The sequence below is a fragment of the Lonchura striata genome, chromosome Z, assembly GCF_050655825.1.
Source record: "Lonchura striata isolate lonStrDom1 chromosome Z, ASM5065582v1, whole genome shotgun sequence".
NCBI lineage: Eukaryota > Metazoa > Chordata > Aves > Passeriformes > Estrildidae > Lonchura > Lonchura striata.
Window position 1 is genome coordinate 5,042,202 of NC_140740.1, and position 127,781 is coordinate 5,169,982.

Below are 127,781 nucleotides of genomic sequence, written 5' to 3' on the forward strand. Positions count from 1 at the left end.
CTTACAAGTAACCCTCCTTTTCTGAAAAGTACTGGAAAAGAGGCCAGATTTTGGTTTTTTTTAATCTGACTCCTAAAGCAGAGCTCCGATTGACCACCTAAAAACTGAGGGCTTCAGGAGGTTTCTTGCTTTTCTTTATTTTTAATCTTAATCACAGGATTTCAGCTGTCATCAGTGTACTTTCAAAACCAGATGTTAGATTCTTCTCGTCATCTTCAAAATGCACTTCCACTTACTTAAATGCTACTCCTATGCTTCCCTGGAAACATCCTGACTTTGTGTTTCTGAGCCATCCCTCTCCCAGCATTTTTTATTTCTAGGTGGCTGCTGTTGTTTATCAGAGCTTTATGTGTGTTACAAAGCAGAAACAATTACATGGGGGAGGCCAGGAGCATGTTAACGGCAATAAAAACAGTTGTAATAAACACTCTGCATCTTAATGCACAGCTTCAATCTCTACGTAAGATTAATTAAAGAGCAGATGTTCTGTCATACTTTGCATTAGGTGTGGTTATCTCTGAGATTCTGGCTCTTCCATTTGCCATGCTTTAATTTGCGTTATTATGCATTTTGAGCCTGAGGCATGAGTAGTCAAGTGGTAAACATTAGATATACAGAACCACATTTCCAAAATGCACCTTCACTATTAGGCTGGCTAATATGATTCTATTCTATTTTAAGGCAGATTCGCTCCCACCCCCTCCACACCTCCTTTTTTCATTTCCTTTTGACATGTTACATGGCAAGGAGACAGACCAGTGGGAGAAGACAGACAGACAGACAGACAGACAGACAGATTCTTTGTGAGTGTATTAATTTGTGCACATGAGCAACAGTAACATGAGGGGCTTTGTGTAAAGTGAACCATATGTAGAACATTAATTGCACATATCAGCCACTGCTGCTGAAATTCTTTATCTTACACACAGAAGAAGTTTCTACTGAATATCCTGCATTTTTTTTTTTTCTGGAGGTTTGCATACCAGCTACATGAAGGCACTTTTATTTCTGTTGTTTTGAATCTGATGCTCCAAACTGAATTCTCATTTTCTAAATGCAACTGCTGGAAATTGATGCCTGAAAACTTTTCAAGCAGTGATCAAAGTCTGATGTGAATTAATTTGTCATCATAACAGAGCACTGCTTACAAGTCATTTCAGGCTGGATTTCAGCAAAGGCAATAGATATCTAGGTTGACAATTTCATTTAAAAGGATAGAAAGCCTTACACTTTTCTTTCATTGGTATCTTGATTTAATGAACATACAAACACATCATCACCATATGTTCTAAATATCAGCTTCAGTGCATGTTCTTAGGAAACATCTTGGAAAAATGCCAATGAGGGAAGCTTGGAAGAAGCTTGAAAAGGTTTTGAGACATATTGCTGCAGCTTGGGAAAGCAAATCCACTGGTGACTAATTACTCAAGAATTTAATTTGAATAGCAATGTCAATAAATTGCCAATACATACTTAACAGATATATAATGACAGAATTCATGCTAAGCATAACAAAGCCAGTTGTGTTAGTGACTGGATTTCCAAATGCATATGAAACATTAATCTCCACAGCAGGTCATAAATATGTGATGAAAATGTCAGGTTTCCTTGCTCACTATGAAACCCTTGGATAAGGTATTATCACAAACAAGACTCTGGGACAGAGGATTGTTGGACACCTGTCCTTATGTCCTGAACATCATCCTTCAATGAAATACCCCACTTCCCACCTCCCACCTACCCCCTGATCCCATACAGAAAAGCCAGCACACAACCCTTCACTTTTTCCCCACCCTTAACATTCCCACATCTTTGATTTTGCTTTTTCCTGCCCATGAGTGCCCCTTATAGTATTTCTCATTGATTAGTGGCACTTATTTGTGTGAAGTGACTCATCAACCAAGGCCTCCACTGCTGGCTTTTGCTAACAGAGGGCTTTTAAGCTCTAGCAGTCTTCTTTTTTTAGCCAGATTTTTTTTTTCCACAGCAGGAAACTCAGTGAGTTTGAAATAAGAAAATTGCTGACAATGCTGTCAGACCTTCAACCAAGGCCCCTAGGACAATGTAGTCAAATAGTCAAGTAAGATGTGGTTTCATTTCCAAAGTACTGCTCCTATACTTCAACAGAGACAATAATTATTGAACAAATCTTCAGTTTCACCCACATTCTGTTCTCTCATGTTTGTTTTATTTGTTTTTCTCTCAGTTTGATAAGAGCCAGACTTTCCAGCTAATGATGTGGTGGAGGTGGTGTAGAGGATTAATGATGGGTATCAGTGAAGGGCTTTGTTCTCAGCACTAAAATATATTTAGGTATTCTCTGCAGCCCAAGGGATTGACAGCAGGATACAAAGCCCTGTACCTCTGTGTGGTCAATTCACAGCCACTCCAAGTTAATAAATCATGAGAGCCACAACCCCTGCGTGGCTGCCTGTCAGATGACATGAAATGGCTTGGGGTTTTTTTGCATGTTAGCCACTTGTGGATGGGTTTGGCAAAAACAAACCAAAGGAGCTGATGCAGTCACTGCCTTCAGCACCCGGGCAGCCTGGTATTTCCACCTGTTCCCACCAAAATTTTGGGAAGTTAATTGCAAACTTGGGGCAAGAAAGGTCAAAGGTAATTCCACACTGACCTTCCAGCCTAAGCTCACCAAAAACATGCTTTCTTTTACTTTTCATCAAAAAAACAGTGACAGTTTCATTGATGTGACTCATAGGATTTAGAGAATGTGGATGTCTCTGACAGCAACACCAGAGAATAAAACTTGGAGAACAAGATATATCACCACTGAATTGCCCATGGGGTTCCCCAAATGAGCTTTTGAGGTGGCCTCAAGATAGCTTGCTAAGCTTCTGGAAAATACTTCAAAAGATTCCTTTTTTTTATGAGAAAGATGCAGCAGGCTAGCCCTCTGTAGCCCTCCTGGCCACCCCCTGGAGGTTAACTCACTGGTCCAAGGATGGCAAACAACAGGCATCTCTCTGGGGCCAGAGGAGACTTTGAGTCTGTCCTGGAAAGTGGTCTCTCTGGTGAAGAATAGCCTTCCCCTTGTTTTAGGTTTCATTTGGAAAAAAATAGGTGAAAAACAAGTCAGCCATTGACAGCTGTAAAACCAGGCACAGGCATAGAAAGAACCACCAGCTCCTTCTGGAGCAGCTCTGAAGGTGAACCCGAGCAAGGGACAAAACAAGAAGAGCTTTGATAGATAGTTTGTTTACTTATATTTACCTTCCAGGGTCTGCCTGTCCATCAGCTTATGATGACCAAGGTATTTCTTGCTTAAGTTGTACCTTTTCTTTCTGTTTTAGTAAGAACAACTTCTTATCCTGGAAAGCCAGACCTCAAGCTCTTGAACTCAAGTTTTAAGCAAGCTCAGCCTTTCTAATGTAAAGGCAAACAAGCTTAGACTCTTTTTGCAGTCTGAGTGTGAATTAAACTCTGTCTAGACACCACATGTACTTTGCTTGGGCTTGAGCTAGGATCCTTTAAGATCTCAAAGGCCAGTGAGCCAGATTAGTACTTGCATGGGAGAACTACATGAAAGGCTGGGTAACTCAGCTAAGAGCACAAACAAATCAGCTGAAAGTAAACTTAATTCAGTCTTCCTTTCTGGCTTAACAGTGTGTTCTGCAGGTTCACTCTCAAGGCTATTCTTTGAATTTCTAAGAGAATTACAAGAGCTATCTTAAAAAAAAAAAAAAAAGAGAGCGAGAGAAAGAAGAAAGAGATCATACTAAAATCTAATCCAAAAGCAAATATCAGCCCTGCACTTAGACAGGTTTATCTCAAGGTACTTTTATAGCATGCCATAATCTCACTATTATTTAGGGTTTGCAAAGTGGCAGCACAGGCAAAGAACTGACAACTGTTCATCCTTTCTGAGGCTTTGTTTTATGGGGCACAAATAAGATAGAAAGGGGATGCATAGGTAAATTATGGCAGTGTTTCCCACTATCTAAGAGTCACAGAAAAGATATTGGGAGAGAAGAATTGCTCATATTCTCTCACATCAAAGCTGAGTTGATTCAGTGTCAGCGGGAAAAGACACCATCCTCTTACAGATGTGCCAAGGGAAAGGAGCATTCAAGGAGCTCCCTCGACCCATTTGTGGGGGGCTGAAATGGCTTGTCTGCCATGGTTACACATGATCATAGACCTGCTTTGTGCTAGGAGGGGTCAAAAAGCCCAACTCCCTTTCTAAAAACGCAGTATCATTGTCTGACTGTTGGGTGTTTACCCGCTCCGGTGTGTGCCACACGAAGTAGTTCACTCCAAAAGAGAATGTCACCTCTTCAGTGTCCACTGCTTGTTGACTTTTTATCACAGACCTTTCTTCTCCTCACAATCAGCTTTCAAAGTAATAGCTGCATCAACTGGCAGAAAAACACAGATACGCTTCTTTTTTTTTTTTCTTTAAGTCAGAACTATCTTATTCATCCTCCACTCCTCGTGCAAGACATTTCTGAGAGATGGACTGAAAAAAAAAGACAATGCAGATGAGACAGTCTCTGCAAAAAAAAAAAAAAAAAATAGGTTCTAATGAAAATAAGTAAAAGAGACAGAGGTTGGAAAAACAGTCATGCCACTGCTATTGTATGTGGGTTGGGAGGAGATGCTTTCAGACAGGAAGGGTGTAAGCTCATGGCAGAGCATCACGCATACAGATAGCTTTGAACAATCCAGCTCAGAAATGCAGGGAAGTGTGGCCACATAAATGTGTGCTCACTCAAAACATGCTGATAGTTCCTCATATCCAGAAAATCAGCCAGGTGGTATCCATCTTAAAATTATTACAGTCATCTGGAAGGCAAGGTAGTGTACTTTCTGCCACCCACCACTGTGTTTGAACAGGAAGACACAGCTTGGGAATATCATGGATCTGAAAATTATGCCAGATCCCTCAAACCCAACTACAACTCTTTTACCACAATGGAATCCCTCTTTACAAGTTATTTAAGCAGACAGAAAGCAATAAATTATGTTCAGAGGCATTTGTGGAGGCCCTGTGTACAGAAAGGAGGAAGGAAGTGATTGGTGAGGACAGAGACAAACATAACTGTCCTCTTGAAATGCTAGCTCCCTTATTACATTTTCAAGACCTCTTGATTGAGACGATAACTTACTGTTTTCTGCAGCCGTTATTGAAAGCTTGTGCAGTCTCATCTCCCATATTTTTCTAGTATCTATTATGTGTGTGTAAGAACCACTCTTAATGTGGAGTTAAAGAAAGGGAAGCTGTATTATATTTCTGTTGGAGAGGTTTTATCTTTAGTGATTGCATTAACCTGAAAGAAACACCAAAAACCCCTCTAGCACACTTGTTCTGCTCCACCACTCGTCTCCTCAGCTCTCACAGCTCATTGCAGCTCTCTCCCTGGAAGATCAAGAGTCCGCTTAAAATGAGGACAGCGTTCAAGCCACAGGAAAATCCCCAGACGAGGTTACAGCTTGTGGTCCTGGACTGAGGAAGGTGTTGTTCCTGGCTTCAACAGGAGCTGGGTGATGCTGGACGTCACTAGCATAGACAGAGGTGCAGTTAGTCCATGCTGGAGGGGGCAGGCATTTATTATTAGTGAGGGCTCTCACAGAGCAGCTTGGCCCTCAGAAAGCCCCAGTGCTCTGGAGACAGCAGAGATGTCCATTTGTCAGTAGGTTAGATGCCTTGCAAAGATAACTCAGCCTGACTTACACCACGTTCCTGGGCTAATTTTCTTCTCCAGGGTCCTCAGAAGTGAACATACACCAGACCCATTCTGGTTATCAGTGACATCCATCCTCAAAGGCTCTCTGTTCTGAGAGCAAGCAGAATCTGGACAGGATCAGACTACAGGAAGCCTCAGTGAAGGACCAAAGGCACAGCTCAGAAGCAGGGTGATCAAAAGCAGCATTCACAGGATTGTGGTGCTCCAAGGTTGCCACGTGCTGGATGCAGCAGGCAGAGCAGAATTGGCATGCACATGCAGAAGAATTCAGTCCATGGGAGAGAAGGGTGTGTGGCACACACCAGCTGTAAACATGCAGACCAAGGTCTGCTGGAAAGGCTTAGTGCTGTCATTAAGGGCCACGAAGATGAGGAGGGGTCTGGAGCATTTCTCCTGTGAGGAGAGACTGCAAGAGCTGGGAATGGTTGGTCTGGGCACAGGGGGGACTGAGGGGGAATCTCATTAACACATACAAAAATCATGCAGGTGCCAAGAGAATGGTTCCAGACTCTTTCAGTGGTGCCCAGAGACAAGGAGCAGTGGCCATAAATTAAACACAACAAGAACTCAACACCAGGAAGAACTTCTTCCCATTGGGGGTGGCAAAGCACTGGAACAGCTGCCCCATGAGGGTGTGGAGACTTCTGGAAGCACCTCAAAGCCACCTGGGTGTGGTCCCACGTCACCTGCTCCAGGTGTCCTTGCTTTGGCAAGGGTTGGACTGGGTGATCTTCAGAGGCCCCTTCCAACCCCACCCACTCTGTGACTAAGCACTAGACAAGGAAAGAAGTTTTCAAGGATGGCAGATAAAAATGATATTGAAGTTTCTTTCTCCTTGGGCCTGACTGAAAACACTAAGGAGGGAAGATTGTGGAAAGCATGGAAGAAAAATGAGTACAAAATGCTGGTGGGCAGAACCTTAGAAGGAGTTGACCTCATGAGAAGGTCATGGGTGGATTCAGTGAGGAAGGAGGCTTCACCCACAGGCAGGTTCTGGGTGTTTAAAGGACAGGCTCAGAGCCAAAAGGAGAATGGTGGGAAACAGCACAAACAGGCTTGGTACCCCAGAAGAGGTGTAGCAATCCATAGCATTGTGCAAATCCATTCCTATTAATCTCTCAATGATTCCAGCCATAAAGGAGTTCAGCCAGGTGCGTGTTGTGCAAGGTTTCTCCCAGCCACACACTCAAAAGGGTTTCAGCCCTGTTAGTATTGTACTGCTTACCAGAGCCTTTGCCCCAGTGAACTCACAGTTTCCTGAATTTCCTGATCAGAAATCTCTCATTCAGTGAGTTTTCTCCCCATTTTTTAGATGTCCAAGGGCAGCTGGGAGCATTAATGGAGCAGCCGCCTAAAAAGGTTGAAATATTTTACTAACTATTGTTTTGCAAAAGTAAATCAAGGCAGAAAGAAATGGTGTGATATTCCTCAGTAACAGAGAAGCAAATAGGTGGATTCAAAAAGAAAATTCAAATCTCCCCATAAATAGTCACATGTTCTATTTATTTTTGCAGTGAGACCAGACACAGGAAAAAAAAAAGATTTTTCTGAGACCAGACACAGGAATAAAAGAAAGAGTGCAGGAGCAATGATATTTTGAAACCTATATTTAATCAAGAATATGCAACATTTGTTAAAAAAAATTAATTCCATATGTATTAAAACAACAAGTTGGGGGAGATTTCTCCCAGGCTTGGCATTTTCTATCAGCACAAGGGGTTTAAAAGAGCCCACACAGTGCTCCTCACAATGGTGCTCATCACAGAGGTGACCTTTGGGTGAGCACTGGACCAGTCAGTACCCACTGCCAGCTGAAGGCAGAGCTGTGGCTTCCTCAGGGAGAAGATCTCCTTCCTGGATTAGCTGATGGACCCACCTTATCTCCTTTCATCAGCACAGTGCCATATCTGGGACAGTCCTGGGGAAAAGTGGAAGTTCAGAGGGCTGCTATTCCTTACCTGAGTCCAATTCTTCCAGTCTCAGTGGTATTTTATTTGCTACCTATGATTCTTACCTTGGCAACCTCACATTCCCTTGGTCTGGGGACAGAGCAGCATTAGAGCGCTCTGGAAGATAACACAGCTAATCAAATCAGCTGCTAGATGATCCTGAAATAATACCCTTTATCAAGAGAAGACAGACAAGTGAATACATGTATAAACAGGATACAGCACTTGGGCTGCAGATCAGGAGTAACGTTCCTCAACATAATGGAAGCCTGTCTTCCAGAACGCCTTTAGAGTAAATTTGGCTGCAGTGTTCCATGATATGGAAAGCCTTGTGCCTTTGCACAGCAAGGGGTGGGCAGGGCTGAGTGGATTTGGGATGTCAGGGAATGTGGGGTCTATCTCTGAGACTGCCCTTCCACTCCTGATCACTTGAAGGTGGAGCACTGCTGCTGATTCAGCCACTCAGTCCCACCACACAGGCAAGTGGAGGTATATTCCTGCCTCTCCTGCTTCAGTGGTCAAACCTCAACAACATCACAAATCCAGACTGGGCTGTCAAATAATGAGTGGTATGAGCAGATAATGGAATTTTCTAGGCTTATCTAATTCTTGTGGTCATATGCAATTCCTGACATAGCTCAGATGAGTTTTATTTCCCCAAGACATTTTTCTCGATGTAGAAGAGAAAAAAAAAACCCAAACAACTCAGTGCTGCAGCCTAGTCAGATGCACTGCACCTTGATCCATAAGCAAAGGAGTGTATATAGACCTCATCCTTCTGCAACTGTAAAAATTGATTTACAAGCCCTTGTAGCTGAATGATCATGAGGTATTTGCATGTATGGAGGTCTCAGGGTGCTTGCCTGTTGATTACCATTAGCTGCAAGAACATCCTTTCACTCTGAAACATAAAGCCTTTCAATTTTACAGATTATTATTTAATTATTGACCGGCGTCAGGTTATCCTGGCCTAGTGGGAATACTCTTTGGCCACACATGCTGTGATATAATACAGAAACATGAATCAGACAAAGAAAGGACCTCTTTTTAATTTAAAACATACTTCCTGATTCCCATTGATCCTATTATGCACCTTCACAGCAGATTAACATGTCATTCAACTAGCAAACCAAAGAAATAAAGCAAGGTGTCACACACAGCAAACACCTCCATGACAGAAGGCACCACCACCTTATATACACAAGGGAGCTTAAGCAATTAAGGATAAAAAATATTTTCTTAACACGAAGACATGCAACATGCAGTAAAAGAAATTCCTTCCTCTATTTAAGCTGTAAAGAAATATTCCCCCATAGCAGCAAGCCATGATAGATGGGAGAGTCAGTCAGTTTTTAACTACTGTAGCAATACTGCAGTTATCTTGATTTACACCAGCTGAGGATCTGAACACAGTGATCTTCAATGATCTGCCAAAAGCTCAAACTTCTTTTGTTCTTCCTTCAAAACATTTTTTTGTGGAAAAGAACGGCAGTTTCCAGGCATTTTGCCATGGTAATGGCAAGGGTCCACCAGGGAAAAATTCAGGATGTTGTCCTAGGAGCACAATCACACTTCTTTCCTTTTTTTTCCTCCCTCTCTTTCTTTTTCCTCTTTCCCTCTGACTGATGTTTTTTTCATGCAGGAACGGCCGCAGTAAGCCCAGGATCAGTTTTGGGAACACTCACAAACATGTCAATCTTTGCATATGATTACTCACAGAGGAGGAATGCATTATATAACTCCTGTCTTTGTCTGAAATCCATCAGTCTTCTGATTATTTAGTGAAGACTCTCAGATGTCCTTTCCCTTCTCCATTTGTAGTTTCTCTCACCCTTGGACTTCTCTAGTGCAGCCTGCAGTTTCCAGAGGAAGAGGAACAGACAGATATTCTTTTGGTAGCTGTCAGTGTCTATTCCTGTAAGAGATGGAGAGGTTGTTCTTGATCATAGAGAGCAGATAGTCTTTGGCTGCAGACTGAGTACCTTTTCCTTCAGTAATATTCAGCAGGAAATAAACACAGGCAAAACCAGAAAAAAAAAAAAAAATCAGTTTCCGAGTAAGAACTCTTATATGAGCACCAATTCCCAAAATGCAGTTTACTCAGGAACACAAATTCTGTCCCCAAAAGGCCAACCAGCCATGCCACAGGTCTATTCACAAGTATGAATTTCAACATGTACATACATTCAAAGGCTTTTTTTTCGTGCTATTCTTAACATTACTATAAATTAGCATATGATAATGCTATTTCTCCTATTAGAGCCTTGGTATGTTTTGCCCTGTAGCTGTGATTAGTGAAAGAAAAGGAGGATAAGCTTAAAACCTGTTTTTTTTTCCCCCAACTAGGTTAACACAAACACAGCCCAAGTTGTGCTTAAAAAAAAAAAGCCATTTCATAGCAGGCATAATATTCCATGCCTGTTATTAAAATACTTGAGCTCATGCTGAACAGATTAATAGGGCTGAACCAGCAAAAAAGAAATCTCATAATGTATTTCTTCACAGGGATTCCACATCCATGTTGCATTCTTCATCAAGGCAGGTATAGAAATTACTTTGCTACAATGCCTTTGTTAAAGCCCAGACCCAGCTCTGAATGGTGTGTGTTTAACACTCACTTGTCCCACGTGTTCTGGACACACATATATGTATAAAGGGGCAACAACTATTGCAACAATATGTGGTCACTTATTTGTACAAATATCATCTTGTCCCCAAACTGGCACCCTGTTTGTTACTGTAAATGCAGTGCAGATTGCTGGTGACTGACAGTTATTATCTTCCTGGGGCTGCTGGGTGGCAAAACCATCAATTCAGCTGATGTGAGGCAGAGGGGAATATTTAACCTGCAGAGGCTGAGAACCCAACATTCCTAAAAAGACATCTTGCATACCTCATATATTACCACCACAACTGGAGCACACGTCTGTGGCTTTGGCAGGCCCTTCCTTTGTTTGTTCTGTATCCAGGTCTTGTTGCTGCTGTCACGCTAGCAACTTGCATGATCACCCAAGACAGCACAAATAGATATAACTTAATATCTCCTCGGGAGATTATTACAGAACTGGTATGCTTGAAATTAGGCACAATGATGCATTTTGCATCAGGAGCGCACAATCAGGAGCAAAAGGCCTGTCAGCAAAGCAAATTTCAGATGAAGCATGCTAATACTGAGCTGGAAAAGGCCTTCTCACCAGCAATCATTTTGTGTGGGTAGTGAGATATTCCAGCCAGCCAGCCATACATCATGAATATCAATTACCACACGGACACATGCAAACAGACGCGCACATGCACACACACAAACACTGAGCTGGCTTGCTAATTGTCTGATAAAATCTGGATGCTTCATAACAAAGTGATTCCAGTGGCTGCCAAAAAGAAAAGTCTTTGTACAGCAAGATATTTTAGCAGGGAAAAAAAAAAAAAAAACGAACCAGGGGATGAGGAGAAAAGAGAATTCAGTTCATGAATGCATGGTTTCAGAACTCCTTGCTTTGGATGAAATCTGCTGACACAAAATCTCCCGCCTTAAGGCTGATGTTGGAAAGGTTGCACATCAAGTTTGAATGAAGAATGGAAGGCAGGAAGATCTCTACATTGCTTGTTTTTAATATGCTGAGAATCTTTTCTTCCTGATACCTTGCAACAGGCATAAAGGCGACTGTCAGGGTCTTGCTATGCAGCATCTCTCCCTCCCTCCTTTCCTGTGCCTCTCTCTATGTATATCCATATATCTATATATTTGTGTATCTGTATCTATATTTATATATCTTGGAGACTCACCAGATTTCCATGATGGCTGCAGCTGTGTTCTGAAGGTTCATTCAAAGCCTGGAGTATATGTTGGTAACTTGGTGGGGAATCTCTCCCCTGGCTCAAGGAGACTTCACCCAATTTGTGTTCTATCATCACATGCATCGTTCTTACACCAGACAGAGTGGGAGGCAACTTTGTTCCATTTGGAAGGAACTCTAGGGAAGGAGAGAGGATGGAGCTATCAAGATGTGTGCTCCTCCACACGTATTTCTCTCCCCAGTGCTTCAGACCAAGTATCTCTTGCCTTCTCCAAGCAGGAGAACAATGCATCTTGTTCTCAAGGACATTTTCCTGCTTGTTTTCATTCAGACAAACAACTCCATTTCAATTCTCTCCTTTAAGGTTGGTCTGATATTTTTGGTGTTGTTTTTGATAAGCAGTTAAAAAAACAAAAACAAAACAAAAAAACTAAATAAATCAGCTTAAATAAAACAATGTCTCTAACACTTGTCAGATTGACAAACCACGCTTCATGAGTCGACTTTACATCACCATGTCATGTATGTGGCTGATAAAAACAGACAAAAGGTTGGGAAACTTCCAAATTCAAGAGGTGGGGCTTTTAAACTTTAACAAAAAAAAAAAAAAAGAAAAAAAAATAGCCAAAACCACACACAAAACCATGATACAACACCTCTGCAACCAAAAATAATTTTAAGAAACAGAAACTTGTAATATATTACCTATGTATATTTCATTAAGAAAAAAGGAAAATACTTCATATTCTCGAAGGTGATTCAATTTCTCTCCATCTTTATGAAAAAAATTGAACAATCCAGTATGAACTGAACCATGCCACATGCACCTCCTCCTCTCACTTGGTACATGTATCAGAAGCAGAGCACTTTGGCTTAGCACTAGGTATTCCACAACCTCATCCCATTTGCTAGTTTAATCCTCATCAATACTGCTATCCTCCACGCTCCACCTCATCCTCTGAAAAGAAATGCAAATGAATGAGATTTATAGCCTGGGATGTTTTAAAGTTTTCAAACAAGGTGGGGCTTCCACTGCCCACCAGGCTCAAAGAGGAGCTTTTGCCTGCAAATTCCTTTGACTGAGCAACCCTGTGTGCATGTCAGTAACACTGCCCAAGAGTGCCAGCCTCCTCCACCCCCTTCTTTGCTTTCTTAGAAGCACATTTCAAAGCCTCCTTGGACTGCTTGGCCTCTTGCTGTGCAAACAAGCAATGCAGGGCACATCTGTAATCACAGCAGATTCTTCTGTATGCATTAACTTCAGCTCAGATGTAAAAACAGTGAATATGTCCAACCAGGGATCACCTCAAGTTCATTCATTCCTGCCAAACACCCTGATATTCTTCCCTTTCAGCTGGGTTTCTGGAGACTAACAGCACCTGGTTTTTCAGGCAGTAACTCTCCACCTGATGGCAAAAAACCCCACCATCACCATTCCCCAGCATGAAACATCAGGATGATCCTTTAAAACAAGCTCTCTCGTGAACTTGAAATGAGGGTTTCAATGTGTTTTTGCTGCTCCTGGGTATTTTTGGTCGTCTTTCCTTTCTTTCTAGAAGACTCTAGGCAGACAGTGATATTTCACTGTCTGGCTTGACTAGGGTGACTTAGACGTTCAGACAGAAAGAGGACAGAAGCAAAGCTCAGGGTTGTGGTAGCTGGTTCACTGTCAGCACACTCCACACAGACCTTTCCCGTGTGAAAACCAGCAGAGCTGGTGGGGCTGAGATGCCTGGAATGTCTTGGCAATGTGACCCAAGCCCAGACAAACTCTTTCAGGACAGCAGCACAAATTTGCCCAACGTAGCCATGATGATGAACTGTCGTTGCACAAAGTAAAACTCGTGGTGTCCGTCCCGTTGTAATGGTCAGCTGTCCACATCACTAAAATAACCTGTGCTAATTGGCACCTACCTCAGCAGAGAGCCCAATGATTAGAAAGATGTGGAGAATGAACTCCAAGCTTGAGGTGATACCTCTAGGTCAGAGATGAGCAAAAATTGGCAAGACAAGTGAAACAGCCACTTCCTCTACCTGTGTTGTGGATGAATAAAGGACTTTATATTCCAGAACTGTCAATCTGGCTTTTTTTTTTTTTTTTTCTTTTCTCCCCAGCAGCACAAGTTTCCCTAACAAATAGAAATTAAATTTGTTCAAAATTCAACCTGTAGGGAAAGGAGCTTGCCTCTATTTTAATGGCCTCTTTAAAAAGGAGCAGGAGGAATAATGGACAGTCTCCGTGCTACTGTGTTAACAAGCTTCCATTGTTGATAATGGACACCCTAACACACTGTGGAGAACAAAGTGCATCAGGTCTGCACACACTGGGCAAGGAGAGTGCTGGAAAACTGAAACCTTCCTCTTACTTTGCATCCTCTCCTAACTATTTCTACCTGTGCCAGGAAAGTTTTCCCAATGTCAGGAGGTGAAAATGACAATTTATGTCGGGAGAGATACAGGGAAGCATCAGGCACAAGTAAAAAAGTATTGGGACGAACAAAAGGATTGCTGAATTATTAGAGAAGAGCAAATGCAAGTTTCACGGATCGTGAACAAAAATGAGTCTACAGGAGTGGAAATGACATTAATATCTGTTTACCTCAAACAAAATTAAATCTTGAAGGAATTATGAGGAGGAGCTTCCTAAGAAATGGTATGCAGGAGATAGAAATGGGGAAGGAGACAATAAACAGCAATGTATTTCGGGTGCAAGCAGGTCTCTTACTGTGCCATTCACACTGTTGATATGCATCCATAACTTTTGACAGAGAGAAATACAGAGCAGCAATATCACCTCTGAATCCTGCCTTTACTCATGCTGCAAAACCACCAAGCACAGCTGTGACTTTACAGGAGTCGTAATCGTAACCCAGCAGAGGAAGAATATGGGGAAGTTCTAATCAGTGGAGGACTAAAAAAAAACCCCACAGAATGTTTAAAGTTTAAATGTTTACGTGCAACCTTGTTGGCTGGCATTGGTGGAGACGGTAGCATCAGTGAAAAGAGGTTTGGGGATTTTCAGTACACAGCTGAAACCAAATGTGTGCCACATCTTCACCAAAAGGAAGAGACAGATTTCTGTCAGATTTAGCATCCACTGAAAAAAGCCAACATTTTCCAGTGTCACTGGGTAGTCTCTTATCCTCGACCACTTGAAGCCTTTGACTGGAAGGCTGATGGCCACACCACAAGATGGTTTTGATGATTAAAATGCAGAGTGGGCTGTCAAAGGTATGTGCTGAATGTATTGAAAGTGTTCAGGTATGTAAATGGATGGAGGATCTGTAACAGAAATACAAGAATGGGACTAAAAAAGCATTCCAGCCACAGGTAAAATAGCCATAACCTCACTTACAACATCTACACAACACTCAAATTTCTCCCCTCACCCAGGCTCCCAGGAGTAGTGTTTGCCTTGCAGAGATCTCTTCCACAGTCATTAGCAAAGCCTTGCATCAGAAAACTGATCAGCAATACTACTGTATCCATACACACATTATCTGAAGTGAATTGACAGTGTTAGATTCTTCAAGAAATAAAAAAGATCAATATGAAAACAGGCAATCTAATCAAAACCAGTTTGTGTAAGGAGAATTTCGATACTGTTTGCAAAATAAGAGGTCACAAATTCTCTTTATAGCTGCAGCATGTTAAAAGCTAATTAAGAGAACTTTGGTCCCCTAGAAGTATTTCAAAAAGTAAATTTCTTTCCATTTGTATCAACATTTCCCCTTAAAATTTTCTTTCAGAAATCCATGAAAATTTTAAATTTCCAGTGGCTGAAGGAAAAACAAAAGAAAGCATTTCCCAGCTCCTGAAAAATAAAATAGAGGAGTGTTGACACTTTAGAGCAGAAAATTAGCCTGATTGAAATGCTAGTCTCTGACAAAAGTTAAAAAAAAAAAATCAATTAAAAAAAAATTTATCAACAAAATTTTACATTCTACTTAATCTATACATATTTGATTGAGCTATCCCTTTTATTGGGGTGACTTTTGGATAACAAGTGTAGCCAAGCAAACAAGAATGACTGGTACTAATTCAGGAGTAAATCAGAGTAAGCTTCAGAGAAACGTACTTAATTATCACCAAACAGCAAGAGTCATGCTTTGAGGTGTGAAATTATACCCACTGCAGCACAGTAGGAAGAGAAGATTTGGCCCTGGGGTGGATGCAAAGGAGATGGACCTCAATCTTTTTTATCTTTGGAAGAAAAATGCTGCTCAGTTTGCAAGCCAGTGAGGGCTATGGCATGAGGGGAGGGGGAGCAGGGAAGAGAAGGGAGAAAGAAAAGGCTGAATAGCTGAGCACCAGGAAAAAAATTCACTTCCTTACCAGTCTCTCTCTGCTGTCTAAGAAACCACCAACAGAGATGCCAAACATGTGCAGTCCCCCCTCCCTGCAGGAATTTTTAGGCCCTCAGGTTTCCTCTCCTCCACAATGTTTTGCTGCTGCATCCCTCACTCACCTACTCCTCTCAGAAAACTTCTGCCCTGATCTAACCATCTTGGAGACCAAAGGAGCTGCCTTTGGATGATTTAGTATGCTTTCTTCCTAAATTATTATTCTGTTCATCATGCCACAAGGATGCCCCAGTTAGAAGAATGTGTCTGAAAAGATCAATGACCAGCTAGGACATTATGGTTAGAGCCTCACAATGCAGCCATTCAAAGCTTCTCAGTGACAGCAGAGAGCAAGCTTGGATTTTCTGATCTAAACACTCAAACTTCCCTATGCTCAAGTAAAAGGAGAGCCTTCACTGCCTGTGAGCTTTGAAGAGATGGGAACATGGGGAGGAACAGAGCTCTCTAAAAATTTCCTTCTCTCACAACTTAAAAAGTTCTTCTGTGCTGGTGAGGCAGGGGCCAGGCCCTGCAGGAGAGAGGGAAGGAGGTCTGCACTGGAGGCAATGATTTGACTGATATCTCCAGAAAACACTGAGGATCTGGCCCAGAAATATATTCAAAAACCTTGTTTCTTCATTTTGGAGGAAAATTCCTGGGCATTGCAGCACAGACTCTGATTTAATTGGTCCTTTGGTCACCTGAAATAAAGGCCAGTGGTATTCCCTGCCTCCCCCTGTCCAGCATGTCCATTCAGATCAGCAGTTAATCCAGTGGATTAACATTATACAGCCTCTTCCTATTTTAAATTTCACAGAAGACATTCCACTTCCTCCTGAGCTTCCACTCCTTGAGGGATTTTACTGCTAAGAAAGCAATCACGTTATCATTTTGCAATGATCACCACTTTTCCACAGGTAACAGGAATTCTACTGCATTTTTGAGTAAAATGGTATTTTTGTTGCACATAAGAGTAAACGTGAGCAGTGGCTATTTAATAAGTTAGCACTCAGATAGTACTTTAAGAGCTCCAACTCCGTCTACCACACAACCAAACATATTTCCCCAAAGCCACTGAATGATTAGCAATTTTTTTACATCAGGAGAAACTGCAAGCTGTGAGAATAAAATATATTTTACTGCTTACTTTGAGATTTTTATGGAAAACAAACAATCAATCCATCAAGCTGGCTGAGTTTGTCAAGTTACTGGAGACCAGTTAACTGAATGAGAGTCACTGGAAACAGTTGAGTAAATATTTAAGAAGATCAAATGGAAGAACATTTGGTACAGCACAGCTTGCTGAAAGATTGCAAAGATACCAGCATGTTTCAGGAGAGGCAGGTCACGCCTCAGAAAATTGCTGGAATTCTTTGAAAGTGCTGTATTGCCACCAGGACAGACAAGGGAAATAGAGTGGACTTCGTGTTTCAAAGTATTTGACAAAGTTCCTTGCTTGAGGTTAATGACCTAAGGAGCCAAGGCACAGTACAGAAGAAAAGTTGCTGGAGTGAAAATTGACTTCAGGGCAAAAACCACAAGGAAACTGTAAATATAATTCGTGAGGTGGGAAGAAAGTTGCTGGTGTGTTAGCAGGTGAAAAAATGTAGGGACCTTCCTGGGTAATTTTTGCAATAACAGACTTCAGTATTGGTTTTGGTTTTTTCTCCTTCATTTCTTCTTTCTCTTAGTTTAAGTAATTATTTATAAGGTACTGGATTCATAGCTTGAAGTCTGAACTATTATTTTAATCCAAGGTGCAGGGGGTACCCACATTCCTGCAAACTGGGGTTACCTCCATGCCCTGTTCTGCAGGGAAGGAAGGTTGAGCAGCCTGGCTGATTCCACTTGCCCACTCTGCCCTTGCACTGCCTGCCCTGCACATTGCCTGAGGTGAGGGCATCAAGTCCAGGTTTTCCAAATAAATGTGTTTTTTAAAAAATTATGGTCAAAAGTAGAGTTTTTTTCCCAAACTATTTGTAACACAAACAAACACACAAAAAGGAGTAAACAATAACATTTTCACCACTTGCAAACAAGCAATTCACAGATGCTGCTCTCCAGAAGAAATGTTGAAGGTACAAAATCACATGGAGCAAAAAGAAAAAAAAATAGACCAGAAAAAATTTCAGCAAATCTCATAAAGGGATACATCAAATATTAGAGTACCCATTTCTGAATAGCTTAGCAGTGATCAATAAGACATTTTTAATAGCTTTAAATAGGAAAGAATTGGAAAGTCAGTTGTCACAGAAGGCTAGTGAGCCCAACTGTATGCTTCTAAATGCAATTCCCAACACCACTTGCTGATAGAATGATGGTACCATTTATAATAGCTTGTTATTTGGGTCTGTAACACCATGTATTAATGATTTATTAACCATCTGTAATGATATATATAAATGGACCATGAATACAGCAGGTGCTTATTACACATGGAATTAATAAATTTGCATTCCTAGACACTGTTCCCTTTTCTGTCACTTGTCCACATCCCTTGTTTTGACCTGAGTCCTGACTTGGTGGCAAAACCAGATACAGGGAGAATTCAGAACGAGGTGTTTGGTGCAGAAAGATGTCTGTTCCTCCTGGCTGACCATGTAGATGATAAACAGAAGGATTTAAAGCACCTGCAGTATGTGCACCACTAAACTGTAAATGCACCTTAGCCCAGGTACACAGCATATAAACAGAATAATGTCCTGAAGCAAAGAATAAAAAGCAGCAATATTTGCTGAAAAGGCAACGCTACGCTTTATAGTGTGGGAGAGAGATTTGGGAGCACTTGAAGAAAAATCCCCCGGGTTCCCAGCCCCATCTACAGCCCTGTACAGCTGCAGTGAACAAAGCAAATGTGATTCTGTGTTATAGCACAGGAGCATGAGATAAATCAAGGGAGGTGGTAGTAATGTAAATGTTATATTTATAATGGAAATGCTGATACAACCCCTGACTTACAGAGGTGCTTGGCAGGAGCTGCCATAATATGGAGAGATATCATTTTAGCAGTGTTTGCAGAACTGATCATTGTATCTCTCAAGGAACACCCTGTGCTTGCTCTTGGAGACGCAAACTGCTGGCTATGAATCAGCCAGAATGACTAAATACACACTGCACAAGCCTAACCTGGAGAGAAAGGGAGAAAAAAAATATTCAAATACCGTGTTTGTTCTTTGCATTTCAAAAGCTGAAGGAAGCAATCAAATCCATAGTACTTTCTTCTTCTTCAGTAAGTTGTATTGAAAAACTCAATTGGTTCAGGAGTTATTGATCTGAATTGACAGTGATATTCTCAAATTCATATAAAAGAGCCATCTCATTGCAAACCCATTTAAAGGATCTGTGGTTCAGAATTCACAAAAAATGTTCTCAAGGAACATAAAAAAAGAGAAAAAAAGAAATAGAAAAAAATAATTTTGAGAAGAGATGGTACAAATCATTATGATTTGGTATCACGTGTGATTTGTCAGAAGCAGACAGAAATTCTTGTTTCAGTTTTTTGTAGAAAATATTGCAAGCTTTTTAGCTTGACAAAACTTACACATTGGCAGAAACTATTGAGAAGGGGTGGCTGGCAGGAACAGAGTCTTCTGATGTTGCTGTGGATGAAGTTATGAAGAAGGTGCCATTAAATTTTATCTATGTGAAAGTGTTAGTAGTGACTAAAATCAATAAAAAAGCAAGTTTTTATTTTTTTTAATACAATACTTTCCGAATCCTTGTGAAAGAGGTAAGTGTTTCTATATCAAATCACTGGGCTAAATGAGGAAATTAAGTAACGAACATTAGAAATCAGAGCTCTGAAAAGAATGTAGAAGTCTAGGAGTAAAAACTTAACACCCAGACATACTTTCAAGTGTATTAGAGCACCTAATTCACAGGAGTCAAAGTGTAGGAGGATTTAAAAAACACTCCAAAGTCCCTATCATGTATGTGAAAATAAACCCAGCCCCAAGAACACGTAGTACACTGAAGGAAGAGCATTTAGCTCTTGAAAGAAGGGAGATATAGCTCAGCAGTTCTGACTATGAGACCCTCTCATCAACAAATAAATAGCAGATGAAGAAGATGTAAAAGTTGCTGTGGAGAGAAAAGTACAAAATGGTTTTGTACATGCAGTATCTGATAAACTGAAGATTGCTTCCATTCCCATCTTCCAATCCTATGCTTTTTTCTTTTCCGCCTTCATCAAATTCAGGAGTAAAATACAATTCAGCAAATCCATCCCTCTCTTTTAGCTTCAACACTGGATGCTCTATCTGTTTCAAAAGAAGGTGGAGCTTCTATCCCACTTCAGGAGGTAAGGTTGCTAATTTAGGTAGTAATGAGTTCCTCTAACTTTTTGAAATAAATTTATTAGCACAACAGGAGCTTCAGATAGCTTCATGCCATGAGTACAGTTTGGTGCAGTCTCATTCTCTTTCCAATGGGCTTTAAGACTTACATGGAATGCCCAAACTCTTGAAAGACTTGACAGAAATGCCAATTAAGGAAAGACAAAGGAAGTGCAAAGAAAGGCTTTTCCGTGGGTGAAATACAAAATCAAAAGACAACCCCCTAGCACTGACATTCTTGCCTGGTTTTGCCTTTGACTGGCAACTGCAGACTTTCAATGTGGCAGCATAGGAAAAGACTTTGGAGCTTCGGCACCCACCTTCACCTTCTTGACACCCAGGTGTGATTGGGTTTCCTCTCAAAAACTCTGCAGCAAACTCAGATCACGAGGTGGGGAAAAAAAACACACATGAGAAGTTGTACCACTAACACCGGGGTATTTCCAAGTCAGATGGAAGGTTTGTCATGTCCTTGAATGAAGCATTTGAGCTTCCATAGTTTAATAGCCACTGGGCTTGCTCCTGTGCTTGAAGCTGTACACCTGCCTATGCACGTTACTAGAGCAAGGCCTGGACATTGTTGTGGAGACAAAACCTTGCAAAGAAGATACAGAAAAATACAGGTATCACAGCTCATTTTCCATTAAAATTGATTCATGTCTCTCCTTTTGCACTGAGGGTGTTTATGACACTAGTGACTCACAGGAAAACAAGGGCTGTGGAGGTGACCATGCTCATAAACCACTAAAACTTCTGCTAACAAACAGGAATGGTGATAAATGTGCTGTGCAGGAGGTATTGGATTTATACTGGGGCAAATTCAGAAGAAAGAGCATCAGAGATATACATCTCAGAGCCATTTGGGCTGTAACACAGCCTCACAGTAACTGGAAATGGCGACTTCTCTCCAGCATTTTCTAAGCTGGTCTTGATCTTCACAAAGAATGCTAGCTGTTGGTACAGAGGATTGCAGCTCAGCTTTTTGCATAAAAATTCATGAGACAGTATCTATTTCAACTGTCTTATACAGCACTGAAGAGGAAGGAAAAAAAAAAGTTTAGCACTACAACTGAGACAGGATTCATTTTGAGTAATGATTGCAAACCAGTGGTGGAAATTACAGATGCTGCTTGGTTCACTATTATTTTGCAGCTTCTCTAGTAATCTTCAGTGATCATTTATAACAGCATGTCTGATGACTTTCAAAACATAACTGGAAAGGATACTTCTGTGGAGAATATGGCTACTCAGAGGAGAAATCAATCTCTGCTGCTCAGGGAGTCAGCTTCATGGGGAATATCCTAATGTACAATGGTAGAAGGGCCCTGGCAAAACACAGTGCAGGCAAGCCTTGCTTATGTAGAGTAATAAGCTGAGGTGACCCAAAAAACCCAGAAATGGCATTAGTATAAAAATTAACAAATAAATAAAAAGTTACAGTAAAACAAGTAAACATTAAGAATGTTCTTTTAAAAAGATTAATTACTCCATGGAAGTAATTAATAATAAGAAGAACTTTTGTTAGAATGATGAAGTCTATCCAGAACCTGGCAAAGCAGACATGTAAAGGCAACACAAAAGTAATATTAAGTAATAAGCAATGGCAACAACCACTTGAAATCTCTGGCTGCTTTGTGGCCCATGCAAGAGGATAGTGTGGTCCCCCCCTCCACTCATACTGGATATATATCAGTGTCATGTGAGCCACCATATCACACCATCTGCAGGCTCAGCCAAGAGGCCCCAGACTGAGCAGGAATGCAGAACTATCTCCTTACAGTTTAAGGAACACTTGAAGCAAATACTTCCCCCCAAAAAACCTGAAACAGGCTATGGTAGAGAAAGCAAGAGGGTGTTTTAATAAAATTTATGTGGTTGCTAAGGTAGTTGAGCAATCATATTAGCTCTGGGATTCTTTGGTTTTCTATTACAGCTTGCAGGATGTTCAAATTTACATTTAAACCACTACAAAGCCCTCACAGCAAACAAGACAGTCAAAGACCCCCTGATCCCATACCTGCCAGTCTCATCCTGCTACAGCTCACCTCCAGCTTCCACCCAAGCTCAGTATCTCTTACACACCTCACTGAGGTTTGACCAAATGTTCTGCAGCCCAGGGTTGCTCTGAATCACAGGTTTTGGCCAAACCTACATCTATCTGGGTTTGGAGTTTTTTGGTGTTGGTTTTGTGGGTTTGTTTGTTCGTTTGTTGGTTGTTTTTTTGTTTGTTTGTTTTTTGGTTTTGTTTTTTTCTTTGTTTGTTTTGGGGGTTGTTTTGTTTGGGTTTTTTTTTTTTTTGGTTGGTTGGTTTTTTTGTTGTTGTTGTTTGGGTTTTTTTTGCTGGTTAATGCACCACTCCAGTGGTCTTGGCCATTCATGTTCAAGACAAACACATGGTGTGCACACACATGTATATCCATTTCAAAGAACGTATTAAGTGCAGTTCCAGCTAAATTGCAAGGTGCAATTTAATACCAGCAATTAACTGTGCACATATTTTTGAATACAAACTGCAGCAGCACAAGTGCTAGCAGTTAGATGTCTTTTCATATGGTGAAGTTTAAAAATAACTTTAGGGTACTTTTGTCATGGCAAATGCTTGCACAAGGTATTATTAGAGCAGTTATTCACACAAGCTGAAGACAAAATCTGCACCATGATAGACAGTAGAGGCATCTGGGAAGTAAAAATGCAGAAGAGATAGAAAATACCACCAGGAAATATGCAGACAATTGCTCGGATTCCCACCATGTCTATAGTCAGGACTATGACCTAATTGGCTCTCTATTTCTTTTGCTTAAAAATTAAGAGGTAAAATCATAAACAAAAACTGACCATGATGTCAGAACAGCACAGCATTAATTCATTCTTTCCATTTTATCCTAGATAAATAACTTTGAACTGGTCACTTTTCAACTTCGGGAGTCCTTCCAAGTGAGACCATTAAAACACAATTTCTTACCAAGAAAAGGAACACAATTTCTTACCATTTCCCTGTGGAGGGAAATGCACAGGAGCACATGCAGGAATCCCCACCAATTAATCACAAGTCATTAATCACAATCCATTGTCATTTTACCCCGGATAAATGTGATGAACTGGACTCGCAAACCTGCCATGTATCAATGACTATCATATGGACACAAATGAGTTCTCTGGAGTGGCACCAGTCCTACAGGACTGAATTCAGGGTGGAAAATGCTTGGGAACCTTAGATCCCAGCTCTCCTGTGGCTCCTCCATGTGGTTCCAGTGTCGGAGAGCCAGAGCTGACCCTGAGGAGCCCCGACAGCCTTGAGCAGGGAGTGTGCAACTGAGCAGGGAGGGGAAGGCAAAACCACCCCAACACTTCCACCTCCACTCCCACAGCTTCTCCAAGGCCTTGTGGCCACCCAGCTGAGCAGACCTGCACGTCCTATGGGCCCTGCTCCTGCAGAACTGGTACAGTACACATTCTGTACCCAACGGATGCAGGAAAAGGTCAAATAAAGACTATTTATAGTTGGAAGTTATGGGGATTTTTGAAGGATTTTTAAACTAGTTAGATATGGGATTTTTTTGAATTGTTTTAGATGATGTGGTTTGTTTTCATATTTTTATATAGATAAGAAGGGTGAGTTTGGTTTACAATGTTATAGAATGGTTTAGAAGATCACAATGCCCTTACTTACAAGACTTAAGGAGTTATTGATTAATAACACACTGCTAACAAGGATATTTATGTTTTTTATCTAATCCTTCAATATTTTGTCATATGGACTTATGCTACAGTGTAAGATAACAAGCCAATCCTGTTATGATACATAAACCTACAGTGCTGCATTCTAATCTCCTTTACCTTTGTAATTATTTTATTTTTTCTATATCTTAAACTCTGAAATTCTAAAGTTTCTTTTACTTAGTTTAAAGTGCCTCTGCCTTAAACTATAAATCCACATTCTAACTTCTAGCACCTAAGTTTGGAAGACTTTTCCAAGGTCTCAGATCAAATCCTGTGTTTGACTTTAAGCTTTGGCTTAGAGGCCCAAAGTTCTGAGGGTTCTTTGCATTTTGGATTCCAACAGCAGGTACTGATCAGTAGCCAGTACTGATGGATAATGGTTAAGAATGCAGATGGATAAAGCACCCTTTTCCTGGGATTACATGCTTGTTCCTAATCACTTCTGCTCATTTATTTCTTCCCCTCCTCTTCTGTTTCTGAGAATTTTGCTGTCACTTCTAGGAGCTGAAGCTTGTTTTTTCACCATGATGCAGGATTTCAGAACACCCCAGCACACAAAAAGGAGTCCTTAATCTGTGACTAAATCAGTGCATCAGTGGCACCCTTCACATCCAAAGCAGAGTTGGGCTTTTCTTCCTGGGTGGGTCACAAGAGAAGAAAATGTGAGAGCAGCCACATCTGTGTTGCAATAAGCAGCCTGCTCCAGCTTAAAGAAACACGTCCTTCCACCAGAAGGATAACAGCCCAGGTATCAAATAGTTATCCAATATAACTTCCATGGAAGTCAATAAGACCTGGACATAATGAAAAACTATAGGGCTCAACTAAAAAAGACAAACCAAACCAAATCAAATGAAAAAAAACAAAGCAAAACAAAACCCAAAACAACAAAAAAAACACTCAAAAACAGACACAAATCCACAAAAAAACCAAACAAACAAAATGTCCCACTAAAACCAAAACAAAAAAGCCCCAAACAAACAAAAAAATCAAACTCCACCCTCAGTTTAAATGTTTTTCCAAAGGTATCCTTTTTATTATGAATCTCATGACACTTGATGTTTTGACGTTTTCTTGAAGCCCTAGCTCAAGAAGGAATGAAATAGTTTTCCTTTTTAATTAAAAAAATCTTTCTAGAGTTTAGTCATGACAAATAAATAAATAAATAGATAGATAAAACCAGAATGTACTTTGACAGATTTGAGAAATAAGAAACCAAATTAAAAGAATGCCTTTCCATTATTAAGAAAAATACTAAAGTAACTTAATTTTAAAGTAACTTAATTTTTAAGGTGACAGTGTGATCTTTGAAACCTGATTTACAATATTCTTCCAATCTATGTAAGTCCACAGAGCCAACACATTGTTCCTTCTCAAATGTCTTCTTGAAACTCACCCTGGAGAGCACAAACCCTTGTCCACAATGTACCTGCTCTGCCAAGTCTCTTGTAAGGGTTCGCTGATACCTTGAATAATTCTGCTGATTTACCTTGAATTCTGCAGTCTCACCTTGAATTCTGGTGATTGATTCACCCTGAATTCTGCTGTCTCATGACTCTTCCTCTCCTGCCTTGGGTATTAAGGAAAAAGTCACAGTCAGGTTACTGGAACTTAAGAAGTTAACAACAGATGAAACACCAGTGATGCTCACGCTGCTCCCATGTGGAAGCTGCAATGAAACATTAATTTCAGCTGGCTTCATTGACAAGTGCAACTGTGCCATGAATCCTTGCAGTGGTCACACACTTAAGCAAGGAGATTTAGGGTCCTGCAGTTGTTGCATGTGCAACAAAATTGGAAATTGTTTCCACTCCTGGCTGATACGTCCTGATGCATTTCCATTTCCTGATGCATTACCACCACAACTGATGTGTTCCTGGTCCTCTCTGCATCCTCACTGGAGCCTGGAGCACCACCTGCTTGAAGGAGATGCAGAAATACTGAAATACACAAGGCCACAGCCTTGAAACTATTGGGTTTTCTGGCAGGGGTAGAACAGAAGAAGAGTAAATTCATAACGACACAGGCCCTGTGTGCTTTGAAAAGTCCATTCCAGCCTTCTGTGTTTTCCTGTTAAAGCTGTAATTATTCATGCAGTTTGTAGTATACTGTAGATACCCACAGCACCTTGTGTTAATATATTAGGAACTAGACACAAAAAAACCCCCCATCTCCATATTCATAGATGAACACTGCAAGTGAATTGCTGACAGAATGTTTCCTGGGGTGGAAAGAATGGAGAAGTTTCTGTTTTATGGGTTGCCAGAGGGAATAGTTTCTAATGCACAACTTGTGCATTTGGTGGAAAATGAGCACAGTCCCAAAAACAACACCCTTAGCTCAAGGTTTTCCATTATTGAGTTGTTTTTATTTTATTTACAATGCAAACAAAAGTGCTGATTATCATGATTCAACACTCTCTAAGAGAGATCGAAGCAGTAAATAGAGTAGGCAGTGAGACAGAGGGACTTGCCACCATACCCAGGGCACAGCATTTCTGCAGGTTTCCGATATTTTGGGAAGGATGCTCCTTGGCCTTGCATGTGCACTTAGACATTTCTTGCAACTAAGAGTCCCAGTATCTGACTCTCTCTTCTGCTCTTTTGTGGCCTTCTTAAAACCTGTAGATGTTTTTAGGATTTCTTTTAAACATCGATTTTGCAACATCTGGAGACCATGTAAAACTTAAATTAATATAGTTCCAAGCCCAAATGCTCATGCAGAAATTATTAGAACTCTGCAGAAGTGGTAGGCACCAGCCTTATCTTGCCAGGTTTAGACTCACCTTTGGGGCAGGGCCATGCCTGAATCAAGAGTCCCACCAGATGTTGTGGGGCTTGTTTGAGACAAGATAAGGCAGAAAGCAAACATCCACCACCACTTCTCACCACTAACAACCTCACTGAATTTTTCATGGGATTCCCTGACTACAATCTGGACAACAATTGCCTTGCCTGAACTCACTGTTAAGTGACATTAACCATAAAACCTTCCACATGACCCTAATCTGCTTGGTAGGAGGAAAGGCACTTCAGGAATTGCCAGATCAGGCTTGGAGGAAGTTTCACTGACTTCACTGGGTGACCAGAAGTTGTGCTGCCTCCAGCCTTTTGGGGCTACAAGTATTATTTGAAGGTGCTGCAACAGGTCTGAGAATTGAGTTCATTAGAGTTGTGTTGGATTTATATGGCCAGTTTTTGGCAGCCACACTCTCACTCTCCTGTGGCTGGACAGGGGAGAGGAAACATAATGAAGAGTTCATGAATTGAGATAAGGACTGGGACAGATCACTCACCAAATACTGTTATGGGAAAACCAGACTGAATTAGAGATATTACTTGAATTTGTTGCTAACAAAATCAGAGCAGCGTAGTGAGAAGTAAAATAAACCCTTAAAAACAGCTTTCTCCCATGCCTTCCTCCTATCCAACTCAGCCTCCTCCCCCAGGAGGCACAGGAATACAGGGAATGGAGGTTGGGTCAGTTCATCACACGTTTTTTTCTCCAGATGCTCAGGTAGAGGAGTCATTCCTCTGCTGCACCACAGGGTCCTCCCACGAGAGACAATTCTCCATGAGCTGCTCCAAGGTGAGTCCACCCCCAGAGCAGCAGTTCTCCATGAACTGCTGCCGTGTGGGTCACACTTCCATGGGGACAGCCCTTCAGGCACAGCCTGCTCCAGCGTGGGGTCCCCAGGGGCTGCAGGTGGATCCCTGCTCCCCCATGCCCTCCATGGCCTGCACAAGTTTGGGTTTTTTTCTTCTTTATTCACTGGAGACTGATGCAGGATAACACGTAACTGAGTCATAGGAATCCTCCTCTACAGTCAAGCATGATAGTATGAGAGAACAGACTGGACCAGAAAGGGAAAACTTTTACTAAAGTTCAGGAATGTTTCAAGGACATGGGTAATCTGGCTTCAAGTTCCCAGATATGTGTGGCCTTGGTTGTTTAGTATCTCATGACTTGACCTCTAAAGCGAGAGCACCTGGCAGAATGGAAAGGAAAATTTAAGAGAAAACAAGAAGAGTGTGGGGGACTCTGTCAGTCCTGTGGCAATGAGGACATTGGTCAGCAGGACTTGGAAATGCAGGAATTCCAGACTTGAAAAATCATCAAAAGCAAAAGTAGTCCTTTGTAGTCTGCTCGCAATTGTTTTGCCTGGCAGCTTGAAGCTCACACAGCTGCTGTTTTCAGTTTTGAGGCAGAAAGTGCCACTGTCTGTGCAGGTTTCAGCTGGAATTTGAAGCCATCCAGAAACCACGACGAAGAACTCTGCCCACCACTCTACCAGAGCTGGGAACACCAAATGTGGTCCCATGGGTGGGACATCTGTTGGCAAAAATAACCCTGATGAGAAATTCTGCCATTTCCATATACTCAGGATGATCTTGGACCACTCTTGACTCCCATCAGTCTGGCACATTCAGAAACCTGTGTGAGGACATTCTGTATGATGAAAGCCTAATTTACCATGGTATGCAAGTATTTGACACAAATACCCTTTATTACGAGGATTTTGTGTTAAGAAGAGTATTTTTTTTTTCTCCACTAAACTTGCATGGTTATATAAATAAAAAATGGCATCATGTACAAACTGGAATGCAAAATAAAGAATTTTTGAGATCTAGTACATGTGGGGAAATTTTTTTTAAGATTAATTTATTTCATATATCCATGCTAATGTGGTATTAGCATTTGTATTAAGGACACCTGAGTGCCCCAGCTGAGGACAGATCCCTGTGGTGCCAGAAACTGAACCTACCCAGGGGTTAGAAATCATATTAGTTCCTTCCTTAGATGTTCTCAGACAAATAAATAGAAGAAACACATATTCTCATTTTACAGTCAGGCAACTGAGGCATGAAGAAATTAATCACCATTCACAGAGCCTGAAGTAAACACCAGTGTTTCTCAGTCCTACACCTAAGTGGTAAGGCTATTCTTTCTTCCATATACTTTCTCTGAGACTCTTTACATTTTGTTAGTTAAATACAAGTGACAGTGACTTCAGTCACGATCAAAAAGAGTTCCCATATTTTCCTTGCCATAAAAGGATGCTGTTGTTCATCAGCTGTAGGGCACATCTATATAATTTTCTCAGGCAATTGTCTTCTCACTGTGTGGTGCCTCACTTCTGTCTTTATAACACAGATAAACTATGAACTGGAACTGTTGCTCTTTTCCTTCAACTGGTCATAATAATCTCTCCCCACATTAAAAAAAAAATTTAAAAATATCATGGCCATTTATTTTTAGAAATTAGTAAACAAGCTTCTATTTTCAAAAGAGGATGTCTACACTAGTGAAGAGTGAGTTCCCCCCACGAAGCATCTGGGTGTGTTCCTGGGCAAGACTTTGGCAGATGTGGGAGAGGAGATGAAAACACTGCAGGAAGTGGGAACCTGTTACTGACTGCTCCAACCAGCAGAGCAGTTTTTTTGACAGATACATCCAAGTGCATATTTGTGTATGTTTGTGTGGAAACTGGGGACCCTGTCCAAGCCAACAGTAAGGAAAATACAGCTGGATCCAGTGCACAGTGTCTCAATTCTAAGGATACTCTACAGATTCCAAAAAAAGCAAAGCATAAGTAAAGTTCTTTCCAGTGCCCATCTCAGATTGCTGGAGACATGAGAGGGATGCAAACATAGAGAAGCTGCAGATATGGACTAAAATTATCTGAAAGAAGAAATCCCCAGTAACTTCCATGGCCCTTTGGTGAGGTCTCCAGGGAGCAGATGATCAGCAGAGATAACATTGTGAAACCGTACAGCATTTCCTCTGTCTGTGTTACATATTTAGCAATGTACCATCAGGACTGCAGAGGACAGCAGTATTTCTTGATTATACAATATCATGTATTTATTCAAACTTTTCTGTGGAAGACAGGAACATAATACATTATAAAACTATTTATTTTTCTACCACTACCAATTTTTTTCTCCAGTCACTCCCAACTCCTTGTTTTCAACATCCATGATACATGAACTTCAGCTTTCATCTAGAGATACCCACTAGATCTGAAAAACAGGAAAAGTTTGGTTACAGCAGCAGAAAAAGTACATTCAGACCTGCATCTGAAATTTATTTTGTCATAAAATTAAATTCCATTTTTCTTTAAAGAAGAGTTTCCCTTCTCTTCAGCTTATCAAGAAAACTCTTAACATTGTTTTTCTTCATTACAGATCAACATGGGCTTTGGCTAACTGAGGTATAAAAGTTGTCTTACATAATGTGCTGCTGTTCAAATCACTGGACACAATCCCAAGACTTAGGTGGAAATTTGTGTCTTTCAGACAAATCTTCCTCCTCCTAATGTGGCCTTTCCCCCTTATTTATTGAACTGGTGACCAGAAAATGTAGGAGGTGGGGGGGAAGCAACAACAAAGGGATTCTTGACTGGCCCAGCAGAGGAACAGACCTTCTGGCACTTTTCCAGCAGCCCTGACATTGAGGTTATTACAGAAATCCAATCACATGCTTTACAATTAGAGCTCGGGTTATCAAAATTACTGGCTTGTTTTTCACCATGTCTAAGGTGAAAGGTGACAGAAAACAGCAAACTAACAGAGGACTGGTAAATACAATTGTCAAGAATACGGGCAAAGCACAACAATTAAGAAATGACCATTGGGATTAGGGTCCTCAGCCCCACATAAGACCTCTGACAATGAATTTGAAGCATGACTGACAGAGGATCATGACTGCACTGTTTGGAGCTTGGATCTTGTAAAGCCCCTCACCAGAGCCCTGACACAAAAGTAATTAAATAAATCATAGAGAAAAATGGCACGTCCTTCACATTTGGGACCACAGACACTGCTCGTCGTTCCATGACACACATGCAATGATGGGGGGAAAAAAATATTAAGAAACTCGAGTCTAGGCAACATTTTAAAGTTCTAATTACAGCGAAAATTCTTCAGGCAAACACTAGAAAGAGTTAAAATGGCCCCGTTATTCCCCAGTCTTGTCTGTCTGCCTTTTAATTCCATCACCTGCTGCCATCCAGAGAATCTCAGGTTAAACGATTTGATCATGCCTCCTGTCCAGGGCAATGACACAGGTAAGTAGGAAGGTGCTGAGAATTTGAGTGGTGTCAGCACGGGGCGAGACCTCTGTGCTGCCCAGGGCCATTCCCTCACACTAGTGCCTTCCAGGGATTCAGGATCTGGATGAGCTGGATGCCAGTGACACAAAATCAACCCACCAGGCAGCACAAAACAATGGGCAAATGCCTGCAAGGGCTGTGAACAATCTGAAGAGTGAAAGGAAGGTGCAGCCTCCCAAGACTATACTTAGTTTTGTTTATCACCAACGATTAACCCTGCTCTAATTTACACCCTGCTAAGCATACCCGGGTCACAATCCGTTTGTGTGAGGAACAACACAGGATTCAAGATCCAACTCTTGTTTTTCATTCCTTTAAGCAACAGCTGACATAAAGTCTTGTTCCAGATTGTCTCTTAACAGCCTGTGGAGGGATCATGTATTCTGGGCACCAAACCAGCATCAACACTCCCGGGTGGGGATGGATGGTGAGAGGAGAAAGACAAGTGGAGGTACAAGCATCTTGCCAAAACAAAACAGCAGAACTTCCTGGCTTCTCCCCAGCCTCTACAATTTATTGTCCTTCTCAGATAAAGGTGGAAACTCCAGCAAGGAGGATTCTTGCAGATCCCACACTGGGTCGTTCTGAATGCTGGGGAAGACAGTGCTTGCCCTGGTTGTGCAGGAGTGGGTGATTATATCACACAGCACAGTCAGCGGGCACATCCAGGGAATATGCTACTTAGGAAGTAAAGCAGTTGCAGTGAGCAGTAAGTTGAGCTATTTGCACAACCTACCGGGGAAGAAATAATACCTTTTTTTTTTTGTGCAGAAGTACAAAAAGTACATGGTAACACAACAGAAACATGTTCTTAAGTAAACAAGTGTTTAAAAAAAAGCTGTTGTAAGAATGTAATGGTTGGGCATTCAGGTTAGTGCGTTTGCCAGGGTTTCTACAGCAACACAGTGAATTAAGTTTCAGTCATGATGAAATAGACTTCTGTTTTGACTATGTAGGAATTCAATTCACATGTCTTCCACTTTCCAGCTCGCTCACTCTTCTTGACTCTTTTCAGGGGAGAAAAAGAGAATGAAGGAGGCACCACCCACCATCCATTCAGCCTGACAATGTGGCTGCTAAAGTGCACACGTATGGACTGACCACTTCACTGTGCTTGCAGCACAGATGTTACCTTCTAGAGGTGAATCTGCTGCTGTTCAATGAGCTTGGGAGATGCTGAGTGCTTCAGAGTCCTGTTGGTTTCAAAGGGAAATCCAGTATTTTCTACACCCTTCTTCCACTCCAGGATCAAGACCTCTGAGAAGCAGTTCAAAACAGTATTGCAACCTACAGTTCACATTTAAAACTCAGGGCCTTTTGTACATTTTTTTTTTTAGGATGCTTTGGACATCCTCCTTTGCCTGCCCTCATGTGTTATGTAGAAGAAACATAACTGGTTTATTAATGCTAGCTTCAGTCACATACACATTCATAGACACACTCTCAGACAAATCCCTCTCTCTATTACAATAAATATCTCATAAAAAATTACATACCCTGAATATATTCAGCAGCAAAATAGCAGCTGTTGCATAGTTTGAGGGTTTTTTATTTTTAACTTATTAATATGCTGATCATATTCTTGTAATCAGAAACAAGGGACATTAATCTCATAAAATATGTAAACTGTATTTTATCAGGAGAAAAAAAAAAAGGGAAATGTCAAAGCCGTAGCTTCTCTCCTTTCTTTTCTTTGCTTCATAAGGTGAGAAGACATCTGCAGGTGGAGCTGAAAGTGACTGCAGGTTACCACCACAGGCTCAGAGCAGCAGATGAGAGATCAAGTGAGAACAGTCAGCTTTTAGTCCATAGTTTAATTTTTGTCCTGATCAGTGGCTGCTCGGTGAGTCACAGTACATGTGAGCAGAGTTGGTGGGTGCCTCTGAACCCATCTCAGAAGAATCATGTTTACAAAAGGGATCTTTTGTAAACAGAGACAAACAGGTCAGCACCTACAAGGAGAGTGAGACCCTTTTCAGTGACTAAAATAAGTATTTTATATCACCACTAGACAAGGAGAAGAGGGGCTGGCCTTCTCATTTGCTTCCAACTTGCTTCCATGAACAATTTCTTCAGAAGAAATGCCAAAGTTTGTTAAGGAAAGAACCAAAGGCAGGGGCCATGAATTGGCAGGGAAGAAATTCAGGTTCTTTGGTATCAAATCTGAGGTGTTTCAAACAGACCTGATAGGGAATAAGAAGCTATTTGGTGGTTTCTGAAAATCTCAGCTTCCACACAGCAAACTGAATAAGATCAAAAACTTGGGGTAGCTATGTGTTTAGTCAGTGACCAATTTAGGAGAAAAAAACCTGAAAATTCAAAACCAAACAAGGCAGAGCTGCATTTTGAAATTAGACTCAACAAATGTTTATATTTTATTGAGCTGAGGACATTGAGCTCTTTAGATGTTTTTACACTTTAATCAATATCATTCTCTAGGTTCATTAAAAACAGAAGTGAGTGTTTCAAACCCACGAGTAGGGAGAGGGCAATGCAAAAGATACATGAGTTGGATCAGTTAAATTGTTTTTTAGTGATGAAACACAATTAAAAATAATTGGGTCTTCCTGGGCTTGCCATACACTCTCTTCAGAGGGAGCAGCACTCTGGTCATCTTCACTATAGCCAACCAAGAGATACCTTCACATTGATGATTGCATCAAATCTGATTTATACTGACCCTGCAGGATTTGTCATCTAATCCTCCATGAACAAATCCAATCACATGAAGTTACATCTGGTGAGGCCAGTCCAGTTATATGCACAAAAATGCAGAATAACCTTTGAAGAAGCTTGGAGGCAATAAGGTAATTACAGCCTTATAGACAACACCGAGTTGGTGAAGCCAACAACTAAAACTTTTGCCTTGATTTTTCCAAATTGAAGGGTGTCTACAGCTGCAGTTTTTTGTTTGCTTCCACCCCTAACCTACCATAAATTAGTTGCAAACTGTGCTTTAGATATCAAATGCATACCTGAGTCTGAATATAAATTTTATGTCTGGAGGAATCTTCTGGTTTAATATCCCTGCACATGAGGAAAACTTTGAGAAAGATGCCCCAGGAGCCATGAATTCTGTATGAAATAAGGAAGCATTTTTGATTTTTTTTTTTTTGACAGTGTGTCTATAGTGCTGTATTAAGTCCAAACCGACCTACCCTTAACATCCTTAAGCAGATAAATTGAGGAAGGTCAGGATTTGTTAGAAGCCAGATGAACATGTGGGGTAGAATGCCTGTGCAAAACCTGTGTGCTGCCTCTTTCCTCAGGAACGTGGGAGCTGTCAAAAGTCAGGACGAGGGATTGTTTTGCCTTCGGTGTGTTCTGCCATCCTTATGTTCTGTGGCGTGGATGCAAACTGTGACTTGTGGTACAGCTGAGAGAGGAGCTTAACAGAAGGTAGAACCAGTGCCCCTGAGGACAGCCAAAGATGCAGAGGCAGCCCTGGGCTGTTCTACAGGCAACAAGACACAGCAGCTTCTGTAGCCGAATAACAATTTGGGTAACAGACTCACACCTGCACCTGCTGTAGTCAAAATGTAGCAGTTTCATCACTGAGTGCCCCACACTGACCTCAAATCTTTCTCTGAACCAGAACTGTAGCCATAGAAATTAAATAACTAAAGGATTAAGCCAAAGTGAAAAAATTTGAATTGGATGGCTTTTCTTTTTTTTTGTGAATTTCCATAGAAGATGTTTTACATCTGATAACCTTGCTAGACAGATAATTTATGATCCATGGTCACTGAAATGAAAATCAGAAGACACTTATGAGTTCTGTTTGAATATTTGCTGTTTCTGTCCTTTTTTACAGGATGCTGGTGAAATTTGTAGAATATAATGCCAACCCTGACCCCAGAAAAAAATGTTATTTGGGAAAAAAATCTTCAGGAAAACCCTGGTAGATTAGCAAGTGAAGGTATCCACAGGACAGTAAGAGGCATTTAGCCTCAGACCTTGGGCTGCCACTTGCTACTTTTACACTGATGAGCTCTGGAGTTCCAGCATGAGATAGGACAACAGCTGAATAATCCCAGTTCAGGTACTGGCACATCTGGAATGCCTGAGGTTTCAAGCTCTACAAAGATGCTAAAGCCTTGCTCAAAAAGATTGAGAACTAGAAAAATGCAGTGCTTACTGATAAGGCAGATAAGGTCAGTCAGACCCACCAAACAGTCTGACAAATGTTACTGATGACCCATGGAAAACAAAGCACTGGAACCAGCATAAGATGATTGCAGGAATGATGACCTCAGAGTGAGAAGAGTGATCTTCCTGCACAGACATTTCATAAACTGATGTCCAAACAGGAACTTTGAAAATGTTTTCAGACATCAGCTAGGAAAAAAAAGTTGGCAAGGAAGTTAGATTCAAAGGAGGTGGGAAGCAACCTAGAAATACATTATTTGTAAATCAGATTAGACAACTGGACACTGAGCTCTTACTTTCTCAGTGCCAGCATGAAAAAGAAGGAAGGAAACAAAAATTATAGAAATACCATTCATGTATTCCTGGCTGAAGTAATTTCCAGGCCACTTGTCTTCTTTGCTGTTGGAACTGGCTTGGTCCCCAGCAGAAAAGTGGTTTACAAGGCATTTGCAGGCCCTGCAAAATCTGATGATCATAAGAATTAAATGAAGGTGCAGAATTTCACAAAAATGAAGCAGTATCAAAGTTTCTTAAAGGTACTCAAGCGGTCAATGGAGAAGACACAAGCTTTGGTGTCCAGGAGAGAGCTCCAAGTCACAGTGCCTGACAAATTACAAAAATTTTGCACAGCTACGGGAAGAAATCACATTCCTATTTCCTCAAAGAATGCAACAAATGGGATATTGAAAAACTAAACTGTATTACAGTGTTCTTTGTACATCCTATAAGAGCCGCTCACCTTTAAGTTCACCGAAGACCTTGATGAAGATATAAAATATTTAAAATAATCTCCTGCATTCTGTGCTTGAAATAAAAGATGTAAATTGGCCCAGAAGGCTTCAGCAAGGAAAGATGGAACTCTTGAATCAGACTCATAAGACTGACTAACTTTAATAATATGGCACAGCACTCTCCCTTGGGTTTGTTGCATACACAAGTCTCCGTGTCTTTTTTGAAGTGCCATGCTTTTATACCACGTCAAGAGAGCAAAGGACTTTTCACAAGTTTTTGTTTTGTTTTGTTTTTTAATTTGGGCAAACACGGAAGCTTTCTCTCAGATCCTTCAGAAGCTGCAGAAGTTAACATGCCATCTGGATGTCCCTGAAGTGTAACAACAGAAACTGAGCGGCTGCTGTTATCAGCCTTCTGCACCACAAAGGCAAAACTCAGACTTTGGACTCCAAAAAAACAAAACAAAACAAAAAATTCTTCTCACTCTTAGGACATTCCAGGCTTAATCAAGGGCAGTCACACAGAGGTATTTTGGGATGCAAACCTAACCTGCTGGGTCAGAAGCTGGGAGTAGACAGCTAGTGCCAAAGACAATGGGAAGGAAAGGGATGGCTGTGTCAGCAGTGCCAAAGCTGCGTCCAGGCTCACGAAATGGCTCCGTGCCTGTGCTGATCACACCACTGTGGGTTCACGTGTCTGCTACAGACTCACAACTGCATCAAGCTGTAGCAGCTGACGGTCTATACAATCAGAAGGGCTGAGAAGGAGGAGGTGAGTGTGAGCCTGCTCCTCAGGGATTTTGAGAAAGGGAAAATCATCTCAATGTTGGGAAATTAAAGCTAAAGACATCACTACCAGAGGCAATAATGTGGCCTGCCTTAGCAGGCATTTTTAACCCTCAGAACATCTCATCCTCAGATAGACATCTCAAGTAGGTCAGTGGATTGTGTCCTAGAAAGATTTATTCCTTTCCATTGCCTATAAAACACAACCCAGATGATTAGCTCAGATTTAGATATCTAGAACTAAGTGAGCTAAGATGCTTTCATCGTAAGAAGATACGATTATTTGCTTTGTTATTTAAACAAGGAATAAAAACATCATACTTCTGAGAAGAATCACTTTCTGCCTGGCAAACAATTGTGGTGTTAGAATGCAGCAAGATGGTTTCCTTAGGCACCCAGAGATTGCAGATATCACAACACAGCTGTAATTCATTGCTGGGGACCACATCTGAACGAAGCCTTCAGGCATAAGTAGTGCTAATAAGCAGCATTAGAAGTTACTACCCAAACTGCACCAAAAGCTGACATTTTGATCACATTGACTCTACGTGATTAAAGTATCTAGAGACAGAAAAATTGTCCCTTAAGAAGGGGTATAACTTCAGACTTCTGACTGCTGTAATTTGCAGCATCTCCATTGACTCCAACCAGACTCTGCTAAATTACCCTGCAATGGATCTGCCCATTCCTACCAAACTGGGGTGCTCAGCTAATTATCAGAACACCCACCTTGCTTCGCATCACAGGTGCAGCTGCAGTGGTCTGAGAGTCCATTCTTCCACAGAAATCCTCGTGCAGCCTCAACAGAAACAGACACGTTTGCCTGGTCAAATACTCCAGCTGCTCCACTGGCAAATGCTCCCTTGTTTCTGTAATTACTTTATGCTTTTAAAAATATTTTGTTTGATTGGGTGTTTTGTTTGCAGTATTGTCTAATGAACAGCAGAGGATGCACAAAGAATACGTGGACAGGAGTACGAGGTGTCAGGTACCCTACAGGGCCCAGCTTTCTGCAAAGCCAGAGTTTCCAACACCTTGCACACCAGAGGCACAGAGAAATTCTGGCTGCTGCTCCAGGTTCATGCACTCCCCAATGGCATGAACAGAAACTAAACAGCCACACCTTTCCATGACTGAGTCCTTTGTATCATTTCATCAGTGTTAACTGTGCTCCTCATCATCCATTCAAGTACCTGAATGCAGGCAAGTTTTCTCTTAACACAAAATCTGCCTCATGCAAAAATTAACACACTCTGTTATTTCTTAATTTTGTGGGTGTTTGAAGTAGGCAGGAAACTTGTCTTATTAGTCAGTCATTGGTTGTCATCTCTCTGATTACAGATTGAAACATTAAATTCACGGATTTTCACTAGGAAAAAAAAAAAAGCATAAACAGATGAAATATCTGCATGGCTTTATTCAGCTTCATGCTAGTGAGTTAGCAAAGAAGCTGTCCAAAGTGATAACTTGGTGAACCTGAAAACAAGAGATCTCTAAAACTTATGGGTTAAATAACCAGGGAGGAAAAACCACTTGTCTAATTGGAACCTTGGCCACTCCCAGGTATGTCTATGTTTAAAAGGGCAATTAATTGGTTTCCTGTGTTTGACAGCAGTGAGGAGGCCAGCAAGGAGATCCAAAAGGAAAATAGTATCATGAATTACCCTGGGGAAAGCTGCAGCTTGTTGCTTATTCAAAATTTCATCATGAATAGCCTACAACTTCAGGTTTAGAATTTTTTTTCATATATTTTGGATGTTATTTCTACTTTAGCATATGGATGTGAAATCTGGAAATCCATCAGAAGTATAGGCAAATGTCTAAATACCTTCAAAAGCAAATTGTTATAAAAATACCTGATATTACAAGGAATTAATTTATGAAAAATACTGAGATGCCTCAGACAATCAGTCTTAAAAATTATCAAGTAAGAAAATAGAACTATGTGAAGTATGAGCTAATAATTAAATCAGAGCATCTGCCATTGCAAGTGTTATGAAATGCTGTGAAAAGGCTCATACAAAGGGGTTTAACTGGCAAAATTGTCAGAACTTCACAGCACAGAGGCTTTGGAAATTGCATCCCATCACTGAAGTAACTGAATGAACTTTAAGACACAACTTATGTTTCTTGTGCCAGGAAGGATCCAGATTCAAATTGTTGAATAAAAAAAAACCCACTGAATCTCCTGAACAGACCAAGTTTGTAAAGACTTACAACTGATACACAGAGGGAAAAGTCTTAGAATTTTTTTCTCACCAGGCTTACTGGCAAACTTGAGGGTGAGATATGTTCCCAGAAACATTGATCAGCTCACAAGTCAGTTGTGAATAGGAAAGCAGCAGCAAAACCTGTTATTTGCAATGAATTTTTAAAAATTTATTTCTAATGCCTACTTTTTTTACAAACTATTTTCTGCCCATTAATTGAATAACATACATTGTTTTTAATGTTTTGGGTGTTTTCTTTTAAAAAGAAAAGACAGCAAAACCAATTTTTTTATATAGAGCAGAGGTAAAAAAAAAAATGCTTATTGTTCTGATCTGGAATGGCAATTAAACTAAAAATCAATTACATTTCTTCTAAATGGATCACAGATGTTAATATTTTTTGTTTTGGAACAGATACTTCTATATCATTGGTTGTTCTGAAAACGCTAAATAATCTAACCTTTCCCTCCCTTCCTAATAAGGAGTGTGAATACTTCTCTTTTTTAATTAACTGTTGCAAATATTAAGGTTTATACAGGCAGACTTGGCAGCCTTTTCATATTTACTTGGACTGTGAGGTATATTTTTATGCATACCTCTGCATGTAAACCGATTTTTTTTTTTTTAGTAAATCTGTTTTATTAGGTATGGATCAGATGCTGGTCATGTCAGAAGACCTATCCTCTCACCACTTAAAGTTGTGTAAACTGGAAATAGTCACTGAAATAGGGAGTCACAGAGATGTAAAAACTGCAAGAGGAGAGTAAGGGCCAGGGTGTTTGAAATATCTGAGGCACATGAGTCCAATCACTCCTGCCAGTTCAACAACTCCAGATCAGCCCTGACAATTAGGCTGGAATTGTATTTTCCTCCTGCAGCTTTGCGTTGGTTTTTCATTGGCAATATGTTTCACCCACATAATTTCTTCCTTTGCAAGTGGATTTTGTCACTGCCAGTTGTCAAGGGGTCTGCACTGCAAAATTCAGACCCAGATCCCAATTCATCTCATGTTCCAATCTGCCCTGAACGAGACTTCTGGCTTGGACCAACTTGTAATTGAGAGCAAACCACAGCATGTGGATTTGGACTCAGGTCCAGCCTCAGCTCCCATGGAGCCTGAAATTGTTCTGATTCCAGGGTTTGGTTCCAGACTTCTTGTAATTTGGGCTATTTAATGGCTACTAACCCTTTTTTATTTGTGTGCATGTGCGTGTCATTAAAAATAAAATAATTTTTTTTTTTAAAGTGCCAAACCCAAAACAAAACTGAGGAAATCTAACAAATCTTTGCATACTTTTTTTCCCAAAAATCAGAAGATGTAGGAAAATGACAGATTAAAAAAAAAAAAAAATTAAAAAAAAAAAAAAAAGTGTGTGGGAAACAGCTGCAAAGTAATGTTTAAACACACAGGACCAAACAAAGGCAGCCAGCGCTGCTGTGAAGAGGGAGCTTCCATCCTCAGGACGGCGAGGCGCTTCCTGAAGCCCTCTGGGACAAAGGAGCATCCCGAGGATGCTCGCATCCTCTCCCCGGCTCGGACGCCGGGGAGATGCGGGCACACGCTCAGGGGCTGGAAGGAGAAGGCAATCCCCGCTGCCTGCAGCCGCGGTCACGCCTGCCCGGCGGAGGAGGAGGACGGGAGCCGGTCACAAAGGATTTCCTGCCCACAAGCGGGGCTTTGTGCTCTTTGTGAGGTGCGCTGCTCCCGCTGGGAGCGGCTCCTCCTCCGGCACCCCGAGATCCAGGGAGCTGGTGGCGAGCTGAACCGCAGAAGAGCCTGCGAGGACAATTAAAGCGCCGGGAAACGCTCCTGGTGGCTTAAATAAATCGAGTCTTTCTCTGTGGAGAGATGCGTAAAGAGGGGATGAATTAATTAAGAGATTGCAACCAACTATGAGGGATAAAAATTTGGTAATCGAGGGAGGTTGTGGTCTAAAGACAAAGAGACGTTGAGGCTTAACATTTACTGAAGTTGAAGGTAAAACAATTAAACAAATAAGAGCAGAAAGAAAAAAAAAATCAAAAACTGAGATTTAAAGATTTGCACTGAATTTCCCCCCATAAATTCTGGAGTTTTTCCTTAGAAGATAGGCTGCAGGTTAAACAGGAATTAATTTTAGCAAGTTCAACCACATACACTGCAAAAAGAGTTGGAATAAAAGATCAAAACAGGCCCTCCTAGCTTTGTAAATAAGGAGTCAAATAATAAGCAGCTAAGCTCACATTCCAGGCTCCTGAGGACACATTGCAGGCAGGAACGTGACATGACTTTCCAAAGGCTGCATGACAAATCTGTGCTCAGACCTGAAGAGAGACCCCAGGATTCCCGACAGGAATGCTCTTTGTCCTTGCTGTGTTTCCATCCTGCCCTTTCTTTCTTTAAAGAGCTTATACCCTTCCTGTCCCTCTCTCTTCCTCCTTTCCTCTGTGTTTGACACCACGTCCATTCCTGTCTGGTATCTTCTCTGTCCCTCCTCCCCCATTTTCCCATTTTTCTGCGGAGCCTCTGGAGCTCTGCACTGACAGCTCTTGCAGAAGGACTGGGCTGGTGCGCACCCAAGCTCTTGGCCACATTTTCTGGGAGACACCCACGGTTAATAAATATCAGGAAAAGGAGGTATGAGGCAAAAAGGAGGTTATTACTGGTCTGAATGTCACAGATGGTGGCCAAGTGGCTCTGTTGTGTCAAAGAGGGTGAGGGCTGCAGTCCCTCCCCACCAGCAGCCAACATCAGCCTTGGCAACAGCAGCATGGAGCTGTCACTGCAGAAGAGGGACACAAAGAACTGTCCTGGCCATGTACAAGCCTGTAAAACCTCCTCAATGATCTGCCTGGCTCCCACAGAGCACTCTCCATCAGCACAGGAGGAGTCATCCCACCACGGACACCACCCCAATCATTTTACTGCAATCCTACCACAGGGAGTAAGCATATGGAAATGGGGGTGAGCCCACAGCTTCAGAAACAGCTTCAGCATTGGCCCTCTTAATTTTCTCAGTTTCTTCTCATCACAACATACACATCTAAACTCTCAACCTTGTCTATTCCTTCAAACAGTCACTTTTCCTCTATTGCCAAACCCTCAGATCAGTTCTGTTCAAAAGAATAACATATTAATAGCAACCTCTATATTCCCTCTAGGATACGCTCAAGTTTTACTGTGTTTTTAATCTTTGCAAAGCCCAAAAAGCCAACCACATCAGGTGATGTGGATACCAGGTTTTTTTTTTTTTTTTCATTTCTTTATGGACATGACTAGTTAGGAGTTCTGCAAAGATTAAAAACACCATTCAATAAAACTATAGATTTGAAGAAGGTGCATCATGATATGATTAACAGGGAACTCGAAATAGAAGATAAAAAGAATATTCCTGACATCCATAGAGTGGTAAAAATCTACAGAATAACTGAAGTAGCATTGACCTGCTCTTTAATAACAGCAAGAGATAAAACAACCTCATGAAAACTTGGAAGGCATCAGAAGCAGAAAGATTAGGCTGAGATTTTTGGATTTCCAGATTGCAAAGGAAAAGAGTCAGTTTAGTTGGTCTGGAATAAGTAAAACTGTGAGAATGGAAAGCAGAACAATGTGTTTTGACCATAGGCTGCAGGCTGATGGTCAGGGGGAAGAGAGGCATTGAGTTTCTCATGTGGACTGGGGGAGCAAAAAAAGTGTCTACAGCACATGACATTTAAAACTGCAAGCAGAGTGCCATGACTGGTGTGTCATCTACATTCTCTAACTTCTGTTTTCTCAGTTTGCATTAAGGATACATTCAAAACTCACTTCTTCAGAGTTTTGTTTTCATCTTGCTCTTCAAGTGTATTTTTCCCTTCCAGCACACAGTAAAAAGTGTTATGTAACAGAATATTCTACCCTGGGAAAATATTTTTTGTTCTTGTTTGCAACTTTTCACTCTTTTCTGAAAAGTTATCCTCTTTTTGGGGTAAACACAGTGAAATAGAAAATGACAGGCAGAAGAGATGTTTATTATTGCACCTTTTGAGTAAGTCACAAGACAGTGCCATGGTCTTGGCCCACCACCACAGAGAGTATCTTGACCATTTGCTGTGACTCTTTGTAGGGTGACACATTATGAGACAATACAGCTCATCAGTGGGTGATGATTCTGCTCCATGGCAACTTCCTGTGTGTCAAATCATTATTCTTCTACGCTGTAACACAAAGAAAAAACTTTCATAAAAGCCTGTAAATGCCTGGTTTCAGGCATTTCTGTTACCTGGTGACTAGAATCCTTACCCAGAATTTTCCTTTTGGTTTTTTTCCCCATTTCAGATCACTCGAAATGTTTGTTTTCCTCACTACAGTCAAAGCATAATCTTCTTCTCCCCACAATTTCACTCTAATTTTTTGTCCTAAGCACAAGTATTGTGAAAAACAGTGAGTAGTTGCTTCCATCAGACTCAACTTCAAAACAAGAACCAAAAACCCAAATCTTGCCTTACTGCAGATACACAGTTTATTCTAATTGAAACAAGAACAAATAGAGTTTTTTAATTATGATAATCCTATAAAGTTTGTACAGATAACTGCTGACCTAAAACTGCAAAAGAAAGAAGAATCAAGCCCAATCAACTGTGAGTTGTTGAGTAAGTCCACCATGAGGGTAACACAGACTGAGCACCAAGTTGCAATTTTGAGTCCAGTATGTATTTTCCTAAAATTGATTGGGGTCTTTGACACCACATTTGAGAGGGTTGGTGGGTGTGTTTCTGATTTTCCCATATGAGCAAGAGACCCTGTCATTTTTGGACACACTGAGCATTGGTTACCACCGCACGTTGTTTTCATCTTCCCTCTGCACATTCTGCACCCTTAATGAGAAAAACCTTCAATCAACACAGCCTCGCAGCAGCATGTGGCTTCATCACCTCTGCAACACATTTAGCAAGGGGAATATTGCATTAACAGCAGGGTAAATTTGTTACAGGTGATGAGTGCTTCATTTTGGGTCAGACCCATCCTAAACTGAAGGAGCAGGCAGCCTCTCTATTCTTCACACAGTGCTTTTCCCTGTACTGCCCTGTGTTATCAACAAGACTCGAAGTCATGAAAGCTAAGAGCTTCATCTCCATGGCCACACAGCACCACATTCAACTGCCCCAGACAGATTTTTGCTTTCCCAGCCCTCTGAGACTCCTGCAGATGAATTACACAATGTCTTCTTGAGCAGCATCTGTGCAGCAGGAATCTTCAGCCCACAGAAAAGCTTGAGAGACAGACTGCTTCCTTACACGTGGTTACTTTTGTCAGCACATAAATCAGCCCCTGAGAGGCCTCAGCAAAGCAGTCCTGGTCCAGGGGAGGGTGCCTTGTTTGGAGAGGAAGGGCAACTGTTCCTAGCCTGGCTGAGGAAAACAGGGAGCTGGGAAAAGTCCACCAGCCCAGAACTTTACAGTTTTGAAAATCTCAAGGTGCTTTTTCTGATAGTGCACAGACAATTCCACAGGAAATTGCAGAACATTTTCAGGGTGTTCCAAATACAAAAGATGGGCATCATGAGATGCAGAACATTGCAGACACAGCAGAAGGATCCCGCAGGAGATTAGGGAGAAACTGGCAGTATCAGACAGTTCCTCATGGGCAGACACATGGGATTTCAAAGGAACTTTTGCTACTGCTTCTACTGCAGCAAAATGATATTTTTGCTGGTCTCCAGGGGATTACAAAGCATTTCTCATTCTCAGAAACATTCAAGGGTTTGTTATCATATCTCCATCTTACTGGATTAAAACAATAAGAGAAAATCTCTAGCAGATGCCCATGGAAGGAAGACCAATTACAGCAGGAGAAAAGATGCCTGGTGAAGCACTGGAGGTCAAGCTGCATGCACAGCACCCATATGAAATTTCAGCTGTCCCCTTTCTGAAGAACAGCTGCTTCACTGAAAGCCTGCACAGCCCAGCAGGAGTCCCTGCTTTCCATCAGGCATCATGGAGAAAACTCTTGGCATAGAGCAGGGAGACTTCCTCTCCCAGACAGAGCAGAAACAGAATGTTGTCCTCACATCTTCCAACCATTTAGAGCTGCTTTAAAAAAAAGAAATCAGACCCTCCTTGACTGTTATTTCTCTGTACTAATCAAATAATCTCAGACTCTATCAAAGAAGCCAAAGATATTTGAAAGCTCTCTGGCATGTACAAAACTGATTTCAGTGTTTTCCCTTCAGCCTTTAGTCTCAATAACTGCTTTAGCAGCACCTTCAAGTGGATCAGCCTCAACTGTTGTCAGCTTGCAGCATCCCAGTTTGCATGCCCTACTTAACTGCTTGAAATTCAAAGATATTGAGCACCTGGGACTCCACTGGAATTTGATGAGATCTGTGGTTGCTTCCTCACCTCTGAAAAGTGAGGCCCATAGGATTTCTTTTGAAGGTATCAACTGCTATCCTCTGTCCTGGCTTCCCATATTACTTCCAAACAAGCAGCTCCCTGTGCTGGTAGGTTTGGTTTTTGAATGTTAAGCGTCCTGGTCGAAGACATCAATTTTAGTCCAACTTCATCTGCTTAAAGGGGATGGGGATTATATTACCTTGCAATTCCCTCTTAACTTTGTTCTATTTGATATCAAATATGAATTATTGACAGAATCACCCCAATCTGTCACATTTGATGAGACACACATACCATGGAATACATTAAATGGAGAATATCATTTTAGAAGCACATGCAAGAGAAGCTGAGGGAGAATTAATTTCTAATTCAGTGCATGAAACAAACAACAACAATGAAGAATATTATGAAGCTTTGTGACCTAACAGTAGCACAGGAAATGAAAGGTTTCAGTGAAGTCTAAAAGGGCAAAATACAGTCTCTTGTATTAAAACAGCTGAAAACCAGACATGTACATAAACACACACATAAAGTTCAGCTAGAAAATTTGATTTAAGGACTACATTCCAAGGTTTTTAGTGTGTTGAATGGTACCTTCCCACCAATGAGTGTTCGCTTTGAACCAACAGGACTCCTTGTGGAACAAGGTACTATGCAGCTCAGGAGTAAAGTGAAAGGAATCAGAATCCATCCTGAAGTTAAAAAAACCAGGAAATTCCATATCTCACAGTAATCAACATGAAAAAAAGAGTCAGGACTCCCCAGTGCTTCCCACACTAAGATATTCCAGCCATCCCCACACATGAGCCTCCGGTATCTCACACAATTGGTAACAAAAATCTCCACTGGGCCATATTGGTATTTGCATATGGGTGTCAATTAGAGAACTCAACAGAGATCAGGGACTCCTGTGGCAGGAATGTAATCCTGCATTCTCCAAGGGGGTTATGATCCACAGCAAAGCCAGCCAAACTCTGTGCACAGGAGAGAACCCTGAAGTTTCATCTGAACAGGCTGCCAACACCACCGCTGCTCCTTCTTCCCTGCTAACACAGCCACTGGAAGTTTTTACAAGTACAGTCTGTTTTCTCTGCTAGCTCAGTTGCCTTGTTTGGAACCTTTCTGTCCCTTCTGAAGATAGCTTCTGTCTCTTTCTCTCCAATCCCAGACATACCTTACTTGAATGAGGAGGAAAAATAACAAAAAAAAGCGCGCAGTAACTATCTCTGCCCTTCATTCAAATTTCACAATTCTCAAAGTTTCAAGTACGCTTTATAAAAGGTGGTAACCTTTTAAAGTTAGATTTGCCCTCTCTTCCCATGCAGTCAAAAAGACCTAAAAAATCTTTACCTCAGGACTAACTAAATTGCACCCATTAATGAGATCTGTAAGGTACACACACCATCGACTTGTCATTTTGCCCTGTTTTCTGATCAGGATAATGACTACATCTCCTTTCTATGGCTTTTCTCAACACTCTCCAAATGTGTAATATCACAAATAGAAGGGGTTTGAATTTCTGTTACTTAACTGGATAAGACTAATAAGCATGTGAGCTAAATGTGCAGTGGAAATTACATATCCAATAATAAATGAGGTCAAATAACAAAGGAAACTGACTATCAGAAGCTTAAAAGATCTTTATTTATGCCAGAATTTTGATCATTATTGTGCTTGTGCATAGGTAAGTACAATTTCAGGCATACATCATGTTGAAACAAGTATTGATTGCCATTTATCTTCTGGTTGCAATGTTCTTCATTCAAAATTTTCTTCAGACCAAATTGCTTATCAAAAAAAAAAAAAAAAATCTGTGAAAACACGAAATTGCTCACCTATTCTTTCTGGAGAAACACTGACAGGAGTAACACACAGCAAATCCATGAAAAGGATTAAAAAATATGGATTCATTTACTCCAGGTCCTCAAAACACCTGCAAAAATTTCTGGCTGACGTAAGGTTAAAGTTTAGAACTGGTGGGTATTGAGCAATTCAGGCTACAACTTTTCATCTTCTTGGCCCAACCTCCAGCAAAGGAAAACAAACAGCAGCAAGGTGGCCTTGAGATGTTCTTAAAAAGGCAGAAGATCTGCTCCACATAGAAGAGACCTATTTCAAGGTGAACCTTGGGAATAAGATGAGAAAGGGTCATTTATTCATAGCTCTTTCCAGAGGGTGCCATAAAAGAGGTCTTTAGAGTCAGCTTCAATCAGCCCTGAACAGTAGTTTCCTCCACAAAAAGCCTGGCTCCCACATTTTCACACCACATTGTGTAACTTGAACTTATATTTAATTCATTTTTCCCTTCAGACTTCAGAGTATTTAGCCATCTGTGACATCATTACACCAGCTACCAGATTCCCTTCTCTGCTAGGAAGGCTGACAATTCAATAAAGTCTAATTGACGACCTTTTTAAAAGGGCCCAGATTAAGAGCAATTAGCACACAAATGAGTAACACTCAACATTCCGGTGATGTAGTAATTTGATGAAATTCAGCATACCTTAGGGGAGATATACTGAGCAGCAGTATGAGGAATGATCAGATTTATTGCAAAACACACAACAGACATTTTTTTAATTTATATGCTCACCATTCTGTATTAATTGAAGATTAGCCTTGGAAAAAAAAAAAAAAGAAAAAAAGGGGGGAAAAAAAAGGAAGGTATTGTGGAAAATCAGGAAGTCCTTTAATTAAGGATGATCTAGAAAGTAAAGAAAACATTCACAAGAGTTAAGTGTCAAGACAGACAAGAGTGACTGAGTAGAAGAAATAGGTTATGGAGAATACAATATTTATAGAGAAACTCTACACTTAAAGTATTTACCAAGAGTCCCAGGCATGGGCATCTCTGTGTCTGTGCATACACTGAGACACATATTTGCCTTTCATCATGTCTTCCTGATAGGTCTGGGTAGCCAGGCAGAAAGTGTGGCTTGTAAGGAGAGCTGCCTCCCCCCAAAGAAAGAGAAAGGGAGCACCAAAGAGTTCATGCTGATCTTCAGTCAGAAGTCATAGAGAAGCAAGGAAACATTCTAGCAAGCCTTAGACACATGTACTGAGAATATTTAACAAGAAGAGTGGTGAAATCCATTCATCCTGGTGGAGGTTTGCTCCAACATTGGTGGGAAACTGTGGGAACTGTGCAGCACAGAGGTGCTGCTGCATTCTAGCCCCACATTAACGTCCCTGTGCTCTGCATCACCGGGAGTGGAGCCTTTCCACCATGGAAACAACACTGTCAGCACGGTGCAGATCCTTGTCCAAGTGCCTCACTGGACCTCTCAGACCCTGACTGAGGCAGCACATTGAAAACACATCCTGCCTTTGCCCCTCCACCGCTGCAGGCCAGCAAGAGAGGAAAGAGGAGTGCTGTGAGTTCCACCATCTCCCCCACGCAGCACAGGGTGGCACAAGCAGGACCCAGAGCACACCAAAGCAGGGAGACAGAGAACAGAAGTATCACATAGCAGGGAGCTGCCAGCCTGCTGGCCCCAAAATAGACGTGCTACCTGAAGTGTTAATACAGGCCTCGCTGTCAGATATCTCAGCATTTCTCCTCGGTGCCAGGAGACTGCACCCCTGTGACATCCAGCAGGGTGTGGAAGAGGGAGGTCAAACCCCATCCTCCAGAAGGAGGCAGATTCAGAGCCTTGCCTAAGGTGGGAGTGCCAGCCCATTAAACTGTTGACTCCACATTATGTTGCAGCTTTACAACTCTCATTATTTGGTCTTGTGCTGAAAATTCAGACGCATTATTAATGTAATTTGTTTCAAACAACACCAGCTGGTTGTGATGAAGCTCTCATTAAAATTTATCCCCAGGATATGTATAAACATATACATGTATATATTTATATATGTATCACAGGTGGGCCATACTTCTTCACAAAGTCTGCCTTTATGGATAATTCAGTGGATGTAATCAACTAAAGTAATGCTGGTAAGCAAAAAATAATTTGAGTTTCTGCTCACTGGTGTTGTCTTTTTTCCATGCATGACCTTGCAACATCTGCATGACTGTCCCCTCTTGTTTTTTGTGTTGCAGTAATTTGTCACAGCCAGAAATCTGCAGAAGACACCATCTCTCCACTCAGGGCTTGGGGAATGAGCTCAGAGAGTCACTGGAAATGGGCAGAGCCACAGAGTCCCAATTGCAGGGTGGCTGTACCCACCCAGCCCCTCCAAAGTTCTTCCCTCTGGCACAACACAGAGCTCAGCCTGAAGGCTTGAGCTGAGGGAACATGGGTGAGAAATTAAAGAAAAGACTCAGTCTCAGCAAGATCATTTCAGAGGCTTTAAAAATGGACTTAAACCCTCCTGGCCAATGCCATAGATAAGAACAGATCTTGTCTCTTAACCAGCATCACCTCTACAATTAAAGATTAACAATATCTATGGTGGGTGTCCTCTATGCTGCCTGGCCAGCTGATTACCTAGAGGTTACTCCTTCCTAGATGGGTTATTCTGTGAATATAGCATTAATTCTTTTTAAAAAAATGCTCAGAAATTGTTCTTGTCTTAGACTGGGGTTTGGTGAGGCTTTTTCCTGTCTGTCAGGACACAACTTATATGATTAATAATTTTAGCATGGAACAGGCTGTGGATATGTTTCAGACTGGGGAAAATGTCTTCTGGTGAGATGTTTCTAGCTGGCTGAGATGGAAAACAAGGACAGTGGTGTTTCATGGAGGGGAGGCATTCAAAGAGACATTAATTTTTGGCAGCATTTCAGACAAGAGTTTTTTGTTGTTGTTTAGGTTTTTTCCCCCTTCTATAAAGCTCACTCAGCATTATCTCCGTTACTAAGCAGTCATGCTTACTGAGATCTGCCAATTTAGTCCTGCCTATATTTAGATCCAGGAAGCTTTATTTTACTTTATGTTTAATAAGACCTTTTGCAAGTGGTAAGAAGAACCCACTTTGTCCCATACTACCACAAATCTTTCATTTGTGGTAGCTAATGAAAGCTCAAAAACCATTATATTACACAAAACAGAGGTAAAAGTGGCTCTAAATATGGTTCTATCTTCTCACTGGCAAGTGAATGACAGTATTGCCAGTGACCTCCCAAAACCTTCTGCTCCAAAATTCCCTCTTAAAAGTTATGTACTGTACACCTCACCATAAATGTGAGTAGTGGTGCATCTTCCTATCAGTTCAACCATGCTACATGTAAGGGTCACTAACTACGAGTTTATTTTTCTTCACAGTATCAGTAAAGTCTCAAAATAGTCTTTTAGCAAGACTTTAGTGGTGTATAAAAGATTGCTGGCACTTCAGTAGATCCTGAGGGGCTCAGTTTTGACAAACTCGCAGTTGCAAATGGTAATGTGAGACTTTAAAAACAGGCAAAACTAAAGCATGGAGGTTAAAAATGTGAGCCAGAACAAAACAGAGAAAAGGAAGGTTGGTAACACTATTAACCTTGGCACAGATGTCTACACCCATGAACACAGCATCACATGAATGCAGCCTTAGCATCCTGCATGAGCCTGGCTCCAGCTGTCCTGGCTCCCTCTGGATGGTTGGGAACACTCCCCACATCCTGGACAAGCCCCTCCCAAGGAGCTGACTGCTGATCCCACTCAAACACCTACAGGCCAGCTCACCTGGCAAATAAATATCACTTCCCCAAATACAGATATTTCTGCTCCTAGACCTCCACTTTTAGGAGGAAGTCCAAGTCCCAGATTTGGGAGCGAGTACACTCATCCCCACAAACATCTACACAAAATATAACATCCCTGGTTCCTGCACTTGGAAAGGTTCCACAGAGATACAAAGGAAAGGATCCAAGTTTCACAGCCAGGCAAGCACTTCTTTACTGGTGAGCACAGCTTTGTAGCCCTTTTAAAAAGGATTTGACAAATTTATTTTGTGCAGGTATCATCACAAAGCCAAACACATCAAGGAGAAGAGACATTCTGCTCTTTGAGTGTAGAATCCACCATAATGCAAATCCTGCAGTTAAATATGTTAGAACAGTCATATAGAAGTGGCTTTTTCTTCTCATAGTCTTCACACAAAGCAACACTTGATGACTAAGATTTCTGGCCTTACAGCCCTAAATGAAGATCATACTTCTGACTGTGTATTTCAAGGTTATGTTTTGGGATGCACGCTCACACAGAAACAAGATGCAGAGGGTTTGCTGCATTCTGTCTAGGATGGTCCCATAAATAACACACCAGTTCAAAATCACGCCAATAAAACATCATAAAAGTATCATGCAGTTTGTCCCATGTCTATTATTAAAAGGGAGAAGGCATGTTTATAAAGCTTCATTCTCTGACTGTGTATCTTCATCAAAAACAAAAAGAGGAAAAGAAAAACTGCATCTTAGAGCAGCTTACAGCAGATAATATTTAAAAGGTTTGGGTTTTGGGGTTTTTTTTTAAGTCTTTTGGTCTTGATTTTGCACCAGCAACCAGCCCAGCAGAACAAACATGCATAATTTCATGTTTGGATAGAAGGCAGCTCTGTCTAGCTTCATAATCTCTCATATAATTTTGGAATGACTAGCAACTCTTCCCTCTGTTTCAAGGCAAAGACAGGTGAAAAGGAGAACAGAAGACTGTGTGAGCATACATAAATCCAAAAAAAAAGAATTTTGCAGTGGAAAAGTGGGAGTCTGGGAGGAAATTTATATCCATGCATTTAATTCTTGCTTAACTTGTTCATGTGAGCTTCTCTCTTGACTGAGGAGTATGAATTACTGTAGAAATGTAAAAGTAGGAGTACCCTCCAGAGGACATCTGTTTCACATCACAGACAGATGTCTGTCTGACCCATTTTCAGGACTTGAAACAAGGATTCCAGAATATCCTCACGCTGTTCCAGTGCAGTATCATCCCCATAGCCAGAACATCTATCTACCTGCTTTAGTTTATTCCATTCTTTTTTTTTCTTTTCCTTTTTTACACCATTTTAAACAGGGAAAGCAGGCAAGTGCCCTTTTCTTTACAAGGTTTTAAATAATATTTTCCATACTGTAGATGCATTATACTTTTTCTTAAGTAAAAAGCCCATACTCAGTTAATTCAGCTTTTTCTCATAGAAATTGTTTTCTAGGCTTTGTTCTTTTTCCATCTAAAGGAGAATGATTTTTCAAAATGTGCCATTACTGTTGGACACAGATGTAATATTCCTGGGTCAGGCTCCACCACTCAGGGCAGAACTAGATAATTATTTCCCAGTTATTCACAATATTTGCTATTAATTCATACAATCGTGGAATTTACTCTCCACATTTCTGGATTTCATTTTGCCTGTGCTCTGTGCTAAGCCTCTTTTATGAAAACTGCTCTCAAACTAGTTGTTTCCCATTTAATACTTGTGCATTTGATTTTTCCTTCCTCAAAAGTAATACATTGCACTTGTCTTCCTTTATTGAATTTCATCCTATTGATTTCAGAGACTTTCTTCAATTTATCAAGCCCATTTTGCATTCAAATCCTGTTCTGCAAAGTGTTTGTAACCCCTCCTTGTTCGGTATCATATGCAATTTTTTGAAGTTTTCTACATATTCCACCATCAAACCTGAAAATATTGAATAATGCTGGACCTAAAACAGTCCTCTGTACTATCTTATTTGATATGTTTTCCCAGTCTGACAACAAACCATCGATAACTGCTTTATTGATAAGCCAAATTTTTCAGTTTTGCACCCATGAAATAATAACTTCATCTAAACCATATTTCTCCTGTTTACTTATGAAAATGTCATGTGGATGTGTGTCAAAAGCCTTGCTAAAGTCAAGATCTATCACATCTGCTTCTTCCTCCTTGTCCACTGGGCCAGTTACTCTGTCAAAGAAGGAAATGAGATTGCTTTGATGTGATTTGTTCTTGACAAACCCATGCAGGCTGTTTCTTATCACCTTATTTTCCTCTAGGTATTTACAAATTGATTGTTCAATAATTTGCTCCTGCATTTTTCTCAGTATCAAAGCCAGGCTGACTGGCCTGTGATTCCCTTGGTCTTCCTATTTCTCCTTTTCAAAGGCAGGTTCTGTGTTTGCCTTTCTCCCATCCGCTGGGACCTCACTCATCCTCCACGAGCTCTCAGAGATAATTGCTAATAGCTCAGAGATCACCTCAGCCAGTACCTGCAGTACTCCAGGGTGAATTTCACAAGGTCCTGCTGACTTGCATATATCTAACTTATCTGAGTATTCTTTAACCTCTGCACCTTTTCCCTGTGTATTTAAAGACTTGCTGCCCAGAGTGTGTTTCATGTTTTTAATGCTCAGAGGCAGCAATCCTAACAAGGTCGGTTTAATTTATTTTGGCTGGTGGAGCAGTCACTTTTCACTCCATAATGTCAATAAAGAAGAGTGGCTATATTCACTAAATGGGTAGGAAAGATGCCCCTAAACCCGAACACATGGTGTTTCAAAATGTGACTGCTGCTCTGCCTCTGGAGACTAAACACTCTGTGGACAGGGAAGCCCAGTGAGATTTTAACACCTTCTCATGGCCTCAAAGACCCCTGCTCTGATCAGGTCCAGTTGCAGCAGCTCTGCAAAGCAGCAGCTGCTTTTTTACGCCATCCAAGTGACATCCAGAAATCAGCCATTCCCCCACCAATTTTTCCCACACCTGTAAGTATTTACAAAACATGACACCCATTTAGACAATCAAGCTTCATATAAAATGTAGCAAGAGCATCCAGCAGGAGATAAAAGAAAAATACATTTATCAGGAATTATGCTTACTTCCTCAGATACAACTTATTGGAGGTAGATTTAGCTACAGGTTGCTCCTTAGCTATTGTCCTTCTGCTTCAGCAGCTCTGTCCTGTTTACAAAACAGTCCATATCTCTATCTCTCAAATTCACACTTGACATGACTGCTGTACTTGCAATTAGGGCAGGAGGAGCCCATTGTTCATGTTTTCCCCTCTGTCTTCTCTACAATAGTATTTCCCACTGGGGATCTAAAAGACAAAATATTGATTTTTTTTTTTTTTCCCTAAATGGCTTGTTCTTTTTTATTATGTTATCCGGGTGGTTTTAATTTCTTACTGCCTACTTTGATGTAGCAACCTAAAGACAGCCAAAGATGAAGTTCTGACCCTAAGGCCTTGAAACAAAAGATACAGAATCTTCCCTCTGTCCCTCAGAAACAGAAATACAATGGCTTAGTTGAAAGAAATCCACAGCAAGGAGGGTGTGAAGAAGCCTTTACATTTCCTCACCTGTCGATTAACACAGAGGATGCACCCTGGACACTGGAATGGTCTTTCTGACAGGCAGGAATCCATCTTTCAGACTGCTAAATTATTCTCACTTCAGTCCTGTGGTGAACTTCACAGCAGCCAATGCTGTGTGTGCCCAAGGGAGCCTTGGGGAAGCCACCAGGAAGCCACATGGGCACAAGCTCACCACAAGGCTGGCAGCAGCAAACAAAGGAACTCTGAGCAAATACATTTCACAAGCGTGCAAGCATGTCATCTGTAACTCAAGTGGGGATTCCTTTAAAAATGCAGTTCTCCCACTGCTTTTATCCTTGAGGAAAGCATCGCAAAGTTAAAGGCTTGTGAGTGGAAAATATTATAAACTACTTTATTTCAAGAGATAAATTTTGGGGCAGATGAACTCTCAGAGGAGAAAAGTAGTGGAAATATGCAGTAGTGCCATGGTGAGCTCTGTCTGAACTTCAGGCAGCAGTGGAGTGGGTCAGCCCGGACTTCAGACAGGCTCCAGCCCACCACAAACACAGCCAGGGTTAGCAGGGGCAGAATAATCCAGGTTGGAGATTCCATGGCCTCTCTGGGCAACCTATTCCTGGTTCAGTCCACCAACCAAAGGACCAAATGTGCATTTTTTTGCCTCAAAGCAGCATCCCTTTTCCAGCTGTGTGCCCTGTCAGCTTGAGCCTCCCTGGAGAGCCCAGCTGCTGGTACTCCTTGCCTAAGCATCTTTCTCTGCATCCATCTTGTCCCACCCATGGCACAGGGGTTTGCATTTCCCTTAGTCCAGCTTTCTGAGGTTGCCATCAGTCCATTTATTCAGCTGTCACCTACTACAGGTCAGCTACAACTTCTACACTGGGACCAGCCAGCAACCATCCTGCAGAGAGACAGGAATGCAACATGAGAGACCAATATCCCACAAAAAGAAAACAAGGTGGAAAAAAGGGGAGGATCAGAGGGTAAAATGGTAAGGGATGATATAGAGACACACCAAGAGCTTGTACATGATACAACAACATAAAACTGCTAAAACTTCAGTCCTGACAGTCCCTGTCCTGATACCACCAGAGCTGCTGAAAGTTACAAGAGCTTTTGAGAGAAGTCTTGGCAGGGAGAAAACAATTTTAATGTCATTAAACTCTTCTCTCACTCCCACAATGATCCATCCCATCTAGGACTGGCTTTTACTAAAACATCCCTGGAGGAGCTCTCTCCAAAATGTAATGGTGCTGTAGAGAAAGGTTCATTTTCTTAGCTGTAAGACACTTCTCCAAAAAGTAATAAACCCCAAAAATCTTAACTATAGCCAAATATCACAGACATAAACCAACAGTAAGCTCCAAAGGTGCTTTTGCATGAGGGAAAATGGGATGAGGAAGAGCAAAGGAGTACACTCATATCCAGACTTGTGTTTAAGGCTCCTTTCCATTTACAAGGAGTGAGACTTGGAAGCCAAGCTGCAGTCCAGGACAAGTATAACTCCAGCAGGACTGAGAATGATTGAAAATAAAGAAATTATTTTCAACTCCAGCACATATTAGTGATAAATACAATGATTCATGTACTTTAGAAGTAGAGAGAGCAAGCTTATTACGAGGCACACAAAAAAGAAAGAAAAAAAAGTACAATTGGACCAAAATATATTCTGCCATAAAAAGATAACCTGCTTTTTATCATTAGTTGCAAAAAGAGACTTCCACTAACACCTCTGATATAAAAGAACAAGCAATTCACAGCCCTTAAAATCATTCTATCTCCTTTCTGCGACCAGAGAATGCTCAAAGTTTTCTGAAGCACTGGGACTGTAGGTCCTAATGAGGTATCTCTGGCCTTTACTTACGGCACTTGCACCTCACCCTCTTCTCTGTAACTCCAAATGCACTCTGTGAAGATAAAGTTTACACAAAACCTAAAAACATTCAACAGGTACTATGTAGCTCTTCTCATTTACCTACTCTGGTGTGAGACCCATGCAGGTCTTCCCCCTGCTTATGAAGGAGGCTTTCTCATCTTATTCACCAGAACTTTGATAAATTCACATTCATGTGCTGTGCTGAGGCCTCTGGGCTGGTGGAATTTGTAGTTTGCTTAACAGCTGCATTTTATTCAGGGAGAAAAACCAAAAGCTAGTGAAATTATTTCTGCATGTTTTATTTTCTCCAAGGTGTATGTCAAGACAAATTTTTCAACATGTTACTTAGTCATAGTCTGGAAACCTGACCATGGACAGTAGACAGTATGGACCAGAGGGAAGGTCTTGGTTGCTATCCACCTCTGAGGAAATTACTGTCTCAGAGAAAACTAAAGATTAGGAACATGCATTTCACACAGAAACTTACACAAGTAATAGGAGTACTAATAATAACTCATATGAGTAATACAAAAAGTCTGAGCTTATTCCAGACTTTGAAATTCCAGACTTTGAATTCAAATAATAAAATATGTCCCAAACAATGGAGGGTCTGGCTGGAGAACCAAACTCATTTCTACCTCCAGCTCCTCTGGTCCTGACAAGGAGCATGTCTTTCTTTTGTCAGGGGGAAAACAAGCTTGGCAGACCAGCTGGTGACATGACCTTTATGAAAATGAGAAGTTAAAAAGAATGGCTACTTCCTATGTTTATGCAGCAAGGTTGCCCCTTACCAAGGATGTCAGTCAGACACTGGGCTTTTCTCCCTCTCTTCCTTCAGGTTTTTTAGCACTCTTCAAGCTCGTTTCATTTTTCTATCAACATAGCAGGTGGTCCATGTTGGGTATCCAGTCAAATAAATTTATGAACCATCTGAAAAAGCACACCAGGGCTCAAGCAGAGTCTGTGTTGTTTGGGTTATTTTTAAGGGTATAGACAGTGGTCAGATCCCCAGCTGGTGTAACCCAGCCCTTCTTTACTGGCTTTAACACTACCAGGCTGCTTCTGGTCAGATCCTTACTGCTGCAACTTGGCTGCTGGGCAAAGACTGGTAGAAGATCTGACCTGCCCATTACTTTGTGCATGTTGAATGATAACCACCTTTTTTCCCCTCCAGCAGAAGGAAAAGACAGTGCTGCTTTCCCATGGTGTCACCACAAACAAGGAGACTTCTAAAAATGTTCTCTGAACCACAGAGGGACAGGATTTGAAAAGAGAAGAGCCGAAAGCGCTGAGACACATCCGTGAAACACAGGCTTTCACCTGTGCACTCAGCTGTTCTGAGGATATGCAAAGGCCATGCTGTGTTTGCATACACTTTAAACTGGCATGTTTACAAGCTGGCTAGCAAACACTCCTTCTGAGAACTACAGCTAGCAAAGGGAAATAAAATTAGAAAATAATTAGACCTATTTTTGATGTTTTTCCATTCTTCTCAGTCCCCCTTCTGTTTCTTCATAGATCATTCATGCTGAGGTGGTAAGTACACACAGAAGCATGGAGATAGAGATACAGACACAGATATAGATAAGATATAGATACAGATGATATAGATAGATATAGGTGCAGATAGATGATGTAGATAAAAATAGATACACATAGATGTAGATAATAGATATATACAGATCTAGGTATAGATGTTATAGACATGTACCTTTGTATTTAATTGCATTTTCCACATATGTACCAACGACAAGACCTGTGTCCTGCTCTGACACCAGCTCAGACAGTTACATCCTGCCTTGCTAATGACCTCCCCAGAGTTTCTCCTGCATGCAGGTTTTCTTTCTTACCTCTTAGTCCTAAACAATTTCCCTTCCTTTGATGCAAAGCTATGGCTACAACACATCCTTTGAGCACTGCCAACATAAGGTTCAGCTTGTGCCTCCCAGTCCCACTGAACCTTTAAGGAAATTCCTGAGTAAAGTGACTGATTTGTAAAGATAGACCTCCAAGTCTCCATTTGGTTTAGGTGTAAAGCCCTCTATGTTTGCACCTAGAAGAATTAATCCTTGGAGGAAATGAGGGAATATTTCTTACGTGATTTCTTCACCATGTGAGCAGACAACACCCAGTCACAACAGTTCTACACTGTAGAGATCAGATTAGCACTTGAGAATTGTCTTCAGATGCTGCGCTACAACATTCAGACACCTTTAAAATATGATTTATTTCAACTTAGAACATTGTTTTCTCTTGAAGGTGGTTTCATCTGCTACCACTGACTTCTTGGCACAAGTCCATCCTAGCCAAGTCTGGTATGAGAAAGCCTGTTCAACAGGTTTCATGGTTGATAAATAAAGAGGCAAGGGCTTGGCTACTCATAGCGATTTCCATGGCTCTGGGCTTCCTGAGATGCTAGAGCTGTTTGGTCAGTCACATTTCTGCCCTGGCTTAAGGCATAGTGAGTGTAACCTCCTTTCATGCAATGTCTTGGTATGATGTCAAGTTTGAATGATTTCACATGAGCTTCAGAAGGTAAATCTCCTTCTATTTACTTAAACACACACACACAGTGCCTGGCAGAGAGCTCTTCTTTGGCAAAGAGAAATGTTTCTGAATTCTACCTTGCAAAGCAATAGAAGGAAAGACTATTCTCCTCACCTCTGATTGCTATCACCAGCTACTGTAATTTACTACCACAGGGCAATGAGAAATGCCAGCTTGGAGCACTTGCTTGAATCATGTGGGAAGTCAGGCAACATTGGCCTTGCAATCTGTGATGCTATTCCAAATTGTATTTTAACCCCCACTTCTCTTTGATGACTTATCTTAGAAGAAAATAAAAAAGCAAGCTACAAGTGATGAATGACAAACAACAGATCACCCATCCAAGAGCTCTTTAAAGAAGAATCAGATAAAAAGGTGGAAGTGAGCTGGATAATGTTAGGGTCCTGTTTTCTACCCTGTTGTTTGATGTAGGATGGAGACAAATCTTCAAGCCAAAATGTTAAAGAGAAAGAAAGGTAGTATTTTTAATGAACATGGACATCTCTTGTGAAGGCTCTCTGCACACCATTTGTGAGTTTTCTGCAATATTAATGACTTGATGGCTATAATCAGTGGTCCTGGCTACACTGACAACAAAGAGTAGACTGAGTTTTGTTTAAAACTTCACATTTTAAGGAAAATTTTGTCAAATTCTCTCTTCAAGAATGGGAAAGGGGGAACAAATATCAGCTTTATTTTTTCCTTCCTGTTTATTCATCCAGTTCCCAAAATAGCTTTAGAAAACTGGTAGACACATACCTCATTATTTACTGGGTATATGGACAGCTCACATGGATTAGGAGGAAAATGTTCTCTCTTGTGTCACAACTTGATCAAACTGCCTAGCTTCATTTTGGAGATTTTGCCCTTCATTTATTTACTTGCAGTTGGACTCCATCAAAATCATAGAGAAAATAACCAGTGCCCTAATCTAGCATGGTCACACTGTTCCTGCAAATTATGGTAAGCCTTGCTCACCAAAATAAAAATCCCATGGTACTGGGATTTTAAAGCTCCCTCCAAGAATCAGTTACCTTCCTAAACAGCAAGATCCTGCTAAACAACAAAGAAATCTTCTTGAAGGAATGTCCAGTTTGGTAAGAATCATAATTAATTCGGGCTGAGGAAAGAAAACACACACTCTTCCTACACACAACTTGACAGATAATTATTCCAGTGAGTCAGTTATGAAGTAGACTTCCTCTGATAAGAAACAATTTGCCATCATCTCTTTTTTTTGTTGCTGTTCCTTCCTTAGTGTCATGACAGAAACTGCTGGGGGAGGAGGGGGAGGAGGTCCTTGGTTGCCAGCTGTTTAAGCGAAGAGTCTGGTACTTTTAGATTTACAGGTAGAAGGTTTTTTACATTTACAGAAGTTTTTTTAAAAGTGAGTTCTGATCCTGAAATTATCGGACTTCCTTCAAAGAGGGGCCACAGGAAATGAGTTTGTCCTCCAACACACTCACTCCCAGTTCTGCTTGCTCAGGGGACAGCAGGTGACTTCAGTCATTCTGGTTGAGGGTCTGTAGATTTTTCTGCATTTTCACCATTAATGCCACCTGATTTTTTAGTGTGCTTACCGGAAGAGGTACAATGCATGAAACCTTAAACACCTTGGGATTAATATAAACACACACAGTCATACTCCACTGTGGATATACAGGGAAATGTTACTGTTCCTCCATGAAACACTGATTTTGTGGTTAATCTGATAAAATGTCTTTACAGACCAGGCAAAGATTCAGACCAAAGATACTCAGGTGAAAAGTTTTGAACAGCATGCAGTAATTGCTCCTTAAATTGCAATGATTTTATAAAATCTTCCCCTTACCACAGTCAAAGCAATGCTCCAAGCAGGAGAGATAGGAACATATGTGGCTCAAGGTAAGAAGAAAAATTAGCAGTAGCAATTACTGTTTTAACCAAACACTTCCCATTTCTCAAATACTGGTCTCTCCGTGGGATGCAAGGCCTGTATGTCAGGGAGTGTTTTGACTGTGTAGAATTTGATGATGCTGACAAAAGGGTTGATGGTTCATGGACAGAAACCAGGGGGAGGTCCAGCAACATATCATGGTGATAGATTTCTTGTTGACCACCTAACCAGGAGGAAGAGGCAGAAATCTCAGTCTTCTGTTCTGTGAGGAACATCAATTGACCATGTGACTGCTGGAAATACAATAGATCACACAGAAAACAGCCTAGGAGATTCCTGAAGCATGTGGCAGAGAAGCTGCTGACAACTGAATGAGGCTATGAGGGAAAACGGCCACTGGACCTGTTGTTCAGGAAGAGAGAAGAGCTGGTAGGTGATGGGACAGCTGGAGGCTATCTTGGGCTTGGTGATCATGGAAATATGATTTTTGATTTCCAGAGAAGTAAGGATGGGTGCAACAGAACTGCCACCTAGGACTTCCAGAGGGCAGACTGGCATGGTTAAGGGATTGGCAGAGAAAGTCCCCATGGAAGGCTTCCTGAAGGACAAAGGAATCCAGGAACACTGGATATTCTTCAAGGTGCAGGAGAGATTGACCTCATGTGGCATAAGATGAGGCAGTGGGGAAGACTGGCCTGGTTGAGGAGAGACCTGTGTCTGGAATTCAGGGAAAAAAGGAGGGCTAACAATCTCTGGATGAAGGATCAGCCAGACTGAAGAGGACAACATGGATTTTGTGGGGCTCTGCAGGAAGAAAGTTTGAAGGTCCAAAGCCCAAATGGAACTTGATCTGGCTGCTGACAATGTAATTATTTTTAGAAATTCATCAGCAGCAAAAGGAATGCTAAGGAGAATCTCCATCCTTTCCTCCAAGAAATTACAGGCCTGTCCCCTGCCCCCAGTGCCAGGAGACCATGGAGCACAGGTCACCTGGAGTGCCATCAGGACAGGAAGAGGACAGCCAGGGCATCAGGCCCAGCCAGCCTGGCTTTAGGAGAGGCAGGTCCTGCCTGCCCAGCCTGTGCCAAGGTGACCTGCTCAGGGCCGAGGGAAAGGCTGTGGACGTGTCCTCCCGCACTGCACAGAGCCTTTGGCTCCTTGTGCCACGGCATCTCCTGGAGAAAGCGGCTGCTCACGGCAGGGCCCCGAGCCTGGGGCAGGACTGGCCGAGGGCAGGGCCGGGAGCGGCGGCAGCGCAGGGACACCCAGCGGGGCTGGCACCAGCGGGGCTCCCATGGGATCGGGGCTGGGGCCAGGCCTGTCCAGCACCCCCAGCACGGGTGTGCATGAGGCCATCGAGGGCCCTGGGGCAGTCCCGGGCAGCACCGGGCTGGGATGTGGATCCGCTGGAGGGCAGGAGGGCTCTGCAGAGGGTCTGGACAGGCTGGATCCATGGGATGAGGGACACCCAGGGGCAGTGCTGGCTCCTGCCCTCGGATCACAACAACCCCCCAGCTCCAGAATGGGGGAAAAGGGGCTGGAAAAGGGCCCGGGGGTGCTGTGACAGCAGCTGGACACGAGCCCAGGGTGTCCCGGCCCTGGGGTGGCAGCAGGAGCAGGGCAGGACTGTCCCTGTGCTGGCCCTGCTGAGGCCACACCTCAGATCCTGGGGGCAGCTCTGGGCCCCTCACAGCTTGAAAGACCAACAAGTCCAGAGAAGGGAACGGAGCTGGGAAAGGGAATGGAGCCCCAGGAGAGGCTGAGGGAGCTGGGAAGGGGCTCAGCCTGGAGGAAAGGAGGCTCAGGGGGGACCTTGAGCTCTGCACAGCCGGGGGGGTCAGGCTCTGCTTCCAATTAATAAGGGACAAGATGAGAAGAAACAGCCTCAAGTTGTACTAGTTAGAATACCAGGAAAAATGTACTCCCCAAAAGGGTTGTCAAGCACTGGGACATGCTGTCCAGGGAAGTATTTGAAATCACTGTCCCTTGAGGCATTTAAAAGACACATAGAAGTGGCACTAAGAGACAAGGTTTAGTGGTGGGCTTGGCAGTGCTGGGTTAATGGTTGGACTCAATGATCTTACTGAATTCCAGTTCAAATTGCTTTATCATTGTATTCTATGATTCTATGCACTGAATCGGTGAAGATGAGCATCATGTTAAGAATGCAAAGCACTTAATAAAATAAAGGCTAGCATCTCTGAAATACAAAAAAAACCTTAACATTTGATTACCTGGGAAGACACTCCAGGGAAAAAATCATGACCACTGAAAATAGTTTTGAAATTATACACAGTACAATGTAAGCATTCAAAACTAGATGCAAGCAGTGTAAAATGGATTTTTCCAAAAGAGAATCCAGTGGTGAATTTAGGAATAATTTGCAATGGGGTCTGACTGCCTTTGCTTTGAGTGTGCTACAGCTGTTTAAACCCAAGAAAAACAGGTCAAAGCTCTCATCAGATGAAGCAGGTTTGGCTCTTTGTCTGCTTTCCATTGCTGCAAATTAAGATGCAAGATATTACAAATAATTGCAGATGAGAGGGAGAAAGTCCTCCAGTTCTGTTCCCTTCACATTGCAGCCAAACAAGAGGCTTATGGGAAAGAACAAAAATTGTTTAAACATCTGTAGTAAACACTGAACAGAAAATTGAATTCTGATGAGACTTTTTGTGCAGTTACTCCATGTGGTCACTTGAGACTGATTTGAGCACTGCAGACAGCAAGACATACAGCTTTTACAGCAAGGGTACTCTCTTGCCAGGTAAGTCCTTCAAATTGCTGCATTGCTCCCCCTGACTCAACAGCAAGAGGCAAAGATTATGATCAGTGAAGAGAGGTACACAAATAATCACAGTCATTATTCATAGAATTGGACATTTAGACCTTGAACAGAAACCCCACCAAACTCACCAGGAGATCCCCCACTCTTTCCAGTAGGCCCTGGATCTGACACCAATACAGTGAATTTTAGGGTGGGATTTCCTCTGTCCAGATATGCACTTAACAGATCCCTTTTTAAAATTCATCACAGAGGAGAAGATGAAAACCAGATTTCAAACAGTAATGTTGATGACAGAGGGATAGAATGTGTGTCCTGAAATAATTTAAATATTGTCATCCTTCACTGTTATTTATTTTAAGAACATTTTTCCAGACTCTAATATTAAAACTTGCAAAATGGAAGAGAGCAAGGAGGGAGGAAGTTTATCCAGTCACTGCCTCTATAACCCATCATCACAGAGGTTGGTGGCCTCTGCTGGAAAGCCTCAGTGGAACCAAGCCTCGCCTCAGGGTCTTTCTGGCTCCTCCTGGCAGGAGAGGAGAGAAATCACTTCATCTAATCTTCATGGTCAGAGGGAGCTGCTTTGCTTCAGATGAGTTTTACAACCTTCATCCTCAAGAAGGAGCAAAACAAAGGGACTCTAAACCACCCTCTTGATGAATAATAGTTTTGTCCTTGTTTCATGCAGGTCCAACCTGCTGCATCCCCCCTCTGCTCACTCCACACCTGTTCACCCATTTTCTCCTTGGCCTGTTTCAATAGTGCAATGCACATATGGAACAGGGATATATCCTTCAGCTTCTGGCTTGGTCCCACTGGAGGGACGTGGCATTCCAGGTAACACTGTCTCAGTCTAACTCATTGAGTGAGGAATTTAAGCTCAGACACATGACAGAATATGACTAATGTGAGGCATAGAGTGAGCAGACTCTGTCAACAAAACACAAACAGCCCCAAATACACTCTGATATGTGTGTGTGTGTTTGGGTTTCAGAGAATACCTGCTGTGACAGCATGCTGCTATTTTTTCCACTTCCTAGCCCAGAAGAGATGATGACAAGGCAAAATGGAAAAAAAAAATTAAAACTAAACTTTCTACAAGATGACAATATTTCAGTGCTTTAGCAAACACTTCAAAGATGTTTTCTCGTGTTGGTGTTCCAGGTACCCTTCTAGCCTGACCTAAGCCCCTGTGAAAGCCAGCAGAATGCCATTCATTCATTTCCATTAATTCAATTTAGGCCTCATGTGTGTGAGTAATAAAGATTATCTCTAATCCTATCCTCTATGTTTTTACTTTCATGCTCAAGGTGCAGGTGATAATGGCAGCAATGTCACATTTTTCCACCCAACTCTAAAAGCAGGATCCAATGGGCATGAATTAGTGTGGGGTGAAGTGAAAGAAGCACTGGCTCTGTCCCTGCAGGAAGGTGTGGCTCAGTGCTCGTTAGGCTGCCAGCAAGCTGAGCACTGCCACCACCTCCAAAAAGTGTCACACAGGGGGGTACAACCAGGACTGCCACTCTCAATGTGTGGCAGCATTGGCACCAAGAATGCCAATTAAACAGAGGTTTTCATTTAGAGACATGCAGGGAGGGATCACCCGATGAAACTGAACCAGAGGCGAGTGTCAGGACCCAAAAAAACACCCAGGAACACTGTAGGACAGCTAGGGGACAAATCAGAAGGCAAGAAAAAACATTGCTTCAAGTGCACATGCGACTTAATACCCATGTATAGCCAGGTCAGTGTTAGGGGGTGACACACACCTGTGTTATTGGTACATTTGGGACAATGCTTCCCACTGCATCTAAACCAGCTTGTCCAGGGGAAGTCTATCCATTTAATCCTGCCTAGGATCCAGCCAAAGCTGTTATTTCCCACCTGTGCTCGTATATATTCATGAACAGTAGTCTTATTAATAAGAATACACCTAATGTGTATTGCACTGTAACATAAGACAACTTACAACAGGCCTATTAAAGGAAATCGCAAAGATCACAGAATTGACACATTCTGTTTAAAGGCAGCCACACTTACACTTGATTGCATAACTAGAGACAAGTTTGTTATGTTCCTCATCTTTCATGAATACTCATATTTACTAGCTTAAAATGCAAGATAAAAGCCAGACAAGCTTTGGCAAAGGAATGGGGGACAATATCAAATGATAAACTAGGCATATTTATAGGTGTAAACAGATCTAGAAAAGGAAGTGTTAGGTATAATAAGCACTCAGTGATGTGGGGCAAACACTGAGACTTGAAAGGAAGAAATATCCAACAACTTGTAACATCAAAACCAGCAATTGCAGGTCTTTGCAGGCAAATAAAATATGAACAACAAATAAGCATGAATTAGAAGGGAACAACCACATTAAATACTTTGATCATTGCTACAGAATGAGTGTTTTACAACAAAACAATGTGTAATTGATTGTGTAATTATTCATAAATGACGATTATTTTGAGACTAAGTATGGTTTCTCTAGCTCATACCAAGGATGCCATGCTGCATTGCAGCTGAAATTGTAATTTTGGAAAAGTTAGGCAAGGTATGAGGAAGCATGCAGAAGGAGTACTGAATTGTTAGGAGTGAATTAAAGCCACAGATTTAGGTGACATAATATATCCAGAATATAAAAACAATGAAATAAAACCATAATAATAATAATAATAATTCTTTATCTTTTTTAAACCACCAAAAAAAACACCAGGGGAGGGGGGGGGAACCAAAAACAAAAACAAAAACCAGTAAAACCAACCAAGCGAACAAATGAAAAACATTGAAAGCCAGAGAAGCATCCTTGCATGTTTCCACATCAAGACTGTGTTTAGGAGAAATGGCTTATGAACTCAAAAGTGAATTATATAAGGCAGTTATGTGGTTTTTGTTTAAAAAAAAAAGAGACAAAGAGACATAATAAAAAAGGAACACAGACTGGAGCATGTTAACATCAGCAGTAGAGACAGCCTGGGAAACTATTTTAAGAGATCAAGAGGAAAAATATTTAGAAAAGTATGAGCTGACTAAGAACAGGCAATGTGAATATCTAGAAATGGAGATCAAGTCTCCCCTGTTGGAATTCACTAGGAATGATGCCTCTCAGGTCCAACAGCATTGCACATTTGGAACAGCAGGAAGGTCTGCTGTCATCTCCACAGAAACTTCTATACCCCCCTGGCCCCTTTATGGCTTTTTTGTGTCCTGCACAGAACCTACAATTTCACAGTTCCTGCAGGAAAGAAATAATGCAGTGAAGAGCTTGATTCTGAGGCTAGAAAATCCCTTCTGAATTAAACCCAGAAAGCAAGAGGAATCTGCTTCAGAATGCCTTAATGCTCTTTGATGCACAGCCAAAGATCATTCTCCTCTTCATATTTCCAGCACATTTAGCCGTAGCCTGTTCAATTCTGCATTTTTCACATAAGTGCAGGAGGAGCTATGATTATTCCTGTTCAGTCTGGGGTAGCATGACTGCAGGAGAATCATATCTAGTGCAGGGAGAAAGAAAGTATATGTGCCATTTGCTGGCCAGCAAACATCCAAGGAGCTGAAAGCTAAGAAGGCCATCCCATCCTTCTCAGATGAGGGTGAACCATTAAAATCAATGCAGCTCCGTTTATTTCAGCTCTGTCATGCCCAGTTAGGGAGCAAAGACATGGCAAGAGAGTGGCACAAATAGATTGGAGTAGTGAGCATGCATTAGCTAACACCAGCTAGGGATCTCATCTGGTGATGAGACCAGGGAAATGCTGCCTGGGACATTTACAAGCTGAGGGTGCAAGAGAATTTGGAGATCACTGCAAGACGTTATTTTTGATCACTTCCTTCTGCTGAAATAGACATAAGTCAATATGATAGCACTGGAGCAGATTCCAATGTCCACAGCCAGAAGCTATTAAAAAATTATGAATAAAGCAACTCAGAAAAGTTTGGCATTTTGCTGAGCAGGAGCCTGGCAAGGAGAAATATTTCTCTGCTCCATTTTGGGAACAGTGAGAAGGAAATGTCACCAAATAGATACTGCTGCTCAGTAAATCCCATCTTCTTCTCACTGGGTCAGCAGTGGTCTTATCAGGATAGGGAAGGCAGCACAGGAGGAATGGCATGATTGGAATCAGCCACTCTGGCTACTAAGGTGGTGCAACACTCAGTGGTGCAGCAAACTGTGCCAGCTGCCTGTTGGAGCCCATGCACAGAGAAACCAGGTCCAGGATCCCATGTGGACTCTTGCTTTCTCCAGAACTTGTCATTGTAGGAGAAAACATAAGATTGCACCCAGGAACTTCCAAATATTGTTTCAAACACCCTGTAACACTCAGTAGATGCAGTGCTGCTGCAGAAAACTTTAAGCTGGCCACTACTTCGTAACCCTCTACTCCATGTTCCTCTTATCTCCACTTTCCTCAGATGGTCAGCCCTGACCTTTTCATCACCCAAGCCACTAACAGCCTTTCTTACATCCCTCAGAACAAATGCATCAAAATCCCAGCAGCTGGAACACGTTTATATTTGACAGGAACTCTGCAGCCCACCCCAGTCAAGCCGGAATTGTGCACACTTCTTGGGGTTGAAAAGGATTAGGAAACAGGGCCTGATGCTGGTGTAAGCCCTCTGTGTACAGAAAAAGCTGAGGGAAGAGAGATTATGATCTTATGGAGAACGAGGACAGGTGGGATCTGTATACCAGTGCTGCCATCTCAGATGCCTGTGGAGAAGAAACAATAAATACTAGATAAAGTGCTTTAAGGGTTAAGAACTTCAAGGGGATAGCCTGCACAGTCTCAAAGAAGAGATAATAAAGAGTGTGTAGCACTAGATCCAGCCTCTATGTAAAGATAATGTAGTCGATGGAGGCTTAATCCTAGCAAGAGCTGTATAAAGTCTGGGAAAAAAGGGGGTATAGTGTGAACCCTGAATAGTCTAATTGATCCCAAAAGTGGAGTTCCTTTTTATATGTAAATATCCCATCTCCCTTCAACCTCTTGATCATCCAGGGTCTAATCAAGGAGTTCCTAAGAAGACATCTGCTGTCAGGAAGAAATCCCATCCCCTTGTACAAAGCTCTTCTCTCTTACCTAAGGTTTCAAGCTCTGAGTTTTCTCGTGTCACTTTAGACTCAGAAACTCATGGGCATCCTCTGATACAGGTGACTGGGGCACTGCACAAAGAAGAGGGTCTCTGCCCATCACTCCATGGCCATGCTAGGCACAGTGGCTCCAGAGCCAGAGTGGAAGAGTACAGGAGAGCTCATGGGATTGCTTCAGGAAGTTTGTGAGTTTTGAGCACTTTCTTTTGCCTAAAGAGAGAGAAATCTGTGGCAGAAGCTGTTTTAAATGAAGATACTACACCTTTGCTTCAGCAGAAGCCACCTGTGTTGTGTGACCAAGAAGAATTACCTGAGATCCAAGCAGATAGGATTCTTGGGTGCTGGACACCAGCATAATTCATTTTCCTGTCCCCACAGCCTTGGTGATTTGGTGAATGCAAGAAGAAACACAAAAGGCTGCTGTGGAGCAGCCCATGAGAACTTCCTCTTGGACAATCCTTCTCCAAGGAGTGATGAACCACCAGGGGCACCCTGGCTCCAAACTCTGCCACCATCACCAGAGGAGCAGCAAGATCACAGTTAATGGTGATGATGCTAACTCTCCACCCAGCCCTCACCCTCCAAGTTAAGAAATATGGTCAGATGGGTCACAAGATATGCAGGCAGCCTCAAAGGATCTGGAATTTTCTGCTTCAGCTGCCTGTTGGCACAGAGAGAGAAGGGAATGCCATTCCCTGCCTAACACCAATGTCACAGACACTGATGGGAATGGGTTAGGAATTCTCTGGTCCCTTCAAGTAAGCTCCCCTTCTGGGAGACTTCTGCCTTGGGCTTGCTGACAGCCACAAAACTCTGCTCCTCCTGAGAAGGGAGGTATGAAGACAGATCTTCACCATCAGGATGCAAAGAAGGGCAGTTGGAAAGTGATGGGTGGTTCCCAGTTGGAAAGGATGAGAAGGATTCCTCATCATAGGGGAAGCCTTTCAGCGGTTTCCTCTCTTCCTTTTTTCCTTCTGCTCACTTGTCAGCTGGTTTTCTTCATTATGCTGGAGGCAAAGGTGAGTTTGGGGAAATCAGAAGTTCCAGAGAACTATCTGGAAGCCAGAGTAGGAGCCAGTCCCCTTCTTCACTCACTGTCTGCATAGCAGAAGGCAACTAAAATCAGCAGAGTTAAATACACCACAGTCTGATCTGAGGCTCACTGAAGATCACTGACATTAATTAGACTTCTGCCTTGCTTCCTTCCAACAGCTAAAATGGCAAAGCAGAGGGAGACTGTCTAGAAATAGATTATTTTACCCATCTATGGAAACAGATCAGCAAAACAGCAAAAGCAGCAGATATGATTGACCAAATGGTCTCTGCTTTTTCTGCAGAGGTCTCACAATATATCCCTCTCACTTTGCATTCTAGATGTATGTGTTTTTCTACAAATTACACTATTACTGTATATTTCCTTGTCTGAAAAATTTCCTCCAGTCAGATGAAAATAAAATCTATGCTCTAGCTGATGCTTAGAATGATGTGGCCCCAACACACAAACACACACATCTGTTGTCAGAACTCTTCTGCCTTTCTTTTTCTTTCTTTTAATACAAGTCTGGAATCCACTGAGTGTTCTTCAAGCCTAAGCTCCAAACATTTCAAACAGCACAAAAGGTATGACAAGATGAAAGAAAATGTCCACAAATAGACAGCTAGACAACTAGTTAGCAGCTGTCTGCTTTTCTTCAGAGTTTTTTTTTTTTGTTTGGTTTTTTTGGTGGGTTTTTTTTGTGTGGGTTTTTTTTTTTTTTTTTTTTTGTGTGTGTGTTTTGTTGAGTTTGGTTTTTTGTGGCTTTCCCCTGCAGGGGGAAAAAAACCCCCAACTTTATTTTTCAATCTTGAAGAAACTGACTGCAGATTCTTTTGTTCTGGCAAGATTCCAGCCCTGTTTAGCACTGGAAGTGGGGGAGGAGGTGAACTTATGATGCCATGTGTAACCTTGAACCTGAGAAATGTCTAACACAGTATGTGTACAGTTGCAGCAGTTTAAATGGCATTGATCATTTTCAACTTTTATATTGTGCTGATCATAACTTAATGAGATTTTGGTGTTCTATCAAGTCAGGGTATTTATGCAGAAAAAGGAACCCAAAAGAGCAGGTTTTGATTAAAAATGTGTATGGGCTTTTGGGACCTGGTTTAAATATTTCAGATCTTGAGCAAGCATGGAGTCTGCAGTTGAAGTTATTTATCTTCTCCCTAGACAAATCTGGCTGGGGGGAGGGGTGGCAGTGCTCAAACGCTTGATTTTAATTACTGTTGTTGTTTGCAAGTATTTTTCTTCTGTCATTTCTGTTCTCCTTCTCCCCCTAAACAGATGATCAGCAGACAACATGGACGCCCGTCTAACTTGCAGATTTAATTTGGAAACCTGAGCATCCAACGCAAATATGAAACACAAGCTGCAGTTGGATTCTCCTCCAAATCCTTGCCGCTCGCTTGCAGAATTCATTCGCTCCCTTTGTGAGGCTTAGTGTAAGGCTGGAAAACTTTCCCTTCTCACCTCCTTCTGGATCTCTTTGTGTGTCCATAAATGAATGTGTGTGTGTGTGTGTGTGTGTGTGTGTGTATGCACAGGAGTCAGCATGCCAGACAGCATTCCACAGCAGAAGGTAATTTCTCCTTCCCCCCTTTATTTGCACATTTAGCATGAGTTGCATTCCTCCAGTACCTGATGAAAGAATGAAGTGGTATTGTCAAAGGCTGGGCTACTGGAGATGTGTGGAAGAAACCTCCCTTGTCTGGATAGATCACACATAACCAGACAGAGCAGTTTCCATCCTACTGAAATAAATTTGTATGGCAACACTTAACTCTGTAGCTCTTTCCATTAGCAGCTTCCAAGACATTTTGCTTTTTTTTCCCTTTCCCACCCAGTCTCTTCCCTTGACTTTCAGATCATAAGTTCCTTAAGACAGAACATTTATTACTCTGCTTGTACAGCACCTGCTACTTTGGTTTTGGTGATCTCAATTAGCATTTTGACCAGGTTTCATACAAATAACAGATAAATACATCAAGCTAACCCCAGGTTTGGGTGGCTGAGAGAGGTGTTCCAAGTTCAGACTTCCCCAGAGAAAACTTGGGCTGGCCAGAGAGGCCACATGGTTCTACACTCCACCTGAACACTGGGACATAGTCTCCTGAATACAGACAAACCTGAATCCTAAGCTGGGGTTGCAGGTGGTCCTGTGGGTTTGCAAACCCCACCTTGACCTACCCCAGATGAGCAACTGTTGCTACATCTAGCAGAAAGGCCACTTGCAATTTAAACAATAGCTTTTCTCATTTGGCTACAGATTTTGTGTGTGACTATTTCACCCCCCTCAGGCCAAAAGCTGTTGGGATTTTACTCCAGTGGCCATGTATAAATGAAATCAGTCGTAACAGATGGTGACATCTTTCTCTGGAGGAAGAGTAAGGATCAGGTTCAGGTGGTGGTTGTAACCCACAAGACTGAACCATGGAGAAAACTCAAAAGGGAGGCTCCTTAGTGGTAAGGAGGGGTAAGTTGCAGTCAAGCTGAAGGGAACTGTGTGGCTATGCCTTGCCACTTCAACCCTTGCTGGAAACACCAAAACCTCAAGCTCCTTGAATGAGTGAGGATTCCCTAAAAGAGAAAAAGGCAGCAAAGTACACACAACTTTCATTAGTCAGTGCTTGTCAAGGTAACCCTGCAAATATTCACCTGCATGAAGTGTGCCAGAGGCTCCTCCTCCCGGCTGAAGCCCTCAGGATGTGAACAGACACACCAACAGCAGCTGAAGGCCCTTTTCCTGCTGCTTGCTGCAATTCTTGAGCTAGGGCTCATAGAGACAAGGAGGCCATTGTATTTGCAAGGGAACACACGAGCTCAAGGAGAAGTCTTACAGAAGTGGGGCTCACAAGAACAGATGGGGCTGTAGGTGGGTTCAAAACAAAAAAAACCAGGCTTAGTCCCTGACCTTTTCACCAGTGTAAGGAAGCACAGCCTCATAGGGCATTACTCCAGCATCTTCCTAGCACTGTTTAAGAATAAGTGATTGCATCAGTCGTGGAGGGCTGGGGAATTGGGCCATGAGTTAGCACAAGGTTAAAAAGACTGTGCAAATAAAAACTCACTTTCAGCATAAAGGACATCATAGTTCAAGGCCAGAAGCTTCTCTCTGTTGTTCTGGAACTAATTTCAAACATGAATCAGAAGTCTAACATGGTGAGGTTACTGTCAATAACCCCTTCCTGAGAGTGCCTTGTTTAATGAGATGTTTAACTGGGTGATATGAGAATGAATTCATAAGCAAGTGAGGGAAAAGGTCCATTGCTTTCTTTTCCTCAGTAATGAAGGAACAAAGGGAAAAAAGGAGACTGAACTAATGGAGAAGAATAGAAGAGATGGACAACAAGCGAAAAAGAAAGAAATTATGCGAGCATGCACACAATAACAAACACTTTACCCAAAATCAGTGGCTCACTATCAGGAAGATGACCATGTGCTGCTAATAATGAAGACCCTTAGCAGATTCTTGCAGGCAAGGGGAAAGGATTTAGAACCCCAGCCCCAGGGGAGCTCAGTGTGCATCTCCAAGACTTGGAAAGTCACTTTCTCCACGGCAGTCCAGACAGCCAGCACACCTCAGCAGAGATTTACAATGGTATGACCATTGTAAATCACCCCTGTATAGCAGGATCATCTGTACTGTTTCTAAGCCTGCAGAGCAGAGCAAAATCTTAGCAATTTCAGGCCACCAAAACATTTCTTCACAGTAGTGTCTTTTCAATCCTGTCATCATCAACACATGGTAAACGAGACAGTCCAAAATCTCAGGCCTGGATCTTGTACAGATGTTTCCTATCTATTTCCTGTCAAGGCTCCCACTGATATCAATGAACGAGGAGCTCAAATACCTCTGTGGAGCTGAGCCTTGGAGTGCAAGACAAATACGTGGGAATGATAAAGGCACAGAGAGAGAGCTGTTCCACAGCCTCCAGGCGACTCTAAATTAGATGAAGGCATTGCTCCAGCTCCGAGCCAGCCCTTTGGAGATGCTTCAGCAGCCCACATCTGCGTTACAGAGCTTCACTGAGGACATTCACTGTGAGCTCCCAAGGAGAGACCCAGTGTTCAAGCAAAACACAAGTTGCCTCAGAGTGTCAGGACACAGGGTCTGAAATTTCCACTTTTTTTTTTTTTTTCCTGCAGGGAGTCTGTTCACAGAGCTGGTACAAAGAAGCCTTCTAGGCATGGAAGGCTCACTGCTTTGTGTAGGCATGAAGGGAAGGAGGAAACAGGACACTTCAGGTATTTATTTTAAAAGTCTATCATGCAATTGGATGGCTGCTGGTGCCAAAACTAATCATACTAGTGGAAGAGGTACAGAAGCAGAACAAGCAAAGCATGGAGAGCAAGTAAAAGGGAAGGAGCCTGGAATGACAAGCAGGAAAGGTAACTCTACAGATCAGAGGGTTTTCAATGTGTTGCACATGCTGCAGCCTTTAAAACAGCATATTATGGCTCCTGAAACATTTTAAACAATATAATATGGTCCAAAGGTTTAAAAATATGGCATGGCATCTCCAGTGTATAACTCTGCTGGAGACAGATAGTGCAGGCTGCCCTCACAAATTGAGAGGAAGAGAATTAAATTTAAAGAGGAAACAAAATGCTCATTTTAATCACCCATTGTCCTTTGAGGATCTTTTTCTGTCCCCTTCATAGTGTAATGCAGAGTAACAGGCAATTGCCATATCCCCAGCTGACAGTTAGGCTGCCCAGGATCCCAGTGTTATAAACTCCCTATTTTCTCTGGCCTCTATCACAGATGCATCTTCATATACAGTGACAATTGTATCAGTGCCATTACCTTTGGAAAGACAAGCCTGAAAAGTGAAATCATTGGTAGCCAAAGGCAACACAATCAGCTGTTCTCATTACTTGCAGAATACATGGGGTTTTGTGTGTGCAGAAATTACAGAGGGCAGAGGGCTGACTAATGAAAGTGCAGAAGAGACGTGCACGTGAGGCATTTGCCTCAGGATGAGGAAGCATGGCATTATCTGAATCACACTGCACCCGGAAATCATCCCTCCCTGCTATTTGGTGTCCTTCAAGAAACGAATCCCACCCACAAGGCATTTAATGGACTCTTGCAAGGGGCTTCATTAACTGAGGTTTCAAGGCATCCAAAATACTTTGTGCAGGCCCAGGTAAGTGAAGGGATTAAATTACACTTTACTTTGCTAAACTATCTTTTACCCAAGTATGCTCCCAAGTAAACTGTCTTTTACCCAAGCCATCTTTTTACCCAGGTATAAATTGCAATGGGTGCAAACTTCAAACTGTACTGCTTTGAGAGGAAGGGGAAAAAAAGAGGTAATCACAACAAATTATACTTTTTCAAGTTATCATCATCTTGCTCTGTCTCTGTCAAATTGCTCCTCAAACACAGCAGTCTGTGAAGCCACCTGATTCCTCTGCTTGCCTTTCTTTTTTTTTCTTCCTCACTTTGTACTATTTATACTTCTGGGATAAAATCTGTACTTTTGCATATCTCAGCCATTTCAAGGGCTGAGATGATGAACTGCACTGTTTAGTCCTTTCCATCACAGTGTCACTAGTGGTCATGTCCCTGATTATCTCTAAGGACAATGCATTCAATAATAGATTCAATCCAAATCTGTCTATAATTATGATCAAGGATGATATACTAAGTTATATATGTGAAGGAATGGTTCATTTTTCAAGACTACACGTTGTTTTCCAAATTCTTTGTACCTGCAACATAACCTTGGTCTGCAACTTCACCAAACAGTGAATGTGACTTTTCACTAAGCTGATTTTGCCTCTCTATTAAAAAAAAGGACAAAAAACAAAAGAAAAAACCATCCTTATACACATACATTTCACACACTTTAACTTTTTTCTATTTTTACCATTTCAGGGATGTTGGTTTTCTCCTGGGCTTTAGACAAAACAAATTCAGTTCCCTGTAAAGCTCACTCAGTATCTGGTGTGGGCTTTTGGGTGATGAAAAGAAAAGAGAAATCTGTTCTGAAAAGAAAACTCTGCTCTTTGAGCTCAGTCTGTGCTCAGGACTACTTCAGTGCATTTAGGAAGGCAGGTAGAGGTCTGTTATTTCTTGCTTGGACCTTTAAAATTTCTCCTCTGCTCCTTGCCTCTGCTGGGAACAATTTCACTGCAATTACTGAAACGAAGTCCCTGAATTCCACTCTGTAGCTATTCACATGACCCTCAGTGTTTTGGACTTGATTTTTCTCCAGTTTTCTCCACAACAGGAGGAGTTGTGAGGAAATTTTCCTCAGTCAGTGGCTTCAGGTTTCTATTAAAAACTTTTGCTACTTGTAACACTTCTCAAAACCTTTAAAAAACAAACCTAGCATTGGAATTATTCAATCAAATGGTATTAAAAGCACAGATTATGCTTTAGAAACTACTTACAAAGAAGGTTTTTACAGATCAGTGAGGACGCTAGCAAGGAGGGGCCCCTGATATGAATGGAAACGTTTGTTTCAATCCTCATTTATCTTAAGGCCCGGGTGCTTTCTGGACAGTGAAACATTCTTCTCCTCCCTGCACTTGGAAAAGTGAGGATCAAGTTGCGAGAGAGTGCCCTTGAATGCTCAAGTAAGGAATTTGCTAAGTGGCCTCCTCAGCCAACACAGCTCCCATGTTAACGGTGGCTTCTTAATTCCCTCTGCCCTTGGCTGCAGGATTACCCATCCTCTCTTATCACAAGGCATCACTGCCAGCTGAGCCCCCACAGCTGCGTCCACCCACAAAACCATGACCACTTCTCATGTTTAAAACCTTTGCCATTTCTCCACCATGCTGAAATTTTAACCAAGCCTTGATAAGGATGTAAAAAAACCCCATCAGTTTTGTAAAGGTCTCAGTGTTCTTTGTTGTTTTTTTTTTTTTTTCCAGGGCTGCTCAGGGATATCTGGAACTGCATGTTTGCATGGGACTACTCCAGACAGCCTGGATTCCACAGGATAATTAAGCAGGATAATGGGTTACTAATTGTCACTGAGGCCACCAGTCACATTGATCTGGAATCAACCTATATTTAAGGAAAGCACAAGAAAACATTGGAATGTTTTGGTCTTCTTACAAAGAAGCATTAAAATGGTTAAATCAGTTTTAGCCTCATTAACAAATTCAGTGCAAATGTGGGCTCCCATGAATCCCTTCCAAAATCAGCAGTGAAGTTCTTTAATAGAAGAAGAGCTTAGTCCTTGCTGAGGCAGTGGCCTCCACAATTGTATCAGAAACCAGATTTGCAGCCTTGTTCTAAAACCCAACTTCTGTTGATGCTTGTAGAATTTTGGCCAGAGCAAAGATCACAGTGTTTGTCCTGCAACTTGCAGAGCTAGCTTGAAACTTTTCTTCTCCCTGCCATCCAAAGCTTCTTGGGATTAGTCAGGACTGATATTGATGTATGAACAACTTAAAAGGACTGTACATAGCTCCCAGGCTGAAGACTAAACATTACTGCATAAAACAGATTTTGGCAGTGATTCTATAGAATGAACCTAATCAGAGCAGACAGATTACAATACATGGTAAAGGCATGGAGTTGAAAAGAAAAAAGAAGTTGCTCTGCAGTATTGCATAATACATTCTGGAGAAACTAGAAAACCTTTCAGAGCAGCTGGGACACAGGGAAATGAACCATTTGTTCCCAAGTGAAATAAACAAAAGAAGGAAATGCTCCAAAATGTCTCCAAACTAGGAAAGGAATGGTGGTGAGAAAAGTGACCAGAGCCTGAACAAAGCCTTTCACATTGTCCAGTTCCTGACAGTAGCTCTGTTTCAAGTGCACAAGCACATATCTTCTCAGGACAGGACCCTGATCAGTCCTGGTGAGCCACAGACCTCTGCAAGGGAATGCAGCCTTTGGCAGACATTGCTGGATGCCTGCAGTGTAGCACCAGCCAACACAGCTGCTTTGTTTTTGAGTCCTGGTATGTCATCTGATGAAGGAGAAAATTGAAGCAACCCCTTCTTGCTCCAAATCACCTGCACTGATCTGGATGTGACCAAGAAAAGATTTCAAACACCTGAGATGAGTTTGGCTGAGGAAGATAATTTTCAGTACAAAAACCCACACAACAAAGTTCAGACAAAGTGGAAAGACCTGCAAATAAGAAGAAGGGGAGAACTCTCTATGATGTGGACTGTGAAACATTCAACACAGTCAGTCATCTCTTCCTTGCTTATGTTTTTCTGTCACTAAAATGTGACTGTTGGATTTTTTCTTCTTTCTTTTGTAGGTGACAACCAACACCATCAAGAAAGAAAGCACAAAACTGACTCCTGTTACCTGCTTGTCAAGAGTGTGAGTTCTTCACATCATCCCTCTCCTTTTAAGACGTGAAGTTAGTGACCATTCTGACATTTTGATTCATGTAAGGAAACTGCTAACTTGAACTCAAGAACCTGAAAGAAAGCCAAGCAGCCGTCTTGTCCAGGCTTGTTGCCTTTATAGAGCATCTCTCAAGATTTTATATTTCTGACTTAATGCCAGTAGTCCTTTCCCTTTTAAAACCAAACCCAAACAAGGTTCTTGTTTCAGCAATAGCACTGTGAGTCAGTCTGAAACTTTAATCATGTTGCCTTTCTGGAGAAATCTTACTGAAAACTTAGGAGATAAATTGTTCATTCCTTTATACAGCCTTGTATTCAGAGCCAGTGAATTAAGGAAGATGGGCAACTGTGGCAATTCACCCACACACCCTGATTCTCATTTATTCAGTCCCCTTCTCAGTGCAGACTGGAAAATCTCCATCCTCAAGGTGAGCAGCTAAACCACTGGGCAAGCCCTGAGGGACACATCTGGAGCACTTGTGAGTGACTTCATGCAATAACACCACCTAATCTCTCTTGAAAATGAACTTAACTCAACCAGACCTTTCTCTTGTACAGTTCTGGTCAGCAGACTGCTCCAGAATCTCCATCAAGCACCTTCACCTATTTTCCAGAGGAAAAAGAAAATCTCTACAGTGAGCATGTAACAATTTCTTCCTTTCTTATTTCAGTTCTTTATTTAAAAATTGCCTCCCTCAACTATCCCACTCACCCTGCTATACTTGAATTCAACAGTCATGTTTGTCTTTTGTGTCAGCCCCCTAGGATGAGCAGATTTATGTTCTTGAGTTTCTGGATTTCAAATAAACTGCATGTCCAGAGCTGTACACATGTGTATAATGGTGTGTTCCCACTTCTTACTGGTTCTGCAAGACTAAACTGCTGGGAATGTGTCTTCTCATGAACCCTAAAGCACACATGAGGACTCCCTTTAGCCCCTGGTTATTCTGCAATAGTTTACTGAACTGGGAGTTGCACTTCACCTGTTCCTGTGCCAAGGCGAAGGAAGAAGGTAAACACGTTTCAGTGGCTGGAAAAATTAGACCCTTCTTGACCTTGCATTTTCACTCTGAATGCAAGGACTGTTCTTCTTGCCTAAATTCCTATATTTTTCCTCCTTTCACAAGGAAATAGTGCAGTTCAGGCAGTTGAGAGAGGCATTTGGAGAAGGAACAATCAGAAGAGGGTTTCATGTTGCAGTGGCTTCCTGAGTGAGAGAAGACAGGCATGGGAAATAATAACTCTGCTCCTATGTCAGAGCTGAGGAGATTTCTATTTCCAATTTAAATGTAATTTTAAAAGCTCTTTGTAGCAGCAAGGGTTCACTTTAAGAACCTGGAGGCTTAGTACACAAATTGTATAGTCCACAAAAAGGTTCCCATCAATTTCAGGGTGATGTGCCTTATGAATGTGTGCTCTTATGCTGCAATCAGGAATGAGGGAGCACTTCAAAAATGCTGGTGCTGTGCAATATTTAAGGAGTTTTTCTCCCTGCATCATTCAGTTCTTGCACTCTTCAGGCAATTCCAATAGCTGCTCCTCTATGGATTGTGGTGCTTGGTTTTCTTCAGGGATACCAAAAGAGAGACTGGTTGGGATGCCTTGGGAACATGGTAAGAAGGTAAAATCTGTATTGCTGGGGTTTGACAGTCTCAGGTTGATTCAAAATAAATACAGAAAAGCTTCATGGTTGAACATTAAAATAAGAGAGTATCCACAAATACAACACCCTGTGATTTGATACACTGTAGTTCCTGTAGCCTTCAAAAGGTAAATAGGTTCTCACCATACTTACACACATAATGTTTAGAAATCTTCACTGGTGTTTTTCACAGTGATTAATTATGTTGAATTATCAGGTGGACTAAAAAGGAAAGGATTTTTATTCTGGAAGGACAACTCACTGGCCAAAAACAAGGAGAAAATTAAACACTGTGCAGGCTTTTCAACTTTGAATATCAACAAAGTTCTTCTAAATAAATCCAGCAGTAGAAAAGAAAGACAGACAGAGAGTCCTGAGAAAATGCTCACTCTAACCTGTGCTTGAAAGGTCTCCAGTCTGGAAAGCAGAGAACTCTCCAGACCAAGAAGAGTCAAATTTACAACTCAAGTCATGTCCTAGTTTTTCACATATGCAGCAGTATTCACTTGATTTCCATAAAATATCAAGTAGCTGAAGCAACATTCATAGCACATCCTTCCAAACTGCTTAAAGCAGGATTTATGGAATCTAGTAGATATGAACTCTAAAAGTTGATACCATGTTCCTCCACTCTATCAATGCTCTGGGCTGCAACCAGCAAATATTAAGAAAACATGGAAAAATAGGAAATGCCATCTTTGCTTTCACTCTTGGCATAAGAGCAGTGGAATCCAGGTATGTGGAAGCAGAGTGCAAGGCTGTGTTTCAATGTCTCTCCAGCTGTATGAAAACCCTGGTTTGCTCAAAGGGCCACTCAAGGGGATAACTTACTTTTTTTCTTCAAACATTTTTCTGTGTTTTTATTACTAAAGGGGAAGTGCTGCAGGACTTATTTAGGGAGTGATAGTGGATGACAGATTAAATATGAGCTCACAGTGAGAGACTGTAGCACAAAGAGGCAAATGCCATACTGGGATGCGGAGCAGAATTACTAGCAAGACTACAGAGGTAATAATTCCTCCATACATAGCCCTGGTGAGGCCCCTCTTGGAAAACTGTGATCAGTTTTGGGCAACTCAATATAAAAAGGAAGTCAATAAAATAGAGTGACTACAATGAACAGTGATAAAGATAAGGGGGTTGGAAGGTATGATGTATGAGCAAGGGAAGCCAACTTACTAAACACAGCTGAAAGTCAGAGGAAAGGAATGGGCAAGGGGAGTAGGGACATGACAATGCTGAAGTATTCATAGGTGGCTGGAAAACCTGACTGTGTCTGTAGATGTATATCAGAGATAGTGAGCAAAAAATGTCATTTTTCATTGAGAAATTTAAAATAGGTTTAAATAATTCCCTTGCTCCTCCTCATCTTATAGATATACTTAGGTTATGGGAGGGAACAAAGTAATTTATTGAGGGGACAAAAGAAAAAAAAATATAAGAAAGAGAGAGAAAATAAGATTTACTCTAATAGAAAAAGAAAAAAAGAAAACATACTGGAGTGCACACCTCCAAGCACACACCCATTCTCACACACTCACATATTTTGTCCCCAAGGTTAAAAAAATCCTTCATGGAGCGCTACCAGCCAGCTCTAATCACAGGCTGACATTCAAACTTCATTCTATTCTTAAAGATTAGATTTTCCTGGGATACTTTATCCCAGTCCCAGGAGCCCACTGCTCATGTAACCACTCTCAGCAGCCTGGTGTCCATCACCACAAATGGGCAGCACTGTGCTTGGGAAGGCTTCCTTCTGGATGAGCTGGATGATCTCCATCTGGGCTTGTGGTCAGGGAAGAGCAGCTGGCATTGCTCTAAAATAAGGAGAGCTCTTAGATTTCAACCTGCTGAAGCCCAGACCTGCCTGGGTATCTCAGAGCACTCAGACTAATGTAATTAATAACGAGGTGGCTGAGCCTTCCTTGTGGGTGGAGGTAGCAACTCAAGCTGGAGTACAGGAAAAGTGACAAAGTCAGCGCTGCGTAACTCAGTGCTGGTTTGGAGCTGGGGAGTACAGAAAAATACTCTTTTACACTGTTCATTCCCACTCACATTTTTGCATTAGCTTGGCTGCACACCTGCAATTAATACATGGAGCTGTCTTCTGGACACAGTCTGTTTTATGATGTTGTTTGCACAGTCCTTCCACCAGTTTGCCTGTTTCTTGGCAGTTCCCCCTTCCTTCAACGTCCTAAAAAAAATTTCTGGGAAAAAAAATACACTTAGAACCACATTACTTGTTTAACCAATTTCTTCCTTTCTTTCTCCCTCCATTACTTTTTCCAGGACAACTAACAGGAGCCTCCCAGTTTGACTCAACAATATCTTTCTCCTTCCAACTATTCTTCTTTAGACTTGAAGTGTGTTCTGCTTATAAATCTTCCACAATAACTGGTGTTTGCTTTTTAAACACCATTCAGCTTTGGAATTTATTAGATTGCATTTATTTTCACTGTATATTCTTATAAGTTATCCTGACCATCTTTCCAGTTCTTCTTCACTCTTATTGCTCATTAAAGCATACTCTTCTGTAGCTGTTAAACAGATCGTCATCTCTAAAACAAATAATCTTTTCACTTCCTTTCCTGCCTTCTTACCTCACCCTTAGAGTAGAAGTTGGGTTCAAACCTTGATTTTTACCTTTTTTTTTTTGATTAATCAGAGCAGGAAAGGTGGCCAGAAAGAGGCACTGCCGTCTCTTTTGAATTAACTACTTGATGCTGGCCAAGTCAATAGGATGCATCCCCTGCACAGTGATCTGTGATTAAGCAGGAGCCCCACACAGAGGAGCTGTGAAAGCACTGGGAACCCTGGAGCAAAACCCCTCCCTGTCCCAGTGCTCCAAGCCCCGTGCCAAAATCCTGGCTCATCTGTCAGCTCAACACCAGCCCTGCCTTCCTCAGGGGCTGCTCAGCACTTTGAGAACTGTAAGCACCTGAACCACTGCTGGGAGAAATTGAGCAATGGCTTCACAGCAGGACAAGTCCCAGAGAGTTCCCTGTGAAATTACATATGTTTAAACTTGAAAAAATATATAATTTAGAGGTGAATGCTTTTTCTTTTCCCACTGCAATAGTTAGTGTTGCTTTTATTTGCCCTAAAGGGACAAGGGTGCAGGAAAATATTGCCACCCATAAGCACTGTGGAAGGAAATTACAGCAGGTTCTGTTGCAGGATGGAAGCTCTGTTTAGGATCCCTGTTGCCTCCATGGGGATCCTTACCTGTCTCAACAGTGCTGCCTGATGGAAAGGGGAACTGCCAATCCTGACTCAAAAGGACACAGCCAAAACAGAGCTTTTGTCTGCATCCACATCAGCTGAGAAATACTGAAACACTTCCCTTTGTGCCTGCAGAGAAAAATAACATCGGTGCTCTTACCAACACTGAGATGTTCTGTAAAAAGCTGCATCCCAGAGACATCTGAGAGTCCATCCTGGACTTTGAACCCAATTTTGATTTCTTCTATAGTCTACCAAAACTTATTTTCATTTAGATACCTATTTCTGAATGTTTAGACATCTGGTTTGAGTCCATGTTTGTTTGCTGCTGAATGAAGCCTCATTTGCAATAAAATTTGGTTGTTCACCCACTGCAATTCCACAAAAGCTGAATTTGGTTAAAAAAGAAGCTAGAAATAGTGCAAGTCTAATGGGAATCCAACTGAGAATCTCCACCTCAGCTAATGCTGGATGGAAACCATATGAAAAGCCACAATAAATAATTTAGATATTGTCAAGTAATCATTGCCCTATTTGATAAAGGAGCATTTCCCTTTTTTTAACCCCAAAAGGTAATCGACTACTAATATTACTAAGAGAGATTCTGATATCAAAAAACTTCCATATTGATTTGCTTTCAACAGAATGAACAAGAAAAAAAAAAAATCCTGCAATACTGTTAACAGTGAGGCTGACAATGCAGAAGTCAAGACAGTAACTCACATTCCCCCATTAGCGCGGTTGCAAAGCTAAAACCCCTGAACAGAGATTTTATCAAATTTCTCAGTTTGATTTGTGTATTTAGTTCAGGCACACAATGAATGTGGAGGCTCAGAAGGTGGAGGCTCAGAACTGGCATTACATGACTGCTTGGAAGTCCAGCACTGCTGCTAAGAGATATTGTGATCAGGAGCCTGTCTAATACAGAATAATTCCAACATCCTTTTAGATATTATATACTTCGTTGACACCCAGAATTACAACTTAGTGGAAAACGAGTCAGAAACCCCAAGTCAGATATTCTGAGAATCCCATTTATACATTAAAAAAATACTCTTTGGGAGGAAGGAAAAAACCCCTCTCCCCAGTAACCAGAGTAATCACATAGACAGAAACATGTGCAGTGGGCACGGAACATTTTGAAGGCACGAGCCCATTAGCATTCTGGTCAGGACTGAGTTTATTAGGCATCTCTCCAGCCTGGGTAGCACTATGGAGGCTGTGTGCCTCGGGGGATGTCAGCTTAATGAGGTGCCCTGGCAGTGGAGGGGATATGCACCTGCTGCTTGGGGCCACGTGATGGGCAGATGCAGGAGCAGCAGAGTCAGAGCTGCCCATTTCCCATCTCCCAGCAGAGGCAACACCCACGGGGTGGACAAGGGGTGCACAGCCTGCTTTAACTCACCTGTGGGCGTGGATATTGAAAGATAGTTTTTATTCCTTTCTCCTTTGGTGTCCAGTTGCAAGGAAGTGGCCAGACACAAGTGTGAGCTTTCAGATCATGGAATCACAGAATGGCTTGGCTTGGAAGAGACCTTAAAGGTTGCCCTGTTCCAACCTCTCTGCCACTCATCTGACCAGGCAACTCAAAGCCCTGTCCAACCTGACCTTGAGCACTTCTAGAGAAGGGACATTCACAACCTCTGTGGGGAGCCTCTGCCAGGGTCTCACCACTGTCACAGTGAAGAATTTCTTCCTGACACCCACCCTGAAACTGCCCTTTACAGTGTAAAATTGCTGTCTCTTATCTGTCACTGTCTGTTTATATAAAAAGTCCCTTTCCCTCCTTTTTCTAAGCCCCCCTTCAGGCATTGGAAGGCCACAGTGGTCTCCCCAGAGCCTTCCTTCACCTGAGCAACCCCAGCTCTCTCAGCCTGTTTCTACGGCAGAGGAGCTCCAGCTCTCTGAGCATCTCTGTGGCCTGAGGACCTGCTCCATCTCCTTCTTGTGCTGAGTGCTGTAGACCTGGACAGGCAAGGGTTTCAAGGGATCCCTAAAAACCTTCACCAGGGATATAACCATCAGCTGGGTGAAGCCTGGCACCACTTCTAATTTTATCTCAAGAAGTGTCCAGCCAACTGGCTGAGGGCAGCTAAAGAAGGAAAGGAAGTGTCAGCTGTAGCCACAAAAAAGCAAAAGCATTTGTTCCAGGAATACCTCCATAAAGACCACAACAACAAATGATGGATGTTCCAGGAGAGAAAGTTCACAGTGTCCTGGAACTATTTCTATAGTTTGATACAAAATGAAATCTGGTGAGGCCCTGGCACAGGTTGCCCAGAGAAGCTGAGGATGCCCTATCCCTGGAAGTGTTTGAGGCCAGGCTGGATGGGACTTTGAGCAGAAACTCTGTGGAAAAGGAACAAAGACAATTCAAGTACTCTCCACTCGAACACCATGGCCTAAACTCAAGACCATTCATATTCTCTCTATAGATCCTGATAAAACACTGAATTATTTGTAGTTCATGTGAGTGCTTCAGTTTATTTGGAGAGGCCTTCATTGTTCTTAGCTTTTCTATGTGTTATTACTCAAGATCCAGGTAGAATTTTTTTATTTTTGTTTGGGGGGGGGGGGGAGGAGGTATGCATTAGCACAGATTTGAAGGAAACATGTAGGTGGGAAGCACAATGCTTCCAACTGAAACGCTCTAGCAAGCAGAGACTACAGTAGTTTAGAGATTAAAAATAGGATGATTTGGATGTGTGGATTTGAATATGATTTATGGATCACTTCCAGAGACATTATTGTCGCTTATCATTCAGATGGCTGTGAAAGTGAAGACTATGTGGGAAATCAAGCAAGAGATACATTGCCTGCAGAATGGGGAAAAACATTAAATCTTGGAGTTGCTGATGCAGCAATTAATATTGCAACCTTCACTGCCTTCAATGCACAGAAGAAAAGGGTAAGATAGCCTAGATGTCTGCTTCCCATAAATAACTTATCTCAAGACTTAAAGGCAGAGACAGGCTTAAACATTAGACATTAAAGGCCCTTTTCCATTTGCCTTGCAGGAAATGTTTAAAATAGGAGCCAGTGGTGAATCAGGGACTTGTACTCAGGACTCTTGGGCTGCTCTATCTTACACCTCCAGGTCTAAAAAAGTCCAAAAATATCAGGGCAATCACATCTTCAGCAGGGATGGATGGATGGATGGATGGATGGATGGATGGATGGATGGATGGATGGATGGATGGATGGACGGACGGACGGACGGACGGACGGATGGATGGATGGATGGATGGATGGATGGATGGATGGATGGATGGATGGAAGATGAGGAGGTATGCTCTAGGATACTTGGTGTCTAAAGGTCTCAACTAGAGCAATAATTATAGAAGATCACAACTTTGCACAGCTGAAATTCAGAGACAACAATTTAGACACCTAAAATGTCATTACTTTAGTGATTTTCTTTTCATTTGGGTTTTTTTTTTGTGTCTTGTTAGCTTGGTTCAGAGCAGATCACAAGTGCCAAACAGAACGAAGCACTAGCACAGAACTCAAATACCAAGCTTTCCTTAGTTTGATTAAAACAGTGGGATAATTCCACTGTTTCAGCAAAACTCACCCTGATTTACAGTGGCATAAATGAGATTAGGATTATCTCACATTTTTTATGCTTTATGTCCAACAATGTGAGGACAAAAAAAAAAAAATCTTGTAAATCTGACAAGCTGCCTGAAATGAGAACTTTAATTTGACATACCCTTTTTAACAGAAAATAATGAAAGATGTAGTAAAGCATATTTATTCCTCAAAGCAGCATATGGAGACAAGTAGTTTTAAACACACCTGAAAACAATTGTCAGAACACAATCTCAGGAGAACTTGAGCAGCACCCCAGTATCTTTATCTTCTTAATGGGTTCTATTTTACTGAGAAAATTATGGCTCCTTACCCAACACTCATGGTTACCCTTAAAAGCATTTCTTTTTCACACGTGAAACCACAAAAGTTCAAATGAGACTTCTTTGACCTCACACATTTGTTATTTGTGAGATGGTTAATAAAAGTAATTATCAGTAGTCTCTGACAAGTGGAGTGAAAATCTGAACTCTTTGATGTGCAGAGGAAAATTGTGCATGTTCATCAAGAATTTTTTTTCCTTTGGAGAGTTGTCCCAATGGCTGCAAAATTAATAGTCATTTCCAAAGTTAAAAGTCATTTCCAAAATTGAAAAAGTGGAGGCCCCTGAGTGAGAGAAGTAGACTTTGCTCAAAGATTTCAACTACAGTTGCCTCATAACCAGCTGTGAAGGTCAGAAATTACTTAAGGAATGCATGTTTGCAAACTTTTAATTGAAGAGGCTGAAGGCCAGTGCTAAGAAGGCAATCTAAGAATGAAATACAATAATAAGCCTAATTTAGTTTCACTGTAGATTTCCATTGGTGTCACATATCTGGGAGACTGGAGTCTACATGATGGGAGTGACAAAGTGAATTATAACCCGAATTATGGTCATATAATCAACAGTATGGATATCAGCACTGACCCAAATGATGTTTTCTGAGCTGCCTCTTCCAGCAAGATCATGTTCAGCAACAATTTTTCAGTGTGATGAGGCTCAGGGTAGTAACCCCCTCACCCAGAGAAGTGCCATCAATCTGATGCCAGCCAAAACAAAAAAATCTACCTCCCTCAACAGAATGCCTAAGAGTTTTATTTGAATTAGGGCTGAAATACAGATAGCAATGATCTGTACACCCATCACAGAGGACATGAGACCATCTGGAAATCTTCCCTCCTTCCCACCTCAAAAAAAAAAAAAAAAAAAAAAAAGAAAAGAAAAAAAATTTAAAAAAAGGAAAGAAGGGAAAAATAAGAGGAAATAAAAGAAAAAAAAAATACAGTACAGAAAGTCCTAGTTAGTTCAATTAATTATCCACTGCCATTTACTTAAGGGACTCGTTACAAATATATCCTCATCACAATGACAGGAAATCTATCTGAAAAGTCTGCAAAAAGGCTATTAATGAAGAGAGTTTCTAATGCCTACAAGCTGAAATACCTTTTCGCTCCTTTTGCCAGTAGTTCCTGTGGGTCACTTCTGGGGTCAGCAGTGGTGTGCAGCGTAAAGACTCTGCCAGTGCTGGAGAAGGGGAGGAAAAAAAAAGGAAGAAGGAAAAAAAAGTACTTCAGTATTGTCAATCTTTTATCCTTGAATGATACACTAGAGGCTGACATTTAATACCCTAAGGATATAGATGTTTGAAAGCTGGTTATTGTAACAAAGGAAACCATCCAAACTCTGCAAGACCAAATGGATCAGATAAAGCTGACACTGAGATAAATCTGTTTTACATCCATTCTTGCAAAAGTTTTGCTAATCTATGTAGTTATAGCTTTCCTGGAGCAAATGGAGAGAGGGAGAAAAAGGAACCTTACATTATAGGAAGTCAACATGCTGCCCCAGTTTGAAATCTCCGAAGTGTAATGTTGTGCTCAGAGAATATTTTTCTCACAGATCATGGGTGAACTCCATAAAAATGAGAAAGATAAAGGAAAAAATTGAGGAAAAGCCGCAGAAAGAGGGAGAGGGTATGAGAACAAACATGCATCATGCTCTTTGTGGTTGAACTTCCATGTTAACATAGATCCTGTTTGTTTGTTTAACACATGAATTCGGATCTTTCATAGACACAGACTCATCTTCCAACCAGTCAGAAACTTTAACACCTACTCTTCATTATCCAGTATTTATACCGCCAGATTGGACTTTCATATGGAAGCCTGGAGCAATGCTGGTACAGATGGCAAGATGACTCTCAAGAGATTGATGACTCTGAAGAAATACACAGTATTAAGTCAGAAGGTGCAAATGTTAACATTCCAGTGTAGAAAAGAAATATTCCTTGCATACGCTTCCCAGGTTTGTTTTCTCATGCATTACAAAGAGAAAGAAAAAGCCCTCGACACACCTCGTAGCTGGCAAACGAATGATAAATTTACTTTAGTTTCTTTTGTATGTCAACTGTTCATGCCTCAGGTACTTAACCTTTACTTTAAAAACATGGTTCAGATCCTAGCCTTGAAGGTGGGTGGGAAGAGGGGGATGGTATTCCTGTAAATGTTTCATTTAACAAAGGCAGTACTATAAGAAGGTTCAGTGGTGAGACTCTGAATGGTATTTATTGTTTCAGATTTCAGGGCTCCCATACATCTGCTGCCTGTCAAAGGCAGATACCACATTCATAAAACAAGTGCCCTGTCTGAAGAAAGAAAAAAAAAAGGACTCTCTTCTCTCTGGCTCAGACTCCAGGATTATGAGAGATGGGAGGTTGCAAGAAGTGAAAGCTCTAATTTGCTGCAAAGATGATCAACAAGAAAATCTTTTATTATTATAAAAAATTGACTTTTTTGAGAAAAAAATTTGTGGGCCCAGATGCAGCAAAACATTTTAAGAACAATCCGTACTCCAAGAAGTTATTAAACATGTTCTTATGTGTCTCCATGTGCCTAAGAACTTACTTTGCTGAAGCTGAGACCTAAAGAAGAACCATTTCTATTTACACTAACTAAGGAGCTCATTTTACCATTGCATGATTCCTGACTTTATTAGGTCTGGAATGTATATTTCACCCATGGTGAGAAACATGCTCATTCATTTCTTATGATATCATAGTCTTCTCCATGGTAATCTGGTGCTATGTGAGGAAAAACAATAGAAGAGAAAACTTTTCATGCCGAGATGAAGACGGATAAGGAATTATGTTCAGCCGGGTGGGAGAATGTATAAGAGGAACAAAACCACAGAGCCCCTGATTCTGAGGATCTGATTTATTTAGTATCTGGCATTGGCCATAAAGTGTGGGCAATGAAAAGAGGAGCTGACCTCAATGCCTCCTTAGCAGCAATCAGAAATTCATTTCAGAGTGTGAGCATTTAATTAGCTTCACTGAGTTTACAAGACCTTCAGTCATTTGAAGATACTCGAGGCAACTATGCCACACATAAGATTACCCTGAATCTGGAATGCCAGCCACTTAGGAAGAATGTCTGGAGAGTTTTAATTGAAGGGGACTCCTTTGTTTTTATATCCATTTGATGTGCCATTACCATTTCCTTCACCACTAATTTACACCGAGGGACTCAACTACTCCAAACAATTGTTTTAATCAGTAAATCACAGAAAACCTTCAAGAAAGTTTAAGGTTGTTCTGCGTCTATGAAAAGTCAAATGACACCATTAAATTTTTAGAGCTAATCTAATCGTTACACAGTGCAGCCACTGCACCACTTCAGGCATCTGGGGAGAGTCATCACCTTCGCCTTTTTTACAGAAGACCTGAAATATATCTGCTGCATGCATTTATTTCAGGCATACAATAAATATATATGGAGTGGGATTAACTAACAGGAGGCAATTACTAATTTTATTATGGCTTCATGAGGTCTGTATATCAAGCTCCTCTCCCTGGCAAGGATGAGGAATTGCTAAATACAGCTAATTTCTGGGCTGATCTTATTTATATACTGGATGCTAATCCCCTTCACATATCTCATGTGCTTCTTTCTTCTCAGAGATACTGTCCCTCAGTGACCTCCTCCCAGCATTTCATTAAATGTCTTCAGCCCCAGTAAATTACAGCACTTTAAAAACATTGAGTTTAGCATATAAAAAGAGAGAGAGAGAGAGAGAGAGAGAGAGAGTTTCTGTACGCTGCCATGGGATAAGGTGCAGTGAAAATCCCATACAAGCTGAACTGTACTTCCTAATCAAATGGGTGTAACAGATGGCTGCTAGAGCAAGCCATCACAATGGAAATATCTGCAGTTCTCATGGTAACGGAATCTGCCAGGTCTGAGGGATTTGCTGTTTTCCAGGACATCTGAGCTGCAATCTCTTTCGAGCTGTCTAGCAGTCTCAGTCTCGCTCTCTCTCACTCTCTCAGCATGATGGAGATAGAGTTGAAAGGTGGAGCCTGATTTTGCATTCCAGCTGTGATTAAAGACACGCACACACAAACGCACGCGCGCGCGCACACGGAATCAATAGCGCTGCATATTCATTACGCTATCTAGAACCTCATTAACCACTCAGACAGAACAGCAAGGAAATTTTAATATTCCTCCTTCTTTAGGCTGGAAAAGAAAGAAGTGTAATGGGGGAGAGGGGAGGAGAAAGGAAGATAGCATATATGTGGGGAATTAAGATTCATGAGACATACCTCTTAATAAAGATACAGAGCAATGTTGAAACTAGCAGTTGTTTCTATTTCATGGCAGTATGTCAATATGACTTAACAGAGCAGAGTGAAACATCTGGCCTCAAAAAAAAAAAAAAAATAATTATGTTCAATTTCCAAAACATAATATTGAATCTATGGAAGAAGGAGGAGGAGAAGAAAAAAAATAGAGCAACTGTGTACCATAATGCTGAGCAAAAGCATGTGACAGACCTCCTGGTACTGTGTAATTAGAAAGGTGATCCTCCTCATAAGGTGTAAGATAGCATAAAGACAATGAGCTTTAATTATAAATCTAAAGAATTGGGTTTAAACCTACAGGGCTCTCTTAAGACGTTCTTATATTTCTGCATGCAATTCAGAATCATCAGCAGGAAGAAAATAATCATTCATGAGACTTTTATTAAAGTATTTTCCTTCAAATCCCAATCAATTTAAAGAAATAAGAAGCATACTGCCTTCTTTGCTAGACTACCTGCTAGAAAGCACACAGAGGGTTGATTCACAGCTGCCTATTCTCTTGGGTATTTGAGCCTGAAGATCAGACAACATGTAAGAATTCAGCTGTGGCTCAAAATGGAAACAAAGAGGACCATTCTTAAAGCAACGTGAAATGAAAAACTACAGGCTGTAGACTGTAGACCTTAGCATGCTGATCCACCACATTGTCCTTGAGGGCACTAAAGTTAAATACATGTGACAGCCAAAGAGACAGGAAAAATGCTTTCCAGAATAAAATGACCCAATCTTCTTTTTTTTTCCCATGATGTAGAATAAGCCAGGAAAAGTAAGCTCCTCAAGTACCCACTCAAGAATTGGGTATTCCGAGGTGGTGCTGACTACCTATTTGTGCATCACTGAAGAACATTTTTATGTGATCTTTCTTTGCAGCCTCAAATGCTTTCACTACAACTGCACTCCTCTGTGGTAATGACTTCTGTATAAGGAATTTAATTATTGCGTTGTCTTGGTTAGTTTTGAACAGGCATCTAGAATTCTGTTGCAACAGCACTGCATTACACCTCCATGGCCCTCCAAACCTGCCAGCTAGGTAGAGATGACTGCTGGTGCCAAGCAAAAATGGCTGTAACAACAGCAGGAAAACAGTGATAACTGCTTGCAGTCAGCACCAGAACCCTTGGCAACAGGGGAGGTACAGGAGTCACCTCTGCTCACAGCAAGCAGTGGCTGGAGCCACCAGCAGCTCCTCACAGTTGCAACCAGGCTTCTCAAAAAGGTTTCTCATGCTGCTCAGTGTGAGACAGCAGTGCTCAAATCCACGTCTGCTTTCTGCCACCTTCGTGCAAACTGAAGAGCAGAATTACTCCTTCACACAACTGGAAGAGGCAGCACCCTGGACTGAACCTGGGCTGATTCTCGGAAGAATGTCACATTCAACTGATTGAGTAGAAGATTTCAGTTACTTTCTTAAAGTACAGCAGCTGTTCACAACAGGAATAAATGGTGCAGAGTTTTACCTTTTACCAGAGAGCAGGTCTGGGTGGGATGAGGGGGTAATAAAAGAACATGGAGATGTAGTTCTGTTCTATTTGAGGCACTGTGTTTCCCCATAAAGTCAACAGAGATTGTCAATGCCATGGGCACGCACCATTTTTAATGTTGCATTTAGCACTGTGTAGACATGCATTCAGCAAATTCAACCCTCAGTGTAGATGGTTAAAAATTACATTTACTCAGCTTGGGATATATCCAGGGTTAACACTGTGATTCTTGCAGCAACCATTCCAGCCTAAGCAATGACTCAAGAATCCAAGAAAATCTTTTACACATTCTTACTTGATACAGCAGCCCTTCAAGTAATTGACTGTTGAACATTGCACTGCACTGCTGTTACTGTACTGCTAATATTTATTAAGAGATCAGAGTGCTCCTCACTGAACACTTTGTGGAAAGTTCTGACTCAGACTTGACCCACAGGGTGAGCAATGTGATCAGTGGTGCTCCAAGCCACAGAGCCTCACATGTGGAATTCACCCGTGCCAGGGGCCTGTTTGCTCTTCCTCAAACAACAGACTTTAGCACACACACCAAAAAAGCTGCCTGCAAAGAACTCTCTTCTGTAGACACCATTCCCTTCCATTCAGGTGATAAGGCACATTTGCCCTGCCTGCTGACTGTCCCAGATGGTGCACTCATAAGCCTGACCCTGCTCACTTTGCTTACTTATTCCCGAGCACTGTTCCTCCATCAGGACACCAGGTCTACTCATTTCTTTAATATGATATTTTTGGGAGATCAGGACAATAAGAAAGCCTCCTTGACTGTCTAAAAGTCTTTCTTTACCCCACTCAGAGCTCAAGCATCTGACCTTCAACATTAGCAAGCTGACAAGAGTCCCCACATACCTCATAGGACTTAACAGGATCTCAGGTATCCCACATCACTCACACCTTCCCAAAATGCTGTCCAGCTCGAGCCCCAGCACAGGTTTCCAGTTGGGAAAACTCCACCATGTACCTCTGATGCAGGGGACCTGGACAGACCTCATAGCTTCCAGTAAAGCTTAAGCAGTCCCCAGCCACACTCTGCAGTGATCCTTGTTAATCCCCAAGGTAGATCAGAGGACTGCACTTCAATTTTAGGGTGTGTTTATGTCACACTCTTGACAGCAGAAGCTCTGAGAAACCCTGAGTTTTGTTCAGTCCCAGATGGCTCTTGGTCCCCAGCTGACTCCAGCCCAGACAGAAAAATCATCAGCACTTAAAATTAGTGGGGTGGTGCAAGCTGGAATCATAAAAATCTGAAATAGACCCTCTTGCTATTTCAGTTCTAATTGCGCTCTTTGCTGCCTGGTTAGCAGACACTTTTCAATCAATTGCTGTGTTTGTGCTGACAACACCAGAACACAAGAGTTGCTCTTGTCATTTCTGTGACCTCCATATTCAATTGTTCTTGCTGTTTCCAGCATTCCACAGCCACAGAGCAGGGCAGGAATCTTCCCATACCCACCAGCCCAAGATTTCCAGCTGCTACAGACAGCACATTGACACTGCACATCAGCTGAGGATCTGACCTGCACTATTTACATGGTCAGGGAGCCCTGTGATCTGACATTTTAACAACAACAACAAAAAAAAACCACACCTAAACATCCCCCATTTTGCTCCAAGTTGATCCTTCCTGGCAGTTTCACACAGAGATCTCAGAAGTGAAATTCCTCAGCCCTGTGAGCAGTTCCCATCCCCTGCAGGGTCCTCGCAGACTTCACATACCAGAGGGAATCTGCTCCAGTCAATCAGCTCCTGCAGTCCCCTGCGTGCTGCCAGCACCTGCCAGCAGTGGGGACAACACAGGAGAGAGCCCTAACCCCAGCCCTTCACACAGAATGTTGCCTTATTCTTCAAAAATACTGCTCAGTGCAGGATGCTCCATTACAGGATGCTCCTATAAATACACCACACTTTCAGATGGAGGAAGCAAGCTTGCTCTAGTAAATATTTCAGCAATGAAGTGGCATGGAGTCCTTAATGCTTGCCATTTTTCAACATAAGGAGCACTCCATCAGAAGGTGCTCTACACTCAAGGGAGAAAATGTGCATTCTAACAACAACAGGACAGACAGTGGCCAGCACCTTATCAGTATTAATTTTCCTTGAAAACATGTGTGGTTCTTCCTCCACTCCACCACCTAATGTCTGGAAGCACTTGATTTAAAAAGAAAGTTCATAAAGTCAAGTTACAGACACCATGAGAGGGAAGCTGGGCAAAGCAGAATTGGCAAATAAACAAATTATTTTTTTAAAAAATACAGCTATCTCCTACATAATTTTTTTGCCTTTTTTTTTTTTTTTATTTCTTTTGAAGAGCTTTCCTCGGTATGTTCAGCCCTGTGGTGGTGCAGGAGTGTTTGTGGGGATTGAGGAAAGCAGCAGAGCATGGTGGTCTGGGAAGCAAGCAGAGAGTGAGGGCGTGCAAGCCCCAGAGATGCCTCTGCTGAAGCTAACCGAGCTGTTTTATGGGGATAACACTGATTGCTGAGCACAGTAATGCTGTCAAGACTAACTAGGGCTGCCTACAACAGGGACAAAGAGAAGGATCGTATGTTACAGCATGCCTGAAGTCCAGACAGAAGAGCTCCATGGCAACATGCAGGGATCTCTTATTCTTCCATTTATTCTCACGTGCAGCTTCTGGCATTGATGTGCTCTCTATACCATGAGGTAGGGAGGATCTCAGCTCCTCTTTCTCACTAAGCTGCCAAGCTGCAGCTCCTTCCTCAGCCTTATCCATCCTCATGAGTTGAGAGGGTAACATGGCTTAGAAAAACTGCTCTGGGATGCCTTATGAAAAGGAACTCCAGAGGATGCTTTCTGCAGGACCTTGAAAGATTTATTTTCTGCAGCAAATGACCAGTAACCCCCAGACTGCAATGTGTGAATGCTTGCTGATAGATTTAATTTTATGCACGTGATAAATTTGCAAAATCAGACCTTTCACAGTCACGTGCACACACTCACACTCAAAAGAAAATGTCCTGGTCCCATCCACACATCTTCTCTTGCACCAGTTTGAAAACTGTTTGCAATGACTGGAACAAAAATCATACCATATTTTCTTTAGATAATGGAAGAGAAGAACAAAAATCAGGTCTGTGGCAAGTGCAATACTTCATTCTTTCCCTTGCATACTCAGCAGACTTTGTAATCAAGCTTCCTCACTTGAAGACACCCTTCCTGCAAGTATGGAAATGGGCAGTGCCTGTTTCTCAGATTTGTGGAATGTCCTCTTATCAAAACTGTTTTAAAAGAGACAGGACAGACTGTCACCTTCCCACAGGATGGGAGATGTGCTCTGTTGCTTTCCTGCAGAGGTGACCTTGGACCTGTCTTTCACTTCCAAAGCTTTATCTGTCTTGATCATTGAGATGCTAAGTTTGTAGGAGGAACAGAGCAGCAATTTTTACTGTATGTAAAGAATACAGCACAATGACACCATCTCAGGTGAGGTAATGTGTCCGTATAAATACTTTTTTTTTTTCATGTAGAGCCTAAAACATCTGCAGAGGCATCAAAAGAGGAATGAGCATGCTGCATAGGAATTCAGTGCAGCTGACAATGAGCTGGTGTAAGATTACTTGAAGTTCTCCTGCAGGTTCTTCCTCCCACCTCCCACCTGTAATGTCACTTGGTCAAACCCTAAACAAAGGTGGCGAAATACAAAACAAATATCTGTGGTTCAAAGGGAGCATGCAAGGCACAGGCCCTGGAGACAGAGGAGAGGCAGAAAAGAGTAATTTCTAGCAGCAAGTGTGAAGGACTCAGAGGATTACCAGCACTCCACTTTTGCTTCTCAAATCTAAGGAACAACCAACACCAGGAGAGCACACTGAAAGATATATGCTTTTTTTTTTCCTTTGAATATCCTGTGCAATAAATAAACCTTCCTATTTCAACATTTGGCAAGGTGATAGGCTGTAAAATAGAGCAGGAGAGATAATTGATATTTACAGGAGAAGAAGATGCAGTTAAAAACAGGCAAACACTACGCCATTAGGAAGAAGTTCCTATTGACTAAAGTTATTACCCAGATCTCTAAGTTGACACCTGAAATCAAATCACCCTTAATGGATAATGAGAACATTATTAGTGTGAGGGGGAAAGACATTGCAGACCTTGGGCTCTGGATTACGGAAGAAACAAGATTTGCCTCTGACTTCACTTTTTGTCAGCTTAAAACAACAAAGAGATCATGGTTTACTCTTGGTAAGCTGAACTTTCCATAACAGCAAGGTTTTTTTCCATGTACCTAAATATTCTTCTGCTCTGAACTGGAAGAGGATGCTGGATTGTTTAGAAAGAAGCTTCCTCCAGGTCTTGGTTCCTGTTGTGCTTAGCTATTTTGCAGACGTCTTAATATACATACACTCTGCACAGGGACAAGAAAAGGAAAACATTTTTCACCTGAAAAAGAGGGTCTGGAGGAACAAAACTGTCTGGAATAAAAGCTGAGAATCCACACTGCAGAGCATTTTGCTGCACTTCTAGACCAACTGATCAGGCATGCTGAAGTATTTACATTTCCCATCTGAATAGCAGTCCACATTGTTGTAGCTCACAGGAGGGTTTTCGGCTTCTGCCAGTCTAAATAGAATGATTCAAAACTGAATCATTTCCTGCAATTTTATTTCATAGCTGAATGCACACCATAGCAAGATAAGCCCACAAACACATGGAGCTACCTCCAGAAAACCGTCCAACCCTCTGGGCTGCTTCTAGTGGAAGTCCTAAATGACTAAAGTAGCTTCTGCTATTATTGTGGCACAGAAATGCTCCTGCAGGAGATGGTCAATGGCCAGTAGCAGCTGAGAGAGCGCAGCAATCACGTGGCAGCTGAATTTTCCACCGATTGCCCGAGAAGAAAGGGATGCTTCCCAAGCTCTATCTCTCAGCTCTTTTAACTGAGAATCAATATCACAGAGACAGAGGGAGAGAGACAAACAACCAGCAAAAGGAAAAGCAACTGCAGCCTGCCACATTCACGGGGAAGGGAGATAAAAGCCTGCCGCGCTCTGAAATCCAATATGCCCAGTCACCTGGAATGAGTGTCTCCTGAAAAGGGCAAACCTGCTCAACATCCTCGGCCAGATCTTCCCCCCCTGCTTCCAGAACTGAAGCACCAGGATCTGGAAAGCTTTAGCCTTATTAGGTTCATTAAAAGCTAATTAGCACTTAGAGCTCACATGGAGATGAGGTGTCAGCAGAAGCAGGACCCTGTAAAATATGTGTGCAGCCCATGTTGCTGCAGAGCAGTCTCCATCCTCCAGCTGACACATGCTGTCCTTCTAGGAGCAGACAAGTGCTGTCTAAACCCTTGCAGGAGCCAGAAAACAGTTTTTGGGGTGCTGAAAACTCTTCTGAGAAAGCAACCACTAAAAAACACCAGCAGCAATGAGCTCTGCCAGAAGACTGAAGTTTCAGACCAATGTAATGTGCCTTTAAAAAGTACCATGTCTGCACTACTGTATTGCTTACTTTCTGAAGCTAAGCCAGAGGGATGTACATAGTAAGATCTTTGTCTCATTTCAGGGAGGATACAGGATAAAGATTCTGTGCCAGTAATCTTCCCTGGATTAATGGTTTCTCTTTTATCTGCTGTATTTCTGCTCAGATGTCTTTGCTCTGAATGAGTCAGTGGAATGCAAATGATGGGTACAGTCGGTCTGAAAATATTTAAATCTAGCTTTCCACTGCACTGCAGGTTTGTGGAAAAAAAAATACTCACATATAAATATACATGCAGAATAAAGGGCAGATGAAAATTACAGATATATCAATAATGAAAAAAAGCCCCCATGGTGGGTCAAATTGACAAAAGATTAATTTTTCTGTTTCTCCTTGTTTTCTATTTTTTTTCCAAAAATACCAGTATTTAGTTGCTTGCTATGAATGGGTGAGTAAAATCTGCAACACTCCTTTCCTAAGCCTCAGACACTAGACAAAAACATTTCTGTGGGAATAGGAACCTGATTTTATTCAGGCTGCTAAATGCCCAATCTTTATTATCCCAAAAAGTATCTTCCTAAAGATAGCACTCTTAATAATGACAAAGGATAAACCAGACAGCACAGACATGATTTCTATGGATTTTCTCCCTTTCCTTCTTCTATGACAGATTTCAGATTTTTTTCATTCTGCTGGGATATGGTTCCTATCCTCTTCTGCTTAGGGCATGAGTTTTTCCTCTAGCAAGTGATTGCATCCCATAAGCAGCCAGGTTAGGGGGGTTTTAGAGCTGCAGCTCTGTTTGGGAAGCCAGGAGAGAAGTTATGGGGCTTTGTCACAAGTCCCAGCAGGAATTGCCCTCAAATGACAGAGTTTTTACAGCCTAAAGGCAGATCAGAGGGTCTCCAAAAGCTCTTGTGTACTGCAGGAAGGAGGAATTGGAAGGGAACAACTGGATAATTTCCTGGGCTTTTCCAAATTCTGTGGGAGTTGGCTCCAACACAAAATACTCATTCCATAATGGACAAGACCTGGGGTGAGCAGCAGCTTCTGGTCAAGGGTGCTGCAAAGAGCAAACTCTGCAGCAAGAAAGAAAACACTGACATTAACCTGGTGACTACTACTGTACTTAACAAATCAAACAACATCACAAGTTGTGCAATCAGAATCATTTGCAAGAGCGTATTAAGCCCTCTAGCCCATCATAAAAGCAAAGAAATTATCCTTCTCAAAAGCTGCCTATAAATCCAGCTGCAACAAAACAAACAAAACAAAGACTCATATTGTCTACCCAATCCATGTGGGACTTGAGAATTAGTTAGCAGGAGGGATTGGCCTTTAACAAAAACAAGATATTTTTATTTTGATGGCTTTTTAATAAACCACCTTTTCTACTACATTTTCCTTAAAAATAGTTTTAAAGCATTTTATATTGAATTTATAAGAAGTTGGAATTTTAAAATCTAATTTAATAAAATATCTTGATTTAGCCCAGGATTTGTTTTGAAGATGGGAAATTAACTAGGCTGTCTACTGGTTTTCATTGAAAGAACACAGAGAATTTCATTTCGAACGGACAGCAGTTTCCAAAACACATCTATTTAAATGGTAATCTACTGACAAAAATTAACCTTTCAGATTAAATATCAAGATCCATAAAGTAAGCCATTAATTTCTGGGATTTCAATAGTCCTTCTGTTTTGAGTCAGAGAAGACTTTCAGAGCTGGGTAGTCTGTTTTCAGGTCTGTTAGTGCACAGCTGAACCCAACAAGAGCTGCAGCACCACAGGGCCAAAATCTGGGTGTGAGGAGCAGGTCTGGCACAGTTCAGTTCTCACATGAACGCTCAGAAAACTCTTCCAAAGAAATGTGAAACTTCCCTCTGCTCTGTTGTGTTGTGACTGATGGTTACCTAGTGATGCCCAGAACTTCTTCCAGGCCTTCGTGAATGACTGATGACTCAGGTACTTCTGGTAATTTCCAAAATTTCCACAAACATTCATGTGAGCCTCAGGACTGGGACAGCAAAAGAGAGAGTGAGAGATCAAAACCTCACTTTGCAACAGGAACCTGCCTTGCAGTGGACCACCATTAGCTGCTGTGCAGAATGAATTATTGAAATAAAGGGGTCTCTGTGGCCACTTTTACACTGCGGACAAGCTAATGATGACCTTCCTCCACAGGCTAGTGGGGTCATTGTGCAAGACTGATGCCACCAGCTTTGCTGAGAAAGCTGACAATAAGCAGGGGGGCTCAAGATCTTCCTCTAATTAGATGAGGCTGATGAGTCAGACCCTGCTACCATCCAAATGGCTTCAACAGCAATCCCCACAAATTCACTGCTCTCACAATGGTCAGCTGGGCAAGACTCTGCCATATGGACAGGGAGCTCACAGCCTGGTGTCAGGTTCACACCCCAGGTGGATTTTATCTACCTTTTACAGTTTCCTGAAAACAAAGCAATATTCTCTTCAGCCCACAAAGACTCCTGACACCCATGTGCACCTGCTTCATCCACAGGTAAGAAAATTAGATGTTTCTTGGTAAACCTGACACCAGATTCCTGTCCCAGACTGCTGCTTGCCCACGCTGGTGGCCAGGCTTCCACTGTCAGCAGCTGAATGTGATTTCCATCTTGAGATTTACTGAGTGTTTACAGCACTGCAGAAACCCACAGCAGAAATGCAATGATTATTCTTATCTCATTGGAAAGACTGCATGCATTTCCCTGCTTGAGATCATCTTCTCTGGGGACCCATTTAAAATGAAACCACTGCCTTTCTGAAAACACATCTTGGGCATGAGATCTGCATGTTTTTCTGCCTCGGCCATAATAAAATGCAAAAAATTGAATCAAAGTGTGCTCGTAAAAACGATATCCCTCTCCTGCATGCTTCCCTCTCTTCTCTACATGAATACAAGCCCTGGAAGGTGAAAGATTTCAAACTCATTATTTGGCATGAAACAGTATTTAGAAGCATGGTGCATAACACAGCTACTCTACAACTATGCCCAAACAAACATAAAATTAGTCTTTCATGGCTAGGAGAGCACATTTTTTAGCCCAGTCTTTAACTTAATCACTTCTTTACAGGAGAAAGCAGCCTATATGCCATTAAGTAGTTCCTAGATTCTCAGGTCAAACAAAGTGAGAAAATGAATAGGTCCATTCATGCTTCAGACAGGATAATTCTGGCAAAGCTGGTGCTGACAATGTTAAAGAGCAGTGATGGAGTAGTCTGGCCTTGTCATTCTAATTGTGACCATGAGTGACAAAAAATGCATTCTCTTTGCCAGTGGACCAATCTTTCAGGTTTGTAGAATCCAAACCACGCTCATTGTTGTCATTTGGCATTCTAGGGGCAGAAAATTCATCCACTCAGGTGCCTGCTTTGTCTGAACCTGCCATGGCTCTGGCACAGCGAAACACAGGAAGGGCTGGTCATTTTGAGGCTCTACAGGGAGAAGAAGGGTGGTACCAGAGTGTGACACCAGCCCTGTGGTCTGACCCACTCATTGCCTCTGGCACAGAGCTCCCCTGAGCTCCAAATCCTGTGGCTCCAGCTGTGTGAGGGAGCACAGACTGCCTGGGTGAATGGGGTCACTTTGGAAAGGGGCATTTGGTGTATGTCCATCTCCTCCTTGTTCCACAGAGGGAACCTCTGGATCTGGGAGGAATGTCCAGGTAACAATGCAGGAGCAAAGAAGACTAAATCAGCTGTAATAACGAGCCAGGAGAGCTGCCATAGACTAAACCCCATTCCCAGTTGCAGCAATATCTCTCTCCCTGAGCCCTTGCTTCAAATCATGCTAAGTATCAAAGAAGCATTTTTCTCACCCAAACAGAATACCATTTTCCTTAGAAAGGCTCTAAATCCAATGAATTAAACATCATCTTTTGCAACAACAAAAGGAAATTAGTATCCCCTCTTACTTTCTTCTTCAGCAGGGCAAGGTAGGGACTTCACCCCAGACAGACAATTCAAATAGCTCCCATAGGCATTTCCTACACCACTCCTTCAGAGGGACCATATTAAAAATAAACTAATGCTGTAGGCAGCTTCGGAAAATGACTTCAATGGTATTTATTGCTTTGATAGGGTCAGTGCACAGTATGTGCATGTTGCCTTTTAAACATATGTTTCAGGCAAAGAATCAAAGCTAATTTCAGTGTGTGAAAAGCAAGCAGATTTCATTACTGATTGTGACTTTAACATCAAAATGATAAGGATGCTGGATGTAGGTTCTCAAAACTGAATGTCCAAATGGGAATTTATGATGTAGAACTTCTGCTTTATCATCCATGGGCTTCAATATAGAATGAAGAAAGAAATTCTCCGCTACCAGGAATCTCACAGTTAACCCATGAGCCAGCTGACTATTTTCCCACTCTCTAATTCTCCCTGCAGCTATTTCCTATCTGTAACATGTTAAAGCAAGAATGGCCATTGGCACTAACCACTTCTGGCATCCAAGTGGTGGATATGAAAGAGATCTGATTTTTTTTTTTTTTTTTACACCACTACAGTGCAGCCTTACTTTGACTCTTTGCAGAAGTGTCAGCAGAATTCACAACAAACCCAATACAATCTTATGGAAAGCACAATAAAAGGCCTGCTAATAAATTTAATTTTTTAAAATGAGTATTCTTCACACATTATTGCATCAGATCTGGTTCAGGCAACCCATGTATAATAACCCTTCCCAAATGCTCCCAGGAAAAAGGTGAACCCACAGAATTATTAAAAGGCTTCAGGTATAAGCACCAACAAATGAATGAATGAGGACTTTTCACAATGTTTGCACAAGGTCATATTCAGGATTCACTAATGGTAAAAGCCAGAAGGCTCAAACCCAGTTCCCTAAAGGTAGATATCTAACTCAGGATTAGATACCTAAAGTAGCCACATTTTCCATAAGATATTTTGAACACCTATTTAGCTATGAAAGCAAACATAGCTAACTCACCACTGAAGAAAAAAAAGGCACTTGGATATCCATAAAAGACCTTAAATGTTTATGTTAACATGTATAAAAATGCATATACACATTCAATTAGTGAGTATCTATACATTGCATGTGTGTACACATACTTATGTACACTCCAGAGAGCCTCATTTGCACAGTGGGAAAGCACCCACAATTTCACTTTGAGTCAAAGAAAAAGTGCAGCATTATGAAAAATAATCAAGCCATTTTTTTTAATGCCCGTGTCTACAATTACAGACGTGCACGTACTGCTCTGTAAGGCTTTGTCCAGGTCTGTTTAACAGCACCACACTCCCCTAGGTTCAAATGACACCTTTGAAACAACCGAAGCAGTAAATCACACCTCTTTATTATCATCTCAACATGAATGATAACAACCTGCTCTGCTTGGTGAAATACCCATGGGAATTTCACCCAATTACGTGGGGATAACGTATCTTTCATGACTTTAGCTGTCTACCATTTCCATTGTGTACTTGGTAGTCAGTCACAAAGGACACAATCCACTGAAGGAAAATGTATAGACAAGGGGTTAGCCATTTCAAGAGTGGAGAAAGGGAGGTAGAAATCGAAGGAAGAAAGAGAAGGATGACACAGAGCAACTGCTCAGCTTAGTAGCACAGCTGCTTAAACAACTGAATAGCAATCAATGGGTTAGCATTCAATCCAAGTTTAGATCACATTGAAATCTATTAGAATACTGCATATAATGAATGACTCTTACTTATTTGGTATTCTATCTTGGAATTAATCAGCTCAGTTGTTATGCAGGGGGAAAAAAATTTAAAAAAAAGTCAGTGAGTAGACAGGCCCAAACCCAAGGAAAACAACCACCTTGATTTCCCTGGTGGTTAACAGCCTGACAGTGCTCAACAATACAGGCTGAAGTTGAACACTGTGAGAAGCAGCGCAAGGTAAAGGTTTTCTGGCTGTTGGGGCAGCAGCCTGGTTTGTGTGTGCACAACTTGCCCCATCCCCTCCCTTCCAGGCTTTCACAATGCTCGTGGGGTTGTACCATCTGCTGGAGCACAATTCAGAGGTAGCTTTAAAGTGATGATAGCTCTGGGAAATGATAATCACTGGGTCATAGAAAGCTGTACTGCGGTGTATAAATAAGATAACAGAAAGTGCTGAGCAGGGCATGTTTGCATTATGAAATGTATTTTCCTTTTTCCTGTATAAAACCTGTCTTGAAAGCGTGGGGAATGCAGCAGGATTGAAAACCAGGAGGAAAGCAACACAGCCCCAGAAGCTGCACAAAGGAGGAGGGGGATGGAGGAATGGTAAGCTGAAGTATTATTGACTGAGGAATGATAAAAGAGGAAGGAATTCAACAGTTACATCTATTTCGCTTGGTGCAATGGCATGAGATCAAAGGCTTACGTTCACATTAGCCCAGAATAATGCATACTCCATAAATGATGCAAAGCTAGGCCACATTCCCAAGATGTGACAATGCCTCAAGATGCCCCTTTGCTAAGTTCAGGTCAAGGCAACAGGCTCCTGCATATGAAATCCTTTTTCAAAGCACACAGACATGCTGAAACCACTGGGCATGGAGATTGACAACATTCAGGACAGGCAGGATGTCCTCCACTTTCTTCTGCTTTCCACAGATGGCTTTGCAAATTCAGTCAAATGTCTTTCATTTGCAGGATTTTGTTCCCAATTGCTGTTGATATTTCAGAAGATCCAAACTGTCCACCCAAGCACAGAGGAGCTCAGGCTGAGAAATTGTGCTTTATTTTATTTCTAAAGCAGGTATCAGAGCAAAGAAAGCATCAGAAGACAGTCAGCTCAAATTCTAGAGATGTGTCTCCGTCCCACCTCTGCACTGACAAGCTTTGTGACCTTGATCAGCTCACCTGGGACAGCCCCTTTAATGGCTGCAGAGCAAGAACAATGTCAAATGGCTTCTGAAAGCCCCAGTTTATTTTTTTCTGAGACACATTTGTCAAAGCCACTTAAAGATTCAGATCAGTGCTGGTTGTATCTTGATTCCTCAGGGATCCAGCCATTGTGGATGCCTTAAACAGAAACACCACCAGGACACACAACCATATCATAAATTCCTTTAAGAAATCCTAATCTCTGGGAGTCTGTATACCATCAGCTAAATGGAGATGAATAATTATTTTTCCCTCACCTTTCACGCTTTGGTTGGTGCAGGGAAGCGTTGCCATACCAACAGCAATCCAGCCTGGCCGTAGGACAGGGCTGGAAGTGTGGAGGTGCAGACATCCCAGGCCGAGAAGAAAATCCTCCTTCCCATCCCTCCCTCCTTTCTTCCTTCCCTGCCTCCCTCCCTCCTCTCCCTGGAAGAGAAGCAGTTTCTCTTTGTGAGAGAGCACAAAGGGGAAGAAAGAAAAGGAATTGTCCATCAAGCTCAGCAGAGCCTCGGGGGCTTTCAGCAGAGGATGCCACAGCCTATGAGGAGAGCGAGGCGCACTGAAGACTGATTTTAAAAGGACAGTTCAACCCCAGCTAGCCTGAACTGCCTCCAGCAGTTCTCAGCCTGTGAAGAACATGTGGCACTGAAAGACTCCCTGACATCTCCCCGTGTTTTGCTTTCCAGAGATCAGCACTGCTTCCCACTCACGAGTCCCCTGCTGTTCCTGGGTGCCCAGCGATGCTGTCCCGGCAGCCAGACCCTTTCTGGGGGCTCACAGCAGGCAACACTCATCTGCTGGGTCTTCTCCTCACCTGCCAAAAACATCAGTGGGCCTGTAAACCTTTCTTCAGGGAAAATCTAACAGATACATTCATTCCCTGCCAGAGGCTGTAAATCCTGCAGACCCAAACAGGGGTTCTAGCCAGTACTGGAGGGAAATAAACCATGCATCCAGTGCCAAACCTGTGTCCCATTCCAGACACCCTTCTTGAGACACTGGAACCAAAGAGGCACTGTCAATACAGAGAACAAGGTGATTATGAGAGAAGTGTGGAAAGCAAATGAGAGAGAGCCACAGAAATTACTCAGGGCAGACACAATAAATACGTTTATATTTATATACACATATATGGGTGTGTGTGTGTGTATGTGTGTGTGTGTGTTTGCAATAATTAATGGTGCAGAAAAAAATAAGACACCTTTTTTTTTCAAGTATAAGAGGTGAATGAGTGCAAACAAAAATGGAGCAATTCAAAACCACTACAGAGCTAGCAGACAACACAGCCATAACATCCTCCAGACCACACAGCCCCACTGAGACTACACTCAAAACCAGACACAAGGACCTTGAATATCTAGAGGTACAATTATATATTTAAAGAAAACAAGCCCTTGGGAACTGCAAAACTCCTTGGATTGCAGGACAGGAAAACATCCATTCTTCAGAGAGAGTGACAGATCACCTATGAAAGGAGGAATGTTCAAGTGCAGGCTGAAGCAGCTGAGTCAAGAGGTGTTTGCAGGCATTTACCATGAGAAAGACCAGGTCTTTATGGGATTGAGCCTGTACTGGCCCTTGGAGACAGAGGTGCCAAACCAAGTAGCAGCCCAGAACACCAAAGTGAGGAGTAAAATGGAGCTGGGTGCTATCAGGACAATTGCTGCAGTTTAGGGGTCTCTTTATCCATGACAGACCTTTTGGCCCTGCCTCACCAATCCATCTGCACCGGCTCTTTGGGTGGGACTGTTCACCAGGCACTCCTTTCTTCATCCAGGCCATGGCAAAGGGCCCCCTCAGACCTCTCTCCTCACACGCTGGGCTGCCCTGGCTCTGCTCTGACAGCCTCAGACCTCACCCACACCTTGAGCTGTCCCAGCTCTCACTACAGCTGGGTGTTTCTCTCTTAATGTTTTGGGACCAGAACCATATTTCAATGTGAAGAGGATGTCCTGGTAACGGCATCACAACTGACACAGCTCTTTACCCTCAGCTCTCAGCCCTTTTTCTTCAGCTCCCTATGACTTGTGTCTGCCTTTCACTCACCTGACAGACCTCTGATTTTTCTCTGGTTATTGATCTAAAAGACTAAGCTGGCATATTTCTTCACCTTCCCTCTATTGGGCCTCACATCTTTTGGTGTCCTGATCTCCAGAGCTCAATGATGACAAGGAGTGAAGGATTTTCACACAGTTAATGCAGTGTGAGTTAAGTAATCAGTGAAATCAGGTTATACACCTAAGTTTAATATCTTCATAAGCGCCCTGAAAGATGGGTTCTAGGCACCCTGCACGAAAACCTTGGAAAGGTCTGGAAGAGTGGGATAACAAGAAATTTACGAAGCTCAACAAGGACAAGTGTAAAGTCTTGCACCTGGGAATACATAATCCAGGAATGAAAAGGTGATAGGAATATAAAACTGCTCTGTGGGAAAGGACCTGGAGGTCCTGGCAGACAAGGAGCTCCATGAAAGTGAACAATGAGCTGCTGAAGCAGAGAAAACCAACAGGATGTGGGTTGCATCAGCCAGCAGAGATAACAGAGTCATTATCCCACTCTAATCAGCCCTTGTCAGGCCACATCTGGAACACTGTGTTCAGTTTTGGTCACTGCTACATATAAAAAATCCCAGTAGACCAGATGGAGAAGGTCCAAAGAAGGGCCACAGAGATGATCAAAGGGCTGGGAAGCTGCCAGCTGAGAAGTTGAGCCAACTGGATTTATTCAGATTTGAGAAAAGGAGGCAATGGGGAGACCTTATCACCGTGTTCTAGCACTTAAGGGGTGGCTACAAAGATGGAGACTCCTTTTTTACAAGGAGCCACATGGAAAATGGGCAATGGATACAATTTACTCCTGGGGAGATTCCAGTTAGGCATAAGAGGAGAATTGCTCACAGTGAGAACAATTAGCCATTGGAATTGCCTCTCCAGGGAAACGGTGGGTTTCCCAACACTGCTCACTTTCATGACTCAGCTGGAGAGGGTGCAATGCCATCTTGACCAGAACCTGCTTTTGTCAAGGTTAGATCAGATGATTCTTGAATCTGGCATCCTATGATCAGATGGTTCGGAATACGTTTTTGGAGTGGACATAGTGTTGGCTCTTTATGGACTGAAGACTCTCTCCTATCACACTTACAGCCCCATCAAAGCCTCCTGGATGAGTAAACACCTCCCTCCTGGGAGCCTCAAGAGCTCTGGCATGAAGAACAGGTTCAGCCACTCCTTTGAGAGATTTTATTAGAGTGGCTGCACTACTTTTAGAAAATAACCTTGCTAAGCACTGTGAAGTTTGGGTGTCTGAGAACATATCCATTCATTTCCAAAACTTTGTCATGAACACGGAAAAGAAAAAGCTGGATTTTTTTTTTTTTTAAACTATGCTGCTGGCCAAGACGATTGCAGGGATGAACTAGATGAGCAGATGTAGACCAGGCAGAGACTCCTGCTTTTCTTGGTGGAGCTATGCTTAAGTGAAATCCCTTCACCAGAAATAATGAAATGGACATCTATGACAGCATCTGGAAGCTATTTCTGGATATACTTCAACAAGAGCAAATGCATTAAGAGTGGACAAGTGTTTTACGGGAAGAGGCAGCCACAGAGAGGTTGGGAGAGCATGGAGGCCTCAGTTAGGGGGAGAGGAATATGAGAAGGAAGAAAGAAGAGAAGCAGCCAGCCCCACTGAAAAAATGGGGAAGGCACTGCTGAAGGGTCACAGTCTGTAATCATACCAGACTGCCAGATTTTATTTCTGTGCAGGAAATATGCCAGGAGTAGAACTGCTAGTCCCTGGATTAAAAAAAAATAATAAAAAATTGAATGGTTAAGTAAAAATGAGGGGGAGTAAGATGTCATTATAATGAATGAAAATAAAATGTCTTGATCAAGCACCATTATATCAAGAGGGATGAATGGTTAAACAACAGCCATAGATACATCAGTACAACTTTCCCCTCCTATTTTTCTCCCCCTTCACAATTGCAGGGTTAAGAAGTAATAGCTATGAAGTTTGTCTAAGAATGGCATTAACTGCTGTTTTTTATTGATGCAAAAAATAGAACAGATTAATACTTTATCACTGCATTTTTTACCTACATATAAAAATATCAATAAAAGCTTTAAGCTTTAAGGATGTACACCAGATGATTACTTCCTTGAAAAACCCATTAGACACCTTGTGCTTTTACGCCACAGAGCAAACACCAAAAGAAAAGTTACAGACTCCAACAATTTCTGATGTAAAGCTTATTTCTCCTTCACCTTTTAAAATTAAAAAAAGTCCTCGGGGAGCAAACAAATATAGCAAATATGCTACCAAAGCCAAAAGAGAAGCTCCTCAGTGAAGATGGGAATCAGTTCCTAAGCATTCTCATCTCCTCACTGTCTCACAGGCATGCCAGAGGCACACAGCACCAGAAAAGGCCAGACACCCATTTGCAGTAATTTCAACATAACTCCCAGACCCATCCTCACCTCTCCAAGCATCTTAGAAATTATCTTTCTGCACAAAGCTGGGTGGTCTGGTGACCCCTGTGACGTGCCAGCTCTTTCTGGGTTGACGTGGGCAGCCTCAGCACTGGCAGCAGAGGCTTCTCATGGCTTTCCAGCACCAAAATGCAACCTCCTTGCTCCGTGTATGGTTCAGCAGGACACAGCCCAGACCCCTGACACTGCTCTCTGCACAGCCACATCGGACTCCTCCTGAGAGAGCTGCTCCTGCTCCAGATTCTGCCTCCCCCAGAGGCACTGGCATTGCCCCTGCACAGCCCCAGAGAGAGAGATCTGAACATGAAATTCCTAAAGAGGTGCAAATCAATGCTTCTCACTTCTATTTTAGCCCTCTGAGTGACACATCCCAGTGCTCAGCCTGCCTTCTCCACCAGCCATGGTGATGTCTTGGAAGGCATCCTTGGCCATTGTCTTTCTAGAGCTCTGGCAAACATGTTCTACCCCACGCAGAATGCTCTTTTTTATTCACCACAGCTTTTATTGATTTGTATTTGTCTGCATTATCTGCTCGGGTTATTTGCTGGCTCACTGACAGAAGAGTCAAATTCTTGCTGGGTTCTCTTTATGGTGTTGCTATAAAAAAAAAAAAAAAAAAAAAAAGAGCTAGCAACAGTAAAAGTGATTGTTTCTTGTTACTGGTCTCCTTTAAATTGGCCAGGAGCACACTTGAAGGTGTGGCTGGAGAGGCCACAGGTTTGATTCAAAAATGCTTTGGCCTTGGAGGCTGTTCTCACCCAAAACCAAACACTTTTTTGATGGGAAGCCACAGCAAGATGTCTCCTCTGATGTCCCTATATAGAAACAAAGAGGTTTCACCTCCTGAAGAGGAAATGTACAAAAATATACATATCTAGAGAGACACCTATAGATAATTCAATGCGTGCTTATACCTTCATATGATACTTCATATATAGATGTAGACCTTAGGCTGACATGGTTGGACAAAAAAGGATTTTCTGAAGAAAAGAGGCTGGTTGCTTTTGCAGGGTGGAATGTGTCCTGATAAAATGTGCCAGCAGTCACCATTTTCACAACAGAAGATTTAAAGGAATGCTCTCTTCCTGTGAAACACTGACTCCTGGGATGTCGTCTAAGGTCCACCTGACCAGTGCAAAGTTCACCGCTGACTTACTTCATCAAGACCTGAAACCACACTAAGCATCTCTTTTAAAACCAGCTTTTGGAAACCAGTTCATGCACCTGAGCCAAGCTCTGGCTGCTCTGTTCCTGTTTTTAACTAACAGGCATCTCTGACTCTTGGATGGACGCCTTGGTTTTGAGGGAAACTGGTTTCATTTTAGAAGTCCTGGGCACTTTCAGGGCTATGGAGCTGTCAGGGGCAATTCAGGCAGCATCTGCTCTTGGCAACCGTGGTCCTCACCAGCCTTGACTGGTTCTGCTCATGCCTGGGCCACGGTCACACCCCAGGGTCACCCCCAGGATGCTGCTTCATGGAGTGGCAGCCTGGTGGCTGCTGTCCATCAGAAAACACCATGTGGAGCTGCTGTTCTCACAGCGACAAAAGGGGTGCAATTAAAATTTTTCCACACCACAGAAATTCAGCCTGTTCAAGGGCACCATCCTTGATTTTATTATTGACACAGCTAACAGGAGAAGCAGGACAAAAAGCTGGGTGAAAAAGGTGTGCATGCTAGGAATGTGGGCATGTTTACCATTCCTTTCTGCTAATCACAGTGATGTATTTCTATCACTTCCACAGATATACATCCTCACTTCTCAGACTGGTTCTAGCTGATCTGTATAATGTATGCAGAAGGCTTGGTTCTCACCAAACAGAAATAGAAAGGAAGATTTGCTGTGAGAAAATCTATTTTTTTCTGTGAATATTAATCATTTCAGCTTTGATAGTGAAGTGATACGAGTGAAAAAGCCAAGAATTGCTCCAGGGCTTCACATAGATGACTATTGTAGAAAAGACATTTGCTGGAGATAACGCTGCTTAAGCTCAGAATCATTATACAGAACACAGTTAACTCCAATCAACCTGCTTGCTCCCCAAGATTTAAACAGAATTAATGTGACATCCCAGCTGAAGCTGGAACTCAGCAAGTCAGAAAATAAAAGTGACAAATTAAAGCAAGTTCCATATGTGTTTTAATCTTAAATGGCAAAAAGAAAACCATTATGCCAGATGATAGGAGAGCAATATGGTCCCAATACACTGTTCATCTCCTTAGCAGCTTTAAATAATGTTTGGTATGTTTTTCAGGAAGAAAAGCATGGGGATTGCTCTAAAAATTTCCATGGGTAAGAAGAAGGTCATCATCTTTTAGTCTGGAAAGTGAGAATAGATTTTGGACCATATAATACATATCACCAGAATCTGCTGATCATTTGGTCATCTTAGTGGATTTTCACAACATGACAAAAATCTTCTCATTTCAAACCAAATTAAAAACCTTCAGTTAAAAATCAAATAGATGAATGCCTTTCATTTCTTTGGGAAACGCACAGACACATGGGGATACCTGCATTACACCAACTTTTCATCTAATCTTACTTTACAATATTTTAGAGCTGCATGAAGGACACAACCCTTAAAGGCAGGACTTGGAAAAGAGCAGTTTGCAGGATAAGGAGACAAAGGAAATTTTGAACAGGTTGGGAACTAAGGCACAGAGAGGCTGTAAGTGAGAGACTGAAGTGCACCCAGAACATCAGTGGCAGAGCTCCTGGATCTTCTTCCACTGGGCACACCTCACACCTCTGGTGGGCAGATGACCACTGCTGCAAGAGGGAAACATGGAAGGTCCCAGAACTGCCAGCAAGAGAATGTGCACTAGCCACTGGTGCATGGCTGAGTGAGGAAGCACAAGTGGATAATTAGAGATGGATGGTCAAATGTGCACTGAAAACTGACTCCTGCACCGAGCTGGGAGGGCTGGCTGCAGATGGAATAAAACCAGTACTCTGAGTTACCTTAAACAAGCAGTGAAATTAAAAATAAATAAATAAATAAATAAATAAATAAAAATAGATAGATAGATAGATTAGATAGATAGATTAGATAGATAGATAGATAGATAGATAGATAGATAGATAGATAGATAGATGATAGATAGATGATAGATAGATAGATAGAGCCCCTCTTCTATAATTGATGTTAAACATCTTATCACTGTGAAAGGCATCTCTAAAAGCAGCCTCTAAAATGTGGGGGTCTTTTTTATTAAAACCAATTGTGCCTATTTACTACTTCTATCCTTCCTTGTTCCCCACCATCATCAGCCTAACAGGTCATTCTCTCTCTTTCTTCTTGCCTCACTACGTTTCCTCCTCCTGCTAATTTGGTGTAACAGAACAGCAGCAGGATTTTCCTATTCATCAGTGAAGAGGTCTGAGATGTGCACCTCTGGGAACTGATGCATATTTACAATATCATCAGGAAAGCTCAGTCACCACGTTGGTTTGGACAGTGCACACTCTGACAGCCCCAAACCAATCAAACAGCAGGGCTTAAAGCTTTAAAACAGAAGAATCTTCCAAGTTTTACCTCATCTGTGGTTTCTAGGGAGGTTTTTAAGAAGGGTAGAAGAAATAATACTAAAAATGAAATATACTTTGAAAACTTCTAATTATCAGAGTCTGTGCATTACAAGGAATAAATGCTAACTTACTGTAAGATGCAGCACAAAGAAGGATCACACAAAGGCACAATGAGACTGATAAGAAGAATCACAAAAAGGGAGAACAGTATCTTCTTACACATATATGAAACCTTTCACTCTGAAAAAAATTACAGCCTACAGGTAAAACTCCACTGGCTTGTGCTAGTATGAAATTAATTTTGACCTAGTTTTTTTTTTTTTGGGGGGGGTTTTTTTGCATTATAATACATAATATTAAATTAAAAAGTCAAAACATAAAATTTTTATCCTTCCTTTTGAAGCGCCGATACATTTCATTCTGACAACACAAGGACATTTTGATATTTGTCAGACGTTTTTGATTTGTTCTCCTTCCACCAGCTCAAAATGAAACTGGATGAGCCTATCAAGGCGTCAAGACAGATGGAAAACCTAACGATGTTATGGTAAGTTCTCCGAAATTCAGCGTAGGCAGGATGAAGGCAGGGTGTAACAGCAGAAACAGGAGCACACAGCCAGGATATCAAAGTCTGACTTTCTAATCTCCACATTTTAACAAGAGACCTGGACCTTATCAGATATATCACACTGGTTGTGTTTATATGTACTGCCTGGAATCAGATGTTTTCCTTTGAAAAATCAAACAAGGATACAGGTAAAGAAGATTGTGCACAAGCTGTTGGTTTTTTAGGTAGAAGAGCTCCAAAGCACCACCCAGAGCTTTAATGAAGTTAGAGCAGCACCACAGTCGTGAAACTCCATATTTGATGAGCATTTGAAACAAAGAGGTGCCACCCCTGGGCTCCATCTCCCATGAACCAGGACAAATTATGCTAGTGGGATTAGGGTAAGAAAATACAGCTCTGTGACAACTAATATTGAGCAGAAGAGTGAAGGTGGAAAGTAATGAAGTAAAAAGGATGTCACAAAAAAAAAAAAAAAAAAAAAAAAACCAACAAAAACAAACCCAAAAAACCAAAAAACACCAAATTAAACCAAACTAAAACCACACAGATACAACTTTGAGAAAAACTGTAGCTTCACCATTAACTGGTAGCTAGGGTACAGGTTTCCTTCTTTCACAAGTGATAGTGACTCTTTTAATATTTGGGTACAGCAGATTTTGATAAATCCAGAGAGAACCTGGGGGGCATATAGTACTATGGAAAAAGAACACATACTATGGAGGTAAAAAAAGGCATCAAAACCAGTATTTTTACAGAAAAATTTCACAGGACAATAAAAACTTTGGGACCATAACATCAGGATCTAGTGCTTTGCCTTGTAATACCAAAAGAACAAAACACAAAACATTTACAAAACATAGATGTATATATATAAAACCAAAACTGCATATACTACTGGCCTGGTCCACATTCCAATTACATTCTTGCCTCAGTTTCAACTGCACATTTGTTTCCTCTCAAGCAGGCCAAACAATTCTTCTCAAGAGGACCTTCTCTAGAAAGACAACACGTTTTATACCCCAAGATTTCTTCCATTCCCAGTGAGCCTCCCTTGGCCTGCATGGAAATTCCTCTGCATCCCAGACAGTGACTCGTAAAGTGGAGATGACAGACAGGTGCAGGGCAGAAATTCATGGCATCCCACGTTTCCAGACTTCTCACTTCTCTGCTCCACTCAGTGCATCTGAGTTGCACAGCCAGACCCGTCTCCTTGGCACACACAGAAGCATGATTTCCACCTCCAGCAATTAATGCTTAATGAAAAAACAGTAGCCACAACAGCTCCATACCACGACTCGAAGCCATCTGTTCCTGCCTTGTTAGTGTGTGCTTTCCAGAGTGACCAATCCACTCCGCACCAACAGCGTGGTATGCATCTGTTAAAGAAATATTTTACTGCTCTGGGTGGATTTCTGGTGTGGGGGGAAAGAGGCAGGGGAAGCCAAAATAAACACTGGCTTGATTATTTTAAGGTACATCTCTTGCTCAAGCACATATATATAAATCTCACCCAAGACACAGGAAGGTGGAGTTAGACTGGAGAATGCCTCTGGCTTGTCTTGGGAAGGCTGCTAAGAATAATTAGAATGCTTCAGTTTAGCTGCTTTTTAATGACCCCATTCATGCACCCTAACCTTTACTTTCCCTAATATGGTGTTGAGCTCCTGCATGCAGGGAGCAGCAAGGCAAAGGAGGGATTTGTTGACAATACGTTTGGGAAAAAAAAAAGAAAAAGGCACTGGCGCCGTTGTGTGTCAATACTCATCCAAATGTGCCCATTTGATATTTTACTGACAGAACTGAAAATATGTTTGAATTTCAAACTTGTCGAGATGGCTGGGATGCAGGGATTATTTTCCCCTGAGGGCAGATAAACAAGACGGATGGACTAAACTCCGAATCGCCTAATGATCAAAATGCAAGGTAAGCTGTCATAGAGAGGGCTCTTCTCATCCTTGCTGACAGCATGAATTCTGCTGAATTATTTCTAGTCTTCCTGATTAATGGGCCTGGTGACTAATTAGTTTGTGAGTCTTGCTCATAAACGGCACTTTGATAGCTGCCACTTTGAGGGAAAGACCTCAGTGATGTCAGCTGGAGATGCACTCTCCAAAAAACCTGCCCTGGATGATCCCACAGTGGATGCACAGCTATGGTTTGGCCCTAATAGTGGAGCCACAGCTCTAGCTGGGGCTCCAGGTCCACTCTACCCCACAGTGCTTTGGTGAATACCTCATTAAAAGGAGAATAATTTTATTAGTCCATCCCATTACCCCCAGCTGCTGCTTTCCTCCTTGCCTGGAAGAGCTAAAATCAGTTTACTTCGCCATCATATCAGGAGAACAATGTCTCACATAACTTCCTAGATCCCACTTTTCCCTACCAAATGCTCCCATCTATGGAATGTTGGGGTCAGGGCCCCACACCTATGGCAAATAACACACAGACTTTGGATTTATAGCTCTTCTGAAGATACCAGGAGTGTGCTGGCATTCCACTTCAGCCATCACAGCATCAGGGGATTTTGCTTGCTGGGAAGGATTTCAGTCCCAAGATGTATCAATGCACTGAACACGAAAAAGAATTTGCTCTACTACAACTGGGGAAATGATTGTCCAAATCGTTTGGCCTGATGAAGGAGGAGAGAGAATATAAATGCCAATAGCCACTTTCTGAACTCCTCCTCCACTCCAAGACCACCAGGAACACTTGCTCAGTTTCCCACTCCTTCTGAGTTGTGGCTCAATTTGTGCACAGGTAAGAATTCCTTAGGGTGCCCACACGCCTAAATAACTTGTTCACTCCAAACAAAATGTGGGTGTGACTTGGGAACAGGGTCAGGAGTGACATGCAGGCTCACCTCCAGCACCATCACTTTGACATCTGAGATGTGCTTCCACACAGATGTATTTCCTCACAGCATTCTTTTCTTAACAGATGTCCCTGGAGGTGACACCTGTGGGCACATGTGGGCAGAACAGGGGGAAGACAGCTTAATGATTTCATACCATTATTTATCTTTCCCTGATTAACACTAATTATGCTGAAATTAGTTACACAAAATGGAAAGTCCAAGCTTTGTGCATTTACTCACCCTTGTGGTCCAGGACCCACATCCTCAATCCATCTGTAACTGAGTCCTATATTTGAAAAGGTGTAAAACATTACCCTGTTTGAACATTAAGTCACAGGCTTCCCAGGTGTGCCTCCCTCAGTTATATAGAAGAACAAATGGAAATCTGGTAGAGATTTTTCATGCCAAGGTGCTCCTTCTCCTTACAAAGACCCACCTGCTGGGAGCCATTGATTTGGCAGCTCCTGTAAAAAGATGGACACAGACAGTGAGGGTGGAATCTGTCCTGATCCTTCATTCAGCAGTAACACAGGTATCTGCAGGTTAGTCATGCCAAGGTTTGAACCTCTGGTTTCAGCCCTGCTCTCCAAAAGGCAAGTACAGAAAATCCTGCACCTGGCATACAGTGTGTTTGCCTCTTCCTCTTCAGCTCAAATGGCAAAATCACAGGACACAAAGATGATCACTCAGAGCACGACTGGCTAAATCCCATCCCCAAAAAGAGCCTGTATGACTGCAGTCTTCTCCTCACCTGTAGGAATTAAAAGTTATGCATGAATATTCAATCCAGAATGCCCTAGAGCTCAAAAGCCAGCACTACAGCAATCCAGTCAGGGGCTGCTCACAATGGTTTTTTGTCCTGTGGTGGCCCAGTGCAACTGAGGAGCTGTGTCCAGCCTTGGTACCAAATTTCCTGCAAGCTAACTTCCTCTTTGTGGTCCATGGGTCCTGCTGGCACACAAAGACTGTGGAAAGAAATCATTCTGAAGGGAGAGACAATCTGCTCCAGGTAGAGCCCTGACAGCTCCAGGAAAAGGGCAGTCTTTGCCAAAAGACCATTAGCTAGCCCACAGCACATCTGCACTTGCAAACAAAGCAAAAGCTCACATCAAAAGTGCTTTCCAGCACTCAAGCCCGGCCAGATAATTCTGCAAGAGGAGTTTTGGTGTAAGAAACTCCCCTCCAGCTCGAAGAATTAGACACTGTTAGAGCCATGCATTATTCAGCTCCATTCTGTTCTGATGACTTGTTCAGCTCAGCGGCTGTATTGCAAAAGGTAAACAGGTTTCTACCCATAATCTTGTTGTCTCTGAGCAGCAATCCATCTGTCTCTCATTTTTAGTATCATCTAGTGGTGTGTCTTCTTACCCAGGTAACACTCCCTTCAGATACTATTTTAATACCGCTGAAGACAGACGAAACCCCAGATTTGCCTAAGCAAATTTAAAAGAGCTATTTAAAGATAAAGATGCCGCAAAGCTCAAGCTAATACAGCAAAGATTTCTCAGGAGGGTTCCTAAACGGAGAAATTACTGAGAAAGAAAATAATTCACCAGAAAGCTCTGCAAAATAAAATGAATTATAGCAGCTTCTAGTTAGGACAGTGTAGTAAGGGATATATGCATATAGAGAAATCTTGGCATTGTAAATTTCATTCCTAAGAGGATTCCGTCTACTAGTGAAAGATTTAAGTTTGACTCTAGTCTTTGATAAAAATATCTAATGCTCAATTTAGAAACTTCTCAGGAGCCTGATGCGTGTGCTGTTTTTCAGCACACCCAGGACAGAAAGGTCCATAGCTCATGAGACAAATATGTTGGTAAACAGCTAATCGGGCAATAAAAGCCAGGTTACACGTTTTGGGAATCTGTGTACCATGGGTTGGTTTTGCACTGCTGCAAACTGTGTTATGAAAATGCAGGTTATTTGCACTCTAAACAGATAATTACCCATGTCATTCAGGCAGAGTCCCTTGCACAAAGAAATGGCTATTATTGAGATGAACCAGTTTTTCAAGTCTGACAAACAAATCAGCTCCTGAGGGTACATATATTGTCTTGTGAACTAACCCCTTGACAAAGAGGACCTACAGTTACAAAAACATGCTGTTCCCACTGGCAATTTTGGATTAAAAGTGAAAAGGCAGAAGCAAAACCTGACTTCAGAAACAGGAGGAGACTCCAGAGTCTGGAGAAGCAGGCATGTGAAAGGATATTAAGGAAGAGGAAAGATCCTGGGCTGAATAAATAGGTCTGATCAAAGCCCAAATAACACTCAAGAGCAATGCCAGAAGTGAAGCAAGGTTAAGCGTATGCAGATGTTTCACTGCTCAGTCTCAATCTGTACATGACTTCTTGGACTATCTGACTGAGACAGTAAGTGTGTCTAAAAGGCTTTGGGATGCCTACTTGTTACAAGCCTGAAATAGTAAACAGTAAATCAAAACCTCATGCAAAGGCAGGGCCCCGGGAGAGAACAGGCTTAAGTGGTGTGGGTGCTTCCAGATGTCAGCCCTGGTCCGAAGGCAGCTGTAACTGAGCAAGGAGGTGATTGATTGCCTGTATGAAGAAAGGAGAAGGGAAAAGATAGTGTCTACAAGCTAGTGAAAGTGAGCAAAATTCCACAAAGCAGTGCCCCAAGCCAGCTGCATCAAAAGGCAGTGGGACCATTTCGCAGCAAGAGTTGGCTTCAAAAGGGCTACCAGCTGAGGGACCACAGCCTGGCACAGGTGGGACACCCTGTCCTCAGCAATCCAGCATTCCCAGCACAGCATCTCCCCAGGAGCAGGACCGCAGCACCCAGGGAAGTCCCCAAAAAGCACAGCATGCCCGCTCTCCTCCTTTTTCACCACTGTGACTTCCCTGAGAGCTGAGCCCAGTGCTCAAGCAGATCACTGAACATGACAACATCTTCTGGAAGATACCAAACTGATGAGGGAATCACAGAAGCCCCACGAAAAACTGAGCAGTACAAACCTCTCTGATGCTTCTTCATTCTGCCCTTCATATGTCAAATGTAAGTCCTTAGATGCAGAGGACATCATATTGTCTCCATCTGTACAGCACCTTGCAGAGTAGAGTTAAATTTCAGTCACAGCCTCTGGCCAATCAAGTAAGGTAAGCATTACATGTCAAATGACAAATACATGAAATATCAATTACTATTTCCACAGAAATCTCATGGGGGCAGGTGGGAATACTTCAAAAGGACCATATGCATTCAGTTCTTCACATTAATAACTCATTTACTGCAAACTTTCTTCATTTTCAAAATGTCAAAATTAATTGAAAAACTCCCAAGCATTTAGATGGGTCTTGTTACAGGGAACAGCTTGTGAGATAATACAAGATAATACACAGATACAGAAGCTGACCAAGAAAATAAAATGGCAATATCAACTCATGTCAAACTTCAACTGTCACAAAATCACTCCATTTTTAGAAGATGGGTACCCATAATTTATTCAAAATATAAGTCACTTCAAAAGACCTTGAGTATCTTTTGACTAAGATCCCCTGATACCTGAAGTCTCTCCTGAAAGTATTTTAGACCTCTCATTTTTAGGTCTTCCAGTGCACTAGCATTAAGGAGAAGACCTGAAGCATTTTTCTATTAATATCAAAACTCAGGGTTATTTTTGCTTATAAAAAACTATTTTTGGAAACCTTCATGCAACAGTCAGGACAGATCATTACCTGTAAGCATTTAGCTGCAGCTTTTTCCAAGTACACACCAAGGACAGATATTTCTCAATATTTACCAACCAAAGAATTGTCTTGTCATCAAAAGTTGCAGAAACCTGCAAGAAAGTGAAGCTGAGGACACAATTTCTGATGAAACAGGGTTGAGAAACATGGAGAGGTACATTTTATCATTTAGGAAAAATTAGAAGGGTAGAATTGGTGCACTGTAGAAATGCTTGTGGAAGGAGTAGATGAGAATCTCTCCAAGATGGGGGACTCTACCACGTCATTACAGGAAGGTAATTTTCCAAAAAAGCTTTTCCAAAAGCTTCACTCTCCATTAGACATTTCTTAATCAAACCCAAGCCTAAAATCATGGGGCAGGACTGCCTGACCAATTTGATGAAAGAGTGCAAGCTAAATAACACTACACTGTTCAAGAGGCTGTAAAAGTGAGGCTTGAGTTTTTCTAGACTTCAGAAATATGAGAACTAGGGGGGGAAAATAACAAAATTCTCTCTTTGAACTGTCTTAATCCAAAACACACTGGTGTTCTAAGAAGGCTTCACAAAAAAAAAAAAAAAAAAAAAAAACCCAAAAAAAACAACAAACCCTTATGCAGCTTAAGTCAAGCCAAATGGCCAAATGCAGCAAGAGAAGCCACTGAGATGGATGCCAAGGTCTACCCATCTAACACCTCTCATGAGGAGAAAAAAAAATTATTATGGGGATTTTTTTTTCATCTTAGAGAGAATTATTATTCCAAATTGCAATGATAAAAACCTTGCTGTCATTTCATGTAGCAAGAAGCAGGCTTGTACAATTCAGCTGTGATCAGATCCACTTCCAAGTGCCTATTGGAGAAAAAAATACAGAGAAGATTGCTGTACACACAGAAAGACAAGAGAGAAAGCAAAACAATCATGCATGTGTATAAAATACAGGACATGTAATTTATATATAAACATTATTTAGATATCTAGAAGTTACTAAGCATCATTGCTTAAAGAAAATGTCTAAAGTATCTAAATGCAAATTGTCTAAACTGCAGAAAGACAAGGTTTTCCTCATGTCTAATTCTTAAATAAAGCATTTCAGAACATCATTGAGGTAAAATTTCTTCTCTCATCAAGGTTGTGTATTAAATTCTTCACCAAAAAAGGAATTTTTATGGAAGGCTCATGCTTCCTGTAACATTTTTCCTTCATAATGTGGCTTCTCAAATAATTTCTGGGTTTTTTCTCCTGCTCTGTTATAAATCTTTATCTTCATAGTCACACTTTTACAAAACCCATGTCTTCTGCTGACACAAAGGCAGCAGTTACTCCTCAGTCCCACCACACAGGATAGCTAAACACAAATCCCAAATTAAAACAGCACTGGGTGTGGGCATAACATCCAGAAAGCAAAGAGACATGGAGCTGAGAGTGTTTCATGCAGTGCCACAAAAACTGGTACCACTCCCCATCGTGCCAGTTAAACCCAAAACAACTGCCTTGCAGCCTGGGAGCCACTTTCACATTCCACAAAACAAGTATTTGCTCACCTGCAGGGTGAGAGGGGGAGACTGGCAAAAAAACAAATACTGGGGGCTGGGACTCTCCAGCCCCAGCAGAACACTCCAGCCCAGAGTCACCAGGCACAGACCTGGAAAAAGGTGATGCCTCTGAGTTCCCAGCCAGAAAACAGGTATAAATGGCATCACAACATCAACTGCAATAACTGGGGATTTGGTTGTCATGCAAAATGAGTGCAGCTGGCATGCTGAGGTGTCAGACAGGGCTGTAACAGAGCAGCAACCAAGAGCAGAGTGTAAAACACAGCAAGAAACTCACATGCAGCTTCATCTCGTGCTCTCTTTGGTCGCTCTTTGAAGTTGGGTAGATTTTTTAAACCGCTTCGGCAGACGGAACTAGCAACGCTGGTCAGGCATGGGATGTCTGACAAGACCTCAGCACTCCAGGAAGACACAGGTACCCCAGTCCTGCACACCTCAGCCAGCACCACAGAGCAGCCCGTGGGACAGCACACCTGCAGTGAGAAGTGGTGGAGGAACCAGGCCACAGAGGCACCTCTTTGGTCACCTGAGTGGAGGAGCAGTGCAGAAACCAGCTCTGCATGTTTTCAGAAGGCGAGGGGAAAGAACCATTTGTGTTTTAAAGCTGACCTTGCTTTTTTCCCCCCAATTTTTCCTCACACATTCAGCTCTAGCATCAGTGGAGTGACCTTTTTAGTGTCCCATCCTCCATTAGGTCAACTTTGTGTACATCCTAGTGCCAGTTGCATTAACTAGAGGCTTCACTTCTTGGACATTCTCCCTTCCTGAACCCAGGTAATGGATTTCCAAGTCTAAACACACTGTGCCATCACCATGGAAGGTTTCCAGAGGCAAGACAAGAGGCATGTTGTGGTAAAGGGGCTACATACTAGACAAAGTAGCAGCAGGATCTGTCACTCACCAAAAATTCAACAGAATATTAAAACTACAAGGGTTGGATTTAAGGGTGCCATGCCTCAAACACGCTGGTCCAAATATTAGCACAAGCACATTTTAAAAATTATGGTTTAGACAAAATACTTGTGCACAAAAATAAAACACCCTGGAGAAAAGAGCCAACAGGGACCCCAGGCAACTGGGGCAGGACCAGCAGGCACCCCTGCACCTGCAGGGGCACTGGGGAAAGTTCAGCAGGTCCCTCTTGAGCCACTGAGCCACTTGAGAGAGATACCAACAAGCTGACAGGGACATGGGGGTGTCACTAAGACAGTGGGACAGGAGCAGCAATTCTCCCGTGACCACAAAGAAAGGCACTCTGCAGATTTTGGGGTTCAGTTGCTCACTTCTGCAGGCAGCGCTTATTTTTGAAGTTGCTTATTTCTTGGTTTTGAAGGAGACTTGGTATAAAAACCTTCTTCCCTGCTTCTATCTCAGATACCTGTGCCACACAGAGCTTTACTAGAGCTTGGAATGAGGGGAGGAGGATAGGCTGAGGAAGTGGGGAGAGCACAGGAAGGTGAGTGATTGTCCTGTGGGTGTGACTGACTACCAAGGTAAACGTATGGGATATGCTGGGCTCTCATATATAGCTAGAATGTTCATGTACAACACACACAGAATGCACAAGAAGCACAAGAAAAAGAAAGCACAAGTGATTTTTACACAAGGTCCAATATTGGAGCAATGTCTCAGATTGTCAGGGAAAAAGTTATCATTTCTGTTCCATAATAATTTGAAAATTCTTTCCAATTAATGTCCATTATCAGTTTGCTTTTTTGTTTCAAATATGAAACAAAAAAGCAAACTCAACAAAACCCAAATCATTCCTCTGTTACACTCATGCTGTGCCACAGAAGTCTTAATTCAGAGCAGAATTAGCCCCTCTCTGTCTAATAGCTGCTGTGAAAGTGGAATCATTGCACCCTACATGGAATTGGAATTGATGACAAACCTCACAGTCACTTGTATTGCTTATTTTTCCTGCTGTAGGAGATTTCTGAACAGCTTCACTACAGTGCAGGTCAGAAGGTGACTCACTGGGCCAATGGCCAAGGAAGGAAATATTGCTTCTCAACAGGTTACATTCCTAAAATTCACCAATTTCAAGCAGTTTCCCCTTCATATTTTAAAAAATTTGGCTTCTGCTCCAAGGAACTGAAGAACAAGACAAAGAGTCTTCTCTATCAATCTGTAAAAATCACCACCAGCAGAAGGTTTTTCACATTTTGTTTAACCCTGAGCTTCTTTTAAATCAACAAGTCACTCTGGAAAGATCCTGGTTGTGACCCAGTTTCTACAAACAGCCCAGCAGCCTGGGCTGATCCAGGTTGAATGCCAAGGGGGCCATTGTTTTAAGAGTAAAACAACACAGAGCCAGCCGTGAGTCATGTCACGCACAGCACCACAGAGGCTGAACAAACAAGTTGATGGTGGGGCAAACAGGTGGTGGGTAAGAGGTGCTGAGGTCTACCTCCTTCAGCAGCACCAAAGACCTGCAGGTAAAGGAGGAGGGGGCACCTACCAGGGTTGCTACAGAGTCAGCTTTACTGCTGCTGCCTTTATGACAACAATATAAAGTAACTCCCACAACACAGTGAAGATAAGCTCTTTAAAGAAAATATAAAAGCATTAGCTTGGCAATTCATCCGAACCTCATCATGCACCGTAGACATTTTTGAAGTTTAACAAAGAAAAGCACATCATTAAAGAATACTGCTCTATCACCATTCTTATGCAAATCCTTTCAGATAGTTGGGTGGAAAATTCCATCTAACACGCAGTGAGAAATAAATGTTGCAGGGTGGAAATTTCAGCTATACCGAGTGCATCTATCACTTGTATAATCCAAACTACTGTATGTGCCCTGACTACAGAATTAGTATTGATCCATTCACCATGTAAACATCAAGTACTTTCTATTATTACTTGAAATAGCATGCTATCACAATTTCTATTTCCTCCCTCTATCTTAAATAGAAGTATTGCACATTAGCTCTTCCCTTCATGTACTTTTTTTGCACAGCTATCTAACTACAGTGTTCAAGGCTGTGCTGGGTTTCCTGCAGACATCTGCAGTATTACCATCAAAGTACTTTGTTTTCAAGTCATCTCTGATGGAAGGCAATACAACTCTCATTTACACTGAAACCTGTTACTGTGGCTTCTCTTGGTAAAACACACAGAGCCCTTTGTTTTAAGATCTCTGTTGTGACTACCACTGTGAACAACAACATCAAGCAGCTTCTCCAAATGTTGCTCACACACCTCTCAGGAGTATCACTAAGATAAGAGTGGACTGCAAGAATCTGAACAGCTATGTCGTCTGAGCACATACAAGTGGTAGGGAAAAAAAATTGTGATTTCCATTTCATTTGTCTCAACAAAAATAAGCTGCTGTGGCTTAAATGCAACTTTGGGAAGTGCTGGCAGATGCTTAGAAGCATAACATGTTTCACCTGTTAGAACCTCAGGTTTTCTCTGAGCATAGTGAAAACCATAAAATGGAAAACATAAGGGCTTTGTCTCCAGGAAAGCTCTCAAATTTTAGACTGAGAGTTGGTCCTGAGATGTCAGCAAGACACCCCAGCCCCTGAGTGCCAAAAGCTCAGACTCAGAGCAGCTCAAAGTGTGAGAGGGGCAGGGAAGGAGGGACAGCAGCCCCCAGGGAGTGAAGGCAATGAGGGTGGAGCAGTTTGTGCACCAGGGCCTAGAGGTGAGCTAGGTGGTCACCCTGCTAGGGAAGGAGATCTCTGTGGTATCCACCTGGCAGGGAACCCTCTGCACCTACCAGAAAGGATGTGGTGACCCAGAGGGAACTGCCATGAAAACATACAGCCACCCAGGCGTGGGCTGCAGGGAGTGCCAGAGGCTGGCATGAGTGGCAAGGCAGGAGGGACAACAGCAGGGCCAGGGGGATGATCTCTCTCCTGCTGGCAGAGCTTCGGGAGGAAGTTGGAAGGGGAAGAAGTATCAGGGACTCAAAGGAGGAGATTGACTTGGTGGAGCCACACTTTACCATCCCTGAGGCAAATGCACAGCTGGCTGCACCACAAGGAACAGAGGATTTCCTGTTCCCTCACCAGCAGGAGGATGATGCCTTGTGAAGGCTGACCTAGAACAGAGGTTAGAAGGAATTAAAGAATAAAGTAGGGATGTATTAAAAGGCCTCAATGGATCCACCTTGAGCACAGGAGCCTAGCCAGGGCCACACCCAAGATGAACCAAAATGGTCACAAAAATATATGACCAGTCAGGGGGTCTCTCACTTTGGTAAGTTCTGCTCCATTTACATATTGGAGTTAATTGTCCAATTCCAGCTTTAGCCCATGAATTTCCATCTTTCTTGTTTTTCTCTCTTCATTCCACCATTGTTAATGCTCTTGGCCCTGAGATTTGGATCACTTGTCCTTGGTCTCCAGCTAGAGAAGGAATTGTTTTTTCTACCTACTCTGTGAAGAGAGCTCACCATCCCAAATATGAAGCCCAGACCCACACACCAAAGCAGTACAGAATGTGAAAAATGTGAAAGCCAAAACCCGAAGCATCAAGGAGACCAATGCAATGGGGAGGGAATGGAAACAGTTATCCTCTCAAGACAGCAGGTGAATCCCCTCCCAGCCTCCTTCCCAGCTGCACTCATATTTCAGGAACAAGGCTCTGGGAATTGAGGATCAGGCAAACAACAGCCAGAATCTCCACACAGGTTGGAGGAATCACCAAAGGAGCCAGCCTCATCACCCTACCCCTGCACCACCACCCCAGCCAAGAGAGAAAGAAGGGCAGGTGTGTCAGTGCCTGTCTTCTGAAAGGAACACGAGGCCCAAAATACTGGCCAGACCCATGCCAGCACACTGGGAACTTGCTGCCTTCCTGGATAAAGCAAGTCACTGGAAAACTCTCTAGTCTGGTGTGGTCCTCTGGTTATTACCCACTTCTGGTTCTCCAGGGCAGAAGAGATGAATTCCCAGAAAGAAGCCTGAGGGCAATCGAGAGGGACCAAAGGTCCTGGGAGTACAAGTGGTTGTTCTCTATCCTGTCAGTTGTAGGGAAGCATGGAGAGAACAGGAAAATCCTGCAGGTGAATACCTGTCTCTCAGCCTAGTGTCACTGGCAGGTTCTGGTGGTTTTTGAGCACAGTTCTGTTTACTTGGCACACACTGCTGACAGAGTACACCTGCTCAAACAGGGTTGAGTCCCCCACCCTCATTCTCATGAGGAATCTGCTTCTCTGCTCTCTGCCTGCCACCTGTGGTGACAGCACAACCCCACAAAGCATCCACAGGAGGAGAGCTTTTCACCTACCACACAGCCATGCTGTGGGCCACCAAAACATGCTCACTCTTTTGTCTCCATAAGTGCAAAAATATAATAATCTAATAAAGCACACTATCTGTAATGCCCCTAGAAGGCACTGGCAGGACTCTTTCAGGACAACAGTGCATCTCCCAGGTCTTCCCCTCACAGGGCAGTACACCAAAGCCTCCAGCCTCAGGGTCGGGACAGTGCCTCTTCACTGCATTCGGTGCAGGTCACCCGATACCACAGCACACCAGAATGTCAGCTGCAATGAAAATTCCAGGAGCTCTGAGCCCAGAAAACATCTGGCCAGCCTCAAACCATGCAGGAGGGATGGCAGACAGCAAAGGGTAGACAGGCCCAAGGAGGAGGCAGTGGAGGAGGAGGAGGAGGAGGAGGGGAGGACTTAGGGTCTGTAGGTTTTCATGCACCTCCCATTACAGACTCATTTCCCTCCACAGACCTGAAGCCCATCCTTCAGAGTCCCATGTGGAAAACAAAAGAGACAGATGGTAAATGAGAATGATCAGACTTGTGCTGTAATGACTTACATCAGCAGATAAACTGACCACTGGGTGTTGAAGTGCTGGAGGGCAATTTTGCCAGCCCCACCCCGTTCCCACCTAAAGAAGGTAATAAGAAAGCTCTGTTTCTGAGAAAAATATGTCAGCATTGGTGCTGGGCACGTTTCTTATTGTTCATAAAACATCGTGCAGGTCTGTGGTCCCAAGCAACTGCTGATAGACATCTGCTGAGTGGGATCCTTTGGATAAGACTCAAGGAAGAGAGAAGTTTCTCTTCTCAGAAAATCAAATAAACCAGGTGCCTGGGATGCACCAGGGATTATCTGACAAAAACCTAAACAGGGAGACAGAAGACTGCCTCCAGGTTCTGTCACACAGAGAAGTGTTCAGGACTCAACAGAAGCATTCTTCTTCAGCTCCCACCTTCTCAAACTATATCTCAAACCCAACACAAACAAGAGGTCCTCCAGCAGTTTCTCTAGGCTGTGTCTGAGCTCTGCTCCTCTCGGGAATTTCAGATGTAAGCACA

At 42.1% G+C, this 127,781-nt stretch overlaps 1 protein-coding gene across 1 annotated transcript; it reads right to left on the minus strand.

The window, feature by feature from the left end:
* Window positions 1-8,678: 8,678 nt before the first annotated feature.
* On the minus strand, window positions 8,679-120,712 carry LOC144248180 (uncharacterized). The gene is made up of 10 exons (XM_085567028.1): window positions 119,948-120,712; window positions 119,228-119,317; window positions 118,699-118,810; window positions 116,689-116,716; window positions 116,493-116,538; window positions 90,952-116,354; window positions 88,464-88,565; window positions 15,787-87,872; window positions 11,441-14,733; window positions 8,679-9,569 (listed from the first exon to the last, which is right to left on the minus strand). The coding sequence occupies exons 2-6, from the start codon at window positions 119,293-119,295 to the stop codon at window positions 116,270-116,272; spliced, it is 339 nt and encodes a 112-aa protein (XP_085423154.1). The 5' UTR covers window positions 119,296-119,317; window positions 119,948-120,712; the 3' UTR covers window positions 8,679-9,569; window positions 11,441-14,733; window positions 15,787-87,872; window positions 88,464-88,565; window positions 90,952-116,269.
* Window positions 120,713-127,781: the final 7,069 nt, after the last annotated feature.

What these genes read in the sequence shown, in the direction of transcription:
- LOC144248180 (XM_085567028.1), bottom strand. Translation starts at nt 119,295, where the DNA reads ATGATGTCCTCTGCATCTAAGGACTTACATTTGACATATGAAGGGCAG. An exon ending in AAATCAATGGCTCCCAGCAG is followed by an intron (nt 116,539 to 116,688) that starts GTGGGTCTTTGT and finishes TTTCAAATATAG; the next exon opens with GACTCAGTTACAGATGGATT. An exon ending in GTGGGTCCTGGACCACAAGG is followed by an intron (nt 116,355 to 116,492) that starts GTGAGTAAATGC and finishes ATGTGCCCACAG; the next exon opens with GTGTCACCTCCAGGGACATC.